The 121,896-nt window shown below is 43.2% G+C and overlaps 3 protein-coding genes across 4 annotated transcripts; 1 reads left to right on the forward strand and 2 right to left on the reverse strand.

Moving 5' to 3' along the window:
* Positions 1-16,599: 16,599 nt before the first annotated feature.
* DLX2 (distal-less homeobox 2) lies at positions 16,600-18,603 on the forward strand (the record flags this gene model as incomplete). The annotated part of the gene is made up of 3 exons (XM_082658669.1): positions 16,600-17,005; positions 17,499-17,683; positions 18,196-18,603. 3 exons carry the CDS (start codon positions 16,600-16,602, stop codon positions 18,601-18,603), a joined length of 999 nt encoding a protein of 332 aa, XP_082514795.1.
* A 12,489-nt stretch (positions 18,604-31,092) lies between these two features.
* DLX1 (distal-less homeobox 1) lies at positions 31,093-34,514 on the reverse strand (the record flags this gene model as incomplete). Of its 2 annotated transcripts, XM_082658613.1 has the most annotated exons (4): positions 31,093-31,347; positions 32,493-32,692; positions 33,358-33,737; positions 34,469-34,514. In XM_082658613.1, the coding sequence occupies 3 exons, from the start codon at positions 33,668-33,670 to the stop codon at positions 31,093-31,095; spliced, it is 768 nt and encodes a 255-aa protein (XP_082514739.1). The 2 variants fall into 2 exon arrangements, with proteins under 2 accessions (XP_082514739.1, XP_082514740.1); XM_082658614.1 differs by lacking the exons at positions 32,493-32,692; positions 34,469-34,514 and having other exon boundaries at positions 31,271-31,347; positions 33,358-33,670.
* A 4,136-nt stretch (positions 34,515-38,650) lies between these two features.
* Positions 38,651-117,476, reverse strand: METAP1D (methionyl aminopeptidase type 1D, mitochondrial; the record flags this gene model as incomplete). Its single annotated transcript, XM_082658375.1, has 10 exons — positions 38,651-39,078; positions 39,210-39,288; positions 40,185-40,232; positions 41,551-41,648; positions 48,829-48,992; positions 52,262-52,304; positions 52,858-53,006; positions 54,408-54,557; positions 56,349-56,506; positions 117,437-117,476. 10 exons carry the CDS (start codon positions 117,474-117,476, stop codon positions 39,000-39,002), a joined length of 1,008 nt encoding a protein of 335 aa, XP_082514501.1. The 3' UTR covers positions 38,651-38,999.
* Between the last annotated feature and the right edge of the window lie 4,420 nt (positions 117,477-121,896).

A 121,896-nucleotide genomic window follows, 5' to 3' on the forward strand; every position in this document is an offset into this window, starting at 1 on the left:
CACAGAAATAAAATTTGCAACTCCACAGGACTAAAATTATAAATATCTAAGATAGAAAAACTCTACTGCACAAACGATGCAGTTTAATCAACAACTCAATGGCAAGAAAAGAAAGAGGGCAAAGAAAATAGGACATAAGAGACTCAGAAGACCTAGAAACCAAATGCAATGTGTCTACCTCATAAGACCCTGATTCTAACCAACCAACCATAACAAAGCACTCATGAGACAACTGGGGAAATTTGGATCCTGAGAAGATATTTGATGATATTAAAGAATTGTTACTTTTATTTAAGTGTAATAATGGTATTGTGGCTGTGTTTTCTTAAACAATCCTTACCTTTTAGGGATACAGGCTAAAGTATTTATGGATAAAATCATTTAATATGTTGGACTTCCTTCCAAATAATCCAGTAGGAAGGGGAGTAAGAGAGATGTAAGCAAGACTGGCCATAAAATGATAATTATCAAAGCTTGGAGGTGGATACATGAGATACCATTCTTTATACGTTTGTGTATGCTTAGAAAAGTCCACAATAAAAAAAAACATTTAATAGGTTGTCATGCTAAAAAAAAAGTGATAAACCACTTCCCTAACTCATTCTTGATTTAGCCATTTGCAAATCAAAAAGCCATATAATTTTCGGCAGGGAACTTAAACAAGGCCCCCCCTCGTAACCAGAACATCAGATGGTAAGAGAATACACTTAGAGCAAAAAGCATATCACAGGAGGGATTACAACTCTGCAGAAAGCAGCTATTAAAAAAAGCTGCCCCCAAAGAGGACTCTTGCTTTGGGTGGAACACAGGACCTGTGAAAAGAACCCTTAGATCTATCTTGTCCTACCTACTCCAAGACGCCCACTGGGTAGCTACTAGTTTCTTACCAATCTACAAGTATACTAGTCTCCCTTGGAGGGCCACCATGTTATCAGAGGTATCCAGAAGTGCCTGGAACAGGAACGATCATGAAAGTGGACCACTTTACTTGAACCTGAGCTCACCTATACGGATCTCATAGACTGGTTTTTTTGTTTTTCTTTTTTTTCATAGACCGTTTTTAATGACAAAATTTAACAGACGCATATTGAAGAATGACTTATTTTACTATTTATTTTTCTACACTGACCACATTTTTAAAAAAACTATATTGCACAAAAGCCCACCACAACAACTTTGAAAAGTAGTTTGGAATTATTTACTAAAGTATAAGATACATATATCCTATGATCCCTCTATTCCATTCCTTGGTACATATCCAACAAAAATGCATATATATTTGTACCAGGCAACAAGCACAAGAAATTCTTAACGACAATGAAGTCAACCCCATGTCCATCAATAATAGAATGGATAAATTATTATATATATAATCATAATGGAATATGAGACAGCAGTAAACATGAGCAAACAACAGCTACACCTACAACAGGGATGAATCTTATAAAGTTGAGCAAAAAAGACATATCCCAAAGAAAACTTTCTGTAGTGTTAAAGAAAAAATAATAATCTCATCTCTTGGTAAAGACTGAGTACTGAGTAGAAAAAAAATACTGCCAAACTGAGGAACTTAATCCAGCACAGAGTCTAGGCTCTGGAAGATGAAAACTGGGAGGACAAGAAATAGGGCAGGTCATTTAAAGCCAAAAAGACCAAGACTCTTCTTGGACTGATATTAGGAAAACAAAGCCTCATAGTGAGGTTGATTAGCTATGGGAATTGTGTTACCCAGCCGGGTTCACACAGATGTGGGCAGGCTAGGTAGCCAAGCTGGTGCTTCTTAGTATTAGTCCATCTAGGTATAGAGTTCAAAAATGGGCAAAACTTTAAAAAGCAAGGAAGTGGTTACCATAAAAGTCAGGATAATGGTTACCTGGGGTGTAGGGGAAGGTTGAGAAAGAGGTGATCTGGATGGGACACATGAGAAGCAGTTCTGGGGATAACAGCAATGTTCTATTTTTTGATCTGGGTGGTGCTTTTGTGTTTTTTTTCTAATTATATTTATTTTGTAATTATTCATCATACTTTGTGTTTTATGTACCTTTTCTCTGTGTGTTATCTTTCACAATTAATAAAGGTTTAGAATAAACAAATCAGCCTCATTTTATATAACTATAGTAGTCCCTCTGAAATTGTTAAACTTTTAATAAGTGTATTAATACACTTTGACTTTTGGATGAAGGTATCAGTAGAAAATGGAAGCCGTCTATTTCTGACTTGGCAAATTCTCGTATGTTAAGTTCTCATGCCTGTTGCCTTAAATACAGATGAGCTGTAGAATAAAGTTAAGAAACTATTCCAAAATATGACATTTGGGTTCTAAAGAATCCCAAGAGCATTCTAAGAATGACTTGGAAAAGTACTGTATTGTAACTTATACCATAATTTAATTTGAACCTTCTCCATTTTACTAAGCCTTATACCAATTGAGCTAACATTTCCAGGCCATGAAAAGTAATTTGAAAGAACTCCCACATTCTCAGAACACTAGAAAACCAGTGCTCTGGAGATCACACTCTACAAGTTGGCTCAAGCAAATTTCAACATGCAAATACATGCTTTTACATTAAGCTTCATTAAAATACACTTACCGGTTTAAGTGGAGGCTGATTTTGTAACCACATTTGGAATTTAGATTCTTACTACTTTAAAACAAATGCTATGTAAACATGAAAATTAGATAATCAAATGATTCTGTGCCCTCCTTCTACAACACTTTTCACTTGAAACAACTGATGTACTTTAAAACACAAATCTTCAAAATACCCCCGTGAGGAAATGGAGTCCCGAGCTTTGGAAATACACTTTAACCAAGTCAAAAGCAGACTGCCCTGATGTCATGAAGACCACTGGAACAGGGGAATCTTAGAAAGGTCATCTGTAACTCATCCCAGAAGCCCTTTCCAGGCCCAAACAGGCCCTTTCCAGGCCCAAACAGGCCCTTTGCATTCTCCTGTCCTTGCCTGCCAACTGCAGAAGGCTGACCTGCATTCCTAGAGCTGGCCTCCTTTCCTCCGAGCCTGTGGGGTCCTCTCTCCCCAAGTTTGGCTGCAAAAGGACCCATGATCTCCTTCACACTCCCTTCATTACTCTGCTTTTTTGAGGAAAGGGAAGAGTGTGATAAAAAGACAGAACACAGAGACCTAGAGCACTCATCCACCATGTAATGCAGCCCACACCCCTCCAAAACCTGAGGGGGAAGTGTCATTAGACCCTCATTTTACAGAGAAGAAAATCAAAGCCCGAAGAACTTGTGGAATCTGAGGTCACACAGCTAACAGAGCAGAGCCCCACCAAACCACTGCTTAGGGCAACTGACTTCCCTGCCTCTCTGCAGACTTGGTATCTTAGACCCCACTTCACTCAGTGGTTCAGAGTTAGGGCTTAAGGTCAGATAATCCTCATTGACATCCCAGGTCCATCACTTCCAAGGTGTGTGATCTCAGATGGATTACTTAGCCTCTCTGGCTTCAGTTATCCAAGTCAAAGCTCAATGAATGGTGGCCATTATTATCATTTCTTTCACACATGCTAAGGTCTAGTGTAAACCTCTGTTCTCAGACTTTCCTTTCACTCAGGGTCACCTGAGGGAACTTGTTAAAAGCAGATTTCTCCTGCTCTTCCCTGGGAACTTCTGAGCCAGATCTAGGAAGCACCATTTCAATTCTTTAACAAGAGTCCTAGAGATTCTAATACAGAGAGCCAAATTTTAGCAAATACCAATCAAGTACTTCTACTTTCTCTTTTTACTCCTTTGAAATAAAAGAGCTCACCAGATCTATACATACATTTGTTTCCCTCAGGAAAGCTCTGGTTCTAAGAACTTGAGGTCTTTCTTCTGAAACAGATCCCATTACATATCTGTCTTCTAGCTGGTGGCTTTCAAACATTTTTTACCATAACCACAATAACAAATACATTTTACATAGCAACTAAGAACACATGTGTTTATATATACATATATAAATAATTTTTTCACAAAATAAGGTGCTCACTATGCACATTGCTATTTTCATTCTTTTTTTATCATTAATGATAGGCACAACTTTCTAATTTTATTTCACAACCAATAATGAGTTGCAATCAATAAAGACCAACACTAAAATGACCCAGATGTTGGAATTAGCATGCAAGGAATTTAAAGGAACTATTATAAATATGTTCAAAGATATAAAAGAAAATGTGCACATAATGAATGAATAGAGAACCTAAGCAAAAAATAAAAACTATAAAAAAGAACCAAATGGAAATCCTAGAATTGAAAAAATATGTATATGAAATTAAAACTGCACTTACTGGACAGATTGAGATGGCAGAAGAAAGTCAGAACTAGAAATTATTCAGTTTGAAAAACACAAAGGAAAAAAAAATGGAAGAGTCCCAGAGACCTATAGGACAATATCAAGCAATCTAACATACATATAACTTGAACCCCAAAATTATCAAGAAGAGAGAAGAAGCCCTCCAAAATGTCAAGAATAGTGGCCAAACAGTCTCCTAACTTGGTGAAAGATATAAATTTACAAATTCAAGAAGCCCAGCAAAACCCAAGCAGAAGAAATGAAAAACACACCTATGTATATCACAGTTAAACTGCTGAAAATCAAAGATAAAGAGAAGAATATTTAAAGCAGCCAGAGAAAAACAGCTCATTACTACAATGATACCTTTACTATCCAACTTCTCATCTGAAACAATGAAGGCCATAAGACAGTGATGCAACATCTTTAAAGCATTTACAGAATAAAAAACTTTCAACTCAAAATTCTACCTCCAGTGAAAATATTCTTCAACAATGCAAGCAGGGACTTCTCTGGTGGCACAGTGGTTAAGAATCTGCCTGCCAATGCAGGGGACATGGGTTTGAGCCCTCGTTCAGGAAGATCCCACAAGCTGCAGAGCAACTAAGCCCGTGCACCACAACTACTGAGCCTGCACTCTAGAGCCCACGAGCCACAACTACTGAGCCAGCATGCCACAACTACTGAAGCCCACGCGCCTAGAGCCCGTGCTCCACAACAAGAGAAGCCACTGCAATAAGAAACCCGCGCACTTTAATGAAGAGTAGCCCCCTCTCACCACAACTGGAAAAGGCCTGCATGCAGCAACAAACATCCAATGCAGCCAAAAATTAATTTTAAAAAAACAATGAAAGCAAAATAAAGATGTTTTCAGATAAATGACAACTAAAAGAATTCATCACCAACATAAGTACACTATAAGAAATGCTAAAGGAAGAAATTCAGGCTGAAAAGTAATGATACCAGATGGAAATTCAGATCTTCAGGGAGAAATAAAGATGACCAGAAGTAGTAAAAATGTAGATAAATATAAAAGACAATCTTTCTTCTCTTAATATATTTAAATACATATGACCATTTAAGCAAATTATAATATTGTGGTATTTTTAGCATACTTATATTAATACATATGACAACCGTAGCATAAACTGGAGTCAACAAACGTTTTCTGTAAGGGGCCATATGGGAAATATTTTAGACTCTGTAAGCTATTGATATATGGTCTCTGTTGCAACTACTCAACTCTGCCATCATAACATAAAAGCATCCACAGACAATACAAAAATAAATGGGTATAGTTGTGTTGCACTAAAACAAAAGCAGGTACAGGGCAAGATTTGGCCCAAATGTCACGGTTTGTCAACCTCTGGGATAAAGAATTGGGGGTAAGTGAAACTGTATGGTTGCAAAATTTTTATATTTTGCATTAAATGGAACCAAAACTCTAAGTAGACGCTAAGAAAACTTTAAGGATGTATACTGTAATCACTAGAGCAACCATTCAAAACAAAAATGCAAAGAAGAATAACTAAAAAATATAGAAAATAAAATGGAATTCTAAAAAAACCTAATTGACTTAAGAGAAAACAGTGAGGAAGGAACAAAGAAACAACAAAAACAAAAACAAAAACAACTCAGTAGAACCAATAGAAAACAAATAGTAAAATGGTAGACCCAAATCCAAATCTACCAATGATTTACAGTAAATGTAAATGGACCAAACATTCCAATTAAAAAGCAGAGATTATCAGACTCAGTAGAAAAGCAAGACCCAACTACATGCTTTCAAGAGACACACTTGTGCCAATTATCAATATTTTGCCTCTCAGCCCCAAATTCATCTTTCTTTTCAGGCTCTGTAAAAATGGAGTTAGGAATCTAAATATTTTCCCTTTGCCACCTGCCACAATGTTAAGCTTTGTCAGTGGTGATCACTGGAGATACACTGCAGGAAGAAAAGATTTTCTTTGCTGGCTTCAGAGTGCTCTCTCACCAGACACCTACAACACTGTCAGCTTCTCTAGTGCCCAACTCCTAAGTGCACAATGGTCAGCAGCACCCAGCATCCAGCAGATTCTCCAGAACCCCTTGGGCAGTCTCATAGCAGAAACCACCTCTGTGTGAACAACTTTCCTCAGCATCCTAGAGGGCAAGTTTCTGGCAAGTTCCAGAGGGTGGATTTCCAGCAAGATTTGTTGATGTGGCACCACATTGACTTCTCTGCCATACCGTGAGCTATGGCCCAACCTTCTCCAACAAGGTGGAGCTTTGCATCAGCTTTGGCAAGAGGGAGGTGGAGGGAGAGACCCTTCCTTGGGCACCCTATCTCAGCCCTAGAAATAGGGGTGCTACTTATATCTGCTCTTCTTATATTCTTGAGTTTTTTGGGGTTTTTTTGCTTTTTACTAATCAATCCCTCATTATTCCAATCCCCTCTTTTACTTAATAATTCTTTATATTAAACTTTTCTGGTTCAAATTACTGTAGTTTCTGTCCCCCAGTTGGACTCTCACTAATATGACACTTGAAATACAGAGATATATAGGTTAAAAAAAAGATGTTAAAAAAAAAACCTGCAAACAGTAAGCATAAAAAATCCGGATTAGCTATATAATTATTATATAAAGTACTCTTCAAGATGGAGTATTACCAGAGAAATAGTGAGGCATTTCACAATTATAAGAGATCTAATTAATTAGGAAGACATAAATATGTATGTGACTAATAACAAAGTTCAAGACACATAAAGACAAAGTTGGCAGAATTAAAGGGAAAAACTAACACAACCATTATTGAATACCTTAATACCTTTCTCTCGGCAATTGATAGAAGGCAACAAACAAAAACAGTAAAAACAGAAATTCTCAACTATACTATCAACCACCTTTACTTAATTGACATTTTAGAACATTATATCCAACAACTACAGAATATAGGTTCTTTTCAAACACACTTGTTACAGTCACTGAATCAGACTGTATATGGGCCATAAAACAAGTCTCATACATTTCAAAAGATTAGAATCCTTCAGAGTATGTTCTCTGACCAAAACGAAATTAAAGTAGAAATACATGTGAATATATTTTAACTTTTTCTGAATTGCTCAAGGCTTACTATTCTAAATATTAATAATTTACCAGGTCCTAAATGTAAGGCCAGACACTGTAAAACTCTTAGAGGAAAACATAGGCAGAACACTCTATGACATAAATCACAGCAAGATCCTCTTTGACCCACCTCCTAGAGAAATGGAAATAAAAACAAAAATAAACAAATGGGACCTAATGAAACTTAAAAGATTTTGCACAGCAAAGGAAACCATAAATAAGATGAAAAGACAACCCAAGAATGGGAGAAGGGCTTCCCTGGTGGCGCAGTGGTTGAGAGTCCACCTGCCAATGCAGGGGACATGGGTTCGTGCCCCGGTCCGGGAAGATCCCACATGCCACGGAGCGGCTGGGCCCGTGAGCCATGGCCACTGAGCCTGCGTGTCTGGAGCCTGTGCTCTGCAACGGGAGAGGCCACAACAGTGAGAGGCCCATGTACTGCAAAAAAAAAAGAATGGGAGAAAATATTTGCAAACAAAGCAACTGACAAAGGATTAATCTCCAAAATATACAAGCAGCTCATGCAGCTCAATAGCAAAAAACAAACAACCCAATCCAAAAATGGGCAGAAGACCTAAACAGACATTTCTCCAAAGAAGACACACAGATTGCCAACAAACATGAAAAGATGCTCAACATCACTAATCATTAGAGAAATGCAAATCAAAACCACAATGAGATTATCACCTTACACCAGTCAGAATGGCCATCATCAAAAATCTACAAACAATAAATGCTGGAGAGGGTATGGAGAAAAGGGAACCCTCCTGCACTGTTGGTGGAAATGAAAATTCATACAGCCACTATGGAGAACAGTATGGAGATTACTTAAAAAACTAATAATAAAACTACCATATGACACAGCAATCCCACTAGTGGGCATACAGCTTGAGAAAACCATAATTCAAAAAGAGTCTGTATGGAAAATATTTAGTCTGTACTTGTATAAATACATCTTTATGTATTTCATTTTCCATGACTCACATTAATTTGACTGCAACTTGTCTTGGTGAAATACTTTAACATAATAAAGCAGTAAATAATTTGTTATTTTTACAAAAAAAAAAAAAAAAGAGTCATGTAACACAATGTTCATTGCAGCACTATTTACAACAGCCAGGACATGGAAGTAACCTAAGTGTCCATCGACAGGTGAATGGATAAAGATGTGGCACCTATATACAATGGAAAATTACTCAGCAATAAAAAGGAACAAAACTGAGTTATTTGTAGTGAGGTGGATGGGCCTAGAGTCTGTCATACAGAGTGAAGTAAGTCAGAAAGAGAAAAACAAATATCGTATGCTAACGCATACATGTGGAGTCTAGAAAAATGGTACTGATGGACCTAGTGTCAGGGCAGGAATAAAGACACAGATATAGAGAACGGACTTGAGGACAGGGGGGTTAGGGGAGGCTAGGACGTAGTGAGACAGTAGCACTGACATATATACACTACCAAATGCAAAATAGATAGCTAGTGGGAAGCTGCTGCAAAGCACAGGGAGGCTTGGTGCTTCATGACCACCTAGAGGGATGGGATAGGGAGGGTGGGAGGGAGGGAGACGCAAGAGGGAGGGGATATGGGGATATATGTATACATATAGCTGATGCACTTTGTTGTACAGCAGAAACTAACACAACATTGTAAAGCAATTATACTCCAATAGATGTATAAAAAATAATAACAATAATTTACCAGGTCCATCAGAACCTAATCAAGGTGTGTCAAGACATTCCCCCTATGCTAATTAGCCTCAAATTGCTGTATTTGGGAACCATATATCAGCTTTTGGTAGATTTGCTATCTCCATCCCTCACCATCAGTTTCCTTTTATCTTGCTCTCCTTTTATCTCAAGAAACAATACTTTAAACTCCTATTTCCATTTGTAAAATGGAGATAAACAGTATGTATTTTCCTATTTAATTTGTAAGGATTAAAACTAAACAGTTTAAAGATATTATTATTACTATTTTTAAAAGTTTACTATATTAGTATCTGTCATTCAATTGCTCAATAAATATTAGATAATCTCACTCACACACACACACACACACACACACACACACACACACACCAAATTTATCTCCAGACTAGACCTCTCTTATGAGTCAAATGAAGGACTTCCCTGGTAGTCCAGTGGTTAAGAATCCACCTTCCAATGCAGGGGATGTGGGTTTGATCCCTGGTTGGGGAACTAAGATCCCACATGCTGCAGGGTAACTAAGCCTGTGTGCTCTAAAGCCTGCGCGCCACAACTAGAGAGAAGACCGTGTGCCGCAAGGAAGAGATCCCACGTGCCGCAACAAAGATCCCGCGTGCTGCAACTAAGACCTGACACAGCCAAATAAATAAATAAGAGTCAAATGATACCTGATACTCTACTTGGAAACCTCATAGGCATTGGAGTAGACTGACTGTAAAAACTGTCCCATTTCTTCATCCCTCCCTATAACTATGCCCTTTACAATGTGACTTTGTAGCTCTTCCCACTAAGAGGTGGAGTCTACTGAGAGCGACCAGCCATCCCAATTTACCCAGGACTGAGGGGGTTCCTGGGACACAGAACTTAAAGTGCTAAAGTCAGGAAAGTCATGGGCAAACCCAGATGAGTTGGTCATCTTAAGTCTACTTCCCCTTTTGACTCTGGACTGGCTTTCTGACTTGCTTTGGCCAACAGAATGCCGTGGAAGTGACAGTGTGCAAAATCTAAGTTGACTCTGGTTCCAGCCAGTGGAAGAAGGGCAGGGAAGAGTCTCAGCTCTGTCTTAAATGGCCCATCCTAGGACTGGTACTCGTGACTCCCACTCTGTTCCACTCATAGCCTAGAACTGAATCACATCATTAACCTAAGTGCAAGGGTTGGTTGGAAATGCGGTCTAGCTGTGTTCCCCAAAAGATCAGATTTTGGGAGACAGCACTTGTTCTATTTCACAATTTTCCATTACTAGTCCAAATGATGAAGTCTTATTCTGATTAAAGACTAAATTGAGGCACAGAGAAGTTAAGTAATTTTCCCAAGGTCACACAGCTTGCAAATGGCCAAGCTAGGAATTGAGCCCAGAGCCTATACTTTTAACCACTCCAATATATTTCTAATACTATTTGATTCTCTGACAAATTACTTTGTAATTCTTTAACAATAACAACGTTTCCCTTTATCTAAAAAAGGATGCAAGAAGCTGGACATAGCTATAGTCAGTTCCCTATGAATAACTTGCAGGGCTCCTCTTCATCCCCCTCTACGGTTTCAGAGAGGTGTAGAAGCAGCCGGGGCATGCCACACAGGGAAACTACCTAAGGCTCAGCACAGAGGGACTCTGCCCAGGGGACTAAATGAGGATATGCAATGCTACATGAGTTAGGTAGTAAGTAGCCTGAGAGCCATTCCTAAATTCAGTACTGCAGGCAGCCCTGCACTCCCCACATCCCAGCTCCTGACCTCTTCTTAAGGCACATGGGCCCTGCACTGCGACTGGGAGGCCAACGCCCATATCCCCAGCCTGCTCTGGTCCGCTGGAGTTAGCAGGCCTTCTCTGCTCTCAGCCTGCCGCCTGAAGAAAGCATCCTTACGCACTGGAGAAGAAAATGGGGCAACACACTCGCCTTGGCCTTTTAGAACCTGCAGAGCCTAGGCCAGAGAATGCCCAGTTCTCCAGATAAGCAGGGCAGCAGACAAGAAAACACGTGGTGATATGTTCCCACGCAATAATCCCAGGAGGAAGGTATTGGGTTTTTTGTTTGTTTGCTTGTTTTTGTTTTTGATTTAAGTATAGTTGACTTACAATATTAATTTCAGGTGTACAACATAATGATTCAGTATTTTTATACTCCAGATAAAGTTATCATAAAATATTGACTATATTCCCAGCGCCGTACATTACATCATTGTTAACATTTTATACATAGTAGTAGTTTGTACCTCTTAATCCTCTTCACCTACTTTGCCACTCTCTCCAGGAAGGTATTATTATTATCCGCATTCTACAGATGCAAAAACAACGAAGCACAGAAAAATTAAGTCCTTTTCCCAAGGTCACACAGTAAGAGCAGCGGTTCAACTCAAAAAAGTCTGGCTCCCGAGCCCAGGAGTCAGCACCTCCATAGGAGGTGGCACAGCTCTTTAGTGTGTGATGAGGAAGGGGCGGGGTGGAGAGAAGGGAATCCGTGTACCCAGAACGGTACTCTGAGTTTCAAACGGTTCCTTCCAAGTTCTTTTCCCGTTTGGTACTGGGGGGCGGGTTGCTTCAACCACTGAATAGACAATAAAGTGAAATGGACCTGACTAGAGTCTAAGACCTGTAAGGCACAAGGCGAAATTGGCTCTGAAAGTTCCAGAAGTATGCTATAACTGACAACCCAGCACCATGAGCCTCAGGGGGTGACCATCGAGTCTGGGCGTCCGCACAAGGGTTCACCTCCGCCCCTCTTACGGGAGGAGTTACCCTTCAACCTGACAGGCAGCAGTCAACCGTGGCTGGGCACGCAGAGGGCAGGAGGTTCCAGAATGAACGCAGCTCTCCCCGCCCGCCCCGCAGGCACCTGAGCTCGCCCGACGCAAACGTTCCCTGCGGCGTCCGCCCATGCGGTGCCTAGGGCAAAGGGGCGGAGATTGTTTTCTTTCAGGTTTAGGAATAAACCTTGTTGAGAGCCATTTGTTTGCACACCTCTTATCACCCCACGTGGGTGCAGCTGAAAGTGCAAAGTGAAGGTCCCAGTGCTCGGAGCTGGGGGCGGGGGGGCGGGGGCATAACTTACTCCATCTGCGTTCCTGGCCCGCCTGATCCAACACTGAGCTCTGAAAGCCGCGAAAAGAGAACGCGTCCCTCTCGCTCACTGAAGCTTGTCCACCTTGCCGAGTCTCCGGCCTTGGGAGCCCCAGCTGGACACTGAGGCCCTGCGCAGCGCCTCAGAACCCGGGGGGCTCTTCGCCCCAGTCTGGGCGCCCTGGCGGGTCAGGAAACCCCGCTTTCGCTCTCTTTGCTTCAACCACTGAAGAGGCAGTAAAGCGAAATGGGCCTGAATCTGGGTCAGGAAGACCTAGAAGGTAGTCGGGGAAATTGGTCTGAAAGTTCGAGAAGCATGTTGAACTGACCACCCAGCGCCTTGACTCAGCCGCGGAAGGTTCGGGGCTGTGAACGCCGAGCGTCAGCTCACTCTCGCCAAGCCCTTCTGGGTTTACTCACTCGAGCAGGGAGCGGAGGTGCGGCAACTCAGCGGGGACAAAACACCTGCGCGGAGCTGCGGTTCGAGGGCGGAGCGGGAGGGGGCGCCCGCCTTCCCCGCGCCAAACAGTGACCCTCGAGTCTGTTCCGGGATCATCCCGGGTCGCGAGCCGTGTCCGCGCAGGCTAGTCTCCCGGAGAAGCCTCTCCTTCCAGTCCACTCCTGGGGCCGCAGGGCCCCTTCCTAAGCGGTCCCTCTGCCTCGGAGCCCCTGGCCCGGGAGAGGTGGGTGTGCCGCGGCGATCTCCCGTGACCCCCAGGCCTGAAACCGGACCCGGGCAGCAGCGGCCTTGCCTCTGTGGCCCGGACCTGCGTTCAAGTCCTGATGCTGCTGCGTGTCCTCAAGCAAAAAAAAAAAAAAAAAAATCAGTCTCTGTAAGCTTTGGTTTCCTCGATGTGGATAATTGTGAACCCACCACATTAGGATGGTTCCCAGGGGTCAGTGCTTGTCAGAACTCCTGGACTTCAGGAAACGCTCAAGAAATAAAAGCTGGCCGTTAGTACTGTATTAGTTATCGCAATATATCTGCTTTTTCCACGAGACTGTAAGGTACTGGAGAACAGGAACTCCCAGCACCTGGCACAGTACGTGGCATGGTAAGCGAGACTAGCTGCCTGGGACCCTCGACGGCAGAGTGCAGAGTGGGAACAGGGGGCAGTCCAGCAGCAGCGCGTGTGACCCCGAGTGACGTAGGCGAGTGAGAATAAGCCTGTCCCGGCTGCGCACAAACTGCACTTCGGCGCCCACCCCGCGCCCCCAGCCGACAAGGGTCATCCTCTTCCCCCACCCCCCCATCCCGGCACCCCTCGGCGTCCGCTTTCTGTGTAATGGAGGACGCCCAGTGGTCGGGCAGAGGCTGTGCGCAGAGCCAGGGGAAGCCCTAAACGCCTGAGCCAGGCCAGCGGTGGGGCAGAGGCCTGAAAGCAAGGCGCAGCAGACCTGTTCTCCAGAGCCGCTCGCTGTCTGCCAGAGGTCGGCAGCTGTTCGACCAAGGCTTACGGTAAGTACCCTGTGGTTTACACTATGGCAACAGAGAAAGGAGGGGTACCTAACTCAAAGGAAGTCGTTTCTGCCCTGGAGCCTCACTGTTCACGTGTACAATGGGAACTATGATTCCGTCCTTGCCTGCAAGGCTTGTCACGAGGCTCCCAAGGGAGGAGACAGATAAAGGGCTGTCGCGACAACCTGGTGGGCATGGGATCCAAAACAGGAAGGTCTCAGCGACGGTGCTGGAACATAGAAGACCAGAGCAGAGACACTGAGCCCCCTTCCTTCCGCCATCCTTCTCTAGAAAACTGAAAGCAGAAAAGGGGAAGGAGGGTGCCCTGAGGTGGAAGAGGAATTTTGGCTGCAAGGAGGCATTACCCCAAACTCGGTCTGAGCCCCCCCTAAACTCCTCTCAAATCACTATGGAGGCATCCCCCTACTCTGAACTGTGGACAAGAGTGTCATTTCTCTACAGTACTGTCTCCCTGACTTTAGACCAAAGTGAGGAAATCGTTTGGATATTGTGATCTGATAATTTAGGCAAACCCAGATTTGTGCCCAGATTATCAGAATTAACATCTCAGGTCTTTACTTGATTCTCCAAATGCAATTGTAAATTCTGCCTCTCTCTCCCTCTCTCTCTTTGCTCATTGCCTCCGGTCTTTTCTCCCACATACAAACAAGTCCCTTGTTTTGCAGTTAAAGGGGAACTAGGGTCATATTTCCTTCCAGGAAGATGCTATTTTCCAGACCTAGCTGACCTGGACTTCAGGCCATTAATGCAGGTTCTCATAGTTAATAAAATTAAACGCATTTGCCACCATGAGAAAGTCTGGAGTACATGCTTGGGGTGGAAACAAAGGAGCAGAGAGAAGGCAAGGCTATGGAAATTAGATCTTTTATATTTCATTTTCAATAGGAAAACAAGTTTTTACCTTAGGTCAAAACAGCTACCACCTTAGTGACAGAAAGATTTGTAACTTGGTGTCAGGACACCAAAAAGCAATCTTGATTACATATCAAGAGGTTAAGTTTGAGACTGGGGCCCACAAAGCAGCAGGCTGAGCGGAATGCACTGATGAGGCAATGCGGCCTGAGGCGAGACCCACCTCCTGAAGCTTTCTAAACCAGCTCCCGCTTCTCCATCTAGGGGCCTTCTGTAACCAAGAGGAAGGCTGCAAACTAAATCCAGGAGGATTACGTTCCTCAGTATTCCACAGAGAGTGAGCTATGTGGATGCTGCAGTTTTAATTACACACTTGCTTTTTCTGAGGAAGAAAACCAAAGATATTTTTCAAAGTATTAACTTGTTTTCCATTAGGCAGTTGTTGTAACAAGTTCTTTCAGCGACGTGTTATGTCTTTAGAACAGGGTGCTTCAGATGGCGTGCACTAGCACAATTTTGTGGCTTTTAATTACTATTTTGTTCTTTTGGGGGGTTTCAGAGGCTGGCGCCTCGGCATGATTAGACCGTCTACTGGGCCCACCGCAATCACGAACACCTCCACCAGGTGGCGCCACAAGGCAGGAACTGCGGACTCCGGTAAAGGCGAGTGTCCCTCAACTCCGGGCCACGGTTTCCAACGACCAGGAAACAAGAGATATAGAGGAAGTCGCCACTTCAGATTTAAAAGAGATTGCAGTGATAGGGCCAAACAGCGTTCTAAAATGAAAAAAACTGTAAAATAGGGTTAAGTGCATGAGATAAAACTTTTCTGTTTCTGTAAATTTAGCAAGATTTGTAGTATCGAGACAACACTCTCACCAAAGTATCATCCCATTTCCTTTTTCGTAAAAACATGGAATTTAAAGTTAGAACGAACTTTGAAGGCCATCTGGTCAGTCCAACCTAGAGAGGAAATCCCCGGGATCGTTCTTCGGTTGTCAATTAGCCATCAAATACACGTAATTACTCAGTCTCGGTGTCCACATCAGAAAAGTACAAGGGAAAATGCTTTCAAATATATCATTAGCAATACTACCTTTGAATTTATATAGCTTTTCTCTCAAGGAGCAAGGAAAATAGTTTAAATATTATCGAATTAATTGTCCTAATATCCCTGTGGGTTAGGAAGCAGGTATTATTATTATACCATTATATCAATGGACTATGTCAAGTGCCGAGTGGCTGACAACAGTAAATGCCAGACCCTTCGAGGAAAAGCGGAGCTAGAACTGGCCGGGCTCTCCGCACCGCTTTATTTTGATTAATGTTTGAAAGCTGACCTCGGACGTGAAAGTATGAATCACTGGAGTTGGTCGACACTTGTACACAGAATGGGTTGGGAGACCCCATTTCTTCTTCTCGGAGGCGAAATGACAGTCTCCGTCTTCACGCCTTCTGTCCTCCTGCCATCGGTCACCCTGATTCCCCGACCCCCCGCCTCCAGCCCCTCGCCTCGCAGCTCACACTCAGCAGCAGCCTGTCTGCACCCACGACCACAGCAGCCGCCGCGCCAGCCCTGTGATTTCCCCCCACACCCCCGCCCCGCGCCCGGCGTTCCGGAGCTCCAGAAGCCTTGTGGCTCGGCGCTTCTGATTGGCCGTTGCTAGGTGACGTCGCCTGAGCTCACGTGACGAGTGTTAAATGCCCACCCTGCGGGAGCCCGGCCCACAGACAATCGTAAAGCCGCTCGGGGCTGCTCACCTGCTCCCACCTCCTCCCGGAGCCCTGGCCAGGCCCCGCCACCCCTGCCCCCTCCACTGCCCGCCCCTCGCCCGAGCCCGCGCTGGGCAAGGCGCCGAGCGGCCCGAGAGGCGGAGAGAGGATGAGGCCGGAGGCAGCTGTCCCGAGCAGTGCACGGTGATCGCCTCCCCCGGAGGAGGAGTTGCCTAGACCATTGCCGCATTTCTTGTTTTCCTCTCCCCTCCCCCACTGTAATTACATTGGCTGCTGGAGGGGACAGGGAGAGACGGAGGAGGCGCCTCGCAACCCCCCGCGCGCCCGCCACCCCTGCTCTTTCCCGTCCCGGGCCAGGATGACTGGAGTCTTTGACAGTCTGGTGGCTGATATGCACTCGACCCAGATCACGGCCTCTAGCACGTACCACCAGCAACAGCAGCCCCCGAGCGGCGGCGGCGCTGGCCCCGGCGGCAGCAACGGCAGCAGCCTCCACAAGCCTCAGGAGTCGCCCACACTCCCGGTGTCCACAGCTACCGACAGCAGCTACTACACCAACCAGCAACACCCGGCGGGCAGCGGCGGCGGCGGCGGCGGCGCTGGGGGCTCGCCCTACGCGCACATGGGTTCCTACCAGTACCACGCCAGCGGCCTCAACAACGTCCCTTATTCAGCCAAGAGCGGCTACGACCTGGGCTACACCGCCGCCTACACCTCCTACGCGCCCTACGGGACCAGTTCGTCCCCGGCCAACAACGAACCTGGTAAGCATAACTTTCGCGTCAAGGGTGCCAAGTCCGTCTAGTTCCTGGAATGGGTGGGATAAAAATGTTTGGGACGGGGATCCATCTGGAGCCCTGGCCTTTCACACTGATTGCTTCCCGCTCTCCTCGCGCCCTTTACCCTCATCAGCTTTCAATTGGCCGAGGGTCACCGGGTACGTCCCTCGGGTACCCGGGTACTCGGCTGGTGGGACCAGGTGGCCTCGGCGGCCGCCTCACAACAACCTCATTTCCCTACCACCTGCTGCTCCTTTCTCCCCCGGTTTGCGCCTGTCTTCCCCTTCCCTGGAGGGGCCGACTCCCGGGTTCGCTGGCGGCGCGGGTCCGCGCGTTGCAAAGTTGTGCCTGAGCGCCGCGCAGCGTCTCCAAGAACCCGCCTCCCGGCTTAGGCCAAGTTCCACGCTGCTCTCCCGGCGGGCGGGGAACTCCTGGGCTCCCGCGGTTGCGCGGTTCTCACGATTCCATTTTATTGCAGAGAAAGAGGACCTCGAGCCTGAAATCCGGATAGTAAACGGGAAGCCAAAGAAAGTCCGGAAACCCCGAACCATCTACTCTAGTTTCCAGCTGGCGGCTCTTCAGCGGCGTTTCCAAAAGACTCAGTACCTGGCACTGCCCGAGCGAGCTGAGCTGGCGGCGTCTCTGGGCCTCACCCAGACTCAGGTGAGGGCTCGCGGCCTGGGAGGCACGAGGAGGGCGCTGGCCTGGGATGGCCAGGAAGCAGGCAGGTTTAGGACTATGTTTTTTTAATGTATTTTTTATAGTACTTTTAAGGATTTCGAGTCCCGCGCCTTGGGCGGCCTAAACTTCTACGCCCGAAGCTGAAATCCCCCAGGGTGCCACCTCGTGTGAGAAAAGGATAGGACAGGGGTGGGCAGAAATCCGGTAGCAAGTTGTCCTTCCGCGTACTACTGATTAAGCGGGTAAAACAAGTGGCCCTCCTGACTCCCTCCGCTGTCACCATCACCTAAGTGCACACACATCAGCTCTCTCGGGTTTTTTGAGAATACCTCCCATTGGAGCAGGAACCGACAGACCCTCTGAGGCCGCGGCACGTGATCGGCTTACCTGACCAGGGTATCCACCTCCCAACCAGCTGTCTTCCTAAGCTTCCTCCCCTCCCCTGCCCCAGGCCGAGTTTCCTCCATTAATGCTCAGGTCCCTTTTCCACAAAGGTCAAAATCTGGTTCCAGAACCGCCGATCCAAGTTCAAGAAAATGTGGAAGAGCGGTGAGATCCCTTCGGAGCAGCACCCGGGGACCAGCGCCTCGCCACCTTGTGCTTCGCCGCCGGCCTCGGCGCCGACCTCCTGGGACTTCGGCGCGCCGCAGCGGATGGGGGGCGGCGGCGGTCCGGGCAGCGGCGGCAGCGGCGCGGGCAGCTCCGGCTCCAGCCCGAGCAGCGCCGCCTCGGCTTTCCTGGGCAACTACCCGTGGTACCACCAGGCCTCGGGCTCCGCTTCGCACCTGCAGGCCGCTGCGCCGCTGCTGCACCCGGCGCAGACCCCGCAGCCGCACCACCACCACCACCAGCACCACCACGGCGGCGGGGGCGCCCCGGTGAGCGCCGGGACGATTTTCTAATTCCCGGAGACTGCGCCAGAGACTAAGAGAGCAGGGACCAGTTATCCTTACTGCTCATCCCCAGAGCCATAGGGTCCCTCCGGCTGGCCCGATGATGGCACCCGCCGCTCCCGGAGGTGGCGGCCCAGGATGGCCTACCCCAGGGCCGGGGCCACCGCGCGGCCAGGGACTGGAAGGCGTCTTCTCGCGCCACGGGCTCCTCTCGGAGAAACCCGGCATCCGCGGGAGAAACCCTGCCAAGGCCGCCTTTCCGACCTGAGCCCCGCCTCAGACTTGCCTCCCCTCCCCTCCCCTCCCCGCCCCGCCCGGCGAGGCAGTCCGGCGCCTTTTTCGCCCCGGGCCGCGAGCAGAGTCCCGGAGAGGGACGCCTGCCCCGCCCGCGAGGCTGCCTGGGCCCTCTGAGGCTCCTTTCTCCTTGCCCGCCCCCAGGCTCAGCTCCTGTCCTCTGGGGTTATTGACCTCCCGGTCCTGCCGGCCTGCCCTCCCCCCGCCCCGACCCCTTGACCCCGGCGGCCCGCCGCTTTTTTTCTGCCCTGCTGTTTCCAGCCGTTGGAGCCCTCGTCCCTCCCCCGCCTTAGCTCTCCTCGCAGGAACGCTCCCTCAGCTCTCTCCTCATCCTTCACCAGTGGAGTTTTTTTATTTTTATTTTTTTAAAAGTTTAGGTGCCTTTGCGGATGACCTCATTTTGATGTTGGGGGAAAAAATGATTTTTTTAATATGTGGACACTGCAAAAAAATGTGTTTAAATTATCTTTTTTAAAACCTATTCAGGATTATTAGCCTGGACTTCGATATAGCGTTTGTAAATAAAGGTGTCTGTGCAGATTTTCCCACTGATTTATTTGTATAAAAATACTCATCTTTTCAGACTTTTTTGTAAATCCCCACTTGTGAAAACTGCGGTTTAGCAGTGACCTCAGCAACCCCTCCGTTTTATTTTTCCCTTCGAAAAATGTTCTCAGTTTAACTAAGCTACTGATTTGGATTTGTTTTATCTTATCCTAAAGTCTTTGTTCTTGAAATGAAAGGTATTTTGGGGTTATTTATTATGAAAACAACATGCTCTTAATGTTGATTTTACAATATGAAGAGATTATTTAAATAAATTATTGTTTTCATTGGATGTGTGCGCTTTTTTCTTGGTGTCACGACCTGGAAGCGCGAGCCGCTGCCCAGGCGGGGAACTAGGTCAGCCAAGAGTGACATTTACATCTATCGGAGGCTGCGACTTGCGGAGAGGTGCGGCGAGGCGAGGACCCGCACTCTCAGCGCAGGGCTGCTGCGAGAGTTCACGCTCTGCCCGCATCCGTGTCCCTGCGCGAGGTTCGCCAGCTCTCGGCGCGGTGAGTCACTCAGCGCCCGGTGGCTCCGGCCTCCGCCCGCCCGGCCCCTTCGGCGCCGGCGCCGCAGCCCCGCTCCTGGGAGGTCTCAGCCGCCCCCGCGCCCGAGGTGCAGGCAGGGCAGTACCTTCGAGCCGCCGCGGGGAACCTGCCGAAGCCGAGGTCTAACCCCTACTTTGGGCCCTCCCCACTGTTTGCCCTGCAGCCCTTCTGGGACTGGCTGAGCTGAGAACTCAGTGAGTCACCCAGGCCCTCGCGAGACTCTGGAAGGCAGGGCGACCCTGGGCACACAGGGCTGCGCTAGCACACATGCAATCACACACTGACTCGCACAGTCACATCCATACTATCACATATTGAATCACACTTACACTCCTACACAGAACACCGACAAAAATTCATGTACATTCGCACGGAGACCGACGCACAGTGCTGTGGATTCGGCGTTGTTAACACCTCACGATCTCGAAGGGGAAACGTCCATACATGATTCAGCTCTGCTTTCCACACTGGGTCCCACATAACTAGCGCCCAGCTTTGGAAGTGACCCTAATTTCTGGCATTCCCTTCAAAGGCCAGGGGTAGGTGGGTAATGCAGTCCTGAACCAAAAGTCTTTTTCCTTGAAAGCGCTGGGGCCTACAATTGGAAACGTCTTGGCTTCAGTCACAAACTGTGTGACTTTAGGCTACCCACTTAACCTTTCTGTGCTGCAGTTTGCAGATCTGTAAGATGGAATCAATAATAACAGATATCTCAGAGCTGTGAGCCTTTAACAAGGGAATGACAGTGTGTGGCACCTGGTAAGTACTCAGTAAATTTTGCTTAGTAGCATAGAGTTTTATCCCAATGCCCCCAAATAGTGAGGGCATTGGGATAAAATGCCCTGCAATTATGAGGCCCAGAGTTACCCAGAGGCCCTTCCAAGTTCACCTTGTGTGGAAGAGCAGCATTCTAGGGCACTCTAGGGCTGGGAGAGCTCTGGCCCCTTCCTATATGAGAGGCTGAACCTTAGCCATCCCCTCTGAAGCGAACAGCGTCTACTGGAGAGGAGGTTGGGGCAAGCCAGAGAGCCCAGTTTGCCATATGTCCTCTAGGATGGCTATTCAGGCCATCCTTTTTGTGTGTCCTCAACTAATGTCTGCCAAAAAACAGACGTGGGGGACTTCCCTGGTGTTGCAGTGGTTAAGAATCCGCCTGCCAATGCAGGGGACATGGGTTCGATCCCTGGTCCGAGAAGATCCCACATGCCGCGGAGCAGCTTAGCCCGTGTGCCACAACTACTGAGCCCAAGTGCTGCAACTACTGGAGCTCGTGCTCCGCAACGAGAAGCCACCGCAATGAGAAGCCCGCGCACCGCAACAAAGAGTAGCCCCCGCTACCCGCAACTAGAGAAAGCCCACGTGCAGCAACGAAGACCCAAAGCAGCCAAAAATAAAATTAAAAAAAAAAACAGACGTGGGACAATGGTGACTTTCTAAGCATCACTGAGAGCAATTCTCACTTTTCTGGCCAGATTGTTTTGAGGCCTGCATTGAATCTAGTTTACAGCAGAGTATGGTCCACAGAGTTGGGGCTCTGGGGAAGGCAGGGAGGCCATTCAGTCAAGTGTCCGTTCGCATTCCTGCAGTGTTTTCCCAGGCTAGGGAAGCCTGGGATGAAGCTCATTGACCCCATGATTCTGACTTCCCTAAGCAGTTGCTGCCTAGCAGACCCCCATTCCTGCCACCACTCCCGCCCCAGCTCCAAATTTCGTGGTTTTCTTTGAGTGCCAGTAGTTGGTGCCAGCCTTCTTTCTGCGGTTGACTGTGCCCTCCCTTCCTTTGCGCGCACTCCCCTCCCCCTCCTGAAACCAGCGAGGAGAGACGGGGCAGTAAATTGGCTGGTGTCGAGGATCTGCAGCAGACAAGATGATTAAGAGGCCTACGCCGAAGCGCCCGGGGCAGGGAATGTCAGCCCAAGTTGGAATCACGCAACAGGCCTTGGCATGAGCGAGCCTGGGAGCCGGGAGGGCGGGCGGCCCCAGCTCTGGGGTGGGCCGAGGCCCCACAGACTCGCCGGAGTCACCGAACCTGGCACCCGGCGGCGGCGAGGTCGGGCCGGGCCAAGGCGCGCCTTTTCCCGGGAAGCCCTTGAAGCAGAGAGCAGAAGGGTGCAGGGGCCAGAGGAAGGGGGCGTTTCCGCAGACAAGGAGAAGGGCAAAGAGAAGGGAAAGAAGGATGCACCTGGGTCCCAGAAGTAAGGGGGCGGGGAGGAGGAGGGGTGAGCGAGGGGAGAAACAAAGCCTGGCTGGGGGAGGAGGGAGCAGGCTCCAGCTCCGCCGGGGGCGACGCGCTGGCAAGTCCTTCTCAGTCTCGCGGCCCGCTGGGAGACGCAGAGCCCTGTGATCAGCCCGCCGCCGCCGCGCAGACAAGCTCCCCCCGCGCCCGACTGCACTCCCCAAAGCGCGAATGAAAAATGGAAATGGGAAGCAGCGATCTCGGCTCCCTGCACTGGGAAACCAGCCGCGCTCGGAACACACATAAATCTTCATTGTAATCTCCTTCCATTTGCTCGCGTGAAATATCAGGCCAGAGATAGGATATGACAAGAGCTGGGAAGCAGAGGGAGGGAAGACGAAGAGTGAGGGGTGCCCGGTTCTCTCCGCTCCACCCCCTGGCAGTGTTGCTCGGAACTCCGGCTGAGCACTGGCACTGAGGTCCAACTCCAGTTGCAGGCACTCCTGGCGAGCCCGAGTCCCCTGCCCCTCGCAGTTCCCCCTCCCCCACCCACCGTACCCCCGCCCTGCGCGCTCTGCGTCGCGGGCCACCCCGCCCCGGGTGCTTCCCGGGTGTAGACACACACCCCTCCCGCGGGCCCGAATTCCCGCCGCCCGCCCCGCCGCTCCCGGGCTGCGGGGGGGAGGGGCGGGAGGCAGGAAAGAAAGGGAATTCATCCCGGGCCTAATCAGCGCGGCTGCAATGTGGGACCATTTAGGAGGCTTCCCCTCCGCCTTCTTTCAGGATTACTTGTGAAAATAGTGAATATCCGTCCTGTGTAAGGATTTCCGAGACTAGTGGGGAGAGTTTGGGGGAAGTATCAGGTTTGATGGGGGCGGAGAGAGGGCTGGAAGACTGGAGCTTTGTTTACAAACAGTGCTTTGGTAGAAGGGGGAGCGGAAAAGAGGGGTAAAAGGTCCCGTGAAGGAGAGTGATGTCGGGGAGTAGAAAGGCCCCTTACCTTTCTAACAAAGATGTCCTCACTGACTGTAAAACCCAGGAGCAACTCCCGCACTCCCCCAAACACCTCCTCCCCCGTCCCCGTCCCAACCACTTGCTCAAAAGTCACAAGCCGGGTCTTTTCCCTCTAGGGAACAGCGACCACCAGTCGCTTAAACCTGTTGGGGGTTAGAGACCTCTTTGAGAATGAAACTATAGATTCTCTCTTCCTCCTAAAATACTGGTTCCTTTGCATTTGACTTTGGGGTCCCCGCAAGCCGGTGGGTGGGACGCGATGCTGCAGTCTTGATTACGCGGGCCCCTGGCCGGGTCTGACTAGGCTCTCCGGAGACGGGCGGGCTCTCGCTGGGTCGTGATACCCAAAACCGCCCCAGGGAAGCCTCCCTCTGCATCTGGAATCTGCCCCCAAGCCTAACCCGCTGCCCAGTCTCCCACCCCCCAAACTCAAAGGCGCGGGCGGATTCGGAGGCCCCCGCTACCCTCTGAGGCCCCCCTGCCGGGAGTTCCCCTCGCGGGGACGGGTTTGGCAGTGATTGCCCCATTACAAGACTTGACATTCCGCCCTGGGGCCTGGGGCCAGGCGATGCCGCGGGTAGGCTGTGTTTAACGAAAAGAGAGAGCAGGCAAGTCTTGGAGGAGCGGCCATTCCACCTCCACGTGAGAACACAGGCAGAGTCTCTAGATAGACCTTTCTTTCTCCGGCCGCCTCAGCTCCTCTCCGTCCTCCCGGTCGGGCCAGACCGCAAACACTGCAGTGTCTTAGCAGTTTGCGGGCGGCGCAGCGCTCCCAGGATTCTCCGGAGGCCCGTTTTGGGAATCCTCGGGAGTCCTGGTGCCACTGGCTGCGTCCCGGGTCCGGTCCCGCCAGCGCTAGGAGCTGGAGGGCGGAGACCAGCAGTGAGGTTTGGGCGCGGAGCCCGGGAAGGTGGAGAAAGGCTCCCTGTGATGGGTCGGGACTGCGGGCCAGAAGATTAGAACTCAGGGGAAAGAGAAAAGGCGAAGGAGAGGGAGGGACTGGACTTGGAGCGCGCCGGGGTAATCCCAGGGGGCCGACTCGGGCCCGCACAGAGCAAACATGGCGGGCTTACCCCGCTCCCACTCCTGCCCTCCTTTTTGTGGCCCAGGAGGCTCAAATACCCTAGAGATGAAATCGTCGCTCACGGAACAATGGCGACTTCTGGCCCTGGAACCCGACCGAGTCCGGGCTGCTCCGAGCGGTGGCCGCACTTCCGTAGGCTTCTCCAGCCCGGAGCCGCAGCAAGCCCCCCCCACCCCGCCCCGGGGCAGCCCCCGCCCCGCCCCATCCCTCTGCGGCCCTGGCCTTGGCTTCTTAAAGTCGCAGGCTGTCTCAGTGCCCGAGAGAAGCGCCGCCCAAGTGGGGAATGGGTGTTTCTCGGGGGCGCTCTCTCTCTGCGGTGGAGATCAAAGAAACGCCTAGGAGTTCACGGGGCGGGCCCCGAGGATCCTCAGATCCTCCTCTTCCCAAAGCTTCCCAAAAAGCAGGTTGGTGTCCGCCGGCACTGGGCGGCACTCTGTCTAGGGGTGATGACCGCCTCACACCAACTCCTCAGCCAGCTACCCCCACACCCCACCTCCCGCCCCCTGGACTAGGCCTGCAGATTCCAGGGCCCTACTTGGCTGCACTTTGGAGGGGTTTGCGAGAATACGGGAAAGGGGCCGAAGGAAGGAGGAGGGGAGAACTGGAAAGAAAAGAAATAGAAGAGGTGTTGGGAGGAGGAAGGGGGGTGGTCAGAATCCTGCTCAGGCACTTTCTTGCTTAGTTGCCGCATTTAGGGTCGGGGTCCTGGGCCTCTCAGGCATCCCAGCTGGGGCCAGCCGGCACGCGGGAAAAGGGATTCTCTTTTCCCGCAGGAGAACAGTGAAAATTTGCCTTGGGTGGCCAATTTTCTCATTTGCCCCTATTAAAAGAAAAAGCCCAAGAAATTCAATTAAAGCCACCCTGGCCAAGGCGCTATTTGAGGCATGAATGTCTCCCCTAAAGCTGCAGCAATCATGTGGCATTAGACACTTCCGGAATCCTATAGCCAACCTGAAAAATCCCAGACCCCCTTTTTCCCTAATTTTTGCTCTGATCTGTAATTTTATCCACATTTGCACTAGTTTGAGCATTCTGGCTCTCCCATCTGAAAGCCTGCAATTACTATATAATTCTTCGCAATTTCAGATGTCCTAATATGGACTGTAATTTTTGCGCAAGACAATTTCCTGCTATTTCAAGCATCAACATTGTCAAAGTTGTATGTACATAATAAATGGGAATATCAATGCATAGTTTTTAGCATAACATCTTGACTCCTCGATAATTATATCCGTTCGGAGCCTACGCAGAATTAGCCTGAATTGCATGGTAACTGCTGCTGCTTTAAAATTTTTAAAAATTACTCATAATTTTCCCAAAGATTACCAAGATCTCGAGTGCACAATGTCATCAGCGTAATGAAGAGTAAACATTTATGCTAATAATCTGCAATTTTTTTCATCAGCTATAAAGACAGAGGCTATATAGCCGAAATTTTCAGTCCTATTCTGCAAGCGCAGCGCTGCAAAAAGCCTGCGGCGCTCGGAGGCGTCTGGTCCTGGAGACCTCTTTCCACTCTTTACCTCAGGATAGGAGGATGGGGCTGGGGGATACTTTTTGGTTTTCTGGTTTTGTTTTGCTCTGGTTTGGTCGCTTTTGTATTTCCTATTTTTCCTTTTTTTTTTTCTTTTTTTCCTTTTTTTTTTCTTTTTTGCCTTTTCTTTCCTGTCATTCTCCCAGCCAAAAGCCGCCTTCGACCCTTTTGATTTGATGTAGCAAAGATTGTGTCCAGATTATCTGAAATTGACACTGAAGAAGGTAAGGGTGGAAACCGGTTTCATTTTTCAGAGGGTTGGAAGGCTGCGCTGCGCCCGCCGCAGCGGCTCCCGCTCCGGGAATAGGAGGGTGGGGGGAGTGATTATGTATGCACCAGCTAATTCTTCCATCAAAACTTCTTGTCAGCGATGTCAGGATTATTTTTTTTCCTTTTTATAAAAACACTTGATGTTTCAGGAAGTGTTAATCCCTGAAGGTTGGGGGATGAGGGAGGGGGTATGAGAGGAGTGGGTGGGGGGGGTGACAGTTTCTTGAACCTGGGGAAGGCACCCTTTAGAGCCGTTTGCCAGTCTACACTGAATTGGGGTTTGTTGTAGAGCTGGGACGGAAGGAGGGTTTCTTTGAGTCGTGAGAGAGAGAGACCCTTACCCTCTCTATTGCATTTGATAGAGGTTTCTATGGCCATGAGGGATGAGAAGCAGAAAAGTCCGCTTTAGCCTTTGATTTCGGGGTGTTTAACCCAGGCGGTGGGATGACAAAAGCTAGAGATTTTTGAAATCGGTTTTTTAAAGATACAGAATGAAAGACATGAGTAGCAGGATAAAAATATATAGCTAGGGGCCTGGATTGCTTCTTTCCTCCCACTTTTTCTTGGGATCGAGTTTCACAGGTTTTGTATCCAGCACCCAGACCTACCTTTCTTCTGGTGACAAAAATTGACAATTTCTTCAAGGGGAGAGATTTAGTTAATTTCTACATCAAATGACTCTAAGAGTAAATTCATACTTCTGTGCATATAGATACGGGGGATTCTAAAACTTTTTGTGGCTCTTTAAACTAGTGCAGAATAGGCAAGTCTGGAGAGCCATCTGACCTAGCCCAGTGCAGATCTCAAAAAGAAAGAAATAAAAATAAAACATAACAATCAACGAAGGAACGTTGTGAATTATAAACCTGTTTCCAATGTTGTATTTTAAAATATTGCCTAGATTTAGGGGCTTGATTTTTCCATAATTAGACCACTACTAGCAGGGCCACTCAGTCCCCAGCTTATGAAACCCAAGACCAGTGAGGAGGGGGCTGGGGATTGTTGCTTCTGTCCCTCCACCCCCACCCTTACCCCTTTTAGAGCGAGTGTGTGAGAGAAGATATTAAAGAGGTATCTGTTGTTTGGCAATTTTGCTAAGTCTGTCTTCATTACTTCGACGCAGTGCATTTGCTAATTTGGAGGCCCGGCCATTGACAAGCTTGCTTCATACACCTGCAAGCAATTTGCCGGCTCCGGTACCGGAGAATTGCAGAGATGGCAGCTCGCACCTATTTGATTTTTTTTTTCTTTTCTCAATGCACAGCAAATTTGGCTTTCAGTGCGTTATCTCTTTTGTTAATGCAAAAAGATTCCCTGGGCGAAAAAATTGCTCATAATTACCAGAGAGATGGGGAAACTGCATTAGAATAAATAAACCTGAAATTACTGTAATTATGTTGTGTTTGATGGGCCCGGCTTGTAATCAAGAAGAGAATACAGTGAAATGATGCTGACCCTCTTGGGTTTGCAGCTGTACGCGCACTTTGGGGTCTTTTTTTGCAGAAAAGAGTCATTTTGATAATCATTAAGCTGTGTGTAACCTATTTCAGAAGTGTTTTAAAATGAGGTTCACATTTTTTGAACAAGGGGAAAAAAATCCCAAAATTGCATTTTGCCATTACAGACTCATACATAAGGAAAGGTTGTGTTTTCTAAGTGACAATTGTTAAGACATAATATTCAAAATCAGTATTTAATCATTATAATGAGGTATTGTTTAAATATAACCACCTTTAGATTATTCATAGTTTAATTAATATACTCATTATGAAAATCTTTGAATCAGATATTTGATGAACTACTTGTCAGTAACAAGGCAGCATTAATTAGACCTATATTGAGATTAACATTTTTTAAAAGTACAACCGCTTATAATTATAATAGAGCCTAACTAAAGACCGCCTTCGTTGAGCTAAAACTAATAATTTCTCTATTTGAACTGTTAGCATGAGATTATTAAATTAGTATAAGCTAGTATCTCAACGTATTAAAATCCACTTGACCAAACAGATTTTGCCTGTGGCTTCAGGCGTTGGGCCCTGTCTGCCGTCTGGGGTACCAGAGTTGGATGCTTGAAAGAAATCCGCCCAAACCTTCCCGCTAGCAAAGTCACATTTGGCAGGGGAAACCAAATCCAGGAAGGTCCCTGTCCCCGCGCCGGAGCCCAGCCCGGGAAAACAGTTCCCTCTTTTTAGCTTCGACACCCGCCCGCATGCATCCTGGTCTCCAAGGTCCGATCACCTCCCCTTAGCCCTCCAGGTTCTGGGGGCTTGTGGGAGAGGAAGAGCCCCACTCTCAGGCCCAGAAGGAGCCTCGAGGTTCCCCGCTCCATTCCCCACCACCTCCCCTGCTCCCTCCGCCATTCCCCCCCTTCCCCTCCCTTTCCTAAAGGGCGTCGGAGAAGCCTGGCGCATCCGATCTTTCACCAGCACCAATTGAAAAATGGGTGATTGTCATAACACAGATCACTGCCTTCCCCTCTCTGCTCCCCACCGCGCGCTGCAAAGGGGCCCCCAAAGGCGGAGCACCAACCCCCTCGGGAAGCAGTGTCGGAAGGCGAGTTCGAGGGAAGCGGGAATCTTTCAAAGCAGCCCGTCGGGGCCCGCAGCTTTCCTGAGCTCTCTCAGCTTGCTGTGGGGCCTGGGGCTGAGGCTGGTCTGGGGCGCAGGAGGAGGGTGCCAGACTGATGCTAGCGGCTCAGAGCCCACGTTCTTCTGGAGTGTACTGATCAAAACGGTCCACCGGAGGTGCCCCTTAACCGCCTGGCCTTGGGACTTCTGCGCTGGAGGGGGTAGGGGCTTGGCTTGACAAGCTCTCAGGTTCCGTCGAGTCAGCGGAGCCCACCTGCCCCTCCCTCCTCTCCTCCGCTTCTCCTAGTCGCAGAGAAAAGCCCGGGGTCATTAGGCAGGAATGGGCCTCTCGTTATGGATGGGCCCGGATGGGTGGGAGTGGCTGTGGAGGGGCCCGGGTGGCGCCTTGGGACTGTCCCCCGGAGCTCACTGATTGATTGGGGGGTAGCGTGACAGACGTGTCCTTCCGGCCCCTTTCCTGCGTCTGGCCTCGTCTTTTCCGCCTCGAGATCCAGCACCCTGCGGGTAAGCAAAAGCCGGGAGGCCAGATCCCGGCGGATTCGAGGGGCATAGTCGGGTGTCTCCACTTTCAGTCTTCCAGGCCCCCTGCAAGGTGACTGGGCGCGGGGGGCACTTACATCTCACAGGGCGGCTGCTTGTGAGCTCTGCTTTCATCTCATTTCAGACGGCCTTCACAGTCCCTTTGGTTCCTGAGCCCTGGCTCTGCCAGGCCGCACCTGTTCATGATTCCCCTTCCCAGGAACCCTTGCCACCGCCCTCTAACCCAGGCAGGGATCAGACCCTTTGGGGGGGGGGTGCAGGAGTTAAGTCTTGAAGAATGGTCCCAGCAGGGGCTTCGCATACCTCCGCCGTTATCCTGCTATGTTTGGAGACGGGAGTCGCTGCCCCTGCCTCATCTGTCCCCAGAGGTGGCAGTCTGCTGCCTGGCCCCAGCACCCCTCACACAGCACACCAGACAGCAACTCTTTCTCGAAACCATAATTTTACTGTCTCGGAGAAACTTTATAACTTATTTACAAAGTTCTTTCCCCCCCCCCCCAAGATACAAAGCAATAAGTTAACATTCTCAATATAAAACTAAACTTTGACATAGAGAACACAAAACACGGTTGATTTCATTTGATCACATTTTCCAAATTTCACAAGAAAAATGTCAAGATTCTCATTTCACAAAGCATCGGGTTTTACAGCCACACACAACAGAAAAAAAGCTAAGCTTGTGCAACATGTTTACAGAACAATAATAATAACAATAATAATTAATAACAATAATATGTACAGCAATTAGATCCTGCACTGGAGACTGTGCATTCAGGGTGGTGACTGGCATTATTCTGTGGTCGAGCCTCTGGGGATTGTTGTAAAGCTGCTTTCGTCTTACTTTAAAGCCCACCGGCATTAGGGCACTGGCGCACCCCTGCACGTTTTCTCTCCCCGCCCATCAGTCCTCTCTCTCCACAAGGGAAGAATTAGGATTTTCCTGCTTAACCAGGCAAAGCGATCAAGCGTTCTTCCCGAGATGAGGAAATTGTGTTGGCTTCATTTCTTTCTCTCTCTCTTTTCTTTTTAAAATAATACGGGACATGTAAAAAATGCAAATCATTCGTTTCCAACCTCTCCATACCAGCGAAGTACAAAAGTTACTATATAAATTAAAAATCACCAGGTCCTCCTTATTCGTTTTTCCGGGTGCGTTTAAAGTAATGGGTACGTTTGGACCCTGCGCTCCTCGCGCCCCACAGAACCGTGAACTGACCGAACATTCAGCCTCAAGCGAAGTCCATTTCTCAATAAATAAAACCCCCTCCCTCCAATTTCCCCCAATCCCCGAACGAGCCACACAGATGGTTAGGCAGGCCCAGGAAAAGGTCCGAAAAGACAAAACGTTCCAGTATCCGGAGCAGGGTGGCCCGGTGGACCAAGCCTCCTCCGACCTGGTGACTTTTTTCAGCGGCCGAAGAACGAGGACAGCGGACGGAAGAGAACCTCGACTTCGTCAGCGCACAGATACAGAGCGAAAGGAGACAAGAAACGGACAGGACAGAAAGAGCTTTTGCTTTTTCTACATTGTTTTTTGTTTTGTTTTGTTTTCCTGATAGTCCCATACAGCTGAGCGTCGGCGGTCGGGTCCGGCGGGATCTTGCTGCGGCTCCCGCTGTCTCAGGCCGCTGTGCCTGCGCTTCGAGGCCACTCTGCTGTCACCGCGCGGCCGAGGCCGGGGTTCGGGCAAGGGCGTGGGCGCCAGGGAAGTCGCCGAGCCAGACCGCGCGGCACTCGGAGGAGGCGGCGGGCGTCCTGCCTTTACTGTTCCTTCTTCTTTCCCTCTGGGCCCTTCTCCTCCGGACCCACGGCACGCGGACGGGGCGGATGGACCGGGAGGCGAGAGGGGCCCGGGCAGAGGGAGACGGGAAGGAGGCGGGCGGATGCGGACGCGCAACCTCACATGAGCTGGGGTTGCTGCATAGCTTCTTGGTGCGCCGAGGGGTACCACGACGTGTAGCTAGGGATGTAGGAGCCCGCGCTGCCGCCCGAGCCCTTCCCGGAAGAGGAGTTGGGGTTCCAGCCGGGTGGCACTGGAGGAGAGCCTGCAGACAGCGCCCGGCCGTTGGCCAGCGCGCTACCCTCCAGAGCTGCCCCGCCCTGCTTCATCAGCTTCTTGAACTTGGAGCGCTTGTTCTGGAACCAGATCTTGACCTGCAAGAGCGGACAACAACGTGACTCGGTCTAGGTCCATTGTGCCTACCTTGGTCCTGGGGAGATAAGGGGGCCGTGGGACAGCGAGAGAGGATACCCCGCGGGCCCCTGCCCTGAGCGACCTGGCAGCTCCCTGCTGCAGAAGCATACACACCCCCCTTCCCCCATAAGAACCGAAGGCTGGGAGGCTCCACCGCGGGCCGCCGGTGGCCGGCAGGGGCAGCTCTCTGAGAGCCAGGGAGCGTGGTGGTGAGCGGTGCAGGGATCCAGGCCTTCGCCTGCCTCGGGACTCAGCCCGAGCCCGGCAATCTTTTGGGGAAGACGCGGAGCCTGCATAACATCGAGGCTTCAATTCCAGTATGAACATCAATAAAAGAACCGAATGGAGAAAAGAAGTGGAGGAAATTTATTTCCAGTGTGACCCGCCTTCTCTTTGCGCCATCATTTCAGCCCTTGAGCAAGTTGCGGGCTGACTGAGGAGGCCACAGGGTTTTGTTAAACTTTTCATTTGGACTCAAATCCACCTTTCCTTAGCGTCTCCTAACTCTGCTCCAAATCCCGGCCCGGACGTTGGAAACCCGCACCAGTCGTGATCAGAACGCCCAAGGGGTCCCCGGAATCTTAGAGAAACCAGGGAAGGAAGGTTCCGTTTCTCCTCCAGGGTCTGGGATTTGGGAGGTGAGAGGGCCGAGGAAAGGATTCCCCCTGCCAGCCTAAACCGGTGAGAAGGCGGAGGAGGAGGGAGACAGAGGCTCGGGCCCAGGCCAGGAGTGATTAGCCACACACTTTAAAGCAAAGAAGGGATTAACCCCCGCGTCTATTGTTCCAGTTGTTCGGGCACGTGTGACCTCAGAGTCCCCAAACAAAATGCCTAGGGAAATCCTTCTTGTGCCCTAATCAGATTGTCCAGGAACGGAGGGCAGCGACAGAGCCAGGGCAGAGAGAACTGCGGAGGAAGGAGAGATGTTGCGAGAGCCGGGGTGGGACACACACACACACACACACACACACACACACACATACACACACACACACACACACACACACCCCGACCCCTGACGCCCAGAGAGCAAGAAATGAAGCTGCGGGTGCAGGTTGGCCGCGGGAAGCCTGCGTGGCGCCACAGTGGGGCAGCGCCGAGGTACCTGCGTCTGCGTGAGTCCCAAGGAGGCCGCGAGCTCCGCCCTCTCGGGCAGAGCTAGGTACTGAGTTTGCTGGAACCTGCGGTTCAAAGCCTGCAACTGCAAACTGGAATAAATCGTCCTGGGTTTGCGGATCTTTTTCCCCTTGCCATTGAAGCGCACTTCACCGCCTTCCACCACCGTGCTCTTCTCGGAGTCAGCCCCTGGAGGGACAGCAGAAGTGGGGGCCGTAGTTAAGGCGAGGGACTGCCTTTAGTGCGGGGAGCCCAGAGCAAGTGACCGCAGAGGGGTGGCAGAGGCAGGACCAGGAATGAGAACGCTCAAGAAACTCAGAAAGCCAGGGAAGGGTCCCGCCAAGTCCAAAGGGCCCGACCCCGGCCGCTGCAAGCGGTCTGGGGCAGTTCCCAGGCGCGCAGCTCCTGCCTTTGCAGGGAAAGTTTGCTATTTTTACAGGCGGTAGTTGAGGTTTAATTACCCTTAATTGCATACATTGTTTACAGCGCTACACAACAAATAATTACCGAGACTAATAAGTGCACATGTGGGTTTCTGTTTTCCACCAAGGCATTGTGTGCTCGGCTCACGGAGCCACCCAGAGGCCCAGCCAGTGCCAGGGGACGCTCTCGGATTTATCCTTTGCTGGATAGTTGCAAGTTGCGTGGATACATATTTTAAAAATTTCTTTGCTATGGCAGGGATTCATTTACTGATACCCAAAACCTTTCACTGCTTCGGCGCCCTCCCCACCCCCATCCCATGTCTCTCTCCTCCACTCCTCTCCCTCCTTTCTCTCTCTCTCCTCCTCCTCCTCTCTCTTCCCCCCCTCCCTCCCTTCGCACCTCTTCCTCTCCCTGGCAGGCGCACGTACCTGGGTCCTCCAGGCGGCTCTGGGCGAGGCTGGCGCTGCCCGGGTAGGACTGCACCGAACTGATGTAGGGGCTGGACGCGTGGCTGCTGACCGAGTTGACGTAAGGGTAGCCCAGCGGTCGGGAGAAGGACGAGGCCGAGCTGTAGGCGCCGTCGGGCTGCGAATGGCCCGCCGAGTGTAAACAGTGCATGGAGTAGTGCCCGTGGGACATGGGAGAAGGAGACATTTGCTGGTTGGGTGGCCCAAACTCCATAAACACCGCCTTGCCCGACACGGGGCTGTTGAGACTCTCTGGCATGGTGGTCATGGTCATCTCTTCTCGCGGGGTCTGGGTGTGGGTCTCTCTCTCCTCTGCTTCCCTTTTGGGGGTCTCTGTGTTTCTCAGGACAGGAAGGAACCCAATTTAAGCGTAACAGGGGTTTTCACTTTCCATTCATAAGAAAATGGAGTTTGTCTCTTTGAAAAGTCTAAGCATGATGCTGCCGAGCTCCCCAAACTCGCTTCAAAGCTTTGACTCAGCCAAGGTCATAAATATTCATGAGCTGGCGGAGCTGATTGGTCCGCTGTCTTGCATAATCACCGGGGATTGGTCCGAGGCGCTCCGGCTCCGCTGGACTAGAGCGGGCGAGGCGGCCCGGCCTCGGGGGAGACGCATCCACACCTCTCGGCCGGGGCACCTCTGCAACAGAGCAAGCAGCGTGGGGCGCACAATGGGCTGCGGCGTCCGCGCCGGGACCTCCGCGGCCCGCGGCTCATCAGCCTCCCGCCTCCCCGGCGCGCCTTACTTCCCAGAAATCAACCAGTGGTTCGGCGCCGCCGCCCACCCCCTCCTACTGTCCCCACCCTCCGCCCACCCCCAACACCGGGGACCAAGGCAGTTTCTCCTAGCAATCGCCAGCCGGTCCGGTGCAGAGCTAGGGCGGCTCTGGAGCCCGGCCGCGGCCTCCCGTACGCGGAGTCGCGCAATGGGGGCGCCGGAGGCGGTCAACAGAGCGCTGTCCTCCCGAGAGTCTCGTGCCTAGCGCAGCACTCTCCCGGCGGCGCCTCCCTGTCCTGGGTCCGCTCTGCCACATCCCTGGGGGCGGGTTTGGGGCCCTCCGGCCGCACTCACTCACTCGGCCGCCGCGCCGCCGCCGCTCCCTAGGGCCCGCTCGCATTGCTCCAGGCCAAGCTGGCCACTCCAGCTCGAGGCTGCACCGGTCTGATTAAAACAGTGCGCGCGGAGAGCCAGGAACCCGCGCTTCTCCTCCCAGGAAAGGCGACCGCACCGCCCCCTCCCTCCAACACCCACCTCCTGTTTCCCTCCCAACCTTCCTCCTCCTCCCCCCCCTCCATTCCCTCTGCGCCGAGCGCCCCGGCTCACTCGCCCCTAGGGCGCGGCACGGAGTGGAGCCTAGGAGCTGGCGGGCTCAGTTCTGCTTGAGCCGCGGACGCCAGGTGGTCATTTTCCGGCCTCCTGGGGTCTGGCGAGAGTACCCGGGGTGTAGGAGTCCTGGAGGATACCAAAACCCGCAGCAAAACCAGGCCAGTGGTAGGCTCGCTTGTCTGTGTGTGAACACGTCTCTCATTGTCACCCAGGATACTCCTCATCTCCAGGGGTCAAAGCGGGCGCCACTGGGCCTGGGGTAGAGCTGGTGGAGGCAAAAGCTGCCGCGGCGCCTTCTATCTGCTGGGGCGCTAGGTACAGAAAAGTGCACAAAAGCCCCCGCCGCCACCGCCACACAGCCACCCCCATGAGGCGTGGCGCGCACCACGCAGGCTGCCAAGGGGCTGTTGGTTCCCTATCCCGCCAGCCCCACGGTGAATCCCAAATTACTTTGTTAGGTAATTAGAAAGTGTTGATAATTATTTCTTTCATAATTTAGCGGTGTGACGGGAACAGGGAAATGATCTTGTGAAAGTTCACACGTGCAGATGTATTAGTTACTGATTCATTTGATTAAATGGTAGTCTCAAGTGCTCGGATCCGCAGCTGAAGGCGCCCCATTAGCATAACACTGATGTTTAATTTTCATATGCATAATTAGCCATATATTTAACACTAATAGCAACATGCAGCCTTTCAGCCTTAAACAGCCCAGGGTTTGATCTGGCCTGAGCTGAACCTTCGCCGAGGCACCTTCCCCTTTCTAGAGTGCGTAGTGATCACAGGACAAACCTCTGTAATCAAGCACATTTTGGCAGAGGGAACACCAATAAAAATGAACATTCAAAACAAATTACATCGGTGCTGTCGTTACAGATATTAGTGGAAGGGGCTTCTCTCTTTTAACTTCTGTAGCAGCAGCTGCTGCCCGGGGGAATTCCTCTCCTTTGGTTTAAGGGTAAGATATTGGGGGGCAGAGATATTTCAGGCAGTGTGGTTGGAGCAAAAAATAAAAGCCAAGCAAAACGAAACAACCAATCCTCCAAACCAATAACGGGTTTGCCAACGTTTTAAAAGATTTTTCCTTCTTTCTTTCTTTTTCTTTTTTCTTTTTTCTTCCCCCCCTCCCCACTTAATCGCCGAAGCACACGGTGAGGCTTTGTAGCAACAACCAGCTAATGACTCCGCCACCAGACAACTCCCGGAGCCGTTCCACTCCTCTTGTTTTCCGTGTTGCACTTGTGGTTTTAACTGCTCTTTCCTAGCGCCTGTTTTGGGGTGCGGAGTGCGGTGCGCCCTGCATCGCAGCTGATGCCGCCCGGGCCCCTGGTCTCCCGCGCGCCTCATGGGCCCTGCCCACGTAAGTGATCGCCGCGGCTGGCGCGGGGCAGGGATTGGGACGGAGGGAAGCAAGGCTGGCGATTCCGGCTGCTCAGGGCAAGGCGTGAGGAAACCCGACGGCTGGTCTGCCCTGGGCCAGTTTATTCCAGAGAACTGCAGGGTGGGGGAAAGGGAGAGAGGCGGCCACAGGTCGCGATGGTCTACAGGGCTCTTTGCCGTTCACTTCTGGTGGGGGGGAATCCAAGTCTTCCGCAGCGCAGGGGACAGGGCTGGCTCCAGGGAACAAAAGCCCCGCACGGGAAATGGTTTCAGAGCCTGGGTTATTTTAAAAATGAATTGTATCTGGGCGAGGGAGTGCCTACACTCCGGAATTATTTCTTAGCCCCAGAGAAGCAGGTTCGGGGAGGGGTGGCTGAGCCGGGGCCCTCGGGTGCTGAGACGCCCGGCCTCGACTAGCTTCTCCATGTGTGATCTTATCTCTATTCTAAGAGTCCAGGGTGGATCCCTCCCAACCCTCACCGCTAAGGCGACACCTGTTCTGAAACACCGGCTTGCTTAGATCTTCGCTTGTCCCAACTCAGAGAGGCAACAAAACTCTCTCAATTATCCTGAGAGCCCCGGATTCTGAGTAGGACCTGTAGGAGACACCACAGGACCGGGCACCTTGTGGTGTTAGCAGTAGTCACGCGTGGCTGGAATCCCTGCAACCCAGGGTGAGGTTTGGGGCCAATTGAGTTGGCGGGATTGGGGGTGGGGACGTGGACAAGATATTTTAAAATCTGCTTCCAAATTTCAACTTCAAAGCATGTTAAACGGAGTTCATTCTAATTCAAGTTTGTTTCCTACGGAGCTGCTGACGATTGGCTGGTACTAGTATATATACATATATACGTATCATATTTAAACTTGAGGTTAGTCACTTTAATAAGTGGGATTATAAACCTGTCCCATAAATACCTCCACCTCGGGAAAATTACTGCACAAGCAGCGTGCTATCCCAGTGGCTGGTAAAATTCTGTGGTCCTAATGAAATTATTCTTGGGGAATCTCCGGGTAAACGGATCCGTAGATAAGATACTGGCTAATCGCTGCAATCCGACTAATCTAGGAGAGAAGTGAAGTCATTCTCTGGCAAAACTCTCCCAAGGCTATCTGGGCCTTGTTCCTCTCTAGAAAATTCGGATTGTTCTGGGGCAGCAGCCTCAGTCTCTAGGCCTTTTCTTGGCCAACTCCCCGGCACCCTAAAGTTTTCCTGTGGGTCTTGTAAATCTTCAACCCGTCCCTCATCTTTTCCAGCTCTCAGGTCCACTAGAATCGGAATCCCCTCTGTCCAAATTCTACATCCCTGGACGCAGAGAAAGGGAGCTGGAAGGGTTGGCGGATGCCCATGAGAACCGAGTTCAGGGAAAAGCTTGAACTAGCCACTTTTCCAAGCACGCTCGTGGGCCTCAGTTTCCTATAACTTTTCCCACACTCTGAATGTCACATAGACGAGCTGGCTCTCCAGTCCTATCACATAGGCCACCTGTCATGGCAATGACAGGTGTCCACATCTCCTTGGTGGTCTGGAGCTGAGCCCAATCTGTGTTTAGTGGATGGCAGCTTTGTAAAACCCGCTTCAGTAGAAACAAGAGTTAGCACAAGCACTGACGGGTGGGACACCCTGAAACCATGACGGGGTGAAACTACTTTCTACATGGCTTGTTAGAAGCCCAGCCCTTGCCACCTCTGAGCCCAGGTGTGAAGAGGTCCTGAGGAGCGAGCGCTAAGAAAGGCAGGGTACTGAGGGCGGTAATGAGCCTTGGGGGACGCAGAATGTGGACTCTTGGATTTCCTGCTTCTGAAGCAGGTGGAGCTGCTGGCAGGCTGAATCAGGGTTAAACTCGCCAGCTCCAATCCCGACTAACTAGGCCCTTGCCGTCAAAAGTTCCCGTGACTCCTCTTGCAGGGATGCTCTGGGTCTCCAGCGCATTAGCGCGGGTCTGAAGAGGGCCAGTATTGGAAGAGATCAATTTAGGTAGGAGACCCGCCAGACACCGCCCACATCTGGGCGGGTGGGACCGATGCTCCAATTCCTAGGGCGACAAACGGTCTAGCTTGCCTTCGTGTGTCGGAGGGAGGGTCTCTCAAATTTAACCTTTGGGATGGGCGCGCGGTGCGGGTTGAAGGCCAGGGAAGAGGAGCCGCACGGGACCAGGCAAGTCAAGTTTGGGGAGTGATAACCCCTGCAGAAGGGCCAGGCCCAGGGTCCAGTGGCAAGGAAATATTTGTAGCTAACTCCTCCACTGGCGGGCTAATCTTTTCATCGCGAAGCAGCTATGAAGGGGAAAGAACCGGAAGGGCTGGGGGCAGCTGGCCCCGCGAGCTCCCTCAGGGCTGGCCAGTGGCGGGGGGGGGGGGGGGTGGGGTCCAAAAGGGGGGAAGAAAGAGACTTAAAAAAAAATTCCTAACAGCTAGGCTCGGGCTCTTCTTTCTGCGCGCGCGTGTTAAAAGTTCAGAGACTCAAAAATTAACCACCTACCCTCTTACCCTAGTAACCTTCAGAGACGAAAGAGCACAAGACACAGCGGTTTTAGGAGGTGAAAGCTTTTTATTCGGGCAGTCAAGACAAGGGAAAGAGAAAGCTATGCATTTCTAGGAATCCCTCGTCTTCCAAATGAGGGCGTCCCCGCTTCCTTCCAGATGCGTTTCCCGCGTTGGGAAGCAGAGCCCGGCGCCAGGACCCGTCTTTCCGAAGCCGCACGGCCACATCGGGGCCTCGGATCTGAGCTCTCAACGGCCACCAATCCCCACCGCGTTTTCCCAAGGCGCTACTAGGTGCTAGGTAGGTTACTGTGAGACCTGCAGTTAGCCTGTTTCTTCTCAAAGTTCTCCAGCTGGATTTCAGCAATTTCAGAAAAAAGGCGCCGGGTCTCTGCGACCTTTGGGTGGATCCTCAGGCCTCGTGGGGCAGTTTGGTCAGGATCTGCGCGTCCCCCGACGTGATGAGAACTGTGTGCTCGAACTGGGCCGACCTGAAACACACAAGGCAGCGATCAGCAAGCGCTCAAGCGCCTGCGGGGCGGGGAGTAGCAGCTCGCCCTCGTCGTCGGACGAACCTTCCCTTTCTATACAATTTAAAACAAACCGGGCAGAAAGCAAACACCTTTGATTGTCCAAGGAGACCACAGTCCATGCATCCTCCAGCACTTTAAATTCAGGGGATCCCTCGGTTATAATTGGCTCTGTAAGAGGGAACATATTTACTGCAGTGATCTAATCAGATTCTTGTTAAACATTGTTTCGGCTGATTATCAAAAAAGAGAATAAAAAGGTTCTCCCCCCTCCCTCCAAGTGCTTCCCCCCACGGGCTCATGTTGTCATCTCGCAAGCGCTGATAATTGATGTTGCTTACATAGTATGCTACAAACCAAACAGTAGGAAGAGGAAACGCTATGGCATTCAAAAATGTTATGAAGTTGCCTAGTTCGTAATTCTTTTTAGAGGAAAAAAGGGCATTTTAATCAAGCCTTAATTAGGACCCTGTGGATAATAACCACCCAAACACCAGTCCCTCTCATGAATACCAGTCAGTTTTTAAAAATATTTGAATTTTTAAAACATGCTCAAAATGTTCATTAATCAGCAAATAACAATTTTCTTATTTCACTCTAATTGCTTCTCCATTAAGCCCCACAGTCAGAAATATGATGCCTTCAGGGTCTTAGGTGATTGGAATTTGGTGTTGACACCACTCACATGATCAGCCAGGAATGGGTTACCAGAGAGTATGTCACTAGCCGACAGGGAGCAAGGGACATAAATGCCTCTAGTTACTGGGTGTTAATGAAAAACAACAACAAAAACACCCCACAAAACAACACAAAAAACCCAAACACCACATTACACTGGTAACAGAATTAAAAGGTTGGACGGCTGCCGTCTCCTAAATGTGTTGGTAAGTATCTGATTTAGGAAGATGGGGCTCGAGGATATTATTTAATCAGATTTACTATGCATCTGAATTATTTAATTATGCTGATTGGCTTTATTAGCCCTTCAACTGGACTGCCTGGCCTAGGCCAGCGCCGCTGCTTCTGCAAGGGATCCACTGCTCTCTGAAGAGGAGCTCAGCACTGACCTACGGTGAATGCCATGCCCTCCTCCATGCGTAGATCGCTGTCATTCGCTGTAAAACAGAAACAGAAAACAATGGGTGTGGGGAGCAGGAATGGGAAATGGAGAGGACAGAGAGAAATGGAATTAGAGGGGTTAGGCTACTCAAAAAACATGGTTATCTTATTTATTTTTTCTTTTAGGAAGAAAGGGTGGAGGTTTCTAGAATCCTGGGCGGTAGCTACCACCCATGGGTTAATAAGCACAGGGCTCCTAGGCCTCAGTCTTTGCATTTTCTGAGCTTGGGGTCAGGGTCCCTAGGAAGGGTGCACCAAGGCTAAGCAAAATCAGCCTGGGTGCTTGAGACACCTGTTGGGCACCCCCTCTCCACTGTCCCCTGGCCACTTGCTCTGAGGTCTCCTGGCTGCACTGGGTCCTGGACCTTGCCCTCCACACCTCCAACCCAAAGAGTAAGACATCTTGGGAACTGAGTCAAAGGGAAGGCAGGTTGGTAGAAGGCAAGAACAGGGGTGACTTGAAATATTTCCAGGTGTTGGCGCTGGGTAGGCACATGCCTGAGAGGCCCTTTCTGCACTCCAGCCTGGGCCTCTTATGAGCTGCCTCTGGTGGAGCTCTTTGGCCCAAAGGGAGTTCTGACTTGCTGAGTCTCTAGGGATCTTCCAGGGGATGGATTCCAGCCAGTAGTTCCTCCAGGGGCTGCTCCCACCGCAAGCACACAGGTCAAGGCTCTAGGGCCAACTTTCCTTTGGTCCCTGTCCAGGTATGCACCCCCCTTGGGGGCACTCCATAGAACTGCTTCCTACCCTAACCCAAATACCCCACCCTTTCTGGCCCACCCTTGCTTTCTCACTGTAGGGTACACATCCAGGCAGGGAAAAACAGGAGATTCTGGGGAAAGAACACAGGGTGGGTATAATCTAGAAATCACTAAGAGTACACGCTGCTAAATACATCAGCTGTCAACGCTGTGTAGGATGTAATGAAGTTTAACCACAACAGTCAGCAGTTTGAGAAGGGGGCAGAAAAAGAAAAACAGAAAACAGTCATATGTGTATGCTGCTGGGACATTGATGCTGTGGTGTTTTGTTTTCAGTAACTTTTTCTAGACAAATATCCCTCGTGCCTTCCAGCCATCACCCTTCAGGAGACAAAAAGCAAAACAAACCTTATTTTGGGACTGAAACGGCTGGGCTCTAATTCAATAACATAGTAATGTGCTGGTTACGATTAGGTAGGACCCCCCCATTCCCACCCACACACTCATAGGAAAGGATGACATTGTGGATTAAAAATTGCAGCAAGGGATTCAGGAGCAAAACTGCTTTATCCTGATTACATTCGATAAGCAGCTCCCAAACTAACTTTCTTACCATGATGCCAAATTTCTGGATGTCCATGAAAGTAAGATCCTATCCCATGTCCCACAAAATGTGGACAGACTTGCAAACCATTCTGATGAGTTATCTGGCTTTAAAAGTAACCAAAAAAAATACTTAATTAAATTGGATCATTTTAAGTGCATACACAGATAAGACAAAGTCACTTCAAAATATTCTCTGAAAAAGAAAAAACTAAGTTATATTTAGGATAGTAACAACTTGTTTTCATTATTCTGGAAAATTTTTAAATTTTTGTCATAGCTTGTAACAACTCCCTCTGGATAAATGAAGAAAAAAAAAGGTATGTATCTAACACAGTAATTTTTTTTTTTTTTTTTTTTTTTTTTTTTTTTTTTTGTGGTATGCGGGCCTCTCACTATTGTGGCCTCTCCCGTTGCGGAGCACAGGCTCCGGACGCGCAGGCTCAGCGGCCATGGCTCACGGGCCCAGCCGCTCCGCGGCATGTGGGATCCTCCCGGACCGGGGCACGAACCCGTGTCCCCTGCATCGGCAGGCGGACTCTCAACCACTGCGCCACCAGGGAAGCCCCCTAACACAGTAATTTGCTTCATTTACTTTATTATTATTATTATTATTATTTTCTTTTTGCAGTATGCGGGCCTCTCACCGCTGTGGCCTCTCCTGCTGTGGAGCACAGGCTCCGGACGCACAGGCTCAGTGGCCATGGCTCACGGGCCCAGCCACTCCACGGCATGTGGGATCCTCCCGGACCGGGACATGAACCCGTGTCCCCTGCATCGGCAGGCAGACTCTCAACCACTGCGCCACCAGGGAGCCCTGCTTCATTTACTTTAGTACAGCATTCAAACAAGCCCACTTTTAGATGATGAGTGTACAAGCACACATATATAGCTCAATATAACCAAGATACATGTACAGGTAATGCAGGTCATAAAAATCTGCCTGATTTGTATGGAGTTTCACAAAAAGGCTGTGCAAATTACCACTGATTTGGGAACCAGACAAAAAAATTACAATCTGAAATGTGACTTCCTACTTCTATAATTCAGAACATTAAACATTTTACAAACAGACACACTCACACAAAAGGTCACATCTACTTTGTCAGTATTCTTGAAACACTCCAAAACTTTGTGATTATTTGGGATTTCTACTAAAGACTTACACCATTAACAAAATTCATAAAAAATGCTTTTTAATCGCTACGATGCTTAAGTGAAGCTAGTATTGTGATTCTTAATTCTTAATGCTTCATTAGTTACTTCTACATGCAAATCTTTTGGGTTCCGTCTATCCCATATAAGTGAAATCTTACAATCCAACCCTAAAATCTTCACCTACAAGGTTAAGAAGTCGTTTTTGCCATCAGGTGAACATGTTCATTTCTGGGAGCACCAGAAAGACAAGAACATACATATCATGAACAATCTATATTTTCATGTGAATGAAGGGCAAAGTGCCTTAACCCTAACCATAATAATGGACTGGGATTTACAGGCCCACTGTTTAAATTCTTACCAAAACCAAAGTTCTTAGATCCCAAACTAGAGGTTCCAACAGCCCTTTGGTTTAGTTTAACATGAACTCAAAGGCGTTTAGCCAGCATCTATATGAGCATTCCTGTCAATATACTTTTCTGTATACATTTTTAACCTTCATCTCCGGACCTGTAAAATGTCTTCACTTAGGCCAGGATGTCACTATAAATAGCAGGTGGGCAGCCTCTCATTCAGATTTAATTTCCATGTAACAGTGCAGAAATAGGTGAGCTATGCATGTGTAGAGAGGAATGGTAACTGAATGCTTTTATCTCTTAAGTTGTTCTTTATGGTTATACTTATTTCTGTGTGTCTTTGCACTTTGGACAGGAGGTATTACAACTTTTCCAAGATGTTCCTATTTGTACCACACAATTTCTGAATAGAAACTCAGGATGGAGAGTGGATAGAGGGTGGAAGAGAGATTATTTAGTAAGATAAACTGATCTAGTATTTTTTTTTTTTACAAGAATGGGTTCTATCTAAACCTGTAAATTATGTTATCTATGTCCCAACAAACCTCAATAATTCTAAGAAGATTCATTATAAACTGTTCTATTTTCTTTTCTTAAAAAAACCAAACTAGTTTTTTGTTGTTGTTTTTGTTTTAAGGCTCTAACTGATTGGCAGGCATCACAGCTACGTCATAAATGTGTGTTACAATGGCAATCTTCATTTTAATTTCCGATGAGAGGAGAGGAAGAAAGCCCACTCTGAAAAAACACCTGGGGTCCCTCCCATGCCTCTCATTCCTCTTCATAAAAGAAGCTGTGCAATTACTAGGTGGCTAAAGATATCTGAGTGCATTCTACAACAATTTACTGCCTGGATCCTGCTGGAACTTCTGGTATTAGGAGGATCATAGAATGTATGTGCCATGGATGCAAAGGTCAGAGGATTTCACAGCTGTGTGGGAAGAGGAAAAGAACAGGACAAATTTCCCTCAGTTCCTTGGTTGAGCACCCATCTCAGTGCTTGATTCTCACGAACTAAGTAAACACGCCTGTCTGCTTTTTAGGGTATTCTCCTTTTGGATTGGTAGTTCGCTTTTTAACGCATACTTCCTGGGACTGAATGGAAGAAAATCTCATTAATATTTCTAATTACTGTTGAAAAGCGTACCCCTTCTACTATTCTACTACATACTGTTCTTCTATTTTGGAATATAAGGGAAGCACAAGATTATGTACCTGATTCTAGGGTTTAAATCTAACTTTGTGGAGGTAATCCAAGCAAGTTGTAGTAGCAAATTCCACTCTAACATGGAATCAAGTGGCTAGGATCCCTAGCTGTGGCATGGGAAAGTGGAGTACACGTGCTTCTCGTGACTGGTGTGTTGGGGGAAATGGAAGCTGTTGGGTGGGCAGGGGTGCCCAAGAAGTACACAACTGCTCCCCAACGCCAGCCATCGAGGGTCATGACCCATTTCTGAGCATGAGGGTCTTCCTGCCTTGGACATTTCACAGATGAAATCTGCCTTCTTTTTGTTAAAATCTACCAAAAGAACGCTCCTGGTATTAGCTCTTCTGTTCTGATTTTCTCTAATTAAAAATTTTCTAAGACAGCCACTCACCTGAGCCTGAGTACATCTATGATTTGAAGCCCTTCAGATGGAATATTTGGGGAGGAGAGGCAGGGAGAGGAGGAAGGAGATGTATAAAAGTAGTTTATGAACTTACCTGAAAATTATACTGTATTATTACAGTTCATGTTTCAGGTACGGTTTAGAGTTGAAAGAAAAATCTCTCTAAAGGAATTTCATCTTGTGATCATTCTCTTAATTTAATTCCCTTTCATGAGATAGTTTTCCTCAATTGAAGTTTTGTCTAGATAAATTAAAATCCTTGATAAACTTAAACTACATTTTATGACTAAAAATACATTCCCCAAGAGGGCAGAGGAGTATTATATTTAAGTACATACTCTTCTAAAGAAATAAAAATGCACATGAAAATTGTTTTATTACCATTTTCTCATGAACCCTATAAACAGCACTGATTTCCAAATGGTCACATCTCTAATTAAAGGATCTCAAATGGCACCTGACTTTCTAAGTTATGGAATTTTACTTTACTCTTTCCAGATTTTTATTTTAAGCAGTAGTTTTGAATGCAGGAATGCACAAATTCAAGGATTCCCTTTAATGACAAGGAATGTTTAAGTACAATTAGTAATATTTTTGAAAGCCAACAACTGTTTTCTAAAAGAGTGGTACATTTTTTTGTTTCAAACTGGATCACAAATTACTGTATTTTTCTTACAATAGTGCTGAACTTTTATTTGAGGTTTTCTGTTTCTGAAAAGCAGACATGATGGATGGAAATAAAAGATAATTTATTGCAATGCTTACTTTCATGTGCAGAGAGAAGCAGTGTAATTGTAATTTACAGTAGCTGTCAAGAAAAATCCATCACAGATGACATTAAAATGACTTATTTTGCCTGAGCCACTTATTGTTTAAATGTGCATAATCTAATAGAAAGAGATTTTTAAAAATCTGCTTTATATTCTTCTAAATTAATATCAAAACATATACTTATGAATTAAACATTAAAAACCATTCATTGATACTTTCATCATGACATTTACAAGTATAAGTTTAAATTATTTTTGATTGAGCTGTCACATATTTGTGATGCATGAATCTACACATTCACAGTATCTTCATATGTACAGCTCATATCATCTAGAGGTAATTACAAAAATACAAATTTAGAAATATTTTAAAGCAAATGCAAGTCCAGTGAGTATAGTAACACTGTAACCTAAAGATCACTAGCTATCCCTCACGAAGCAGAAGGGCACACAGAGAACTCTTTTCATTAAAGTCTTTTTAGCCAATACTTCTTCAGAGATACCATCCTATCCTTTAGGTTTCAGAAAATTTCAAAATTTCCTATAAAGATCACCAGGTTTTTGGTGACATAATACTACTGAAAGATGCTTGAATGTGCTTTTCATGGTGTATCAGTAGAGGGAGGCTATGCAAAAGATGGTGAGTATCTTAAAATAAACGAGGCTGAGTTGAAAGATGTTTGTCAACTTTCGGTCTGTAATGATTCCGAGTATTTTTGGCTTAAAGGTGGAGACTGTTTGTTTATTTACTCCCTTGAGATTTTGCCTGAATGAGAAAAGGCGAAATAATAGATGTCCAGAAACATTGCCTTAACACATCAGAACAAACATTTGTTAGAAGTGGGGCCAGTTTCCTCCTCAGTGGCAGACGTAGACCATCTAAATAATGAAATGCATTAGGGTAAAGGAAAAAGTTCATTGTCTGTTATTTTTCACATAGTTTCGTAAGTGCAGTCGTCGGGACTGATCTGGTTTTCAAAGGAGCTTGTACATGCAAATTCATCCTCTGCGAAAACTGACCTTTGTATCCAGATAGCTAAAATCCAATGTCACTTTCAATTTTACTCTTCTTCTTCTTCTTTTTTTTATGTAGCTAGAATTAATGTAGTGAATATGTAATGAAATGCATTATCCTGCACGGGGATTTATCAGATTTTCCGACTGAATGCTATGCTTTGCTAGTACTAGCTGGAGTTCACCTGCATGTTGGTGTGGCGTGTGGCTCTTTTTTGTAAAGAGTTAAGTCGTACACAAAAAAAGGGAACAAAGGTCAGCACCCAGCCGCCACTTGAATGTGAGATTTTTCTTTTTATTCCCCTTGATGTATACTAGGCTCTGTGTTATTAGTCTTAATGATGGAAAATTGTAGTGTTGATACAAATCTTTTTTTCAAAGTAGTAGGCGGGAGCTCCATTTGTTAGTAAGTTTTTTTGTGACTAAAAGCCACGGACAGTACATTTATGTAGCAGTAAAAGGCCTAGATGCTCTTTCCATAGCAGAGCTAATTATTCCTACTGTGACCTTACTGATCTAGCCTGTTCCTAGTACATCTCATCTGCACGCCTGTTCCTCTGTGTAGATGGTGTCAGAGAATATGAAAAACCCTATAATGAAACCATTTTCATGATGGAGAAAGGCTACTGGAGTTGCACTTGCTACAAAGAGGCTCAATTATATGAGTAATTGTGATAATTTTCTACATTCATAGCCTTCAATGGGGAAAAAAGAATGAGAGCCACAAAGGAAAATTACTTTAACAAGAAAGTACAGAGAGTAAAAATGGAAGAAGAGACAAAAAAGGGGAAAAAATAACCAGAAAAAAAGTTTAAAAAATAGATCTGGAGGGAGGAATAGCGAGACAGGGAGAACAACAGAAATGCTCAAAAGCCCATGTGCAGCTGTGTTGCACAATTAAATTGAATTTTTTTTCTGCAGTTGATGAATGTGACTACTGCAAATGTGCCTCTGTAGTTAGCTATCATTTGTTGTTCCGTGACAGGAAAAGGATAATTACCTCTCAGAGAGAATCAAAGGCTGACATGCCCTTTAGACACAGCCATGAATGCAGAGCTCGATAGAATGCTTGAATAAGAATCTAGTGTTCTCTGCCCCCTTCTACTGAAGAATAAATTTTGTTAAAATGCAAGAGCACCACCAGTAAATTTGTTGAACCCTAGGTGTTCAAAAATATGAGGTACATCTATCGACTCATCCCATTTGCAAAAATAAAACTGCATTTTGAATTCATTTCTATTATATTCATGGACAGTAAGATAGTGAGATATGCATTAAATTTCTTTTCTCAGTAGGGGTCTGATTCAACATTTCCTATGAAAGAACAGAGAGACACTATCCTTTTTTCCCAGGCTAGTTAGCCTATAATTTAAAACTGTCAAAAACACAATTTTGTTCAAAGTCTTCAATAAAAGCTTCTCGCATATAACCCAAAGAGATTTTACTAAAGTTTGATTCAGACACTGAATCACTGTTACAATATTTTTAAAGCCATAAATGCATTTAACTTATATTTTACTGCCTTTTTTCTTAAAGTGTTTGAAGGCTTACAAAGAAAAAAGGCAGCATCTTTTCAAGGTGACTAAGCCTTCCATCCTTCAGACAAATGGGAAGTATTCAATGGTTCATATTAATGAGAACAGTACTTTAAAAGGTACTGATGTGATCATCTTTAACAAAATATGTTACTGTTAAATGAAAACACATATTCTGTATGTCTACTTCAAAACAGTTATGGGGAAGAAAAAGAGATCTAAAGTAGGTAATGGATTACAAAGAAAAGTCTTGAATTCGGAAAATACACACACTCTCAAAAAGCAAGCATAGAAGCCTGTGTGGAAAGTAAACAATGGTTTATAGGAAAAATGAACCAGACCAAAAAAAAAAAAAGATCACCTTTTCAGGCTGTTTGTTAATCCATCAATTTGAAAGGTAAGGCTTGCTTGAGCTAATAATGCTTTTTATCTTTCTATCACAGGAATATGTTTCACTTCATGCCTTTATAAAATCTAGCTTTTCTCCTGTCTCACTGTCCAAGAGTTGGGATACTTACCCCTTCTTAGTTACTCCTTCCACGTTTGGTGTGATTTTGAATATAGGAACACTACAGACCAACATGTCAAGCTAAAAGTAAAGCGGTCACATAAATATTGCTTGCCGGTTCTATAAGTTTCTTTGCTGACCTGATATAATTCACTTTAAAAAAAATTTTTTTTTTTTAAACTCAGGGAACAACACAGCAGCCTGGCAGTTCACATACTGATATCAGACTGAAATGATGGTTCTGAATAGTAAAACATGTCATCAACTTTATACCAAGCCACCAATAACCTTTGTACCATTTGCCAACCCTCCCTTTACTTGTCAGTGTAAGGCTTACCTGATTGTGTTTCCAATTACAGAGAAGGGAGCCCCCGTTCTGCAAGCAGCAATTGCTTCGTCTCTACACCTCCTGGCAACCTCCACTAACTTTTTACCACATTCATCCACATTGCCCACCAAAAATGTTTCAGAGGTGTCTCCATGGTAGCCATTGTAGTAAACCTAAACACAGGCAGAAATTTTAAAATATGTCCTTGTTTAAAAATCTACTCTCCTAAAGTCTACATTGCATTCATTTATGTATTTAGTAGATTCATGTGTTTCACCCTTCCAGAATTACTGTCAAGTTTACCTACAAAAAAAGAAGAAATAGCCTTACAGAAATTACGAAGAGGAAGACACTCAATGATATTGCAAGATTTTAAAATAAATTTGTGACTAGTATGGCTATTTCAGCATTAGGATTAGCAATGTTCTTTAACATTTTGAGTCCTCATTTTATTTCTGAGACAAAATTATATATGCAGAAATAGTGACCAAAGACACTGACCCACAATTACTACAATAGGTTTAGAGAATCCAGAAGTATTTAACACAGTGAAAAGTTTCTTCAGTGTCATAAAGATACTTATCTTTTATTTACCAGTCCCACACTTGGAAGTGATAGATAATGGCAAAAAGAAATAAGATAGACATGTTGGTGTTATAACAGACAGAAGGAGAATTCAGTTCCAAGAACTGAAGTGGCTCAATATTGGAATGAAAAATGTTATAGAAGAATCCTGTCTGGAAGTGGAATCTTAATCAAATGTTCCAGATAGCAGAATGTTAACAGAAACCACTATACATGGATTTTTAAAGAATCAGAATGTAACAAAACAGGCTTAAGAATAAAATTACAGAAAATAGCATTTTATCTGTCTTCAATGACTCAGAAGGCCCTGTAGGATCTCGAAAGACACCAGATTCATTATAAAAATCAATAATTACCAAACACTGTAATAACTATAGAAGTCAGAGGAGACTGGTTGAATATTGATCCTTTGATATAGCATGGAATTTGCTATTTTGCATAAACTTGTCCTATGTAATTATTTTTCACATTTCTCTTTCCCATGAAATAGAATGCAAAACTGTAATAAAAAAGAGATCTATCTGAGCTTTCTGCTTTAATACCAAATTAATATGTATACTCTTCTGCTTAAAAAATATACTCTTGTATCCTCTGTGAGGGAGGCAGGAGAAGTCTTTATTTTATCCTCACTTTAAAAGTCAGGAAACTGAGGCACAGACAAGTAACTTGTCTAAGGTTAGTGGCAGAATACAGAGGTAGAACCAGGTTAATATGATGGATTATTGGCTTCTAATCAAGTGTTTTCGCTACTACATCAAATTACCTTAATTACCTTGCAATAAAACAATGTTTTATATATTTATTCCCATTTGTAATCCAAGAGAGTACAAGTTTTGATTTGATACACAAGTATATAACATTTACTAATAAAGAGTAATTATTAAAACAAAATTGTAACTCTGAATGTTTGTATAGTTGCTATTTAAGTAAAAATGTATTTTAAAAAATGTTTACTTGCCTTTTCATATTACTTTTTGCTAGCCTGTAAAATGACTACTTGAAAGATTCAATATATATGAAATAATACTTTTGAAAGTCTGTGGCAGTTATCTATAATTACTGTTTTTACCCACAAACTATTCTTGTTTTATACTTCATTTATTTAACAAATATTTATTGAGCAACTAATATGGGTATCACGTTATCTTTTTTTAAACATTTAACTTTCAAGGGGGAAAGAAGTTATTTTCTTGTGATATATACTAATGTAAACAATTACAAAATGCAATGAGTATTTTCTGATAAAAGTATAGGATCTAATAATGGAGTCTTTCACTTAATAAAATATTTCATAAGAAATATAATTTAAGATACTGACCTGTATGTTTTCTTGGTCCCTTCACATTTCTAGACACTTGAAAATATTTCACTTTGACCATTTTAATGTTAAAAATGGAATTGTTTATTGAAGGTCTTCAGGAAACTTAGAAAAGGCATGGACTATTCTCTTTGGACACATTGGAAACAGGAAGGAAGAGTATGCTGATTTCATTCAAAGAAGCAATATTTTATTAGGGGGTGATTAGGTGAGATAATAAATGAAGAGCCCCCAAATCAGGTACAATCCAAAAGAAAAGTGCATCATGAAAAATACTTCATTTCAGGTACACTTCATAAAATACTTCCTTCTACATATTCTGAGTTGGAAAGATAGCAACAATATATGTAGAACAAATGTTCAAGTATTCTAAGTAGGACAAAATGATGTAGGAAAGAGCATCAGCAATAAAAGAATATTTGGCTATATCCTAAGACACACTGATATGAAGAAAAAAAGCTGAATTAATTTAAACAACTAAATATTGGACTGAACTAAACTACTGGATGCCAATCTCCACCGCATTCCCACTCCCACCTAAGGTTCATGGTCTGGAGATGAAATCACTATTATTAAGAATATTTCCTCATTAATAGAAACTGTACTCCTTGAATGCTATCTCAACTAGTTCTCATCAGATGTTTAATTTATATTTATTTATTTAAAATGTATTTATTAATCATCAGATGTATAGAATTTATTTACCATCTCCATAATCCAAAGGTACTATTACAAATTTTTTTAGTAAAACGAACTGCCAAAGCACAAATAACCCAAGTCTGAGAATAGTGGAAGGCTAGGGAAATTAGAAAAGGTTAGAGCTTGTACAGTTTGAAGTTCCTGTGTTAAATTACTTGGGGCTGTTATTTAAAAGGAAGGCTGTTAACCATTTGGTGAAAACTGAAGTTCAGAGAGAAAAGCACTCTGCTTGTACGCTTTGAGTTCAAGGCTCTCTATACCAGAAATGGAATACAACGTTACCTTCAGGGATTTTAATAAATCTAAGGAACACTGCTAGCAAAAGAGTTGCTGTCCAAATAGACTGACACACACAGGCCAATGTAGCGCCTAATGACAGAGTAAGATAATGACAGGCCCCACTCAAAATCAGCAGGAAGAGGAAGATCAATCTTGGCAGAGTGAAGGAAAAATGCTGGCTTTCTTCGCGTTAGCTCATCTCATACATATCTAGCTTCAGCAGCTGCCCAGTGCTGTGGGCTCTGCATTAACTACACAGTGGATCAATAACAATTACACCTTCTCAAAAACATGACACATAGCAGGATTGGGTTGACATTTCACTTAGGCCAACATTGATCTCAGTGCATCTGATTCCAGCCCTAAATTCAAGTCAGGCCTGGGTTTACTTGGAATAAACACAGAGTTAAAGACAAAAAAGGAAACCAGCTGCTTGTGTCTGGGTCTAGAAGTAAACAGCACTTCCATCGGTGCAGTTCACATTTTCAATCCACTCTTCTTCTTGTTGCTACAGGCAATTCTGAAGTTGATCAAAGACTATTTTTTATATGATTTACTCACCGTGACATCAATGTTGATGATATCTCCATCCTGAAGAGGTCGACTGAAACATAAACAGGAAAAAAAATGGTGACAGACAGATCCCAATAAAAGGAATATAAAAATAAATATCTAATGACCACTATCACAAGCCTAATGAGTTGCGGTGATAATTCTGAGTGGAGAAGGAATGAATGGAATAACTATATTTAATCTTTAATTTATGTTAGTCACATCAATTTTTACTAGAAATACCTAAATAAGCATGTATTGCTACTGGTAAAAAATCTACTTATTCTCAACAAATTTACTTAATAGTTACCTTAATTTTACAAAGAGCCAAAGCAACAGTAGATGGTTAAAAATGTAAGATGGTAAAAGAAATACTTAATGCACAGCCACTTTTTTTGTATTACATATTGCTTTAACAAACATTAAATGGTGGTATTATGTCCATTTAGAAGCAAAATACTTCAAAATTGTTGCTCTACCATAATCAGCTTCAAAAGTTTGCAGGTAGGTTTCAATTAAACTATAGTGTCTTTCAACATATGTTATAGATCTTAGTTTCATGTTTTAGTTTCCAAAGGAACAATATGTTATTAAGCAATGAATACCTGTCAGGAATACCATGACAAAGCACGTTGTTTACAGAGGTACAAACAGATTTTGGAAAACCTCCATAGCCTAGAGGTGAGGGATAGGCATCATGACTGATGATTTCCTGATGAACAAGAGCATCTATCTCTTCAGTTGTCATGTCAACCTAAAATATTAAATAAAGAAATTGTGGAGCGACAGTTGAAGATACTTCCTGTATTTATTGACTATGCCTATAGCTATAGCACTTCCAGATGAGGCTGTATAAATTTACTGTGATAAACTTGTGGTACAACATTTCAATTAATTATGATTAACCTTAAAATCCTATTGTGCCTTTCTGACAACTGTTTGGGTATATGATGGTGTTATGGACTATTAGGAAATGGACATTTTAAAATCTAAGATCCTTTCAATCACTTGTGAGTCATTAAATGACATGACTCCGTTTTAGCCTGAAGGTTTAAAAAATATGTTGAGGCAATTCCTTCCTCTTCTTCAATGGTTAGTGCCCTGGGCTAACCAAAGCATATAAATTCTCAAAAGGATCTTCAATTTAGATGACAAAGCTTGAAAAGTAGGTCAAACCACACCTTTTTATCTCAGCGAAACATTACATGGGTTTTGCCATAATGGCATGGAGGTTACGGATCATCATTTAAAAAACTAAGTCTGATACATTTTGTAGAGATTCAGGTTCACTAATCTTGATTTCTTTCATGCCTAAACAAATCAATGTGTTTTAAAAAAATATTTTTCCCTTACTAGAAGGTATCCAATTGCTCCCAAACTAGAAGAAAACTGAAATCAAGTTTTGTGGGCACAGGAGGACTATCTCCACAAATTCATAAATCATGAGCAAATTCTAAAACAAAATCTTTTATTAAAAAGTATTTCTTCAAGAGTTTTCTTTATGTTATTTTATATTCACATTATGGTTAGTTGTGTTGCTATCACAAGTCTATTACACAAATGATACACTAAGTGTTTCATCTTTGAGTCTCACTTCCTAAATTCTGCCCACCTTTTGGAAACTACAGTATTTTCTTTTATGATCCTTACATAGCAGGATTCAGATTCAGTTTCAGATTATTCCAAAAGACCTAAATCTTGTAGTAAGATAGTTGTACACAATTACATTGCTGAATTACCTATAGCTTAGTGTATGTGGTCTGTCTTTCTTTGCAGAGCCAATGTAAGAAAATAAGAGACAAAGGATGAGGCAAAGCAACTCTTCAGGCACACGGAAATAATGTGGGGAATAAAAGCAGAAACTACAGGCAGGAGTAAGAGGGGAAAAGTCAAAGCCATCTGCCATGGATCAACTTGGATAGGCCGATTGTGCTCCAAGTATCTCCAGAATTCTGCTACTTAACATCAAATTTGTATTTTCAATTATCTCTTGAATAAACACAGAAATAATACGATCCCTTTCCCCTATCCCAAGGCTTTACTTAATTTTAACAAATGAGATGTGTACAAAAGAAGAGTTAAAGGGAAAGGGAAAAAAGGGGAGCAGGGTTTGTTGCCCCTTATGTAAGTCTTCCGAGGCTTGGTGAGACGCCACCTTTAAACTCTTCCCGGCCAGGAGGAGGACATGGCGGGCCAGCTGACAAGCCTGACGAAGCCCTTGAATCTGATCTTCATTCTTAACTTCTATGCTGTCTCCCCAGTCGGGTACAATGCCTGTCGTCACATAGTCTGGCTTCTTTATGTGCTTGAGGAAAAAGGATTGAAAACGAAGATCAGAACCCAGTGCATGACAATGGGATCATTTTTTCGGACACAGCCTCCTGCTTCATGGAGCTCTGCCCTTCCTGCCGGAGCACCGACCTCTGAAGCCAGCACAACAGACCCTCCAGGCTGCCCCCAGTTCCTTCCCCTGCCCTTTTGAACTTAACATGGCCTGTTAGTGCTGCCTCTGGATGGTCTGTTAACCTTTCTGTGCTTTGAGCCACACTGGACTGAAGGAGACTTCTGGTCAAAACAAACAGGAGTTTTCTTCCTTCTCCAACCCCGTTAGAAGCCTATTGCCATTGATAACAAATAGCACCAAGCTTCCCAATTGCCAAATGGTTAATTAAGAGCACTTTCATCTCCTCGACACAAAGATAAATTTATGCAAAGGATAGCTCACAACACCCTCTCCCAATGAATATATGTAAAAGGCTGACTGTCAAGTTCACGGACGCCTATTACATATGCACTTCTCTTACACTTTGCAACTGTACCCAAACTAAGAAGGAACTAGAGGACAAAATGAAACAGCTCTCTTTCCTTTTCCTTTCTTTTTTTTTCAAGTACATAAAAAATACTTTGAACACTTCCATCATTTGTCAAAAACAAACAAACTCCCCCCTCCTCTAAAACTCAAAATGTTCAACTCTGATCACCCTTGGAGAACATTCTCCACCACGAACTTAAATCCGTGGGCAGTATTCAGAAAATAAATACTACCTTACACACAGAGCTCCTTTCAGTCCCAAGGTTTTGCACAGCTCTTTACAAACTATTTATGGCAACTGCTACATAAGTTTTGTTGAGCAGTACCCAGTAAGGCTACACAGCAGTTGGGGACAGGAAGCTGAGAGAGATAACGCTATTCAATGGACATCACAGCATCTCTGGAAGGTCTGAGGTTAGGGCTCTGCACTTTGGGAACTGCATCATGCAGGATTTAAGGACCTTCACTTGTTCTTGTGTTCAGATGGGCCTTTCTGACACAAGTAACACCATTGCTTGGGCTGCAGCAGCCGAGCTCGGGGTGAGCATCTTCTCTGCTACAGCTTTACCACCAGCACCCACAAAGCACACCCGGTCTCCCACAGCCCCGCCTCCTCTCTCTTCGCAATCTGGCCAGGTTACAACCACAGGCAGAAGGGCTGTTGGCTTGTCACTGAAATTCTAAAACAATACATTCACCTCTCTGGAGACTTCTTTTTTCTTTTCTACTAAAGAAATACCAGAAACATACTCTGGCTCTGGTGGCCTGTCTTGTCAGCCCTTGTCACAAAAATGGGCCACTCACCTTCAGGGAGTATGATATACTTAATGTGGGTTTACTGCAAAAAAAAAAAAAACACAACAAAAAAACAGAAAAAGAGGGAAAGCAGGTGACTTTTGTGACAAATCTATTATTTCTTTCACCTATTCTCGTTCTTCCTAAACGATCCCCACACCTCCTTTACATTGCATTTTAGAAAAATGGACAGATTGTCTATAATCTTATCTTCATGGTAGAAATTTAATATGGAAATTTTAATGATAGAAACTTGAATTCTAAGTGAATTAAGCAGTTATAAGCTCAGTGCTTTATTTAAAAAATGAATATTATAGAACTGCAGGATGTTAAAACTTCCCAGACCACAGTTTTAAATCACAGACCAAGTTAAAAAATTATAATTCAAACACCTCAGAAATCAAAGGTGCAAAAACACTTGATTGCTTCTGCAGTTAACCTTTATCTTGGCCGGAAAAAGCAGCAAAAAAATAATAGGCAATACAGTACCTTAGGGACTGGATGAGCTGAAGAAACTGCAGCCGGCAAAACTATACTGTGTGAAATCTCTCTTTGTCTTCGGAAAAAGAAATTTCTTCTTTGTTGACTGCTTGACTGCTTGTGTAAGTAGATATGATTGAGTGATGAAGAGAAAATCCTGTGACAACCTAGAAGCAGAAATAGACATATCTTAAGTAAAAAAAAAACTACTTAGTGCTACATTTTAAGATGTTGCATTGTTGTCTATTAGATCATTATTATAATCCTTTATTGGCTCAAAAAAGAAAAAGCTCCAAATAGAAAGGAAAGCAGTGGTATTCTGAGTTCTAGTACAATAGTAGCAAAGCATATTTATTAGCTAATAGTATGTTTACATAAATGTTTGACAATGGAAAACTCTATTCTAGTGGGTAAAAAACATATAGAAACATCTGCTAAACACCAGGTCTATAAAAAGAGCAATTTCTGCTGTGGTACCTTAAAAGCAGCCATGTCCAGGATGACCCTAGATTCAGGGCACTGTTTGGGTGGCTTTAAGTTCTTTAAAGCCATTTTCCTTTCACGACTCCTGGACAAATTACCAGCTGCACTTTTTGCCCTCGATAGGATTACTACTCTGTGTTAAGTTCATGTGCAGCGAGGCATTATACTGAAATTCATTGTAATGAATGCTCCAGTCAGATAAAGACTAAATAGCAAAACTGTAGGGTGTAACCCTGAAAGAAAACGAATGTAGGGTCCTAAAGTACCCACAACAGGAATTTAGAAATATCTATCAAAATTTTAAATGCACACATCCTTTGACTCAGCAATTCATCTCCTAGGACTCTACTGTATGCAATGATGGATGTTTGAAGATGAACTGTAGCACTGTTTGTGGTAGAAAAAAATGGGAAATAATCCAAATGTCCAATCGTAGGGGACTGGTTAAATATATTATGGTAAATCTATACAACAGAAAACTATAGAGGTATTAAAGAGAATAAGCTAAATCATCTCTATGTATTGACATTGAAAGAGGTCACAATATATTGTTAGGAAAATAGCAAATGCTGAGCCGTACATATTAAAAGTTCATTAAAAGGAGCTTATGTAAAAAGCTCATGTAAAAAGAACTTATACATTTATACAGGCTTGTATATGCCTATAAAATTTCTGAAAATTGATATTCAGCAACAGTGGTTATTTCTGGGGTATCTGATTGGGGCTGGGGTGGGGAGGAAGACTTACCGATTCCTTCTGTTTTCTTCTATACTGATTGACTTTTAAAAACATTCACTTGCATTACTTTTATAATTAAAACAATAGTTTTAAAAATCCCCAACATGCCATAATTGCATGTCAGGTGTTGGCAAACTACAGCCCAAAGGGCAAATCTGCCCTGCTGCCTATTTTTATATAGCCCCAACCTGAAAGTGATTTTTATATTTATAAATGGTTGAAAAAAATCATATTTTGTAATGTGAAATTATACAATATTCAAATTTCAGTGCCCATAAATAAAGGTTTATTGGAACATAGCTACACTCATTCACTTACAATTAGCCATGGCTGCTTTTGAGCGACAGTGGCAGAGTTGAGTAGTTGTGACAGAGAACATATGGCTCACAAAGCCTAAGATATTTACTACCTGCCCCTTAGAGAAGAATTTTGTCGACTCCCGGTCTAGAGCACTGGTTCTCGAAATGTGGTACCCAGACCAGCATATTAGTATCACATGGGGAAAAGATGCAAATTCTTGGGCCCCTCCTCAATTTACTGACTCAGACTCTGGGATGTGGTCAGCAATCTGTGTTTTAACAATCCCTCACCAGAGTGATTCTCATGCACACTAAAGTTTGAGAATTACTGGCCTAGAGTAATCTTTCAGCTGTGAAACATAATGGAAACACAAATTGCAGGTGAGTATTAGCCCCAAAACTCAAGATCTCTAAGTGGGAGAAAGGAAAAATGGGAAAAAGGCGCAGAAGCAAACAAACCCCTATAGTCATTGACTCAGTGTCCTAAGTTTCACTCAATTATGTTCTTCCAGAAAGCTGAAAGTAACATTGTTGAATCAAACTTACAGAGGTGTTTCAGGTATTATTTTAAACAATTCCAAATACCAGACAAAATGCTGCCAGTAATATCACTTCTTTAAAAAAAAAAAAGTTGCTTGATAGAGGCAGGTACATATTCCCTAAAGCTTGTAAAGTACAACATTTCCCTAAAGACAACACCACCAGCCCCAGGATGTTAATTGTCTATGAGGGGCAGGGTAGTTTCCTAGTAAAAGCAGATGGTTGGAAAGCAGAAGCCTGGACTTCTGTCTCAGCTCTACTACTTGGTAGCTGTGTGGCCCTGAGCAAGTGTCTTGTTTTGAGTCTCAAGTGAGAATTAATTGGAATAAAGTCTGTGAAAGTGCCCTGCCTTTAGTAGATGCCCCCCAAAATGGTAGTTCCTTCAAGAATACTTGAAAAGTAAAATGAGAAAGAAACCCTGGGCTTCACTATAGCTTCTAATACTGAGAACTTATTGTACGTCAATTACTATGCTAGGCCCTTTACATATGGTAGCTCATTAATCTTCCTGAGAACCCTGTAAACTGTAAACTGTTATTACTCATTCCACAGTTGAAGATACGGAAGCACACAAAGGTAAGTAACTCTGCCAGAGTGCCAAAGCTGCGGGAAAGCAGGTCCAGTTGCCTTCATGAAGTATACTGCTCTCTCATGCGTGAGAAAAAGATGAGCTAACAACACACAAGGACACACTCTGAAAATGTAAAAGGCCTCACAAAACTAGTAAAAGTTACCACTATTATTATTTTTTTTTTGCAAAAGTGGTGATGGGTTGACCTAATCCATCCTCTTTCTCAAGCCAAACTCCCTTTGCTGACCAAATACATGCTGTAGAGGTTTGGCTGGGCAGTCTGTGGACACAGAATGGAAAAATCTGGGTCCCAGTTAAAGCCAAGGAAAGGCTCAGGTGGAATCAATCCATGATTCTGGGCTCCCTAACTGCATCCCTAGGTAGGACCAAAGACAAGCTCCCAAGTGTTTTCCCTTCTGAGAAAAGCATGTATTATGATGACTATTAATAACAATAACACTAATAGAAATAGAAAACAATAATAGTGGTTAACACTTAATGGCCAGTTTCTTTAATTAAGCACAGTGCTAGGTGCTCCACACACATTAAGTCTTACCAGTGCTGTTAGGGAGGCGGGCAGCTGTTGATGTCACTAGTTTATGGATGAGGAACAAAGGCTCACACCTCTGGTGGCCCCAGCTAGAGTCCTCGAAGTCTGAATCCAGGGCTGTGTCTGCCGCTCCAAGCTGCCTTTCAACAGTGTGCACGGGCTCTAGTAGCTGGTATGCTTTGCTATAGCATGTGTTTTTTCAGGGATTCGATTTCAAAGAAATTTTTTTTTAGTCATGAAAAAAAAATAAACATCATGGAACCAGCCAACATTCAGAATGAAGGTATTTTTCATGAAAAGTCTTAGAACCGATTTAACTGGGAGGCATTGTGGTAGTGAAAATAACATGAGCTTTGAAGTCAGATCTGAATTACCAAAACTTCTGAGCCCCATTTCTTCACCATTACATGGGAATAGTAGTGCTTTCCTCACCACCAGGTTGTTGTGAACATTAGTTGAGATAACACATATCCCTAAACCATCTTTTAAAAGTAGGCGCTCCATGGGGGAGTTCCCTTGTGGCCTAGTGGTTAGGATTCCAGGCTTTCACTGCCATGGCCTGGGTTCAATCCCTGGTCGGGGAACTGAGATCCTGCAAGACATGTGGTGTGGCCAAAAAAATAAAAAAATTAAAAAGTAGCCACCCCAAAAATGTTAATGTCTTTTCCTTTCCCTTCTCAACACTCAACATGTTTACCTGTGGGCCTTGAAATTTACTTATTCTTTTATTTGACAATTACTTACTGAGCTCCTCCTACATGCCATGCTTTGGACACGAGGTGAACCAGGTGACAAAGTCCCTGCCTCAGGGAGCTCATATTCCGTGGTGCGACACAGACAAGAAGCAAACAAATACATTCGATTATAACACATGGTGATATTCCTGATGAAAAATGGGCCCGAATGACACCGCATTGGAGCTAGAGGTTCTGCTCCTGGTCCTGCCAGGAGCTAACTGTGTGACCTCGGGCAGTAACAACAGCAGTGAACACTGGCTGAGAGCCTACTGGTGCCAAGCTCTGTGCTGAGCACTTCACAGACACTATCAACTGCTACAGAAGGTTTAGTAAAATGAGGGAGTGAACTTCATAATCTTTGAGGTCTATTTTTTTTAATATAAATTTATTTATTTATTTTGGCTGCGTTGGGTCTTCGTTGCTGCGCACGGGCTTTCTCTAGTTGCAGTGAGCTGGGGCTACCCTTCATTGCGGTGCGCGGGCTTCTCATTGCGGTGGCTTCTCTTGTTGCGGAGCACGGGCTCTAGGCGCACGGGCTTCAGTAGTTGTGCCTCGTGGGCTCTAGAGTGCAGGCTCAGTAGTTGTGGTGCACGGGCTTAGTTGCTCCGCGGCATGTGGGATCTTCCCGGACCAGGGCTCGAACCCATCCCCTGTATTGGCAGGCGGATTCTTAACCACTGCGCCACCAGGGAAGTCCCTGACGTCTCTTTTAGCTCTGAAAATGTGTGCCTTCATTCAGCAGCTTCTGACTGTCATGCTATGTCCCAGGCAATGGGACGATGTAGAGTCTGATCAATTTTAGGACTCATGTAGATTTTTTTCAATGCAGCTGATAACATGAAAGAGAGGTCATCTTTATCAGTATTATCAAGTTCAAGTACACAGTCATTACAGGGGGAATCTTTCCAATGTTCTTAAACTCAACGCATGAAGTCATCAGGTCTCTACTAGGAGATCTGAATGAGGCTTCTCAGACATTCACTTCTAGAATGAACAGTGTCGCCAACATACCTGTTCTGCTAAATAATGGGCTCACTGCCAGAAAGAGGCAAGCACCTTCACACATGACTTAAACATTGGGAACACAGCCTGAACATATCCAATCTGTTGACAATTATGGTTTTGCAGTGTTCTCAGCAACTCCACTTCCATAAGATACATTTTTATTGGAAGCAAAATCTTTTCTTTCAATCTGATAAAAGACACCCTATAAATGTTGTCACAAAGTAACAGGATAATAAGGTACCATACCGTGTTTATTCTACTAACTATTCATTACAAACCAGAAAAAAAACCCCAACAATTTAGTGTTTTCACAGGTGAAATGAAGAAATGGTCTTACATCAATATGTGCCTTTAGAAGATAATGGCTCTCCAATTAACATGACAAAAAATGCGGGGGGAGATCCTCAACTTTGCTTATCATAGTGTAATTCATAAATAGCAATTAACAAATTTTCTAAATGCAGAGGGAGTAAAATTAAAATCCCCCATCCCAATTATACTCAGGGTCACAAACTACATTATCTGCTATAGATCAGTCTAGAAAAGGTTTGTTGAATTTCCTATATATTTCCTTTCTTTTTAAAAGCACTGCTTTGTACATCCAAAATGAACACATATGTTATACATCTGTTATATTTCAATTTAAAAAATAACTAAATAGAAGAACTGCTGATACCTTCTAATAACTACATGTAACTTCCAACTTGCTACTGTCAGTGTTACACAGCTAATTTGATGATGTCCATCATCAGAGGCAGGGACACCAGGCAGGTTTCCATCAGCCTCGGGACTGGCCCCTCGGTCTTCTGGGCATCATCATTCACCCAGGACTCACAGCAAACCCTCTTTTGTTAAAGCTATTTTTAGGAAACAAGAGTTAAGTTGACTAATCTGAAGTTTAGGAGATGCCAGTAGGAAATCATCAGAAACCTCAGAAGAGGAGAGCCCCAGATCAGCAAGGAGCTGCTTTGGACTAATTTGATCTTAAAAGACATGATCATAGCGAGTGTTGTTACTGTCAATTATGTAACAGAAACTCTATATAAGGTTTCCTTAGGCAGTAAATCTATACATTATTAGTTATGAATACTAGAATACTTACTGTTATCACAGGTAATAACAAGAATTTATTTTCAGTGTCATAAAAATTCTATTAGCTCCTAGTTTGAGCTGAATGTCAAAAATTATAAGCAACTGCTTCTTTCCTTCCACGGAGGAGCACGCTGTGCGGCCTGAATGTCTATTGAAATTGCTATATGACCCTTGGATCCTGCAGCACATTTTTCATATTCTAAATTTGTATTTGAAATGTAAATCTAGGTTACAGTTTTAAATATTTTCATATTCGGTAATAACATCAATTTCTAAAAGCTGCATTTTATTTCCCTTTACAGATTAAGTCTGAAAGGTGGGACTACAGAATTCAAGTATGATGGGGGAAGAATGCATTTAAAATAACTAATATTGCTGCACATGACATGCCCTATATTCACTGGCCTCTTACTCAGGGTTCATTTTAATTGTTATCTGCACGTGCATTCTATACCACATAATGAAAAGCTTCCATTTCACCCACTGAGCCCTGGGTTTTTATGTGCACCTCTACTAATGACCCTTAATTAAGCCGATTTTACCCTCGGAAATGCAAGTTTTCTTTTGGTCAACAAGTATTTTTAAGAGAGTTCTGAATGAACTTCCAAAGAGACATTTAAAATGCCTATTAATGCTTATTATCTTAAGCAGTTGTAAAACTGAACAAAGTACATTTGTACTCAAGTGTGGGCTACCAACACCTCTATGTTTCACTGTACGTTTCCAGGGAAGCACTTTCACCCTCCAGAGTGCCATCAATCCTCAGTTACGGTATGTTTCAGAGGCTTCAAGTATCTGGGTAGAAAACAACACAATAAAGTAGCCTGTATCACTTTACACTAGCCAACAATGTCAACCAGAGATAATATGTAATTTAAAAGACACCCTGTAAAATGTCTTGCTGAATGTATTTTTTCGTAATGATCAGCAAATGTCAAAGTCTAGTAACAAAACTATTATTTATAGCATATCAACATCTAATTGATTTTACAAATGGAGGCAATTATTTTGGATGAAGGGAGGAATGCCTGCCAGATTTAAATGATTTATGATTACTAAGAGAAAACAACGTTTTGCTAATTCATTTTCAAATATGGCTCTTACACTCATTGATGATTTTAATTTTAAATCAAAGGATTTGCTAAAATAATATATTAACTCTAAAAAAAAGCAACTTGTGACAGCAATTCAAGATATTTTTAACTGTTTAGAAATATTGCTTCCTACAGTAGGCTCAGGAGGGACTGTACCACAGAAATACATTTTCAAGGTGCTGATTTAGAACCACAGAAAGATCACAGTTCATGAACTCCAACCAATTACCCAGGGTAGGAGTACAGGCTCTTACAGCACGGTGAATGCAGCCATGTCTCATATTTCCTGACCTAAAACATTGACTGTCCGCTTGATAGGTTTGATAACTTGCACAAATGTCGTGAAAGGAAAATTAAATAGTCTGCCTCACTCTCTGTAACTCCCATTGATTTTTATAATCTAGTAGTAAGAGGTACATGTTTTAAGAGTAAATGAGAAAGTAAGTTCCTTCCCATATCAAGGAGACTATAACGCAGAAGAGAAGCTCACATTTCACAAGAAATAACCTGTGCATCTGTTGAAGAAGAAGAAGAAAAAGAAGGGAAAAAAACCCAAAACGGCTAGAGGAATGCCCCAGGCTGAAGCAGATACTGATTGGGCAGAGCTTAAGGACAAGGGCCCTTGGAACTAAACAAAAGCAAATTCATTCTGTTGACAGATGTTGATTACATCAAAGCAACAAGGAACTCCCCCAACTCCCATTTTTTAAAAAACAATTAATACCTCTCTATAATCTACACAATAAGGACAAAGTAAGTTTTTAAACCAATCATAACAGACATTATTAAACTTGTTTTTTAAAAGTTTTGGTTGAGTTCTGGTGTGCTTTTAGCTACGAGCTTCTCCAAACAGTGCTTTATTCATTCCCACGGACATGTCTGGGGAGCTAAGCTGCCCATGCCATCAGCCCCTTCCTTCCAGGGGTTAACTGCTCTAACTGCCAAATAAAATACAGAGCAAGCCATGTAATTATGGAGACAGTCAAAGGGCAGGCTCTATTTTGAAATCTATTTGCACGGACAAGGTCTTCCAATTGAGCTTACAGGAAACAAGCTGGTAAAGAGCCTCCTTTTCCCCAGATGCTTTCCACACTTTTTCTCCAATTCAGAAAATCATGGATATGGACACCATACACCATTACTTCCTGGATTTCAAGCTAAGATGCCATTACAAGGAGAAGAGTGGATCTGTTTCACAAACCTGTAAAAAAAACCTTTTTTTTTCTTAATTAACAGCATTTGGCAACAGCATCCGGCAACAGCCTCTGGACGATAAAGCTACAGTGTTTATTAAACAACATTTCTCAAGAGGATACAGGCCAATTGTTATGCAGGTGTTGGAAAACAGATCATTTTCTTTAATGCTCAAAATAAAGCACATAGTCAAGTCTAAAGTACGCTGACATAAACACTTATCTGAAATAAAGATTCTACTCGACATGCAACAGGGTTGTCCTTGAAGTTATTTATAGCTAAGCTGGCTAAAACAGTAACAAAGATTCCACAGAAATAAAAAAAAAAGAAATGTGTAAAGTATTTTATGTGACACAAAATCACAAGTCACTTTTATGCTGAAACATAAAAATTTGTCCGAGTTGCTTAGAGCTCTAAGTTTGCAATTTCTATGAGACTTTATCATACTCATATTAGAATTGGGCCACTACAACTAATAACACTAAGTAGTCAGAGGAAGGTGAGATAGTAGTCTTCACCACACATATGAGGCTGTGGATGTAACTCATCATCAAGCCTATAAACCAGAGCCTGGGAGTCCTGGTTCTAAAGAAGATGAGCTGGAAAGCCAGCCACAGAGCACTTCTGGGAAGAGGAAGGGTGGCGGCCTGAGGGCACCCCCTACCAATAATAACAACATTCAAGAATGATGCCCAGGTCATGGCAAAACATGACCTTCCCCAAGGCTCCATCAGGAAGTTGGCTCAGTGCTACATCCCTCTTCCTTTTTAACAAAATGTATCAATAGCAACTGATAGAGTATAATGTCAATGACAAGTTCAGAAATGGGTTTAGGAAAAATACTTCATTTTGCTACTTAACAAAAGCTAATTGGATAATATGTTGTTATTCATTAATTTACATCACTAGCACCTAGGGATCTGTGATTTAAACGAAAAGCATTCCCCTCTTCTTGGGTGACAAAAACAACCCAACCTATTCTAGAAACACAGATCAATAAACATACCTATTTAATAAAGTAGACTCATGTTTGTGAACCTAGAAAAAAGTTCCTTTAGGCCGGCCCAGTCGTAGCCAGGGGAGGAGTGTCAAAGATTATAGTAAGAACACAAAATCTAAATCTGAAAGCAGATCATTTGGTGGATAAGTGGAAGTTACACAGAAATCATTCATCTGTAAAAGGAACTAGGACTACTGTATGAAATTTCTCCATTTAAGATGAAAAACGTTTAGTTCAACATTTGAATTTAAATTCCTCTTTATAATCATAAAATATTGAGTCACACTGAAATAGTATATGCTTAGAAAATCCCATTGTGTCTCAGCTAAAGTTTAGAGAAAAGCAGCTTTTTAGCACTTCAACAATACATATACTCAGGCAACTTCTTGGACAAAGAAATATTGTACCCTTTCACAGGAAATAAAGAAGCTGTTTATTAGGGCTGTGGTTAAAATGTAATAATTCATTCCAGTTGAGCCCTGTGAAAAATGTCATCAAAATATCATTTTCTTTGCCAGATTTTCTGGATGCCGTAGTATCATTTAAATACAGAATAAAAGTCAAGCTCTGATCAGAGTAGAAGTACGACACCAAAATGACCCAAAAGCAAACATTCATTCTGTCAAAGTAACAGGAAAGAATTTCACACAGTCCTGATACCCAGAGAATGCACACTTCTAGGTTAGCACAGAACATCTGGCAAACTTCAACTTTCCAAAGTCTCTCAAAAAAACATTCCTATTACCTCACATACTTGGGTTAAAGAAGAGGAAAACATAGAAAAAAATTTATATTAAAGCACACAAGTAAGCATCAGAAAGAGCAGTTTCACAGAAATAACACATGGAATTCAGTTTTAGAGAAAGTCTGTATAAAAGTATCATGAGTTTACAAAAAACTGACATAATAAGAAAGTCCTTCTTTAATTCTTTAAAGAAGACTATTCTTAAATACTACTGTCATGTAAAATACTACTCAAAATATTAGTTATTTGGATAAAAATAGCCAGTAATAGAAGATGTTGGGACTTATAATTTATGATCAAAGGCACAGCTTTAGTATGAATATTTTTCAATTGTACTAAAGCCTTTGAAAAGACTGTAATTTTAATCTTCCTCTCACAACAGGGTCAACTGAATTCTATATGCAACATGCTCTAGTTATATTGTTGGATGCATTTCTTTTTTCTTTTTTTTATGAGCCCTTTAAAGTTATTTATGCAAATAATTGGTATAAAATAGCTCAGAGCTTTGACCCAAACTACAGTATCATTACCAAAAAACCCCTAAAAAACCCAAAAAATCTTAATATTTTCCTGAGAATGCTTTCACTGTACAGCTCCAAGTGAAAGGCATGGAACAAAAAGAAACCATTTGAATATAAATCCTACGGTGGTATTTTGACAATCGTGGGAGTTCTGCCCTGTAACCAGGCAATAGAAGTGGTAGGTAGTTAGGTAGGTCAATAATCACAACCGAAAATAAGAAAGCTAAGCTCCAGGAAAACAATATATTTTCAGCTTCTGCAGTTGAGATTACACAGATTCAAGACAAGAGAAGGCAGGATCACTCATCAAGGAGTCATTTTCACAAAAAATAAAGAGAAAATACACAGTAGCCTCTTTAGCAAAAGAAAAAAGTTCCAAATTATCTGAAGGTAGCTTTTTGAAGTGATGTAGTTATGTTGCCACAAATAACTTTATATTTAATTCAACTATGTAGCCTTAGTTAACCACATGAAGAAATAACAGCTCCATTGCTTTAAGAATTAATGCAAAAAGTACAATGTATTAAAATGGTACAGGCTTAAAAGAGGCGTCCCACAGAAGCCTGCTTACAAATTGGCTCTTGTATTTTTTATTTTTCAGATGTGGATGCTCAGCTATAAAATCATTATTTTCTGTACTAAAGATTAAAAATGAAAACCACTGCCACCACTACCCAAATGTGTACTCTTTACCTGTATAAAGCAGGCTGCCTCTCACAGCTGAAAACACAATATTACTTGAAATCCGTAGCTGACCAAGGTCATTCACACTTGGTGGAATGAAAAATTCATCATCTCATTTTTAGATTAAAGTCTTCAGTAGAGCCACAGTCCTGAAATATTTAATGTGTACAATAGCTGAAGCATGCTATTGTCTAATGTGAACACTTTTTGAACTATAGTTCTACCAGAGTGTTATAAAACAAAAACAAAAATGCCAAGATAAAACATAGCCCATTTGGAGGTAAAAATAAATAGTAGAATTTCAAACACTTTATATTTTGCTTGTGAATGTGCCATGGGATTTTCCTCTGAAAGGTGTGCCTTTCTAATTATATTTACTTGAGTTCTTGTTTAAATTGTTTTCCCTTCTCTGAGCATTAGTTGGTTTACTTGGACAAGTTAGTTAAATTCTCTAAGCCTTAGTTTGCTCATCCGTTAACAGGAATAACAATACCTTCTTCACAGGGTTGCTATGATAACTGTATGACATGAGGTATGGAGAGTGGCACAAGGTAAGCACTCGATAAATGGTAATTATGATCACTGGTTGCCTGACTATGTATGGGAGAAGGTCACTCTAAAATGGACTGATCAGTAGGTAGAAACCAGCCTGAACGTCAAAATGTGTTTTGGATAATTCACAAAGTAAGTACTTCACAAAATATTCATGAGATCCTAGGTTGGGTCCCAGAACTGCTACTTAAAAACCATGCTATCCAAAGCACTGGTCCTCTCCTGCCTTTATCACAGGACCACCCTGACCATCAAATGAGACTGCAGATGTATAAACACTTTATAAACCAGACGGCATCTCATGATTGTAGTGTATTGAGAGAAGGCTTAAATTCAGTAGGATGAATCATGTACAGCCTAATTTTGACATTTTTCTGAGAGTTCTTGGTGGGGCCTTGCTAGAAAGCTGATGGTAAAGTCTAAGGAAAATCTCTTCTTCCATTCAGAAGCATAAACGATCCCAGCTTTATTCAAGAATCATATCCTTCCAAACACATTAGTATATGGAATAGATTTTATATTTGTGCAAAGGGTGGGATGAGAGAAGTATGTTTTAGAAAGATTCTACTTGGGAGTGAACACATCCCCTGTAAAGCTCCTTACCGCAAATGATTTTGAGACAGCAGAATGTTATTTTTATTCTGTTATTAAATAGTGTTCAGTCAATGTTATGCTTAGCCATAAACTGTTACGTTGTCCTTGGTAACCTCAGTAACTTAGTTTGTAAGAGTTTAAACACATTTGTTTGACTATTTAATAGAAATATTCTAGAGCTCACCGAATCTTATTGTTTAAATGTACCAAGAAGTCTCCTTTGCATAAAAATTCCTGTTTATTAAACAGTAATACAAGAACGTATTTATATTTCAAGCACTACCAACATACATCATTTATGACAAAAAAGGCAAGCACTGCATAAGAAATGCTCAATCACTGTCAATCACAGACACTAAAATATAAAAACCAAAGCAAGCCGTGTGAACTGCATTAAATTCAGCTAAGCACAGAACTACCAAAAGAACAAAAAAAAAAACCAAATAATTATCAGTGACTCACAGATCTATTTACATGAGATACACAAAATAACGTGCAAAGGTGTAACCATGGTAACGTGATAGCCTAAATTGAGTGCCTTTAAAATTTCCACTTATTTAAACACTATGCAAACTGATGTCCTTACAAAATTTAAATATTTCAAAAGTAGTCAAAGCTTATCTTTGTTATCTGATCATTGATCAAAATAGTTTCAACTATAAATCAGCTGTCTTTAAAATTATTCATGGCCCAATTTAATGAAACCATGATAAAAATATCAAACAATTTTTTCTAATTTTTCAGCAAACTATTTTCACAACCACTGATTAACAATTGAAACAACTCAGCTGTATACAATAAATCTCATAATAGTCAAGTAATATTAAAACATGCTTTGACATAAAGACTTTTCTTAAACTCATACTGTTGCGAGTAACCACCCCCCTTCTAATTAGCTACTGAAGCAGTAATGCTATCAGCTGTTTCAGTTTACAGGTGATTTTCACTGACAATTACCATTTGAATAGTTTAATATTTAATGCTATAGTTAGTCCTAATGTCTTCTATTTTATTTCTTAAGCTACAGGAGTAAAACATTATTTTGTAGTTCACTGGCTCCCACACTTAAGATGTAATGTTTAGTGTGTATTTCATTATGCAGATGAGCAATGGATGTTGCTTGACATGATTTAAATGGGTCAACAGTATTTTCCTAGTCACGTTAATCATTCAGACAGCTAGAATTTAAAATATGGCCTTGAAAACTAAAACTGGAGAATCTATTCACACAAATGACACTCACCATTGGCGGGTTATCTAGGATGTGGTTAAGGAGAAGGAAGAGTTACAGACTTTGAACACATGTTTCATTATTTACTCGGAAACCACTTCAAGACCCTAGCTCTGTTTTCAGAATCTAAGTGAACACCCACAGGGACAGATTTCTGAGATACCAAACTGTAGTTAAAAAAAAAGCATTAGATGGAAATCTATGAAAACTTTTTCATTTGAGAAGAAAGAATAAAATTTGGGGAGCCCAGCTGTAAATGAGACAGGGCCCCAAGGGTATGATCAGGCAAATGGTATCTATACAAATATACCGCAGCATGGATGAGGACACAGCACTCACTTTGGACAACCATCATGTCTTCACCCGCTGATGGCTCCTAGGAAGTGAAGAAGAGAAGGAGAAAAAGAAAAAGCAGAACTGGCCTTTAGAAATAGCTGCAAATCATCTTGTTCCAGATGCATCAAAAGAAAGAATCTGATGAGGAACATGGAGAGAGACAGATGGGAACCCATGAACAGCAACTCCAGTTTCCTCTTCCCTTCATTGTCATGACTGACCTCTCCACTGAGTCTGACCGAGGGACGCTCTGGTCTACATGGCTAGGCAATATGCTGGAAGACCATCCTGGACAACCATCCTACCACTTTGTTCCATATGAATTAGGTGCTTTCAAATAAAAGTATGGAAGCCACATGCAATCGCTTCCCTCCCACCAGAAGCTCTTCAGGGGGTCTTTGGCAGCTGTGAAGAAGACAGTGCGCGGCATTAGCTTTCTCTTTCTGAACTCACTTCACAAGGGTCATCCTCCTAAGTGGATGTGCTCTGTCCTTGCCTGAAACCACACAGGATGAGCCAGAGTTCATGGGAAGCCTACTTTTTTTTTTTCTGATTATGAAAATGGTATATGCATGGTATTAAACATTTTTATAACAATACTGAGAAAGCATAAATAGTATAAAGTAAAAAATGGTAAAGAGCTTCCTCAAATGATCACTGTTAACATTCAGCAAACACACTTTAGACCATTTCTCTATGTACCCATTAATATATTTTTATTATATTTTTAATAGTATATTAATTTATATTTTATAAATATTCTGTTTGTACATGTAGTTTTATAAACTGCTATTCTGAAAGCTAGTAATTTCTCTCCACAGTATACAGAAGTTTCCTGTCTTTTTTTTTAAATTAATTAATTAATTTTATTTTTGACTGCGTTGGGTCTTCGTTGCTGCACGTGGGCTTTCTCTAGTTGCGGCGAGTGGGGACTTCTCTTCGTTGCGGTGCGCGGGCTTCTCATTGCGGTGGCTTCTCTTGTTGCGGAGCAGGGGCTCTGGCCGCGCGGGCTTCAGTAGTTGTGGCCCGTGGGCTCAGTAGTTCTGGCCTGCGGGCTCAGTAGTTGTGGCACACGGGCTTAGTTGCTCCGCGGCATGTGGAACTCCCGGACTGGGGCTGGAACCCATGTCCCTTGCATTGGCAGGCAGATTCCCAACTACTGTGCCACCAGGGAATCCCAAGATACCTGTCTTTAACAAAAACTATAGATCTACATGATACTTTTTATCCTCCTGGGTTACTGGTTTCATAGTACTCCTTTATATGGATGGGTAACATAGCACTTTATTTAACTGATGATGAGCATTTAGGTGAGTTCTTCTGTTTTGTGCCCTGCACAATATACCTTTTACAAATACATGTATTTGTAATTTTTTTTTTAGCTTAAATTCCCAGAAGTAGAATTCTTGGGTTAAAAAATATACAAAATTCTGACATATCTGCAAAACTGCTCTCCACAAAAGAGCAATTTATATTCCCAATGGTACCTATTCCCCTACACCCTCACCACTATTATTAGTGTTGAAACCTTTGTCAGTCTGATAAACGAAAAATGGTATCTCGCTTTTACTTGTTTTTCTTCAGATACTACTGAGGTTGAAGATCTCTTTATTTATGTATTTATATTCTTTTGTGAAATCTCCATTTAGGTCTTGTGGGTTGTTTCTTACTGGATTTACTTTATGTGTGCTCTGTGAATTAGAAACATTAAACATTTGTGTACTATATTGTTTCAAATTTTTTTTCAGTTTGCCATTTGCATTTCAACTTTGTTTGAAGTGTGGGCTTAGGGACTTCCCTGGTGGCTCAGTGGTTAAGAATCCACCTGCCAATACAGGGGACATGGGTTCGAGCTCTGGTCCAGGAAGATCCCACATGCCACGGAGCAACTAAGCCCGTGCGCCACAACCACTGAAGCCTGCGCGCCTAGAGCCGGTGCTCCCAACAAGAGAAGTGATCGCAATAAGAAGCCCGCGCACCGCAACGAAGAGTAGGCCCCGCTCACCACAACTAGAGAAAGCCCGTGCGCAGCAACAAAGACCCAACACAGCCAAAAATAAATAAAATTAGATATTATTAAACAAAATAAAATAAAGTGTGGGCTTATATTGAATTTATAGATTAATCTAGGGAGACTATGACTCTCTAAAATATTTAGTTGTCTTATTTAAGAGATGTCCTTACATTTACTGCAGTCTTCTTTACTATATCTCAGTAGACATCTAATGTCTTCACATAGGCCCTGTATATTCCTTATTATTTGTTTACTCTGGGATATTTTATATTCTTGGTTGTTATCATAAATGGATTTTTTCCATTATATTACCTGCCTAAACATAGGACAATAATTGTTTTTCTTTTAAAAAAAACATAAGTTTTAAAAAGTTGAAATATAATATTCCACTGTCATACTTTCATGCTCCTTAATATATAAAAAAAATCAAACAGACATACAGACTCACATGCTTTTTCCACTGGAAAGAAGTGAGTTGGGACTGACTGGGTTTAACTAGACTTTCCTTTCCATCACTGCCAACTCACCCCCTCCTACCTTGTCTCGCCCCAACGTTACCCTCCCTCTTCTCAAATATGAAGTGTTAAACGAGGTAGGCTAACAGGTGCTGGAAGTGCCCGTAAATTAAAGGCACCAAAACAGGACAGATTTTTGGCAAAGGTTTGATATTTAAAATATTCCCCCTCAAAAGCAATGACCTAATCATGAGGGGTTGGGGGAAAGAGAACTTTTTAAGACTTATTATTCTACACTTACCTAAATTTACAGCTTAGTCTTGTTTTTGTGTTGAGTTGTGTGTCTGGGTTGGGATGGGGCAACTGTAATCTTTTCAGTGGTAGGGTTCCATCTTAATTCAGCCTTTATGCAGCTGTAACTGTGCCTGTAGGCACAAGAAGGTCTGACTGCATTGAGCAAACAGCACAATTACGAAAATTCCCCTCATCTTATAACAGTGAAAGAAATCAAGAACTTTAAATAAAAATAAATTTAAAACTAATCTGCCAGCTTTCCAACCAAGGTCTCTGTATAGCTCTAGTTGCCAGGATCCTCTCATATTCAGTTTGACTTCCCCCTGGGAAGACAAATGTTCCTTAAAGTTGTAGAAGGGGGGCCAGGGTGTGTGTGGGAAAAATCCTCTCCTTACCGTTCTCTTAGAGCAAATGCTCTCCTGACGTATTCTCTTCCATGAGTTTCAGAATACTACTTCCAACTCCACCTGCAAGTTTGGAAAATCCCTATGACATATATTTGGCAGAAAAAAATGACTACTTTTTTGCATTATAAATATCTGATCCATAGGTAATAGCATGGAGGATTATACCCTTTTCTCTACTTTTACCTATATTTGAAATTTTCAATAATAAAAAATTTAAAGAGCATTTGGTCTAGCACTAAAAAAGAAAAATAGCTTTCCTAAAGAATTCAGAGAGGGCTTCCCTGGTGGCACAGTGGTTAAGAATCTGCCTGCCGATGCAGGGAACACAGGTTCAAGCCCTGGTCCGGGAAGATCCCACATGCCACGGAACAACTAAGCCTGTGAGCCACAACTACTGAGCCTGTGCTCTAGGGCCCACAAGCCACAACTACTGAAGCCTGCACACCTAGAGCCTGTGCTCCACACCAAGAGAAGCCACTGCAATGAGAAGCCGGCGCACCTCAACAAAGAGCAGTCCCTGCTCACCGCAACTAGAGAAAAGCCCGTGCACAGTAACGAAGACCCAATGCAGCCAAAAATAAAATAAAATAAAAGAATTCAAAAAGTGTAGGAAATAGAAGAGTTATTCTAAATCTAGCATGCTGTTTACAATGAAAAAACAAAGTATTTAAAATGAGCATTGATCTGCAATTGCTCCTGTTAGGAATAGCCCCAGGACTGATGCTTCTTGATGGTAGAAACTGCAGAGTTATTCACACATTTCTAATTTGCAGTTTACAGCAACGCATCCTTCTTTGGAGTAAACCTGGGGTTGAGTTTTAACTGCTCATATGTTATGCAAGTTAAACTCCTAAAGTACATTATAGCACAAGAGGGCACAGGTTTGGACACCAAACTCTTTCTGAGCACAGTGTGATATAAGGTGCTGGCTGGGATCTGAAAAGTGTCTCGGGCTTGGCCATCATGGTGATATACAGAGAGGCAGGAAGTCTTCATGGAAGTTCAACACTGGAAGTGCTGAAGAAACACTGCAGTGAGGGAAGTTCCATTTCCACCTCTGTGTCATAAAACCTTAGGCAGCAAGTAGATTTTTGCACAATGGTATGGGGCCCCTCAGGTAAGTATTTCAGGGATAATACATAAAACAGGAAGGCCATAAATCCTGTAAAGGGGGTAGCAGTGGACTGACATGGACAGAATTTACACCTAGAATTAATGTGTCATCATTACCAAATCCACTCTGCTCTCAAATCCATTGCCATGACTAGATGATGCTGACCTCACTGAGTTATCTGAAAGGCTGGCAATATTTGGGTTTGGTGACGCTAACTTCAGACCTCATAAATATTATGTAATTCTAGTCTTTTTGCCTCTAGCCAACCAGCCTGACTGCAATTTTCAGCCACAAGTGGCGAACTGACATTGAGAATTTATGAGCTCTGCCATATTAGTAATGCACATTTCCTTTTGAATTATTCTAGCCTGTAGCCTGAAGCAGATCATAATTATCATTCCTTTCGCCATACAAATCTGAAGATCTAAAAGTGGTTCAGGTGGCAACATCAACGTTTCAATGTTCTATGTAGGTTGGTAAATAAAAGCCCATATATGACAAATGAAAAGCACATGGATATTTGTATTGCTGGAATTTTAAGATATCTTAGCTTATTAAAGCTTGGTCCCCATCACAGTGTGTCCATATAAAGTAATTCCCTATCCTATTAGAGATGTTTTTCACTTTACTATCAAACAAATGCATGTTGTACGGTTTGCGTGGAGCAGGATATTCAGGTAGTCAGTGAGCCATACTATGGAAAAAGTTAGTTCTACACCAAGATAAATATGTGGTCTTAGCTGTTAGGAAAGCATTTTCCGACATAAGCAGTGTGTCTGAGTTCTAGGCTAGCCCATCTGCCCATAATACCACTGAAATACTACACATCTGCAACGAAAAGAAAAAGCTAGGAAACGATTCAGCCGCAAACACCTGATGTTTTAGCTACATTATGGATTTTCTGGGAATGTTGCTGCCATTTACAGTGTGGTTTCTAGAGGAAAACATGTTCTACATGGACAAGGAGGGAAAGTGAAATGCCCTCTCTATGGCCTTCTACCTCCCATTCCCAGTCTCTTCCTTTCCATCTCCCACTGGAAAGGGGATGAAGGCTGAATGGCCCTGAAAATGCTAGAGAGGAGAGTAGGCCAAGTCTCATTCCTTCTCATAAAAGCTGTACCAGCCCCAGAGCTAGGATCCTCGTGCTGCTTCAGCTTCTTCCAACATCTAGAGCAAGTGAAAGGAAGCAAGTCTGTTTTGAAGTTCAAGCAACCCCATTCCCTGACCCTCAGCACCAGAATGAACACCTCAAGCCCCAGTACAGCCACCTTGAGAGGAAACAAGGTGGCTCTGTGGGACTACTGTCACTCTAACTGGAGTTCACCAACATGGGCAGGAGGTCTGGTTAATAATAACTTAGATGGAGCCAGGGGAGCTGGATTGTCTAACTTCAGTTCTGGCTCTAAGATTTACTAGCTGCCAACCTTCAGCAAGTTACTTAATCATTCTGTGCCTCAGTTTCTCTATCTGTTAATAAAAAGGGAAAATTTTTTAAATTGTGAGGATTAAATAAGTTCATACGTATTAAGTATTTATCATTATGGCACCTGGCACATAGCAATCAAGAAGTTGAGCTATCATTCATTATAGGTATAGTATTACTTTGAATGAAAAAGGTACATAAATGCTTTCTCCTTTTTGAAAGCTATATTATTTTTTCCCTCTGGTCTCCAGAACAGTAGTGGTTAGGTAGGAAGATGAAATTTAGCAAGTGGGGCTTTCCTGGTGGCACAGTGGTTGAGAGTCCGCCTGCCGATGCAGGGGACACGGGTTCGTGCCCCAGCCCAGGAAGATCCCACATGCCATGGAGCGGCTGGGCCTGTGAGCCATGGCTGCTGAGCCTGCGCGTCCGGAGCCTGTGCTCCGCAACGGGAGAGGCCACAGCAGTGAGAGGCCCACGTACCGCCAAAAAAAAAAAAAAAAAAAGAAATTTAGCAAGTGGACATTAATGCCCAGAAACAGTTTATGTACCTCTAAAATACTCCTACACTCACAAGGATGCTTCAACATATGCAAATCAATCAATGTGGTATACCATATCAACAAAAGAAAAGAGAAAAATTATGTGATCATCTCAATAGATGCAGAAGCATTTGATAACATTCAACATACATTCATGATAAAAACTTTGACCAAAGTGAGTATAAAGGGAACACATCTCAACATAATAAAAGCTATTTATGACAAACCCACAGCCAACTAATGCTTAATGGTGAAAAGCTGAAAGCCTTCCCACTAAAATCTGGAGGAAGACAAGGATGCCCACTCTCATCACTTCTATTTAACTTTGTACTGGAAGTCCTAGCCACAGCAATCACACAAGAAAAAGAAATAAAAGGTATCCAAATTGAAAGGGAAGAGGTAAAATTTTCATTATATGCAGATTACATGAAATTCTAAATAGAAAACACTAAAGACTCCACACAAAAACTATTAGAACTGATAAATGGGGACTTCCCTGGTGGTGCAGTGGTTAAGAATCTGCCTGCCAATGCAGAGGACACGGTTTCAATCCCTGGTCCGGGAAAATCCCACATGCTGTGGAGCAACTAAGCCCATGTGCCACAACTACTGAGCCTATGCTCTAGAGCCCACGAGCCACAACTACTGAGCCCATGTGCCACAACTACTGAAGCCTGCGTGCCTAGAGCCTGTGCTCCCTAACAAGAGAAGCCACCGCAATGAGAAGCATGTGCACCACAATGAAGAGTAGCCCTCACTCGCTGCAACTAGAGAAAGCCTGCGCACAGCCACAAAGACTGAATGCAGCCAAAAATAAATAAATAAATAAGATTAAAAAAAAAAGACCTCTTAGAAGAGAACATAGGCAAAATATTCTCTCACATAAACTATAGCAATACTTTCTTAGATCAGTCTTCCAAGGCAAAAGAAATAAAAGTAAAATACTCCTCTACACACATACACACACACACTCCTCAAATAAAACCCAGACTTTTAAATTACAAGTACATATGAGTAACAGACAACAGTAAACTTATTTATCCATGTTGTTTTTACTAATAAATTTTTTTTTTTTTTGGCTGCATTGGGTCTTCATTGCTGCGCATGGGCTTTCTCTAGTTGCGGCAAGCGGGGGCTACTCTTCATTGTGGTGCATGGGCTTCTCATTGCGGTGGCTTTTCTTGTTGGGGAGCACGGGCTCTAAGTGCATGGGCTTCAGTAGTTGCAGCACGTGGGATCAGCAGTCGTGGCACGTGGGCTCAGTAGTTGCAGCACGTGGGCTCAGGGCACATGGGCTTCAGTAGTTGTGGCACACAGGCTCAGTAGTTGTGGCACATGGGCTTAGTTGCTCTGCAGCATGTGGGATCTTCCCGGACCAGGGATTGAAACCGTGTCCCATGCATTGGCAGGTGGATTCCCAACCACTGCACCACCAGGGGAGTCCCACTAATAATGTTTTAAAGAAAGCATTTTAAAACTTAATGCAAGTATAGGTGAGAACGTGGGGCAACAAAAACATTCAAATATTACTGGAGAATGTGTCGATTGGTACAACCACAATGAAAAACAGAATGAAGTCACTAGTTCAATTCCAGGTATACACGCAATGAAAATGCATACGGAGGTACAGAGATGCACCAAAAGACACGTACAAGAATGTCTGTAATAGAAAAAAAGTGTAACTAACCCAAAAGCCCATCTACAACAGAACGGATAAATTATGATAAATTCATAAAATCGAAGGCTATTCAGCAACCAAAATAAATGAACTGCACCTATGGACAATAATATGGATGAATATTTAAAATATAAAGTCGAGTCAAAGAAGCCAGAATAAAAGAGAATCTGTGATTCTATTTATATGAAGGTACAAAAACAGGCAAAATCGAATCATACTCTATAAGAATCTATACATGGGCGGGGGGGTGGTTAAGAATCCGCCCGCCAATGCAGGGGACACAGGTTCGAGCCCTGGTCCAGGAAGATCACACATGCCACAGAGCAACTAAGCCCGTGCTCCACAACTACTGAGCCTGCGCTCTAGAGCCCGCAAGCCACAACTACTGAGCCCGAGTGCGACAACTACTGAAGCCCATGTGCCTAGAACCCGTGCTCCACAACAAGAGAAGCCCCCGCAATGAGAAGCCCGCGCACCACCATGAAGAGTAGCTCCTGCTCGCTGCAACTAGAGAAAGCCCACGTGCAGCAGTGAGACCCAATGCAGCCTAAATAAATAAATAAATAATATTTAAACTAAAAAAAAAAAAAAAGAAGCTATACATGGGGGTAAAACTATAAACAAAAGTAAGAAAGTGAATACTATTAAAGTCAAGATTGTGATTACCTGGGAGATGAAAGAGATTTGGACTGGTAAAGGCAATGAGAGTTCTTCTGAGGTACAGGCAACATTCTGAGTTTTTTTTTTTGTTTTAACTGGCACAGTAGTAATATAGGTGTTTGCTTTACAATCACTCGTTAAATTGCCCAATCCTTTTACACATGTTTCTCTCTATATATTATAATTCACAATAAAGTGCTAGAGGGGAGAGAGGAAAGAAGGCAGGAAAAGAAGAAGGGAAAGGAGGGAAGGAGGGAAGAGGGGGAGGGAGGGAGTGAGGGAGTGAGGGATAAAGCCAGAACTAGAAAACAAAATAAACCAAAAAAAAGATGAGAAAGCATTCTAACAATCGAGTTTCTGTATATTATGATGCAAGTAATTCAAAATATTAATATATTAAATTCAAGCAATTTTTAAAAAATCAAGTAAAACAGAAAATCAGAAATAATTCACAATTCTTATTATACAGTGAAAATTAATAGCATAGTTATCTATATTATATTTAATTGACCAGGCTATTAGAAATTTGTATTTGAAAAAAATTAAAATGAATTCTTATAATTATTCTATTACTACAAACTAGTTAATAAATATCTTCGATGGCCATATAACTATATTCTTATTCCAGGGCTTTTTAATTGATATAACATACATGGGACAACTATACTGCTTGCTGAAGCAGAAAAACCTACTTAGCAGGAAAACTGTATCCTTTCAGAAGCTTTATAATAACAATAATAAAATAGCTGACATGTTTATAGCAATTTACAAAATAACTTCATACAGATTATTTAATTTGGTCCAACAACTTGTGTAAGGTAAACTGGGAAGATATTCTTGTATGTATTTTACAGGCAAAAAACCCTTGAGACTCAAGGGGGTTAAGGGATTTGCACAAGATCACAAAAGTTACAAGTGGCAGATCTGAGTTTCAAACCTGAGCCTATTTCTTTTTTTTGAGTTTTTTTTTTTTTTTTTTTTTAATTTATTCTTGCCTGCATTGGGTCTTCGTTGCTGCACGTGGGCTTTCTCCAGTTGTGGCGAGCGGGGGCTACTCTTTGTTGCAGTGCGCGGGCTTCTCATGGCGGTGGCTTCTCTTGTTGCAGAGCACAGGCTCTCTAGGTGCGAGGGCTTCAGTAGTTGCGGCACGTGGGCTCAGTAGTTGTGACGCGTGGGCTCTAGGGAGTGCGAGCTTCAATAGTTGTGGCTCGCGGGCTCTAGAGCGCAGGCTCAATAGTGGTGGCACACGGGCTTATTTGCTCCACAGCATGTGGGATCTTCCCAGACCAGGGATCAAACCTGTATCCCCTGCCTTGGCAGGCGTATTCTTAACCATTGCACCACCAGGGAAGGCCTTAAGCCTATTTTTTTAAAACTTTTTTTAAAAATAGAAAATTAGAAACATATGCAAAAGTAGACAGATTACTATAACAAACTCCCATGTACCCATCATCTAGCTTTAACAATTATCCACTCATGCTGATCTTGTTTAATCTACAACCATTCTCCCTTCCCACTGAATTATTTGGAAGCCAATCCCAGACATCGTATCTGTAAATATTTCAGTATGTATATCTAAAAGATGAGAACTCTTTAATAATTTAACAATATAACCGTATCATATTAAAAAATTAATATTAATTCCTTAATATATCAAATATTTGTAGTCTTCAGATACTCTCCTTTTGTCATATATATGAAAATTATATGTATATATAATTATATATAATTCAATTTTTTATTAAACAAATGATTTGTTAAAATAGGATCCAAAGAAGATCTGCACATTGAATTTGATTGACGTCTCTTATGCCTGTTTAATCAATTCCTCTCTCTTTTATTTTTTCTTCCATGTAATTTATTGTTAAAGAAATGAATTTCTTTGTCCTTAGCATCTTCCTTACACTGGAATTCACTAGTTATATCTAGTGGTGGCTCTGTCCCTTATATTTCCTATAGCCTGATATTAAACCCAGGGACTTGTTTTGATTCAAATTCAGTTTTTTTAGCAAGAATGTTTAAGGGGCGGTCTCTGACAGATGTCTCTCTTTTTGTGATGTTAGCAGCCACTGATGGTCAGTGCCTAGATCCATTAATTCATTAGGGGTTTGTCAAGTGGTAATATTTCATCAGTACTTTTTAATTCGTTGGCAGGAATATTTCTATAAAGAAATCCTTTCTTTTTTTTAGACTACGTATTTGGCCATCCTGACGTTCAGTTCATACAGGAAATCAAGCTAATGGCTTGATTCTTTCTCTCTACTTAACCAGTTTTCAGAATAGCTAGTTAAAAGCTCAGAGCTCTCAACAATAAATTCAGTGTTCTTAATCAGAGATTAGATAAAATTTCTATCTAAAAGATTCTGATCTAAAATATTATCTATTTCTGTGTAAATAATTTCTATATGAAAGATTGAGTCAGTGAAACTTAATTGCACTTTGAAGTAAAAATACTGGTCAGAGTCCAGTGAAACAGAAACATTCTATTAATTTTTATCATAAAGTAAAAACATTAGTCACCCAGGCTTAATAAATCACATATCTCCTCCATCCTTTTCTCCTCACACTTCCATTTGGGGGGTGGGGTGGAGCTGGAAGATTAGAGGTAACAAGACTGCAATTTAAAGCGGGGGGGACCCAACTCCAAATGGATTTTTCTTTAAGAAAGAAACCCAAAACCGAAAGAAAACAGGTAAAATTAGCTATTGGAAATTATGGCCATGTGAATCAACCCTTGCTCCCCACATCTGGCAGCACTTAGCTCCCTGAGGGCACACTTGGTGCCCTAGGGCACCGTTACACATGTTTGACCAGCGGGGCAACAACAAAGGACACAGAGGCTATAAAAAGAGGCAGCAGGTAACCATCAGGCCGGCCAAATGGCTGAGGCACTTTGACAAAACACACAATGAAGCAACTGGTTATTCCCATGGCTGAAAAGTCAGCCAGGGAGGGCTGTATTTTAGGATTCAAATTCCACAGCGTGCCTCTTTAAGTCACTGGGTTACTTCCTTGTTTTAATCAGGTCCACAAATTCTCCCTTTTCTTTCAGATACTCAGTGAAAAACATGGGAGACAAGCTGTATAAAGTGACCTTGTGTTCTTGCCAAAAACCCATCTAAGAATTCAACTAGACTGTTCTCTGGACTTTCCCCCCAGACGGTGGAGGCAGTGAAGGTGCCAAGTTATTCTGCACACCCTGTGGCATCCTGCTCCAAAAGAGACAGAAGTGTTCACGAATGACACAGTCCATCTGATTATACCCATTCTACAACTTAGATGAGTACAGTACAATTAGTTTTAAATACAGCGCCCACATAAGCAGTCATTTCATATTTAGGAAGTAGGGGCTCTGCCTTTCCCACACCCTAAAGCCCTCTTTTGGAGCCCTTGGTACTGGCGTGTCTCCCTTCTCTCCCACCAAGAATGCCCACCCTCCCCTCCACCTCTTCACTAAGACTATTAAAAACATATCAACTCATTCCTTCGAATCCAGTCTTAGCAAAACACAGGAATGATAACGCCTATTAAACAAAGGCTTTGTGTGGATATTCCCTTAATCCGAAGGAATGATTCTAATTGTAGGAAATTTTAGATTCAAACAGGCTGTAGAGCGGAGATATTTGGGGGCCAGCGGACCCTTCCAGTGTTTTCAGTTACACCACTGTTAACAATCTGTTTCATAAACATGAAGCTCTGGGGGGAAAAAAACCTATAAATGTCTTTAGTCTCCCTTTCCAGTGAAATATTTCTGAATTATGAGCTTTTGAAAATGTTGAGCACTTACAATAAAATATCTCTAAATTATCTTGAGTACTTATTCCATAAAACAATTTCTTAAAAGTAAGCAACAGGAAGATTTCTTGAGGTATCATACATACATACATGTCGGTGAGTGTTTAATTGTGGAATTAAGATACCTTTTAGCAAAAGCGTCCCATACAATTAAATGTTTGGAGAAGTTAAATATATTTACTTTTTTTTTTTTTGGCTGTGTTGGGTCTTCGTTGCTGCGCGCAGGCTTTCTCTAGTTGCGGCCAGCGGGGCTACTCTTCTCACAGGCAGTGTTGCTCTGCGGCCTGTGGGATCTTCCCGGACCAGGGATCGAACCTGTGTCCCCTGCATTGGCAGGAGGACTCTTAACCACTGCACCACCAGGGAAGTCCCTATATTTCCATTTTTAAGTACAGAAGAAAGTTACATGAAAGATTTTATTAAGAAACAGAGTATTTCTCACTAATCGATGTTGCTCCAGGGTCTCCAATTTGCCATAAAAGGCAGAAAGGTAACTGATGAGTGCGTAACTATTGCTTGTGACTTTATTGCAAAACCAGAAGCATATCAACGATTTGAATTTAAAAAGATACTTCCAAATGCTGAAGGCTGGGGCCAGGGTTCATGGGTTAAGAGTGCAGACAGGGGTTTTGTCCGAGATATCCCTCCTGTAATGTGATAGCAGTGCTGTGTCACACATCCTCAGGCTCCTTATTTCTTGCCTGCTTTAGTTCATTTGCAGCTCTGCAATATGTTTTTGTTTTTGTTTTTTAATGTAGGCTTAAAAATTAGCTACATCAGTTTTCATGAGTTCGAGGCAGTTATTTTTGTAGCCTATAGTTTTTTCATTCACCTGCTATTTTAGAAAATGTTTGGCTTAAAGCCCATACTACAGGGGACTCTAAGACCAGAAAACATAATCCTTGTCTTCGCTTTACTGTAATATAGACAGTTTCTCCTGTTTAAGCTTTTGCTTAGATTTTACAAATGGGCAAGAACTAAAAGATGCCGGAGTTTTTACAGTTTAAGGATTTTTAGGTCTATTTTTACAAAAATTAAATATGTTTTAAAAGTGAATAAATATGTACATTTATAACTGTTGACAATAGTAAACCACACTTCTCAAGGTGACACGTTCTCTGTGGAGTTTATTGATCATCTCTCTTGGTTTGTTATGGTTTGACCATACACTTCCTGCTGAATTCTTATTCTTCTATCTTCCTTCTTTGTTCAAGCTGTGCTGTATCTAGAAGACTAAAAATGGCCTATAAAGTTGTTTTAACAATAAATACATGATTAAAGTAATATACTAATCATGATAAGCTTATGAAAGAATCAAGTTAGAATATGTCTTTAATGTTCTTAAGTTACTGAAGTGAATTTGTATCTATAATGGACATTAAAAGCAAGCACTGTCCATTTTTTACCCCTAGGACACTGATTTTTAGCCACAGCTTCAAGTTCTTACATATCTACATCTATTTGTCATGTCGTTCACAGCAAATCAAACTTATTTTTCCTTATAAATCTTCCTTTCATAGATGCCCATGATGTTATTGGTAAATGAAAGAGCAAATTGCAGATCACCTACAGCAAGCTACCATTAGAAACACACATAGGGAATTCACTGGCAGTCCAATGCTTAGGAATCTGCGCTTTCACAGTGGAGGGCATGGGTTCGATCCCTGGTTGGGGAACTAAGGTCCCGCATCCTGCAAGCTGTGAGGAGTGGCCAAAAAATAAAAAAAACAAAACACACACACACACACACACACATAGAGGTTTGCACATGTGTAAAAAAAAAGCCTAAATGAAGATAATTACTAAGTTTTCCTGCTTAAAATTCTTCAATGTTTGTTAACTGCTTTTAGAACATTAATTCCAGCTTCTCAGAGTTGACATGGTCCTGGCGTGGTCTGGCCTCTGCCTACCTCTCACACTCCACTCCCCCTGTCACTCACGGCCAGCCAGCCACCAGGCCCCCTTTCTGTTCTCAGACATACTAAGTCCTTTCTCATCTCTGCATCTGCTCTTTCACCAGCTCCTCACGTCACTGGCTCATTCACATCCTTCAGGCCTCAGCTCAAATGTCACTTCATCGGAGAGGCCTTCTGGGACCGCTCTCTCTAAAGTGGTCTCCCCAGTTACTCACTACCTCTTAACTTTATTTCCTTCCAAGCACTTTCCCGTTGCGGAGTTATCGCATTTGTCTAATTGTGTCTTTGCATCTCCCCTATTAGGGTGCCTGCTCCACCAGACCTAATCCACAGCACCTACCACACCTGTTGGGTCTGTCCCTCATCCTGCTGTAGGTCTCTTCAGCCTGAGGAAATATTTAGTACTTTGCACTGGGATTTTCTTCTCAGAGTCTAATTTTCCCAATTTGGATTTCACTTTCTCTTCAAAAAAGCTAGTCACATGAGCAAACTCCAAAGTGGGTATAAAGTATAGCTAATTCACTTGCTACCTGAGAAGCTGGAGATGAGAAAACTTCACGCAAACGTCAGTGCAAATGACATCTGTAGATAAATTACAAATGAAGAAAATGATTTTTTTTTTCCATTTCAAATGAGTTGGTTTAATTCCAAATGGTACAGAATTCAGGATAGAACAAAGACTTAAGAACACACTTTGGCAGGATTCTGGTCTGGGTTTATACGGATTTCATCGCTAAGGTAGAAATGGCTGAGAAGAACTAAAGATAAGATGAGCAACTCTATGATTTAAGGAAATGATTTTTGAAATTATAATGTAAGTCAGAGGGGAAAATCAAGTAACACACACATATATGGGCCTATATATGTATAAAATTATATACACACATATATAAAATCAAATACACATATACATGTGCTTATATAGGTATAAAATTGTATACACATACATATATAACATCAAATACACACACATATGTACAAATATATATATTTGATTACCTATAAGTATAGGATGAGACTTGATGGCTAATTCTAGGCACAGAGGTATATGGTTTTATGCATTAGGTTGGGAGTACTCTAGTATTTACCATCCTCTCCAGAGCTGGCTCAGTGTCTGCATACACTCGACCATCAGTATGTGTTTGTTGAATGAAGGAATGAACCCATTCATTCCCAGTTCCTGGAGAGATCTTGGCATACCCAATTCATTCTTTTAGACCCCTTCACATTGCTCTCAAGGAGAAAACTGGGGTATAGGGAACCAATATGGTTACTGTTATAAGTAATAATTGTGTGCCCCTGATCCAGAAACCTCATGTTTGCTTTCAGGACAAAGTAAATAAATATAGGTATTAAACACTCATCGCCTTCCCCTCAGGATGGGATGATGGTACAGAACTGGAGGCTCTTACTCACTTGTACTTATACCAGGTCACCTTGCCTGCAACTGTGGTTTCATTACAGGGCCCCCAAGTTTCTGCTCAATTGTGTGGTCATCCATTCATCTTAATATGTCTCAGAAACTGAAATAAATGTTGAAGGCACTAGGACAAATTTTAAAGATTACTATATTGTGAAAATGAGACTAAGATGTGAAAGCAAGAAAGCCTTTCTGCTTTTTGTAGCAAACACATTGTCTAAGTAGGCAGCTATGGTTCACTGTGAAAGCTTTAAAAGCCTAACTTAGAAAAGGAAATATCCATGATGAGAGGGAGAAGGTTCTTCCATGAAATACTTAGAGTCAAAATATGGGGCTCTCCCTACGTAAGAACAGATCTCAGCAATGATCATCAATAGCTGCTAACATGACATAAAGAGAGATAACCAAAAAAAAAAAAAAAAAAAAAAAAGAGAGATAACCAGACATGTGCCTCCTGATGGAAGTATATGACATGACCAATGATGCATTTTAGCCCCCAGATTGAACTTTAATCTGATCAAACTTCAGGATGGAAGTGATGGAATTTACAGGAAATACAGGGGAAAGAAAAATGATAAATGACATCATGGGGATCCAATCAGAAAATCTAGACTGAGAAAAGTTACAGAACAAATGGCCTAGTTTCTTCAGCAAATAAATCACAAGGGAAAGAAAGAAAGCAGGGAAGGGGGACCTCTAGATTAAAAGATTAAAGAGACGCATCAATCAAATGCAATGTGTAGACTGTGTTTGGTTCCTGATGCCAACAAATCAACGGTGGGGGGAAGAGAGAATCAAGGAAATCTAGACACAGACATATTTGATACTAGGGAATTATTCTCTAATTTTGTAAGGTTTAATATGGTATATTTTTTAGAGTACTTATATTTTAACATTTTAGAGTTGCCTACTAAAATTTTTTTTTTTTTTTTTTTTGCGGTACACGGGCCTCTCACTGTTGTGGCCTCTCCCGTTGCGGAGCACAGGCTCCGGACGCGCAGGCTCAGCGGCCATGGCTCACAGGCCCAGCCGCTCCGTGGCATGCGGGATCTTCCCGGACCGGGGCACGAACCCGCGTCCCCTGCATCGGCAGGCGGACTCCCAACCACTGCGCCACCAGAGAAGCCCCCTACTAAAATATTTATGGATGTAATGATATGCCTAAGATTTGCTTCTGCAAATAATCAGTGGATGAAGTGTATAGGGAGTAGATAGGGGTAGAAGTGAACTAAGAATGTTGAAGCTGGGTGATGGGTCCATGGAAGTTCGTTTTACCATTCTCTCTACTTTAGTGTACGTGTAAAATTCTCCCTAAGAAAAAGCTAAAATAATGCAAGATTCTATCAGTTAACATAGTACCCATCAAAACACACCTACGCTGGTTTTCACGTGGTCCAATATTTCCATCAGTATCACAGCAGGCATTTATTAAAATGCAGATTTCTGAGCTCTGCCCCAGACCTACTGATTCAGAAAACCCAGGTGTTGGAAGCTGGAATCTCTAACAAACTAAATGATTTTTACACACACTAAAGTTTTAGAACCCCTGACCGGGCATTTTGTGCCAGGTTTCACTTCTCATTTTCCAAGTGAGAAAATCAATGAATGGAGATAAATTAACTGGCCAGAGTTCATTTTGAGACCCTGAAAGAACTGAGATCTTTGAGCCTCTCCAATCTTGACTTTCCAGTTTACTGTTCAAGCACCAACTGAGCAACATGGCCTCATTTAAAAATGTATTATCATTAGCTTTTAAAAGTTTGGTTCAAATTCACCAGAACCAATTTACCCTTTTGACCCTTCAAGATTAACACACACACAACATAAGTATCACAGAGGTCCCATATAAGATATCTTTAAAAAGAGGCCTCTATCAGGATGTAAGAGATAGCTTGGCATTCTGATAAAAGTAGAGGTGTTCATGGCCAAATCCCTGAGATTTGGCTGAAAACCGAAAGCCCATTTTCATTTGATAGGGCCTTAGTATAAGGTATACAGCAGGGGGGTTACCTGCTTACCAGTGGTGAAGATTATGTGTCAGGAGGCCATGTCCTTTTCCATGGTTAGGGGTCTGGAGGCCAATTTTTATCTGCCCAGAGAGGTCATTGGTTGGGGGCATGATGTGGGTTTCTCAGAGCTCTTCTTGTTTGTAAAGACACTCTTGGCTTCCATGCTTGATAACGGCCTTTCAAAAGTAACTAGAGTATGAGGTGGGTACATTTTTCTATTTATCTAAATGGCTCACATTCACACTCCTCCCCCCTTTTGATATTAATCCAAGTGGCTTAATTTTGAATGAACGGGGGGTAGAATTAAAAATGGAGGTATACAAATCCTTTAACGAGCAATAACCAGTACCTTCACTTTTTCCCCAACATTTAATGAACATTTTCAAACATATAAAAATGTTCAGGGCTTCCCTGGTGGTGCAGTGGTTGACAGTCCGCCTGCCGAGGCAGGGGACACGGGTTCGTGCCCCGGTCTGGGAGGATCCCACGTGCCGCAGAGCGGCTGGGCCTGTGAACCATGGCCGCTGAGCCTGCGCTCCGCAACGGGACAGGCCACAACAGTGAGAGGCCCGCGTACCGCAAAAAAAAAAAAAAAAAGTTCAAAGAATTTTATGGTAAATATTCACACTACCTAGATCCTACGGTTAGCTCCGTACCATCTCTGCTCTTTATCACATTTCTAAACATTCTATATCCATCTTTTTTTCCTCCTTTTGGAGGCATTTCAAAGTAAGTTTCAAAGACAGTAACCCTCTCCCCCATATTTCAACACGTATAACGTTAACCAAATATGTGTTTAGAATTCCTTTTTTTTTGTATTTTGAGGTAAAATACACATACTATGATATGAACAAATCTTTAAATCTTAAAGTATATCATTTGATGAGTTCTGACAAACGCATACACCTGTGTAACCAAATACCTATCAAGATACAGACTATTTCCAACATTCCAGAAGTTCCTTTTCTGCTCTTCCCAGCAAACCCCAATCTCACCCGGTACCTAAGGAAATATGTGATCTGATACTTCCACATCATCAGGGACTGAAATTATTGTAACACTTCCCAAGTAGAATAACTTGGGCCAGACAGAGAGTAAGTATTTTTCTTAGATCACATGAACATGACATGAGAACAAAAACCTCAGACCCTGAAGAGTTTCATGCTTTTCCCACTTGATTATATCCCAAAATTTCATTTCAAAAATTCTAAATTAAATTAAAATCTAATTCGTGATTTCTGACTGTTTCCGAGCAAATAGACAAATTTTCTATAACCTTTTCTCAGGGCAAGCGTATGGGAATAGCTAGTATAGAGGAAAAAAATCATAAATGCATTTTAAAAAGAGACTAAAAATAATTCATATAGGAAATACAATTAAGTTTAATTACATTGAATGCTAATACTCCCCCTGCAATCATGAAAACAAATGTTTGAAATATATTCTAACGAAAGGAAAAGCCCCTAGTATATTACACAGCTAAAAATAATATATTTGCTTAATATTTCCATTTTTATTACTACTTTAAATCTAATACAACCCAGATTTCAAAAATTAATGATTCTGTTCATTCTACTATTTTCTACTTATACAAGCGAAGGCAAGTAATGTTACAAGGATATCCTTAGGATATCTGCAAACTACCCATAAACAGCAGTTTTTTTCTTATTTGTTTAACAACTGCTGTCATTCTTTCTGTAAGCAGCAATCACAAGATGTCAAACAAATTCTGCCTTGACTGACAGATGTCTCTGCTTGTTTTTATTAAAAACAAAAAAATTTCCCTGCATTAATCACCAACACTGGAGAAGTGGGGCACGGCTGGGATGTGCACCAGCCTCTGGGCAAGCAGAGATGCCTCACAGAAAACCACAGCGCAAACTCGACTACCCGAATACCAGAACACATTTTTTTTTAACTCCCTTGGGGACCCAAGGACTCAAAGTTTTAGATTCCCTTAAAGGGAAAAGCAGGAGCATGCATGGGGGCAGGGTGGGATCATGTTTATCAGTCTCAACAGTTCATCTGGGCCTGGATCCAGGTAGTCTGCACGTCTAAATTTGATGAAATATAGGCGCCACCAGGTAACAGTAGTGGTCAGGGAGCTTGCCAGAAACCTGTAACTCAAAACTGAAAAATGAAATTAAAAGACTACTTTGGCCAGGCAATTTCTTTCTGCAGGATGCAATAACTGCAAACTACAAAGTTGAAAGAACAGACAATTCTTTGTATGTTTTAAAATTTCTTCTTCCTAAAGTGACACAACATCTGGGCCAGAAAAATAGACATAAATATTTTCAAACTTGTATTTCAAGACTGAACTGTAATGTTTCTGCAGAACTTCGCCTGTTCTTCCTCCTTTCTTCTTTCCCTTCCCACATTGTGCAGGGGGGGTTGGCTTACAGCAGGGAGCCCAGGCTGGCTGAGGTCTTGGATGTATCCGGAGGGCAGGTAGGAGGGGCAGTGGTGGCTGAGCAGACGCCTGACCCTGTCCTGTCAATAAACCTTAACCCCGACCTGCCAGGCCCCTGAGCCGGCTATTCTCTGTCTAGCCTCGTCTCTAATTGCTCTAAAAATGTCTCTTCATTTAAAAGTACCTTTGTGTAAACACCCCACAGGAACTGACAGTCATCAGAATTACCACACAGTTCTAGTTTTTAAGGAGTGCGAGAAAAGTCATTTTCTACCTCATTGTGGAAGGACTTTGAAAACAGTTTCAACTGCTGTGCAAAACAATACTCATCATTCTTTTAGCTGCCTCTGCAGGTGACATTAGTTTGACTTTTAAGACTGTTTACAGTGAAATGTTTGATCTTTTGATTAAGTTATTTGAAAGTAAAGATGGATACGTGATTCTCCCCACAAAACTAGCCTCCTCCTGAGCGCCCCAGACAGGTAAAGCTAAAGTCCTGTGCTTCTCATGCATATGATGAGGCTTCCCTATAAATTCTAAAAGGACCCATACTTTTTAATCTAAACATGAAAATCCAAACCAAAAATTAAAAAGGAGAAGTGGAGAGATAAGAAAAGAGGCTTTGGAATGAAGTGGATTTCTTTTAAATAATAAAATTAAATCAGCCTTGCAGATTAGTATAAAACACAAACTTCTTTTTACTGCTTTGTGGCTTAATTCCTTATTTCCTTTTTCTTTGTAGTGGTAAAAAAATCACATAATTTACTAGGACTCCTTGGGAGCAATTCCTTAAATTATTTCTCTCCTACTGACATATAATAACATAATGGGAAAGACAGTTATTGTCAATTTTATAAACGGAAACTAGACTTGAATTTTGCAAATCCCAAGCTCTGTTCTGACTGGGTGCAGGTTAAGTTCTGCCTTTTAAAGTATGGCTTATTTAAACAGCTCAAATTAAATAAATTATTTTCTCTAGTAACTTATTACTAAGCACTGACAAAGTAAAAGAAAGTCCTCCCTCCCTGTTCCATTTTCTCCACATTGCTTATCACCTTCTAAAATACTCTGTGATTTACTTAACATATTTATTTATTGCCTATCAATGCAAGCTCCTTGAGGTAGGGATTTTTGTCTGTTTTGTTCATTGATGTGCAATAAACGACTAGAACAGTGACACATGGCAAGCCCTCAACAGTCTCAGAATTAATGAATAAAAAGTTGAACAGATTAAGCCAACACTCTTAAATGAAATCAGGGAATTTATCTTATTTCTACTTATCTACCTTATCCTACATTCAGTATAATAAGCAATCTTACAGTGGGCATGGAAGAGGACTGCATAGGCAGTCTTTTTTTTTTGGCTTTAATCAACTACCCAAAAGCTTTTTCTCCCCTCCTCAACACCAGTTAAACTGAAAGGAAAAGGGCTTCCCTGGTGGCGGTGGTTAAGAATCCTCCTGCCAGTGCAGGGGACACGGGTTCCAGCCCTGGTCTGGGAAGATCCCACATGCTGCGGAGAAACTAAGCCTGTGCGCCACAACTACCGAGTCTGCGTGCTGCAACTACTGAAGCCCGCGTGCCTAGAGCCCGTGCTCCACAACAAGAGAAGCCACCGCAATGAGAAGCCTGCGCACCTCAACGAACAGTAGCCCCCGCTCAACGCAACTAGAGAAAGCCCGTGAGCAGCAATGAAGATCCAGTGCAGCTAAAAATAAAAATAAATAAATAAGTTTATTTTTAAAAATGCAAGGAAGAAAAGCCTTGACATTTCAGAGTTGAAATAGATCTTAGAAACCAATTAAAACTGAGGTCTGACATGGGGAGGGGGAAGGGTAAGCTGGGACGAAGTGAGAGAGTGGCATGGACATATATACACCACCAAATGTAAAATAGATGGCTAGTGGGAAGCAGCTGCATAGCACAGGGAGATCAGCTCGGCGCTTTGTGTCCACCTAGAGGGGTGGGATGGGGAATGGGGGAGAGAGACGCAAGAGGGAGGAGATATGGGGATATATGTATATGCATAGCTGATTCATTTTGTTATACAGCAGAAACTAACAACCTTGTAAAGCAATTATACTCCAATAAAGATGTTTTAAAAATAAAATAAAATAAAGATACTGAGGATATAGTTTTAAAAAAGACAACTGAGGTCTGAGCCTTCAGAACTCCCCAAGGAGCTTGTTGAACATGCAGATTCCCAGGCCCCTCTCCATACCTACTACTCAGAATCCCTATGCTCAAGTAATTTATTGCCTAGAAGGGAAAAGAAGATAGACCAATTAACCCATGGTTACAATACAGCACTAGAGGTACGCTAAGGATGCTGCTGGAACAAAGAGATGGTGCATATCAATCAAAGTGTACTTGAGATGAATTTTAAAGAATGAGCATAAACGTAGTGCCAGATGAGGACAGTCGTGGTATATGCATTTCACACAAATAGTCTTTGTAAAATCTATAGATGTTATGGCTTGAGGGAAGAGTGCCCATCACAAGATTAGAGATGCACACAGGGTCAAAATATGAAGAGATTTGTGTTATAAAACAAGGAGTTTAAAGAACTGTGGGAAGACATTAGAGACTCTTGTGATTCTAAATGCACAATACAGTTAGAACCACTGGGATAGTCTATCTCTAACTCTAGAGGACAGTGAGCTTTGGGAAATGAATAGACAGAGAGATCAATCAGCAAAGGAATGGCAGCTGAAGCCACAGGCTGCCAACTAAGGGACCTGCCTAAGGTCACATGGTGTTATACCCAGAGCTGAAGTTACCACTCCTTATTTAGTTTTATGGTCCTACCTCTGCACTACTTATGGAAGTATCTCTTAAGTGAGCCTCTTATCTCAGATAAAGAAAAGATTTCTAACACAATTTATCTTATTTGTTGTGTCTTAATAAGTTATCCTTCAAACCCTGACTGCAATTTATTATTAGAGTCCTTACATCCTCATAAATCTGTCCATAGCCACGAAGTCAAGTTGATTACCTTGGTTATCAGTGACATGAAAGTCCTCCTTATTTTCCAGAGGCATCTATTTTCTAGTAACTTTCTTTTACTTCTTTTCTTTTTCTTTTAATCATCACAGTAAGTCATCTATTTCTGTTCTTAATAAGCAGACACAAGTTTACAGGACTCAATTCCATCTACTACCCTGAGTTTTCTCATTTCAAACATCAATGGCAATTGTACCTCCCCCACAGGACATTTCTTATTCAATGACATTAGAACCATCTACAGGCTCTCTTCTCTTCAGTGTTAGAAAAAAGAAGTAATTTGTAGCTAGAATCTCAATTAAACTTCTGTTTTGTACATAAACAAACTGAAATTTCCCCTGGAGTTTTTTAGACTTCCTTTTAATTACTCCCTTGTCTTGTCTTGGGTTAATATTAAAAGGTTTTCCCTTCTATCCAAGTAATGATGCTAGTCTTGGCAAGATGACTCAGTTTCACTCATATAGCAAATAGTTATTTAGTTCTTACCCTCTATAGAAACTTGTGTATTTACTGGGAGGGGGTATAGGAATTATTCATACTCCTATCCTAGCAGACTTGATAATCCACTGGTGTGACAAGGTTAGTGTGAAAACTGTTACAAATATAACAGCCCATGGCTCACACTAAGTGTCTGTGGAAAAAATGATCGTCTCAGCATGCATTCCAACCTCCTCCTCAGTTGTCTTCTGTACTGTGGAGACTCAATAGCTGAGAACTATGTGTCCCAGACTCCCCAACATCAAGGTTCTACATCTGAATTTCACCTTACCAGTTAGAAACTTTCATGGGAGATCTGAAGTGGGGAGTGTGATGGCAGCCTCATTCTTGCTGCTTCTGCTATTCTTTCTTCTGCTGGTGAGCACGATGGGGAAATGTAAGGGTTTTCTGAGCAGCATCCTAGCATCCCACATCGGCTTCGTGAGTATTCAGAAGCAGTTGGAGGTGGTGGCAGCTTAACTCACCTGGTGGGCTGGCTCTGGAGGAAAGGAGGAGCTGTTCTGGAAGTTGTTCCCGCACGCTCCGCCAACAGGCTGTTTCTTTAACCTCTCAACAATTATGGACACCCAGTTTCCATGTTAAAGGCACTTCTGCTTGAAATAGCCAGAATGACTTCAGTTTCCTGCAACTTCCCCAACTGGTAGGGTTCCAATATTGGTGGAAGAAAGGAAGGAAGGAAGGCAGACAAGCAAGACGGCAATTATTAGGGAAGACCAAGAGAGGCTCTACAGGGAAGGTGGTGCTTGACGTAGCCCTTGATATACAGAGAGGCTTTTGACAAAAATGAAGGGCAAAGGAACAGCATAATAGGCTGAGGGTAAAGCATGAACAGAAGTGTAGAGTTATGAAAGGCCGGAGTATATGAAGTGTCGAGTGGTTTTGTTTTTGCTAAAGTATTGAGTATGCTTATTTGGAAGAGTAAAATAAGACTATATTCTGAAAGGTTTAAAGAGCTCAGTTTAGATTTAATTAAGCAAATTATTAAAGAATTGCTCTTATATGAAAAAATATATATATATGAAAAGGAATATATATATATATAACTGAGTTACTTTGCTATACAGCAGAAATTAACACAACATTGTAAGTCAAGTATACTTCAATAAAATTTTTAAAAAATTACTCTTTAGGGAAGTTAAAAGGGTAGAATGGATTGCAATGGAGAATCAGGATATTGCACAGTTAAGCGGCTATTACAAGAGGACAGATGAAAAGTAATGAGGGATTAAACCTCTGTGGTAATTTAGGGAATGTAAGAAAGAGGAGGGACACCAGAGACTGCAGAGGTATAATTTACATAACCTGATAATTGGTTAAATACATACTGATTAGCGGAAAGGAGTCAAAGATGACTCTGATGACAGTGGTGTCATTAACAGAAAGGGGAAAGAATAGAGGATAAGTTGGTTCTGGTCTGGGGAGGACTTCGTTTGGATTTACTGAATGTCAAGTAGCAGCAGGACTCTACGTGAGGGTATCTGGAAGGTATTTGGAAAGGAGGGTTGGTGCTGAGGAGAGAAGTCAACCATACTGAATCTGGACACTTACCTCAGAATCTGATGATACTTTAAAGTATTAACTAAAAGGTAATTACCCATAAAGGCTTCCTACTTCTCTAGCTACTCCTCAGCCTCTTTTGTAGGCTTCCCTTCCCTGATTACTCCTTATATATCAGTTTTTCTTAGGGTTCTGTCCTTACTCCTCTTCTTCTCAAGCTACTACCTTCCCCTAGGGAGCTTACATATGTTCCGTCACATAGCCACCACATGTTCATGACTTCCAAATCTGCATCTCTAGCCCAGATCCCTTCCCCAAACTCTCCCGACCTGTTCATCTCCTCCGCTTACTGGAACTCTCCATTTGGCTCTTTCTGGGCACTTCACACTTAACACTCTCCATGTTAAATTGATCATATTCTCTTCCAAACCTTGTCCTCCCTCCAGTGTTCGCTATGAATGGTACCATAATCCACTCAACTGCCTAAACCAGAACCTGGGAATCAGGGGGTCCCCCACCACTCATCCTTTTCCATCATCCCCATCCCCAAATCCAAGCGACAACCATTCTGTGAGTCTACCTCACCAACAGCTCCTAAAACCATTCACTTCTCTCCACGCCCACGACCCTGGTCCAAGCCACTGTCATTTTTTGCCCCAAATGGTTACAAATGCTTCCCTACTGTTCTCTCAGTTTCTAAAGTCCTCCTCCAAATCATTCTCCTCCCTGAAGCCAGGGCGATCTTTATGCCATGCAGCTTTGAACCTGTTCCTCCCTGCTTATCATCTCTCTCACTTTCTCATTCAATGGCCCCATCAGGTCACCCCATGGCTGAGCTGACCCACAGCAGCTTGTCCCCATCCCTTGCTCAGAGCTTCCACTCAGTTTGTCTTGTTTTTATTTTCTATTTTGAAAATAGTACAAAGGGAAACAGCGGTACAAAAAGTTCCTACACATCCTTCAATCAGCTTACCCTAACGTTAACATTGTACATAACCAGAGTTTTACCATCCAAAACAGGAAATTAGTATTAGTAGATTAATATGAACTGAAGTATGGATCTTATTTGAATTTCACCATTTTTTCTACTAATGTCCTTTTTTCTGGGCCAGCCTCCAAATCCAGGATTCCACAATGTAATTAGTTGTTAAGTCTCTTTAGTCTTCTACAGTCTCTGGCAGTTTCTCAGTCTTCCTTGTCTTTCACGAGCCCACTCAGATTTTTAAATCCCCCATTCTTTTTTTTTTTTTTTTTGCGGTATGTGGGCCTCTCACTGTTGTGGCCTCTCCCGTTGTGGAGCACAGGCTCCGGACGCTCAGGCTCAGCGGCCATGGCTCACGGGCCCAGCCACTCCGCGGCATGTGGGATCTTCCCGGACTGGGGCATGAACCCATGTCCCCTGCATCGGCAGGCGGACTCTCAACCACTGCGCCACCAGGGAAGCCCCTAAATCCCCCATTCTTATACAGAAGCAAGCAACCATGGATTTCCAGATGTCTGAGAAAGTCTCTTATATAAAATATAAATACCAAAAAACAAAAACAAAAACAAAAACCTCAGAGGAAACAATATATAGAGAAGAAAATTTCTAGAAAATTATTAATAATGTACTCAAGAAACCATGGTGAGTATATTAATAATATACTCAAGAAACCATGTTGCAACCATGAAACAAGAACAGAATATACTATTTTTAAACAAAACTTTAAGGGAACAAAACAGACTCTGGGAGATTAAAAATATGACAACAGAAAGGAAAACTTCAATAGAAGGGGCAGAGAATAAACTTGAGGATCTCTCTCAGAAAGGAGAACAAAATGACAAAGTTCAGAGGGGACCTGGGCATTAAAAGAACAACCACACAAATGAACATATGATTTTAAAATGTGGTATGTATTATGAAAGACAAGCCTAGGTCACAATGAGTGAGTATGCTGGGGGGTGGAGTACAGGGGTGATAAAGAGGGTCAGGAAATCCCTTTGATGAAGCTAAGACCTCAAGAACAAGCAGGACTTAGCCAGACAACAGCTGGGGAAGAGAAGTTCATGTGCAAAGGTCCTGGGGAGGAAAGGGCTTAGGGAATGAGAGCACCTGAAAAGCAGGCCAGTAGACAGAAATGGAGGGACTGGAGAGTTGGGGTGATAAGACAAAGCCTTGGAGGTCAGGATTTTCATGGTGAGTGCAACGGGAAGCCAAGGAAATGTTTAAGAGGAAGTGAAATGATCCAATGTGCTACTTAAAAGGCCACCTGAGTGTAGTGTGGAGATGAATTAGAAGAAGTAGTTTAGCGACTATATAATAGACTCTCTCCTCTTATGGATGTATCATAATTTAATCATTCCTCTATTTTATTAGACATTTAGGGAGTTTCCAGTTCTTCGCTAATATGATTAATACTGTAATAGACATCCTTAAAATGAAATCTTTGCCAGCATCTCTAGTTATTTTCTGAATATAGACTTGTTGAAGTGGAATTAAATAATTGAGTTAAAAGGTATGAAAATTTCTGACTATTTTTTACAAGTTATCTTTAAAAGAAAGATTTTGATCATTACATATGAGAAACCTACTTTACAAAATGGATATCTTCCTACTTATTCAGTTAAATGATATCAACAGATAATTACTTAAGATGAAAAACTTCCATTTGTATGTAAAAAGCACTCCATTTATTTGTTTTTTAAAAATGGTAAGCACTTAACATCATCAAAATTGATACTGTCCAACTTCTTGGTTGGGATGAGCCACATTTAAGACAATCAACACGCCAGCAAGCATTTGGGACATCCTAAAATAACCTTAGAGTAATGTAATCTTCTAACGGTCTGTTTGTGGTTTAACATTTTTATAATAATACTTTTTTGTTATAAACATATTCACGGGCTTCCCTGGTGGCGCAGTGGTTGAGAGTCCGCCTGCCAATGCAGGGGACGCGGGTCCGTGCCCTGGTCTGGGAAGATCCCACATGCCGCGGAGCGGCTGGGCCCGTGAGCCATGGCCGCTGAGCCTGCGCGTCCGGAGCCTGTGCTCCACAACGGGAGAGGCCACAACAGTGAGAGGCCCGCGTACCGCAAAACAAACAAACAAAAAACGAAAACATATTCACAAATCTGAAAAAACGCTTTGTTAGACCGTGTTTCCCAGTGATGCGCCTGGTCAGGTTCTATGGAGCAGAGCTGTTCTGCTCTCTCCATTTTCTCCTCCCATTCTCTCACAGGTGGCATCTTTCACACGCAAATTTACCTCTTTTCGTCCTCATCTCAGCATCACCGTACGCAAGCTCTTTCACCTCTTTACTTAGTTCTTCCTACTCGTTCTGTCTCCTTGTATACAGACTCCCTCACCCTCAAGGTCTTACATATTTATTTTCTCTTCAACTGATGTGATCCTTTCTCCCTCTTTCCCCCACACCCCTTCTCTCTCACTTTCATCTCCCCCCCCCTCCCCCGCCCCCCGACTCCTCAGCCCTCTCCTCTCACACACTCCAACGACTCCTTTCCTGGGTCCTGGTTCGGGCAAGGGCTGTTGGTTAGAAAATCTGCCAAGGTGGCTGAGGAGATAATTGGGGCAAGGGTGGGGATGCAGATGCACGGATGCTGGGCATGAGGAGACCAGGTGGTCAGCCAGGGTTTCCCAGGCCCCTGTGGCAGGAGGGGGTAGGCCTGAACTAAAGGCTGGGGCCGCCAAAGCAGGGGACAAAGGCCGAGTCCTGCTGATCGCCAGCCGGAGCACACACACTTCAGCCACCCAGAAACACTCCGTGGCCTGGATGGGGTCTGAGAGTTGCCAGTTGGACATACTGACCTAGACAACCAATTAAGGCATGTTCAAGGTCTGCTGAACAGAACAGTCTTTTAAACTAGGCTAAATCCCCTCTTCAGGGTTGCTGATTCTTCTCCCCCTAAATTTTCCAGATTTATAATCATAGTAAGAACTAGAAGACAAATCAGACAAGGGTACTGAAAAATCTGACGTACACTGAACATTAGAGTTAATGTACTTTTGGAAACAAACCAGGTGCCTGGTGAACACCGAGGGATCTAGGAGGTATGCTTGATGAGAATCTGTGCTGGGAAGGAATTTAAGATCAAGGTCAGGAATGATTAATATGCATGAAGGAAGTCATCAACATTTAAGGACAAGCAGTATGAATCTCATTAAATCTTCAATCGCTTCCTATTGCCTGAAGGAATTGGTGATAGTCTAATGATTAAAGCAATAACATTAAAGTAGAAAACAGTATTAGAAAATTAATCTGACTTTTATAAAAGAAGCTAGCACGAAGCACCAATCCACCTAAGAGACTTGACAAGACCCTCCTCAGCAGCTGTGATTTTTCTCTACTGGCGAAAGAGACTTCTGGGGGCTTTCTTTTTTTTAATCGAGGTAATTGATAATCTTTCACATGCTTCCCAGTGGGCCATCGTACTGCTGTCTGGCTGTTTGTCATGTCTCCCACTTACTCACTGTATCACCAGAACGTACCTCCCTCGGCCCCAGCCTTCTCCTGCTGTGTCGCTCACTCACATTTCTGATTGCAGCACCCCTGTGCTCACTCGGCAATACCCTGAACAGCTGCTATTCACGGAGCATAAAGTAGGGGAGAAATGACAGAAGACAACAGAGAGGAGCTGTTTTTGTAACATCAATTCTTAGAGGGGCTGGTTTTCAGCTGGACCAGCCAGTTGGCAGGGAGTCCGGTGAGGGTGTTCATTTCATCTGTGACCTATTTCTATTTGATCTTATAGGAAAATCACAATCTTACTGATGACAGAGACAGGGTATGTGATGCCCCAAATTCAGAATTATCACAATGCTGAATAGAAGGATAAACAAGTGTGATGTGCAGACTCCAAGTGTGAGAGATAAAAGGATCTCAAATGTTCATTTTCCTAAGTTAATATTTCAGTAATTAATAAGCTTTCTCTCGTAGATGTGGAAGGAATTTTTAGAAATCATGGTCCTATTACTAGTAGCCCTCCTTAGGGAAAAAGTCATTTTAGAAATGCCAGTTCCATCTAGATGGTGGACTGTGAGTGACTTTTACTTTCTTCTTTATACTTTTTTTGTTTTTGTTTTTGTTTTGGTGGCACCACTCAGCTTGGGGGATCTTAGTTCCCCGACCAGGGATTGAACCCAGGCCACGGCAGTGTAAACGCCGCGTCCTAACCACTGGACCACCAGGGAATTCCCTCTTCTATATACATTTTTATAATATCTTTTTAAAAAACATAAATTTATTTATTTGTTTTTATTTTTGGCTGCGTTGGGTCTTCGTTGCTGCATGCGGGCTTTCTCTAGTTGCGGCAAGTGAGGGCTACTCTTCGTTACAGTCTGTGGGCTTCTCATTGCAGTGGCTTCTCTTGTTGTGGAGCATGGGCTCTAGGCGCGTGGGCTTCAGTAGTTGTGGCATGTGGGCTTCAGTAGTTGTGGCTCGCGGGCTCTAGAGAGCAGGCTCAGTAGTTGTGGCTCACGAGCTTAGTTGCTTCGCGGCCTGTGGGATCTTCCCGGACCAGGGGTCGAACCTGTGTCCCCTGCATTGGCAGGCGGGTTCTTAACCACTGAGCCACCAGGGAAGCCCCACTTTTAAAATATCTTAATATTTCCACTATGAATACAGTTGACCACTGAACAACCTGGGGGTTAAGGGTGCTGACCCTCCTCGCAGGAGAACATCTGCAAATAAATAGTCAGCCTTCAGTATCTGTGGACCATGTAGCACTGTAGTATTTACTATCAAAAAAAAAATCCATGTATAAGTGGACCCATGCAGGTCAAATCCGTGTGGTTCAAGGGCCAACTGTAGTTATTAAGGGCTTATTATTAAGAACTGTGTGGTAGCCAAGGTGGTCGCCAATGACCCAGCCTCCTGGCATCCACACCCTGGTCCGCTACACTGTGCTGGTCTGTGGGAGCAGGGGGATGGGATGTTACTTCTGAAATTAGGTTATAAAAGACTGTGGCTTCTGCCACAGTGGGCACTCTGGTACCCTCCTTGGATCATGAGTCTGGAAGAAGCAGTCTGCCATGTTGTGAGCAGTCCAATGGAGAGACACAGGTGGCAAGAAAGTGGCCTTCACAAGGAACTGAGGCCAGCCAAGAACCATGTGAGTGAGCTTGGCAGTGGGTCCTCCAGCCCCAGTCAAGTGCTGGGATGACTACAGCTCCCACCAATAGCTCAACTACAACCTCGTGAGAGCTCCTAAGCCATAGGCCCCCAGCTAAGCTACACCCAGATTCCTGCGCCTCAGAAACTGTGACATAGAGTTTGTCATTTGGGGTAATTTGTTACACAGCAGTAGGTAACTAATACAGCTGCACAGGTGTCATTTCTTTAATCTTCATAACAGCCTAGTAAGGTAAGTACTTGGCTCAACTCCATTTTAAAAATGAAGAAACTGAAGCCTGGATAGGTTAACATGCCCAAGGTTCCACAACTAGTAAGCAACAGCATCAGGATTCGAACCTAAGGAGCCTGATTTGACAACCCACACTCTTAGCCTCTCTTTATACAGCCTTCCTTGTATTACTTTTATAATCAGAAAATATATTTTCAAAGTATTTTCATTCATAGAAAAAGAAATTCCCACTCGTCCTTCACTCCTGTTGTAGAAGTAGAGATACTCTCACCACTTCCAAGGGGAATTTTCCCCTTCTCCTCCTTCTATTCCTTTTCACCTCTTTCAGGTCTGATCTCTCTCCAGGAAGCCCCCTGCTCTCCAGAATTTCCCGTGGTCCTTGTTCCTTACCAGTTGCCTTCCTTCCCTCTGCGTCTAAACATAGCCAGGACCTCTATGTCAAAACCAAAATGTACGTCCACACAAAACTTGTACACAAATGTCCACAGCAGCATTATTTGTAAGAGTCAAAAAGTGGATATAACCCAAATGTCCAACAATTGGTGAATGGACAAACAAAATGTGATATCCCATTCAGTAGAATATTATTTGGCAATTAAAAAAGGGATGAAGTACTGATACATGCTTCAACATGAATAAACCTTGAAAACACAGTCCTAAATGAAAAAAGCCAGTCATAGAAGACCACACATTATGTGATTACACGTATTTGAAATGTCCAGAATAGGAAATCTATAAAGCCAGAAAGCTGATTAGTGGTTACCTAGGGCTGGTGAGGATAGGGGGATTGGAGAGTGACTACTAATGGGTAAGAGGTTTCTTTCAGGGGTGATGAAAATACAAAATTGATGGTGGTGATGGTCACACAACTCTGAATACACTAAATACCACTGAATTGTAAACTTTAAATAGGTGAATTGCATGGTCTGTGAATTATATCTTGATGAAGTTGTTATTTAAAAAGAGAACCAAGAACCTCCACACTTCTCTGCAGCCACCACCATCACTTTTCATCTCTCCTTCCACTGCTAAAATTTTGGTCTAAGTCTCTATGACCTCCAAGTGGCCAATTTCACTGACCCTTACTGAGTCATCCCAAAATTTCCTCCTGAGCCTCTTTTCCTATGTTCTCTGTTTCTGCCAACTCCCTCTTTTCTGCTCTGACAGCTCTTCTCCTTCCTCAGGTCCCCTTTCTAACCACCAGGTCCTGATTCCTCCTTCTCTGTATCATTTCTCTTGCATCCATCTCTCCCTTTCCATCCTGAACACAAGGCACTAATTCAGGCCCCCATCACTGTTTCCACCAATATTTCCCAAATGATACGATAGCTTTCCCTCTTCAATACATCCAGGGCACCACCAGCTGCAGGTTATTTCACTTATTTATCAAAAACCTTCATCAGTCTCTGCTGCCTATAAGATAAAGCCTAAGCCGACCTTCAACGTTCTCATCACCTGGCCCTAACCTGTATTATTAATCTTCCTCTTCATAACTCTTCTATGCAAACTCTCAGCTCCAGCCAAACCCTCCATTCCAGAACCCTCTGAACAGGTCCTGTATTCACATGGTTTCCCCACCGCTGCCCTGCTTTACCCCCTTAGAAATGCCCCTCCCTCATCCCTCCGCCTCTCTGCTGACCACCTTACTCATCCTTCAAGGCCCAATTCTGTGAAGTGATCACTCCAGCCCCAAATTATCTTTCCTTCCTCTTTTTCCCAGAGCACTATCATACTGTTTTACATCGTTATAGGCATTAGGCTTCTTTCTCCAATTAAACTAAAAACCATCTAACCCAGTTCAGAAGTCACCTCCGTGGTGAAACTCCAGACTACTACCCCCAAATCTTCCAGTTCCTCACTTCTAATTCCCATTATACCTGTTCTTTGCTCTTGCTGGAAATTCTCGTCTTAGGACAACTCCTTCCCCCCCCCCCCGCCACCAAACTATCAGTCTCTTCCCTTTTTACTTCTATGCTCTAGATTATTCATTGTAATAATAATGAGCCCAGAAACAAACAAAATAGACAAGGTCCATGACCTTGGGAAACTTCCAGCCTAGGCTAGACTCTAGAATGCATTGATTCAACCCCCCTCTTGCTAACCCCCCACTCCCCTTTTCTCTTACTCCCTGGTCCTTCCAGTGCATCCATCTGGAAAATTCCAATCAATCCAACTATCTACCTTCACTCTTTTATACACACAGGATGATGCCCATTTGGAGAAAATCACACAGTGGCAATGAATGGGGTCACTACAGATACACGGTCTCTAATTTCACTTGGATCTCAACACTGCTGGGCAATCCTTCTATTATCCCTTATCATTTTTTCCTCCTATTTCCCAACCCCCTACCTCATTTCATCTCTAATCTCTGCAAAAATGTACAGAAAGAAACAGAAGTAATTGGGGGACGAGGAGCTTCTTCAATTTTCTGTCTCCTCTCCCAGCTGAAAAACTATCTACATGCACATCTATCATTTCCTCCATCCCTAAGGGAGCAGGAGTCTGGTATCTTTACCCCTTTTCACACACATGCTTCAGTTGTCCCATTCAGGTAGTCCCCAAATGCTATACATTTTACTGCCAAAAGTAGCATTTCCAACTGGCTACTCCCTAGCTCTCACCCTGCTTGCTTGCCATATTAAACCAGCCGAGCTCCCAGAAGGCTGCACAGGCTCTCACCCCTCTCTCTGCCTTTGGACAAGAGGCCTCTCTGTTTCTAGACTCCTTCATCTGACCAGGCCCTCCTTGCACTGGAAGACTCAGCCTAGTCTTCTCCTCCTCTGTAAAGGTGAAGGCGTGTCGGTCTCTACGGGATGATCCCATTGCATCATATGCTTACCTCTATCTGTGCATCCTTATTCTGTTGCAAAATTGATTTACATGTTTGATTCCACCAAGGACTGTGAACTCATGGAGGACAAGAACTGTGTATTCCAAGGCCAGTACAGTGTAAATGGTACATACCCCACTATTTAGTTTCCTTTTGTTTCCACAATACTTGGGTCAAATCTCCTCTTTCCCCATTAATTTGTGCATTATTGCTTTGTGATCAGAGGATGCAGTTTATACAATTTTTCTTTCTAGAACTTACTGAGGTTTTCAGTGGCATAACTTACCATCTTTTATCCTATTTTGTGTATATTTGTAAAAAAAAATCCTAATCCAAGGTATCAAATTTAATATTAAATCAAATTTACTAATTATAACATTCTGAAATCCAGTAACCTTATTATGTCTACTTAAATTGACAAATTAGAGGCATGCTAGTTTCCTATTACGATTGCGGTTTTATCCATTTTTCCTTTTATTTTTAACAGCTCTTGCTTTAAATATTTTAACATGTTATTTGACTCATAAATATTCATTATTAATAACTTTATTGTATCATTATTAACTAGCCACTTTTCATTCATTCATTCAAAAAATCTTTATTGAGTGCTTATCATGTGCCAGGCATTGTTCTAGGTACTTGGGATACATCAGGGAAAAAAACAAACAAAAATTCTTCTCTTTGCCAAACTTATAGTCTGTATATGTGGGGAGGTAAGCAACAGAAAACATGACAAATAAGTAAGTCATACAGTGTGTTAGAAAGTGTTAAGTGCTATGAGTAGGGCCTTACAGGACATTATGAGGATTTTGGCTTTTACTCTGAGTGAAGTAGGTTTTCAGCAAAAGAATGACATGATCTGACTTAACATTTTTAAAAGTTCAGTCTGGCTGCTGCGTTGAGAATCCAGTATAGGAGGGCAAGGGTAGAAGCAGGGAGACCAGTAAGTGGTTACTGCAGTAATCCAGGTAAGATATGATAGTGACTCAACTCAGGGTGGTGACAGTGGGGTGTCAAAAATGCATTCTGGGTATATCTTAAAGGTAGATTTGGGGCTTCCCTGGTGGCGCAGTGGTTAAGAATCTGCCTGCCAATGCAAGGGACACGGGTTGGAGCCCTGGCCCAGGAAGATCCCACATGTCGCAGAGCAACTAAGCCCATGCACCACAACTACTGAGCCTGCACTCTAGAGCCCGTGAGCCACAACTACTGAGCCCACGTGCCACAACTACTGAAGCCTGCGTGCCTAGAGCCCCTGCTCTGCAACGAGAAGCTACGACAATGAGAAGCCCGCGCACCGCAACGAAGAGTAGCCCCCGCTCACCGCAACTAGAGAAAGCCCATGTGCAGCCACAAAGACCCAACACAGCCAAAAATAAATAAATAAATAAATAAATTTTTTTAAAAAGGTAGATTCAATGGGATTTCTTGACAGACTGGATACGTGAGAGAAAGAAAGGAATTGGGGTTGATTTGAAGGTTTATGGTCTGAGAAACTGACAGGATAAAATTACCAACAACTAAGGTAGGGAAGTCTTTGGGGTGGAGCAAATTTTAGGGAAGAGATTAGAAGTCCAGTTTTGGAGTTTTGCACATGTCGATCTCGACATTTGGAAATGTCAAGTAAGCAGATGGATGCATGAGTCTGGAATTTAGGAGAAAGGTCTTGGCTGAGGGCATAAACATGGGAGGCAACAGCTTAATGGGTTATTAGAGTCATATGACTAATGAGATCATTAAGGGGATAGTGAGGGTAGAAAGAGAAAAGGTCCATGAACCTCTTTGTCCTCTTTGATGCTTTTTGCCTTAAATTCTATTCTGTCTAATATTAATATTCTTACTTTGCTTTTCTCAATGGATAGTTCTCTATTGACACATTTGACCTTGGGTTAACTTTCTAGCTCTGTTCTCTTTGGAAACCTGGCAAATGTGGAAAGTCAGCCATGATACTGAGTAATATCACTTATGGTAAAAATTAATAGATTAATAAACTTCATCTAGACTATAAATATCTGGTGATAGGGAATTCCCTGGTGGTCCAGTGGTTAGGACTCCATGCTTTCACTGCTGAGGTGCAGGTTCAATCCCTGGTCAGGGAACTAAGATCCCAAAAGCAGTGTGGGCAGCCAAAAATATATATATATTTTTAATTAATTTATTTATTTTTGGCTGTGTTGGGTCTTCGTTGCTGCACACGGGCTTTCTCTAGTTGCGGTCAGTGAGGGCTACTCTTTGTTGTGGTGCGCGGGCTTCTCATTGCAGTGGCTTCTCTTGTTGAGGAGCACGGGCTCTAGGCGCATGGGCTCAGTAGTTGTGGCACGCAGGCTCAGTAGTTGTGACTTGTGGGCTCTAAACCACAGGGTCAGTAGCTGTGGCTCACGGGCTTAGTTGCTCCGTGGCATGTGGGATCTTCCCGGACCAGGGCTCGAACCTGTGTCCCCTGCATTGGCAGGCGGATTCTTAACCACTGCACCACCAGGGAAGTCTAAACAAAATTTTTTAAATAAATAAATAAATATCTGGTGATAAGCCATACTTGTTGTGTGTGGTGACTCCAAGTTTTGTGGGAGATATTTTGTGACTGCCTGCCTGCATGTACTACCTATAAGTTGTCCTTTAGGTTTTCCACTGAAAATTAATTGCTGCTGGCTCTTAGATATTACATAGTGTCCTAGTTAATACTGCTTTGTAACGAGTTACCCAAAAGTTAACAGTGTTTTAACAGAACTAATAATTTTATTATGCTCATGGATTCTTTGGGTCGGGAATTTGGAAATGAATGTCTGAGGCCGCATTATATCTGAGGCCCTGAGTAAAGAAGACGACTTGGCTGGGGATGACTCTAGGGCTGTGGGCTGGAACCATCTGAAGGCTCATTCACATGTCTGGTGCCTGCAATGGGATGACTCAAAGATTAGGTCTCCTGACTGGATAACTTTCAAAGAACCTCTTCAAGTGGCTTGGCTTCCTCACAACACAGCAGCCCCAGGGTAGTTGGGTTTCTTACAAGGCAGCTGAAGCTGCCAGCATGACTGTTCTAGTGAACAAAGCAGAAGCTGCATCTCCTTTTATGACAGCCTTGAAAGTCACACAGCATCACCTCCCCAATTCTCTTTCGAATGAAGTAGTCACAAGACAGTCTAGACTCAAGGGGAGGGGACACAGGTTCGAGCCCTGGTCCGGAAGATCCCACGTGCCGTGGAGCAACTAAGTGAGACCCCACTTCTCAGTGGGAGGGGTATCAAAGAATATTGATATTCTAAGGGAGATGCTATTGTTTTTTCAAATCATCTTACTTCGAGAAATTAATGAAAGCCACGCATATTTTCCTTCAGAAAAGTGTCCATATAGACAAAATTTTGAATGTATTTGAGGAGTCCATCTTCTTCCTTCCCATTGTATTCAAGAAACAGCCTTAGATTGCCTCGATTCATTGACACGTATCCCATCAAGAGGGACTCTCTATCCCCTTCCCCGAATCTGGGCTTCCTTGTAATTGCTTCAACCAATGGAGAACATCTGCTAAAAGGGAAGGGACATTTCTTGTGCTAGATACTTTCACAGGTTCTCTCACTTAATTTCTTAATTTTCATTTAACTTAGATAATTTTAGACCCTTTCTTTTTTTGAAAACAGGTGAAGAAAGTGAAATTCAGAAAGGTTAAGTTGTTTTTTTTAATAGACATCGTTTTTAGAGCAGCTTTAGGTTCACAGAAAAGTTGAGTGGAAAATTACGTTACTTTTTAAATTCACGTGATAATAAGTTGCAGAGACAGGATCCAAAATCAGATCTTTACCAGTTACTTTTTCTGATATAGAATCACTCTCTAGATATTAAGAAGCATATTATTCTAAGCACAAGATCTGACGTTTCACTAGATACAAAACTGAACCTCTTGCTGCAATGTGAAGGACTAACACCACGGGACTCAACTTGCAACAAACACTGGAGGATGTTCAATCCTTTCTTACTCTATAACCTCCCACTTTAACATTGTTATAGTAAGAATTCCCTAAATTCATTTTTTAAAATGCTATTCCTGTCAATTGCTTTTGCTCGTCTTTCTATAATCTTTCAATCTTGCTTTAGGATTACATTTCCACACTGCGTGATCCTTTCATATACTTTCAGAAAATTAAGGAAGTAGATACCCAATTAAACATAAATCCACACAGTTCTAAACACAACTCATTGGTCACTTTTGGAGGATAAACTTGTTATTTTAAAAACTGGTAAATACAGAGAACAAATCAAACATTTAACTTTTCAGGATGAGGCCTATCAGGGTAATCAAATACTTGCTGAGAAAGTTTCTTTCTGTAGATATCTTCTAGCTAATAAACGCAGAAGGAATGACTGAATTAAAATATTACCATTTTGCAAAGTCTTAATGAGCTAATGGAGCCAAGTAATGATCACCAGTGGCCACTAACATCACAAAAAGCAATACTCTAGGAAGTATTCTTGCCCAAAACAACAACAACAACAAAATGTAACCTAAATCAAGTCAGGCCTTGGGTCTAACTGCCAGTTAATAGAGGAACATTTAAAATGACTCCACTGGAAATACAGTCAGCAAAATCCAGAATGTGGAAAGCTCCATTAGGGCAGACTGCCGAGTCAGTTGCTTCAACAAATAAATTTCAAGAAAAAAACCCTGGGAAAATAAACTTACTGAATAAAAAAAAATAACTGACATCCTCTTCTAGCCATGTTGGCATAACTGTTACTAGAATTCCTTCCTGCCTTAAATGACTAGACAACTAGACAAAATGTGAAGGAGCTATTTTTTGGCATTGGCTGCTGAACAGTGTAGGACAGTGAACCTTGAGGGTAAATAAGTACACAAGGTGAGCCCAGATTGGCTCCAGTGTTCTGCCTGGGGAAACCGTCCCAAATGTGGCCTTGGGAGATGGAGCCCAAGCCAAGCACAGCCCCTCACTGTTTACTTAGGGAGGCAGAGAGCAGAGGGCTGGCTGCTGAAGCAGCTGGACTTTGTGCAGTACTGAGGGTTCTGGGAAACAGAGAGGCACAAGGCCTACCAGACAGCGGCTGGTGCAAGGCTGAGAGCTGAATAGAGATTCCAGAGGTTGCAGGGCTGGGAGAAGTTGAAGTCTTAGCCCAACCCGAGTAGACGGACCTCACTGAGCCCCACAGGCATTCAGTGGAATAAGAACTGAATAAGTGGGCCCTCAGTGGAATAAGAACCACGCACATGCAGAGCAAAGGTGGGCAAATTAAGACCTGTGAGCCAAACCCGGCTCACTGTCTTTCTTATAAATAAAATTTTGTTGGAATATAGCTATGCTCATTTGTTTATATACTGTCTATGCTGCCTTTGTACTATATTAGCAGACTTGAGTAGCTGCAGTAGAGACGATAGGGCCACAGAAGTTTAAGATATTTACTATCTGGCCCTTTATAGAAACAGTTTGCTGAACTCTGCACTAGAGTAAGAGCCACACTCTAGTACTAAGAGCAAAACAAACAGATCCACCCTACGAAGGAAGAAAACCACGCCTGGCGGAACAGCATAATCTCCACAAGGTATTATCCACTTGGGACGAATATACAATTACATGTATGAAGAACAGAAAAATGTGAGCCACAGTCAAGAAAAAAAAGTCAATAAAACAGAAAAAGACCTTGAGATCACCCAGACGACAGATGAACAGATAAGGACTTTAAAACAGCTGTTATAAATATGTACGTACAAGTACTTAAAGGAAAAGATGGACATGAGTAAACAGCTGGGAAACCTCAACACAGAAATGGAAACTATAAGAAAAGAACCAAATGTAAATTCTAGAACCGATAAGTGCAATATATGAAGAAAATTTTAAAGGCTCCTGGCTTTTGGAGATACATAATGAAAAATGTACAGATGAAATTATATATCTGAGATGTGCTTCAAAATAATCTAGCTTGGGGAGGGGAAGTGGCTGGGGGTAAAGATGAAACAAGAGCTGCCATAAATTGATGACTGTTGTAACTAGGTGATGGGTATGTACTGCTCTCTCCACTTTTCTGTATGTTTGAAATTCTGCACATTCAAAAGCTAAAAAAGAAAATCCAATCTCTACAAGAAAAAACTGTTTTAACTGAAAAACAAGATAATGTTCAAATGAAGCTTTGCATATATCTTATTCTCCTCCCATCTTGCCAAATTCCCAAAGATACATAGCATCTACTCTGCATTTTCAAAGGTTCCCAATGCTTGGGGAAAGGGAACATTTCATAAAAACTGTGAATATTTATGTAGGTGAATGCCATTCTCTCTATCTTTCTCTCTCTTTCTTTCTCTCTCTCTCTGTATGTTCTACACTTTGACACACATGGATATATCAATATTTGATTTCACAAAATAAGATTATATTAAATTGCTCTATAACTTGCATTTTCCAAATAATACATGTTGTGAATATCATTCCATGTCAACAAATAGAGGTCAACACCTTTTTTTTTTTTTTTTTTGGTTAATGACTGCACAGCATTTATCATTGAGGGTCTACGTGCCCTGTACTGTGTAGTAAAGTTCATAATTTCAATGGGAGACAGGAACTATGCGTTACAGAAAGCTATTTCAGGCAGAGGGAAAACATAAGAGCACACATGGCTTGAGGGACAAGTCTGACTTTAGGGAATTCAGGGTTATGATTTGATTGTTAAGTATGCTTTAATTTATGTAGTAACAAGCCATATCATAACAGAGTTTATTTGTATTTGTATTAAGGTACTTGTTAAAAAAATCATATAGCAAAAATCCATCTCCATTCTCAGCTATCAACATGAATAGAGTTTAAGTTACAGGAAGCTCCTTATTAATAGTATTGATATTTTCCAAATCATCCATGGCCTGCATCCCAAAACATGATTTCTAAGTTGGTTTGATGAAACTGAGGATACATTTTCCTACTGAAGCTATACAAAACAGTAAGGATCTCAGGTCAGTTGACAAAAGTTTAAAGTACCTAATTTATTATGTAATATAGCCCCTCCCCTACCTGGAGGTTAAATTTTTGAAAAACCACTATCATAAGAAAATTCTTAGTGGAAGAATCTATGGCCTTAGAGTCACAAATGAACAAAAGCACTTGTAAAAATTCGTACATTTGTTAAAAAAAGACAAGAATAATAAAATACTAGTAGCATTATATGCATCTTAAATTACAGTAATGAGTATATATAAGTAATTTCCAGTTACCATTCCTTGATCATGGAAATCTTAAAGGTGTTCCTTTCCTATATTATAAATTACATAGACATTTTGCTTTGTTGCAGAGAATATGCACAGTAAAAGAAATTTTTCCCTTGGGTCTGGTCCCATTCAAACATTTGATACCTTTTATATTTGCTTGGTTGGTTTTTTCTCTTATACAGTTTTAAAAAAAAGTTTTGGAAAATAAAAATGCTATCTTCTCAATGTATAAAATTCAAACACATCAATTATAAAGAAAGTAAAAATCAGTACAATCTCACCATCTGGAAATAAGAGCTATGAACACTTGGGTGAGCATCATGCTAGATATTTCTTTGGGCATATATACATATAAGGAAACAAAGATACAAACTTTATGTAAGTGGGATTTACTGTTCTATACCAGCCTTTTCTCCTCTATGCATGGCCATGACTTTTTAAGTCTACAGTACATCTACATCATCTTTTTAATGGCTGCACAGCACACCATTGCATGGATAAACTATAATTTATTTAGTCATTCTCTTACCAATGGACATTTCAGATTATGGTGAATATTTCCCAATTACCATTATTATAAAGTTACACTCTTATTTATCCATCTTTGTACACTCATCCTATTGTTCTCTCAGGATAAATTCCTAAAAGCAGAATTGTTAGCTAAAAAGTATGTATACCTTACACCTTGACACACATTGCCACACAGCCCTCTGGAAAAGCCACACTATTTCATACACCCACCAGCTGTGCCTTTCTTAGACTTTCTGCTGGACTTGCCCACAATCTGCCCCCTCTCCTCTCACTGGCATCAGTTCCCTCCACATGGACTGTGGAAGGACAGCAGGATAGCGATTGGGTCTAAGGGTTTACTTCCATCAGCTTCCTTCTTCTCTCCCATGACTACGCTGCTTAAGCCTTAAGCACTTCTCTTTTAGATTTCTTCCCTTCCCCCTCCCAACCTCTTTTTTCTAATTATCTCCAGTAAGGCTGACTCACAACTCATATTACCTGGAATTCTCACAGTTGCCCAAAAAGGTATACAGAAGTAACACTGCCTTAAATTAATCTTGGAGGGAGATGGACTATAAAAGGGGGTGGGGGCAGGGAACAAAGTCACTAACTAGGCCGGTCATATGATAAAAACTGACATTTTGAGATAAATTATTCTTTAGGCCTACCATATAACTTTTGTGAACAAATGTTCCTACAGGAGGTTGCAGTCTGAAAGGTCTTTCATTTGGTTATGAAACTGAGTACTTACTATGTGTACACATTGTATGCCAGGTTTTGGGAAGACAGATGAAGAAGATAAGATTCTTGTCTCTAAGAAGCTCCCATTCTAGCAAGGGAGATGGAGGTGTAAACAAATACTTTTCAGGTAAGTGTGCATACTCTGATACAGGGTAATAAGCGTTGTGATAAAGGCATGCCCTGAGTGCTATGTAAGCAGACTGGGTTCGTTTAGCCTGGGCAGAGGCAAATACAGCTTCAAAGGAGAGATGGCATTTAAGTGTGGCCTTGAAGAATGAATGGTTTGCTGGGTGAAAAAAGACATTGCAGGCAAAGCAATTAAGGAGGTACACAATGGCAAACCTTAGCAGAGATATGAGGTTAGGAAACTGGCAGGACCTAAGGCTGAAAAGGTAAACTGAGGCCAGACTGAGATGGTGCTATCCTTCGATGCGGAGGGACAGACTATCCCAGCAATGAAGAGTCCCCAGAGGTTTTTTTAGTAGGGAAGCGTCATAATCAGATCTGAATTTTAGAAAGACAGCTGGTTGTGGGGAAGAAGGTGAACTAAGGTGGAGACCAGTTACAAGGGATGGTAAAGAATTATACCCAGACCATGCAGAAAACTGGAGGCATCCAAGAAATGGGATTTACTGACTCACTGGACACAGACACTGAAGGCAGTGGTGGGGACCAAAAGCCCTTAAATACTTACATTTAGGTACTGCCTGGATGGCGATGCCATTAATGGAGACAGAGTATATATGCGGAGAAGCAGATGTGCAGGAAAATATTCATTTCCATACTGGACTTGTTGAGCTTAAAGGGTCTGTGAGACATCTAGGAAAAGATACCTAACAGAGAGCTGGTATTCAGACCTGGTGTTCAGTTCCAGGGGATACTCTGTTGATTTTTAAAAACTGTATAGATTTGACAGTCATTGAGGTAGGTAAATTTGATTGCTGACAACAAAGAGAGGAAACAGGGATGAGGGCTTAGAACAGAATCCTGGGGAACACTAATATTTAAAAACCTAGAAGTAGAAGAGCCTAGTGGAAGTCTGGGAAAATCAGAGAAACAGGAGGCAAGCCAGGAGAGACTGGCTCATAAAAGGAACAAGAGTTTAAAAGAGAAAATATGCCCCCTTCTTTGCCTTCACCATTCCTTGCCATCCTCACTGGGCAAAGGATCTTATGTGCCAGCTTTGAGAGCTGGAACAAAGATTCTAATAAAGTGGGAACTGGGAGTGAGAGATTAAGCAAGGAGAGAGCTCCTGGGGCCCCAGGGTAGGGATTTTGCACCGTTATCAAGGATTTAGTGTCAGTGCTAATACCAGGAGTACCTTCATCCCTAAAAGGCTCTTGTTACCTTCTCTCTACCTTCCAAGAGACTAATCCATCCTTTCCCCTTTCCAATGTCACTACTTATAGTTTCCACCCATCCCTTAGCCCATGATAGAAGAGAACAAATTTGGCCAAGCTGCAGGGCTTGCGGGATCTTAAGCGGGATCTTAATTCCCTGACCAGGGACTGAACCCATGCCCTCGGCAGTGAAAGCACCCAGTCCTAACCACTGGACCGCCAGGGAATTCCTCAGAAGAGAACAAGTCTTAACAGCCTCTCAATTCAGTAAGCTCTTCAGCCAGGAACTGTGCTTATTAAGATAGACATATAGATAAGACACGGTTCCTGCTCAACAAGAATTAACAATCTAGTTAGGAGTGGGGATGGAGAGAGGAAGTAGGTAACTACTATATAGAGGGTGTACTGTGATTAAAGCTACAATGAGCTGGAGAGTCATGAGAGAAACCTTATGCCCTTCTTAAGAGGTTAAGAAATCTCTTCTGGGACTTCCCTGGTGGCACAGTGGTTAAGAATCTGCCTGCCAATACAGGGGACAAGGGTTCGATCCCTAGTCCGGAAAGATCCCACATGCCGCGGAGCAACTAAGCCCGTGTGCCACAACTACAGACCCTGTGCTCTAGAGCCTGCAAGCCACAACTACTGAGCCTGCGTGCCACAACTACTGAAGCCCACGCACCTAGAGCCCATGCTCCACAACAAGAGAAGCCACTGCAATGAGGAGCCTGCGCACCACAACGAAGAGTAGCTCCCGCTCACCACAACTAGAGAAAGCTCACACACAGCAACGAAGACCCAATGCAGCCAAAAAAAAAAAAAAAAATCTCTTCTTCCCATTTTCCAAGAGGGAAATGTGCACATAGATGCTGACGATAAATCCTGGCACATAAAGACTTATAGTGGATTAATTTACATCAATCTAAAAGGATGAAAAGGAGGAAGAGAGAAAAGAGAGTACCCTTCATAAATTTACCCTTCATTTTCAACCCTGGGGGGTGGAGAGCAGGTGGTACAGGACAACCTGTGTGCAATGCATAATAAAAGTAATTATGAATAACCCATAAAGGGGCCTTTCCCTATCACTAAATCTCTTCCTGATGACATATTTTCCCTCCCTCTTCTAATCAGAAGATCCCCCTCTTCTAGTTAGAAGATAACCCTCTTGTGGGGTATAGTGGGATGGGTTACTATAGCTATTTCTGTAATAGCTTTTTCCAAGACTGTCTGAACCACCATTTGTCAAAATCATAAGTCACAAAAAAGATGAATATGGAGCTTCCCTGGTGGCGCAGTGGTTGAGAGTCCGCCTGCCGATGCACGGGACACGGGTTCGTGCCCCGCTCCGGGAAGATCCCACATGCCGCGGAGCGGCTGGGCCCGTGAGCCATGGCCGCTGAGCCTGCGCGTCCGGAGCTTGTGCTCCGCAAAGGGAGGCCATAACAGTGACAGGCCCGCGTACCGCAAAAAAAAAAAAAAAAAAAAAAAGATGAATATGTTATTTCTATACTCTGCAAAGAGATTATATACATATGCATACGTATGTGTGTGTATATAACACGTGTGTGTGTGTGTGTGTGTTTTGGCTCCTCCTCTACCTTGACTATCTGCCCAGATCCTCTTCACCATTACCTGCAGTGCACAAAAAAGAAGTCTAAACCCCATTATTTCTTGTCAAAAGAGGAAACAGAAAAAAAGTAACTTGATTAGTAAACAGAGTTTGGATTGGAACCCAGATCTTAAGAGATGTAAATTGGTGCTCTTTTCACAAGGCTGTACTCTCACACTGGCCTCCACTCTCCCTTCCAACCAGTCCAAAATACTGCCTATATCACCTTCCCTTTACACATCTCTCACCTCATATCTTCCTGTGGCTCCTTAGTCATCTCCACTAACACTATATTACACTGAAAGACTGAGGTCTATCTGCCTACCAACCTCCTTCCTCTCTAAAAACATCTTCCTTTTTACTTCTCACACATGCTCATCATACTTGTCCTGTCTCATCTGAACTTTGCACACTGATTTCTGTGAAGAGACCATGCCATGCAGGGCAGAGGAACGAGCACTTAAAAAAAGAAAAGAAAAGAAAAGAAATCAGTGCCATGTTCAAATGCCCATTTTGCCTCTTACAATCTGTGCAATCTTAGTCTTATTACTTAACCACTTTGTCTCACTTTTCTCATCAGCAGAGAATAATGCCTAACTCACTGGGTTTTAAAAGGTAGCTAGCATATGTTAGGTGCTTAACACAGTATCATGTACTTCAAAAGCACTTAATAAACGTTAGCTATTTACTGTGAAAATAATATTTGCCTCATAGGACTGTTGTTCCTACATGCCTGAAACCTAAATAGTCCTTGAAAATATTTTAATTTCCTTCTTCCCCCATCCTTGAAACAACTTCCTAGTTCTTTCCAACAAAGATTCAGAAACCGGTTCAAATCCAACAAAGATTCACCTGCAAAAGTATTTGCACATTTACTAAAATCTCACCACTCACACAAGAGTAACACCTACTGAAAGCTAGCCAGACAAAATTTCTCCTCTTCTTAACTTTAAGTCAATGGAAGAGAATAATCACATTTTGCAAGTTCCCCAAAAGACGTGTTGTATCATGCCAACGGATACAAGTTGCTTTCTCTGCGGCAACTGGGGGTCCAGGCGCATTTCAGTTACTGTAGGTTCATCGCTCCGCCCCAGGAATAAAAGAGTTTGCTACAGCAATCACACAACTGACGTGGGAGAAGAAAACCTTAGACAATGTCCCATAAATCTCAAGGAGGGACTGCAAATAGATGCCACGCAGTGACGTGATCTAGGCAAGTGACAAATGAACACTTGTGGGTATGTTCCTGTGGCAATGTGTCATCGTGTGTCTGCGTGTGTCCGCAGAACTGAAAGCACATTCATGTGCGCCGAGATGTCTGATCGCGGACGTGTATTCCTTTCAACCCGACTGCGTAGCCAGTGAGCGACAGTGAGAAGCCCCGCGGAGCTGTCCTCCAGGTGCTTACCTCTCCGGACGAACAGGTGGACGCCGCTGGGCGCCGCCATGTTGGCGTCGGTCACGTGGCCGCGAGCTCTCGTCCCCTCCTCGCCCCGCCCCGCCCGTAGGAGCAGTCCAGTCGCAGCCGTGCCGAAGACCGGAGGCGCCGAGGCCGCCAGAGGGAGAGTGCGCGTGCGCGGCGGGAGCTGACTGCGGGAGCCCAGGCGGCGGAGCGGCTCGGGCACCGGGGCCAGTAGGGGAACCCGCGGCCGGCCGAGCGCGGTCCGGCCGCGAGAGACGGGCTCCAGCCGCGGTTCGCGCGCTCGCTCTGAGCCCCCGCGCCCAGGTGGGATGGAAGAAGCCTGTCAGGTAAGCGTGGTATCCAATATTTGTAGCATCAACATTTTGGTGCATGGAAACGTAAAGTTGGGAGGAAAAAATAAAGCACAATCTAGCGTTCAACATAGCACTTTGCATCGTCTGCTCTTTGTTGCAAATTATTTCCCTGGATTCAGTTGAAAGGTAAAATTTGGTTCAAAGTCACCAGCTGCCCCTTTGCTGTCCCATAATCTACATTACTCAGCAGAGACAACAGACAAGACAGGATCTGTGTGCAGCTGCAAAATCTATTCTGGGTACCAGAGTGGGTATATTCAGGGGACTTCTCCTTCCCCAAGGACACCTCGAGCTCAGCGGTATTAAGTGGAGTCTTAATCCTAAATTTGACTTTTAACAATGAGAGGATGACGTCTGCCAATTGCGCTGCCGAAAGATGAAGCCTACAGAAGGCCAGTTATGAATCAAGTGAGGGAGCTGATGTATCCCTAGTGATGACAGTGTCAATTTTTACCAAATTCGCTGTTCCTCTTATCTGCATTCTGGGGCATATTTCCATTCTGTCATGGACCAGGTATTAATCATCTTGGTAGCCTGGTACCCAGCAAAGAACCTGATATTCAAGGAATGTCTGGTGAAGGAATTGAACTCTGCATGGACCCAGTCAAACCAAGAATGTAACAGTCTCCAAATGCAGTAAAGATTGATAAGGATTCTTGGTGAACATGTGTGATGTCTCCTAATTAATATTTAAGAATTTAATTTAACTACACACTCCATGAAAAACCCAGACAATTCAGAAATGATTTTTTTTTTTTTTTTTTTTTTTTTGTGGTACGCGGGTCCCTCACTGCTGTGGCCTCTCCCGTTGCAGAGCACAGGCTCCGGATGCGCAGGCCCAGCGGCTATGGCTCACGGGCCCAGCCGCCCCGCGGCATGTGGAATCTTTCCGGAGCGGGGCACGAACCCGTGTCCCGTGCATCGGCAGGCGGACTCTCAACCACTGCGCCACCAGGGAAGCCCCCAGAAATGATTTTTTAAAGAAAGGGTAAATCCCCTTCCTCACCCTCTCTACACACCACAATCCCACTATTTAGTCAGCCACTGTGTGTGCCATTCCATGCCTTTTACAGGCAAATATGTGTAAAGATTTTAAATGGAATCACATACTTACTGTTGCAACTTGCTTTTCCACTCATGAACATCAAATCTTAGAACACTTAGAGCTCATTCTTTTTAATGACTACATAGTCCTGATGTTTTTACTTTTTTTTCACATCTTTATTGGAGTATAATTGCTTTACAATGTTGTGTTAGTTTCTGCTGTACAACAAAGTGCATCAGCTATATGTATACATATATCCCCTCTTGCGTCTCCCTCCCACCCTCTCTATCCCATCCCTCTAGGTGATCACAAAGCACGGAGCTGATCTCCCTGTGCTATGCAGCAGCTTCCCACTAGCCATCTATTTTACATTTGGTAGTGTATATATGTCAGTGCTAGTCTCTCACTTCATCCCAGCTTCCCCTTCCCCACTGTGTCCTCAAGTCTGTTCTCTACGTCTGCATCTTTATTCCTGCCCTGCCACTAGGTCCATCAGTACCACTTTTTTAGATTCCATATATATGCGTTAGCATACGGTATCTGTTTTTCTCTTTCTGACTTACTTCACTCTGTATGACAGACTATCCCTCCACTGGGTATGTACCCTGAGAAAACCATAATTCAAAGAGTCATGTACCACAATGTTCATTGCAGCTCTATTTACAATAGCCAGGACATGGAAGCAACCTAAGTGTCCATCAACAGATGAATGGATAAAGAAGATGGGGCACATATATACAATGGAATATTACTCGCCATAAAAAGAAACAAAATTGAGTTATTTGTAGTGAGGTGGATGGACCTAGAGTCTGTCGTACAAAGTGAAGTAAGTCAGAAAGAGAAAAATGAGAGTGAGTTTGGGTAGTTCATTAGAGGACACATCTATACTTCTTGGAGACCCAGTTTTGTATGCTTTTGGGTCACCTTGAAAGATAAAAAGAAAAAATGTTTTCCACTGAAGTAAATAAAATATACAAGGATGAGAAGGAAAAGTACTCTTTCAGGTGACTTCAAGCCCCACCTTTTTCAAACGCAGATCAATTCCAAGGAGAGAGTTTTTGAACGTGCTAATCTGTCCTCAGTGTAACTGAAGCCAACAATCTGAGTGCAGGAAAGGAACCTGAGAGTTAGCAGAACACCAAGTCTCAAGAAGTGTGCAAAAAAAAGAAACCTAGAAGTCCCTAGAGAAATGTCAGAAGGCATTAAGCCCAATTTCAAACACATCTGAAATAGAACACATGTTCATGTGATTCAGCTCAGCCAATCCTTGGAAAACCAATGCACAATTTATTTCCCTGAAACTAGAAGGAAAAGGAAAAGGAAACACTATGAGAACTCAGGTGGCACCACCATAGTGGAATCCAGTGAGGAAATTTCCAGTAAGTTCAGCAAGGATGTGGATATGCAGGATGAGCTAGAAATGAAGCAGACATGAACTTGCACAGGTGATAGCTTGTGCACCGATTCTTGATTTAGCTTCTTTCATCACATCCTTCTGACCTTAGAAAGATTAAGAACTGCCAGCATGTGTCCTCCAAAATTGTCAATTTATGAGATATATGCATACTGATCAACGGTATAAAAAAGGGCTGGACCCCTGACATCTAAGATCCGTGGCAGTTCTAACATCTGTGATCCTGGGTGTTAGGGCATTAGATTGCTTTCATTTAGTTGAGTAACTACTACTGACTCACTTCTCTACTCCATTTCTGCCCATCTTCCCATCTGTGAAATGAAGGTTAATTATGTTGTGGCACTTCATTGATTTGAACTCCCACCATTATTCAGATTTTGTACTTGTGTTTCTTGAAAAAAAATGTTGAATAATTTTTCAGAACCAGGGTTCAAGAAATAAAGTATAACTTCCTAATACCTTCAGTTTCTGTGTCCAGAAAATTCATTCTTAAATGTTAAAATATTTTTATTAATTGTGATTAATTATTGCTTTATAGGTCTTTTACCTTGGTTTTAAAAAAGAGTGTCTTATTAGCATCTTTTAAAGTCTAATCTTCTTTTATTAAAGAAATAAATCAGAAATAAATTCCGACATTCTCATTTTTAAAAAGTCATTTTTTTCTTTCCTCCTTCTTCTACTTAATGATAGTTTATTTTGGACTTATATAACTTTTTCAAAAGCTGTATATAAGTTTGTGATAAAATTGAAATTATATTGATTTCTATAATGTAGATACTGAATTTGTAATTCAGGTTAACAATTTAAAATGCTCTAGGGATTATGCTACATGAAGTAAATCTCTTTTTTTAAAAAATAAATTTATTTATTTATGTTTGGCTGTGTTGGGTCTTCGTTGCTGCTCACAGGCTTTCTCTAGTTGCAGAGAGCAGGGGCCACTCCTCGTTGCGGTGCTCGGGCCTCTCACTGTGGCGGCCTCTCCTGTTGCAGAGCATGGTCTCCAGGCACACAGGCTCTAGCAGTTGTGGCACGCGGGCTCAGCACTTGTGGCTCGAGGACACCAGAGCACAGGCTCAGCAGTTGCGGCGCATGGGCTTAGTTGCTCCGCGGCATGTGGGATCTTCCCGGACCAGGGCTCGAACCCATGTCCCCTGTGTTGGCAGGTGAATTCTTAACCACTGCGCCACCAGGAAAGTCCCAGTAAATCCTTTTAAAAATAAATTTTGCTTTGTAATACATCATCCTGTAACTTGTTACACAGTTTAGATTTTTAAGTACTTATGAAGATTACTTATAATGCAAGATACTTAAAAACATAGACTATAAAATAAAGACTAAGGTGCTTACATATCTATAGAAGAAGCTTGTTACATATGAACACATAAGACTAACTGAAATAAAGTGGTGTTTCCTACTAGGCACAAAGCAGGTTCTGTGGCCTGCTGGGGGAAACTGGTGCCCTGGGACCTGCACAGCTTCAGTAGGGCTGTCATTTAGCCTCAGGTGCCTTCATTCTCCCTTCCTGAGCTTGCTTCTCAGTTTTGTCATCTGAATCAGAAAAATTAGCCTTTTGGTTTAATATCAGGATCATTTCTTAGCAGTTTACTCTATGTCTTGAGAAGAATATTTCCCA

This window comes from Grampus griseus (assembly GCF_964374135.1).
Source record: "Grampus griseus genome assembly, chromosome: 7".
Lineage (NCBI taxonomy): Eukaryota > Metazoa > Chordata > Mammalia > Artiodactyla > Delphinidae > Grampus > Grampus griseus.